Genomic DNA, 142358 nt, shown 5'->3' with positions numbered 1-142358 from the left:
ACTGTAAGCACCACAAGGACAGGAATTATTATTATTTTATTGTTCAATGAGTTTTGCAACTCATTGAATCCCAAGCACCTAGGATGGAAGGTGGAATGTAATACTCTTTCAAAAACTTCTTGATGAGCCTTTAGAAACCGGAACACTCTATCATTTACAACAACCTGGAAGAACCTAAAGGACTTTATGCTAAATGAAATAAGCCAGTCACAGGGAGACAAATACTGCATGATCTGGCTTATACGTGGAATCTAAAATAGCCAAATTTATAGAAGAGTAGTATGGTGGTTACCAGAGGGTAATACTTAATAGATTTTAAATACCTTTACAACAACCAAAAAGATACATATTTGAGGTGATGGATATATTAATTAGCCTTATTTGATCTTTCCACAATGTATACATGCATCAAAAAATCACATTGCACCCCATAAATATGTATGATTATTTGTCAATTTAAAATAAGAGAAAACTCACAGGTACAGTGGCTCATTCCTGTAATCCTAGCACTTTGGGAAGCTGAGGTGGGTGGATCACTTGAGCCGAGGAATTAGACCAGCCTGGGAAACATGGTAAACCCCAACTCTCTAAAAAATACAAAAATTAGCCAGACATGGTGGCCTGTGCCTCTAGTCCCAGCTGCTTGGGGAACTGGGGCAGGAGGATTGCTTGAACCCGGGAGGTTAAGGCTGCAGTGAACTGTGTTTGTGCCACTGTCCTCCAGTCTGGGCAGCAAAATGAGACCCTGCCTCAAAAAAGTAAAATAAAATATGATAAAACTTTTAAAAACCTTCTTATAAATGAGCAAATTAAATCATTAAAGATATGTTAAAAGAGAAACCAAGTAAAAAGCACTAGGAAATAAGATCTGGGAGCATTTCCAACTCAATTTAAAGAACACTTCTTGGCCAGGTTGAGTATTTACTCTGCTCTTTGTGTGTGTAACTTGCCACTGAGTCTGTGTATGCATAGGAATGGTCTGTTTTCTGCTTGAGTTTGGGAATACAACATTTTAATGTGATTTGCCTTCACTGATCTGAGCTGTTTCACATGATGGTTGGGGGAACAGGCGTTAAATGTTTCCCAGTCACCTAGCTCCTTCTGGGGTACATAGAAGAAATGACCCGTATTTATTCTGATAATGTGTTTACATTTAGGGAGTCCTCTACAGATACAAGTTGGAAGCTCTTTTCTCTCCTCAGTCTTCTCTTGGGCCACAGCCATAGACCAAGTGCTGTTGCCACTAATTTTTGAATTCTCAATTTCCATCATTTCCGCTCCGGAGAATCTTGGGTCTTCTTACAGGACAGCAGAGAGCCTGAGCAGCCCACCTCCCCAGAAAGTGAGGGGAGCCTGGAGCTTCACTAATACAAGCCAGAGGGTAGACTTTGATTGATCCAATTTATAAAGCACGAGGCCAGAGCTTTCAGCAGCTCCTTCTTGCATCCAGCCAAAAGCAAACTCGCCAAAACATGCTTGCCGTCTGAGAGTCTACCTCATTTTAAGCCTAGGTAAAATGCATTTCTCTCTGTGTCCTCTCTTTAATTCTCTCTTGTCACACCCTTACATGATGAGCCTGGAGAATCCAATAGGCTGCTGAGAGAACTGAGACTGAAGACCAAGTCACAGCAAGGGGCTTCTCAGCTGGATAAAATGCCAACATGACTTAGCTTATAGGAACTTGGGAGGCCGCCGATCAAGCAAATCCACTCCCCTTAATTGACCTGGCTGGAATTTTTGCCACAGAGATTACAAAACTGGGAGCAATTAGCTGGAGATATTAATGGGTTCTGTCATGTAAAGTATTTGTAACAAGCCTTCGGTTGAATTCCAAACTGAGAAGTTTTACTCCTGGAGCCAAAGAAGACTTTGTTCTGGTTGACATCACGAAACTATTTTTAGGGTCCAAGTCTGCTCTGGCAAGGGGACTGAGGGTTCACTGTCCCCTCCTCCTGCTTCCAGACCTCTTGTGCCAATGCCACCCCCATCTCTTTTCTTCCCCAGAGCCAGGCACGTGGCTGGACGTGACTAGGAAGGGATGAAGGTTTCAAGAGAATCAGTCTCTGGTGGGCTGCTGTCTCTGCATGGCTTAGAGGGGTGGGACAAGGAACATCACCCGACCCAACCTAGGGTAGGCAAATTCTTTTCCAACTTCTGAAAACTGTGGTTGGGAGTTTGGAAAGACTGAGGAAGGTAATTTGACCTCTTCTGACAGGTGACATTTGGTTCTGTATCAAAAAGTGTTTCTACGATGTCGTGACTTCCTTATGGACTCCTACACTCTATGTTTGTTCAGGATCTGATACAGGAGCACAGACCTGATTTGGAAGGGAAGGAAAGCTCCCCTAAATATGACAATACTCCCACTCCTCTCTATTTTATATTTGTGGAGTTCTTTGCACTTTTCCTCTCAGTTTTATCCTCTGATTTAATGTGATCCTCTAACCACTCTATGCAGGATCTAGTGTCCTGGTGATGGGGAAACTGAGGACCAGAGGAGATAAATCATTTTTCCAAGGTGATTTAAAGGAATCATAACCCATGTTTCCCAATTCCTGTTGCATTTTTTCCAGTAGGCTGAGCATGTTTCCTCAGCTGGAGGAGAGGGTTTTCAGGAAGAGCCTGTCCCAAGGAAGAATTTTTCTGCTTTGGCCTGGCATGACCTACCACAGGGCTAAGCTGGGTTGGGTCACATCCCTCAAGCAGGATGAAAGGTGGAATGTAATACTCTTTCGAATTGGGCCATCTTCCATCTTGCCACATGGCTTAGCAATGGTTCCCAGCGTGGGCAAGTCACTTCCCATCTTCTCCCTTCTTCATGGTACTCCTGGGCTAGATGTGAATCTCACAGGACACTTAGTGGTACTTCCAAGTTGTCCTGATGCCTGAGAAACAGGCAGATTTGTAAGTCCAAGGCCACCCCCAGGCCATGCAGTCCCTTTGTATGAATTAGCAAAAGTGCCTCCACTAGGTCAGCAGGCACACAGCAGGACACAGGACTGGGAGAGCAGCCCTGATCAGCTCCACTGTGTCAGGAACCCATGTTCAACCTCCACTTGGTCAGGTTCCTTTATGCGGAGAACACAGGAAAGAGAACAGAGCCTGGATCCTGGGCTTCCTCCTCCCTGACCATTATACAGGAGTCTGGGAAATTATCACCGACACAACAGTGGGTTCCGTTGCTTGGCGGGTATCAACCCGATGCCCACAATCAAGGAAGATTTAGCAAGGGGATCTTATTACTTGTAACAAGGAGAACACCAGGCATGGTTCCCAAAGCAGTGTCTCTCTGAGCTGGGAGCTGGGTCAGGTTGTATAAACATAGGGTAATGAGGTGTGATCTGATTGGATCTTGCAATGAGGTGATGCCAGGAGGTGTGATCTGACTGGATCCTGCCATGGGGTGACCAGAGCTCAATCCAATTGGATCCTAGATCCTGCCATGTTGTTTTGCTCCTTCATTCAGTCCCTTCTCCCCAACCCTAGCACTTAGGTTCCCTGGGTGGCTGCCTGCTTGGTTCGGGAATGAATTCCTCAGTCAGGCTCTACTGTCTGGGGGAACCACTCGGCCAACCCCCACCCCCATCAGTGATTTTGCAGCTGGGCCAAACCAACCTGGTTCAACTTTTATGAAACAGAGTTATGAGTTGTTGTTTTTCAGTTGCCATGAATCCTAACCCGAGCATTGAGAGGAGGGGGAAATGCTGCTCATGCCTTCAGAAAGCTTAAAGCCTGGAAAAGCTTAAAGCCGAGCATGCTCAGGTTAGGATTCATGGCAACTGAAAAACAACAACTGGCAACTTTGTTTCATAAAAGTTGAACCAGGTTGGTCTGGTCCAGCTGCAAAAATCACTGATGGGGGTGGGGGTTGGCTGAGGGGTTCCCCCAGACAGTAGAGCCTAACGAAGGAATTCATTCTCTCTTGTTTTCCAGGCTTTAAGCTTTCTGAAGGCATGAGCAGCATTTCCCCCCTCCTCCTAAGGACAGCCAGGGATCTGTGTTATGAGAGCTGGACTTCCCTCGCCCCAGGGGAGAAACAAGTATAGGCTTGTTCTGGGTAGGAGCTGGTTTATCCCAGAGCTGGAGGACTTTCAGGTTGCAGGACAAGGGAGATTTATCCTGAACAAGAGTGGGATGCCTGCACGGGAGGCTGCGGTGGTGCCAGGCTCTTTGCGAGTGGAGACCTACGTGTGTTCTGCCTCTGTACAGTAGGCTGGAGGTTGCAGGACCTTGGGTAGGATGAGTGTGGAAATGTCTGTGGCTTGAACAGGAAGCGCTACCTTCCTTCTTGGCTTGGAAGGAGGATGCTTGAACCACAGAGTCTTCCCATAGAGCATCAAAGTAATGCGTACAAGGTACCGAAGACATGGATTGTGTAAACCCCAGGATGTTTTTTACGACCCAAAAGAAATTAAAAGTGACTTAAGAGGCTGAGCCAGGTTTAAGCTCATTTAGAAAAACAAAGAAATGGGTTGTTTCTTGTGCCCAAGATTTATGGACTACATTCATACTGTTTACAGGTCCCACCAAAGGCTTAAAATTCACATCCAGCCAGCCCATAACCCTTCCCCAGCTGTCATCCCAAGACACACACGTGGAGGACAGCTTCTTGCCTTCATCTCTGATTCCCACAAACATAATGGCCTTTCCGTTTGGAAAGTATTTCTTCTCCAAGTCGGCCAATTTAAAACAAAATTTTGGTTTGGCTTCACCTGTAAAATGTTTGTGGTAGAGGCGGGGGTTGTGGGCAGGAAAGCTCATTGTGGAATTTGCTTATATGTCTTGAGATCCATCTTTCTTTTTTTTTTTTAAATGGAGTCTTGCTCTGTCGCCCAGGCTGGAGTGCAGTGTCGTGATCTCGGCACACTGCAACTTCTGCCTCCCAGGTTCAAGCGATTCTCCTGCTTCAGCCTCCCTAGTAGCTGGGATTACAGGCATGCAGCACCATGCCTGGTGAATTTTTGTATTTTTAGTAGAGACGGGCTGGTCTCGAACTACTGGCCTTAAGTAATCCACCTGCCTCAGCCTCCCAAAGTGGTGGGATTACAGGCATGAGCCACTGTGCCTGGCCTTGAGATCCATCTTGACTTCTGGGAAACCTGGTAATATCACTGATCCCCCAAGACATACATTTGTGTCATGGGCTTCTCCAGGATGCTGGGGAGCCCTGGAATTAGTGAGAAAGTTTTAAGGTTCTATGATATTGGATAATAGAACTTGCCTAGCTAAAAGTCTGAGGGGCAGAGCCTGGGAAGGTCGCCCCTCTGAGAACTGTGCCTCTGAATGTCCTTCTTGTCCCCAAGTCATTCTCCCCATGTCCCAGTGTTTCTGGGTCATTTGTAGCAGGACTCTTCAATTCCCTCACATGTCAGCTGGAGGAGGGTGAGATTCCTGCCTCTCCTTTTTCCTGAGTACAGTCGAGGTTATATGATGACCTTGATTCTCATCAGCTCTTAAGAGCACTTTACATGAAAGGCACTGTAAGAGAGGAGCTTATTCTTTCGGTAAAGATAAAACCTGCTTTAGATTCAGATTATTACTCTCCTGCCTCTCTCCTTCCCCTGCTAAACCTGGAACTGATTTTGTGGGTGGTTTGAAATTTGAAAGAGGGGCAGAAACTTCAATTCTATGTCCTGATGTAAACTGTTACAGTCATTTCTTCTTGGACTGAACAAACTCAAACCAGGGTGACTTTAGGCTCAGTCTATCCATCATTATTATTCATTTTGAGCCTCTGATACAGAGTAAGGGAAGACCCCCTCTGAACCCCCGTTTTTATTTTTGCTCCGATCTCCCCCTTACCTCATTAGAAAACACGGGTGGGCAGGGGCCAATGTTGCAGGGCAAAGATTGACACCAGCAGCTACCTCTGTGAAGTCTGTAAGACTGGCCGGGTCTCTCCAGCCCCCTCTCCACCAAAAGGCAGCTTGCCAAGCTGTGCACAGGGACCTGTGGTTCTGAACTGCTCTGCGCCTCTGGGGCTGGCTGTGTTCTTCAGCCACACCCTGGAGATTGATGTCAGAGCACCTCCTCTCTGCTCCATCTGCTCACCAGGGGCTGCAGCCTTCTCATTAGGTCTCGCTGATGGAATCTCATTTTTCTTTTCTGCACCCCAAAGTGCACTCTTGCAGACCCATCAGTCTGGAGTTTCTGGCTTTCTAGAGCTGCGTAGCCAGCTGGCTGTACCCACTTCCTTGGCTACCATCACTTGCGGCTCAGGGAATTTCTCAGTCATGGCCCTGGGGAATGAGTTCCTGCCAAGCTCTGCTCTTTTTCAGTCTTCTCCTTGGCTCCCTCCCTCTTGCCTTAGCTCTGCACACTTTGTTCCCTCTCTTCTGTTCAGGCAAGGTTCCTGTTCTTTAGACAATGAAAGTCTTCATGAGGAACCAGAATCCAGAGTAAGGAAGAGGAGAAGGTCACTAACGGGTCAGGGCAGTGTCCTGCAGAACCACAGTCAAGGGCATGATCAGTACTGGCTGATGTGTTGGCCACAGGAGGTTGGATCATGCTAAAGAGTGCATGGAGGGCATGGATCAGCAAAGAGAAACATCAGCTAGAAAGCTGGGACGTGAAGAGCTTGCTTGCCACGATCATTTTCAGGTGAAATACTGGTGTTGAAATTTCACGCTAGACCAGCAGAGGAAGGAGTAATGGGGTAATAGCTTGTCTACTGAAAATCAAGCCTCGTGGATGTTGACTTGCCTTAACCTCTTTCAGCTTCTGAAAGGAGTGGTAAATGATATAGTGAGGTGCTCCCCAAGTCTTCTGTCCATCAGGGCTGGGCACTGTATGAAACAGGAATCTCAGGGAAATTTATCTGGGCATTATGAGATAACAGCCACCTGCATATCTCCTCTTTCAGAGAATTACTGGAAGAAAATAATCTGAAAATAACCCGGGAGATTCCAAGATCCAGCAAATAACCAGGAATAGTAGCAAGGAAGAAACTAAGGGATGGCATCTAAGAAACATCATAACTGCCTGTACTACCCACGAATGAGCTCAGATATAAGACTGATCCTGCGAAAGATGGAAGCCAAGGCCGGTCCACGCGGATGAGGTCAGGGAGACTCAGGACCACCGTGAGCTGTGGATTGTGAAATGTGTCAAACAACGAAATGGACTATTTGGAGTAAGGAGATGACATCAAAAATAAAGCCAATGCTTGGGAAAGATTGTGTAATCGCTGAAGAACCTAGCCTCGTCTTGTCTCCAGAGCCAAAACGACTTTCAAGATCATGTCATTGGTAGAGTCGCCCCCATGTTTATTCTTCTCTTTTCTTGTTTACTAATAGAGCTTTCTTCCCCCTTGCCCCATTCCCAGGTTTAGCAGGAAACATGGCCGCTCAATGACAAACTCAATTTCCCAACCTTGCAGCTAGGTGGCAATATGGCGATGACACCCCCCAGCGGGCTATGAGCAGAATGAAGTGTGCAATTCTAGTTAAAGAGGAAAAGTCCTGGACCTTCCTTCCCCCTGTTTCTGCTGCCTTGGATCCAGAGACAAATGTCACATGGTGACCCCTAGCCTGGCTCCCTGGACCTTTCTGAGTAGAGCTGACTTACCCTGAACCACTTTTAATGGCAAAAACACAATTATTTTTGCACCAACCTAACAATTTAAGGATTGGTGAAAAAGAGGCATAAACTTCTTATTTAAGCCATTGTCTTTTGGCATGTCTTTGTTACAACACCTTAGCCTGTAAACCTTACTCAGCATACAATCTAAAGGGCTCCTTTTACAGAAGAGGGAAAGATGCCCAGAGCCATTTAAAAGCACGGATGAGTTATTGATGAAGTGGGACCAGAACCCATGTCAACTCTTGTGAGTATGATGGTGCTTTCTGTTCTACCTTCTGACTCAGAGAACACAGAGCCCATCAAATTATAATTACCATATCTTTTCTGCTAAAGGGAATAATCATCAACCTGGAAATGGTGGAACAAATATTGACTAGAAGGAAATGAAGCCAAAGGCAGGAAATAGAGTTTCATTTCAAATCCATTGAGGACTCCAAACTGTCATTTGTTTGATCAGAAGCCCAGGTAAATCACCTTCCAGGGCATGGAAAACATCACCCTTTCTGATAACTGCAGCCTGGGGGAAGTTTCTTTCTTCTACAAGCCATTGGCATATTTTTCTTAGGGCCAGGTCCTTCCAGTTATAAGGTTGAGTGTGTTCCTCTGCAGCTTAGGGGCAGCCACAGCCTCAGGGGGCCAGGGGAGACCACAACATGGAGAAAGATACCTCTTCCCCAAGCTTGTTCTCTGTCCATGTGTGTGCCACCGCACCAATTCTATGCCTAGATATTGTTTCTTTAGATCCTCAGGGCTTTTCTTTCTTCCAGAACTCTTTTCCTTCTTAAAGCTTTAGTTTGCACATGCAGAGAAAAGCTGGTGAGAGGAGATCCAACAGGGTAGGCCCCCAGTAAACTTCACCCATGTCCAGTGTGCTTAGCCTAACTCAGTGGCAGGAACCTCTGATTTTGGTGTGCCTTGATGGCAGCGCAAACAGATGGGGCAGGGCCAGACTTGTGTTGGTGAGGACCTGCCCGCCATGCTGGGTCCTTGATCTGGGATGTGACTAATAAGGTCAGCCGTTCATCTTACACATTTCATGCATTCCACACTCTGACTCACCACGGGCTCAGCAGGTCACTGTATTAGTCAGCATTCTCCAGAGATGCAGAAGCAATGGTGTGTGTGTGTGTGTGTGTGTGTGTGGAGAGTGAAAGAGGAGAGAAAGAGATTTATTATAAAGAATTGGGCCGGGTGCAGTGGCTCATGCCTGTAATCCAGCACTTTGGGAGGCCGAGGCAGGTGGATCACCTAAGGTCAGGAGTTTAAGACCAACCTAGCCAACATGGTGAAACCCAGTCTCTACTAAAAATACAAAAAATTAGCCAGGTGTGGTGGTAGGTGCCTGTAAACCCAGTTATTCAGGAAGCAGAGGCAGGACAATTGCTTGAACCCAGGATACAGAGGTTGCAGTGAGCCGAGATTGCACCATTACACTCCGGCCCAGTTGACAAGAGTAAAACTCCATCTCAGAAAAAAGGAAAAAAAATTGGCTTAAATGATTATGGAGGCTGACAAATCCCAAGATCTGCAGGAGGCCAGCTGGAGATCCAGGAGAACTGATGATTTAGCTACAGTTAAGTCCAAGGGCCTGAGAACTAGAACAGCCAATGATGTAGTTCTAGTTCAAAGCCTAGTAGGCAGGAAGAATTCTCTCTTACTCAGAGGAGGTCAGTGATTTTGTAATCCCCCACTCACTTGCATTATGGAGGGCAATCTGCTTTACTTAGTCTACTGATTTAAATATTAATCTCATGTAAAACACATTAGCAGAAACACCCAGAATAATGTTTGACCAAATATCTGGGCACCCTGTGGCCCTATCAAGTGGACACATAAAACTAATCACCACAGTGGATTGTCTTGTCATTCTCTTGGGAGGTGTCAGGAAAGGCATGTGGTATGTGGAAGTGGGGGTGGAAAATGTATAGTTTCTGAGAGTGACATCCATATTTTGTGCAAAACACCTAACATAAATTAGAATTTTCAATTGAGAGACTCAGAGGAATGGAGCTTTGCATTTTCAAATATGTGTGAATTAAACTATTATTCTATATAACTCTTTGTCCCAACAGATAGACTGAAAGACACACAATCCCCAAAGTTTAAATGAAACAGATGACTTTCCTATTCCATTAGCTCAACAGAGATCCAGTCCAGGTCTCCCTGATCATATTGGCATTTCCATCTTCAGGTCCATCAAAAAACAGACACATCCAAGACAATAAGATGTCTTTCTCTTTCTGGAAAGGTATTTTCCGTTCATTCTTTCAATGAATCACTCACTTAAACATATTGGAGTGCTTGCTCTATGCAGGTAGGGAAAGGCATCTTGTTCTTTCTCCCATTGTCTTTTAAACAGTTTGGAGCTCTGGGAAGCATATAAAGTCTAAGGACTTATGGGGAGTGGGGCTGGAAGTGAGAAAAAAACAGATAGGAGAGGAATAGTGGTTGCATGAATGAAACAAAGGAAGAATATGATAGATAAGACAATATGGGGCTGGGTGTGGTGGCTCATGCCTGTAATCCCAGCACTTTGGGAGGCTGAGGCAGGCTGATCACTTAAGGTCAGGAGTTCGAGACCAGCCTGGTCAATATGGTGAGACCCCATCCCTATTAAAAATATAAAAATTAGCCAGTTGTGGTGGCAGGCACCTGGAATCCCAACCACTTGGGAGGCTGACACAGGAAAATTGCTTGAACCCAGTAGGCAGAGGTTGCAGTGAGCTGAGATTGTGCCACTGCACTTCAGCCTGAATGACAGAGCAAGACTCTGTTTAAAAAAAAAAAAAAAAAAAAAAAGATAAGACAATGTGGTGAAGTTAAAAATTGAGAAGACTGGGAATGAAAACATGATGCAAGAGGGAAGGGCTGAGTAGAAAAGTGGGCTGAGAAGGTAGCTGGGACAATGGAAGAGTTTTAGAGTCAGAGCTGAAAGACTTAGACCTGAGTCTTGTTCCCTCTATTATCATCTGTGATTTTTCATTCATTAATCCCTTCAACAAATATTTACTGAACACAAATGATCTTTGTGGTATTGAGTGAAGCAAGAAATACTGAAATATCAGGACAGGTGCAGTCCATCTCTTCGTATTATCACAGTGGGTAGGCAGAATTCTAAGGTGGTCTTCATGATCTTCATTCCCTGAGGTTACAACCTGCATAGTACTAGCTGCATGAGTATAGATGGAATCTCTGAATTGCTTTTTGTGGTAAGAATATGGGAGAGGTGACAGGAAATCACTCCTGTGATTACTCTGGGAAGACTTGATCTGGTTCTCTTGTCGGCCTTGAAGAAGCAAGCAGCCCAGTGGTGGACAGTCTGTGGTAGGAAATTGAGAGCAGCCCTGAGCCAACAACCAGCAAGAAGACAGAAATCTCAGTCCTGCAGCAACAAGATGAATTCTGCCAACAACCTAAGGGAGCATCCAAGTGGCTCTCTCCCCAGTCACACCTTCAGATGCAAACACACTCCAGTCGACACCCTGATTGCAGCGTTATGAGATTGTGAACCAAAAATCCAGCTAAGCCACAATTGAATTCCTGACTCATAGAAACTATGCAATAATAAACACCTGTTATTCAGGTCACTAAATTTGTGGTAATTGGTTGTGATGTTTAGAAAACTATGTACTCATAGATTTTGCCATTTAAATGAAAAAATGGAGTTCAACACAGTTCAATAATTACTGGGATAGATTGCATTATTTGCCCTAACACTTCACATCCTTTTTCTGTCCTTATTCTCTGCCATGTGACTTTAGAGTTTGTCCTGCTAAAGGAATGGGGTATATTTGTCCTACCCTTTGACTTTGATTTTAGCCAATGCAATGGTGCAGACATGACCATGCGCCTATTCCAAGCTTAGGCTTCACACATATCTTTTGCCTCTTCTGCTCCTACCAACACCATGAGAAGAACCTGCTGCAGTCAGCTAGCAGGTTGAAGAGGGTGAGGGACGTGTGGAACAGAGGTTGGCCCTAATGGCTCGTCAACCTCAGTGAGAAGCAGAGCGGCCACTGGCTACTGCATCCTGAAGCAAAGCCACCATCTGAGCCTGAACTAGACCTGTCCCTCCATGAGAACCTGGGAGTACGGTTTCAAGTCACTGGGTTTTGAAGCAGTTTCTTATGCAGCATTTCGTGCCCATAGCCAATTGTTACAATCACATAAATAATTAATTACAATTGTGACACTGTCCTGAAGGAGAAATATGAAGATATGAGAGTATATAACTGAATAACCCAAACTTTTCTGATGATAAAAGAAGGTTTTTCTGAAGAAGTAACCTTGAAGTTGAGACCCTGAGTAGGAACGGACTAAGCAAAATGAGGTTGGCGTGAAAGAAGGAATATTCCAGGCAGAGGGAATAGCAGGTACCAGGTCCTGAGGCGGGAACTACGCATTTGAAGAGCCAAAGAGAGGCCGATGTGGCTGGAGCTCAGGGGAACTGGGGGAAGATTTAGGTGTGGTAAAGATGAAGACAAAGATTAACCATGGGAGATTAGACAGGGATTAACCACGAAGTGCTTGGGAGTCATGTTAAGCATTTTCTTCTTCTTTCTCCTACCCTCCTCTTCTAGAAATAATGGGGACCTCGTTTGAGTTTTAACTTAAGGAATGACATGAGCAGCTTTTCAGTTCTGAAACAACAGTCAGCATGGTGTGAGAATGACACAAATAGGGCAAGAATAGTGTTGGAAGACCAGAGAAGAGGCTGCCTTGTCGGCCCTGGGGACATCACAATAACATAGATGACAGTCTAGTGTGGAGATGGAGAGACGTATTTAGGAAATAAAAATGATGGAATTTGGTAACTGCTGAGATGAAGTTCGGGGAAGACGCAGAGTCAGAGGTGTCTGTCTCTCAGGCTTCTGGCATGAATCATTGAGTAGTTGGTGGATTTGAACATTAGTATGGAGGAAATTTGAGGAAGAGCTTATCGGGAGGAAAGTTATGGGCTCAGGTTTTTCTTTGTTGTTGTTGAGACGGAGTTTCACTCTTGCTGACCAGGCTGGAGTGCAGTGGCGCGATCTCAGCTCTGCAACATTTGCCTCCTGAGTTCAAGCAATTCTCCTGTGTCAATCTCCCAAGAGTAGCTGGGACTATAGGCACATGCCACCACACCCAGCTAATTTTTGTATTTTTAGTAGAGATGGGGTTTCACCATGTTGGTCAGGCTAGTTTCAAACTCCTGACCTCAGATGATCTGCCCACCTTGGCCTCCCAAAGTGCTGGGATTACAGGCGCCCCTGTGCCCTGCCTGGGCTCAGTTTTCATGGCCTTGGGCAAGTGATAGCTTCTGATCTTCAGGTTTTTATCTGTAAAATGGGAAAAAATGCCTCTACCTTAGTGTTGTTAAGAAAACCGAACGAGATCGTGCATGTGAGAGAGCTTTGCAAATCAGAATGCACGGTTCAAGATAGGATCTTATTACTGCAGAGAGTTAGGAGAAGTAGAAATAGACAGAGAGGAGAAGTAGACCGTTGCTGAGCTCAGGGGTAGGAGAACAGGCTGACCTGGAACCAAATCCATCTGGTCTGTCTGGGAGAAATCAGTGGAGACAAAAAGAGCCAAACCTTGAGAACTCATCGGAGATGGTTTTTTCTAACCAGCTGCAAACCCTGGGCCCCGGGTGGCCCTGCCCTCTGTAATTGCTTTAGGCTGGATTCAGAAAACAGTTCCCACTCCTGACTACCATCATGAACACACTGTCTCCATTATCCCAAATCAGGACAAGCCTTCTGTGCACCATGGGAAATCCTGAGGTTAAAGCCTGCTGGTGGACGTCTGGAGCCTGGAGGGCACAGGAGCTGAAGGACTGACGTAACGCTGCTGTTTAGGGTTTTGCAGCTCAACCGGCTTCAGCTACCACAGATCACAGTCTGTGCGGCTTGCTGCCCTCCACAAACTGCCGTTTCCTGTGAGGCCGATCAATACATCAATAAAGCATTTCCTTGAGCTTCTCCTGCCATTTTCTGCCTGAGCACACCAGGGGCTCTGAGAGTGGGTGGTCAGTGAGCTCTTGAGACAGTTAACTCCTTCCTGTCACAAACGGTTTTTTTTTTTTTTTTTTTTTTTTGAGACGGAGTTTCACTCTTGTTACCCAGGCTGGAGTGCAATGGCGCGATCTCGGCTCACCGCAACCTCCGCCTCGTGGGTTCAAGCAATTCTCCTGCCTCAGCCTCCTGAGTAGCTGGGATTACAGGCACGCGCCACCACGCCCAGCTAATTTTTTTGTATTTTTAGTAGAGACGGGGTTTCACCATGTTGACCAGGATGGTCTCCATATCTTGACCTCGTGATCCACCCGCCTCGGCCTCCCAAAGTGCTGGGATTACAGGCCTGAGCCACCGTGCCCGGACCGCCCATTTTATAGATGGATTCCGGATGCTCTTCCGGGAGCAGCCGCTTCCACCATGTCACCGCTCCACCTACAGGTCACCCCGGTACTGCTGTCCTGTCCCTATCGGATGGGAAGGGCACTCGGCTCTGGGTTGGAGGCACTGACTTAGAGTAACAGCTCTCCATGTGCCGGGGCAGGACCTTGGGCTAGTGAGGTCACCCCAGGAGTCTCCCTCGCCTTATGTGCAGGAAGCACAAGGATGCCTAAATCACCTGGTCATGGTGGAGGTATCCTACACAACGCGCCTGGCACACAGTGTCCTCGTGAGAGAAGGAACCCCTTGTATCAGCACATTCAAGTTCTGAGCTTCTTCAGGTTCTGGAGAGCAGGGATCTGGGCTCTCACCCATCAGAATGGCTGGCCAATTTGCAGGCTGTGGTCCCATGTCCTACTGTGAGGAGCCTCTTAAAGGAGCAGAGCCCCTCCAGCAAATCTAAGAAGGGGCTGAGTGAGCCCCTACCTGCGGGGGCAGTGAGAGGGGAGGATGGGAGGGGGATGTGTCTGGAGGCAGAGGGAGCTCACTGGGTGTCAGGGAGCTTAGAAGGCAGCATGAAATAAATAAATAAGGAGGAATTGGATTTTTGGAAAACTTCTAAAGAGCCACAGAAGTGCAAAGGGAAACTTAAGCATCTTCAAAGAGCAAGCAGAAACAGCACTAAATTCTGGGTAAGACAGATTGGTACCTGCTCTGACCCTTTCTGAGTGAGAGTATTCATAGCTTTGCATAAAAGCCCTGTCTACTGTTTCCTGGTTCCCTTTGGAGGGTCTGAGGGGGCCAGCATATTCTCCAGAAGTGCCAAAACGTGAGAGATGAATGGAATTGGGGATAAGGAGTGGTCAGTTACACAGACACAGCCTGTGAGAGAGAAGCTTCTGGATCTGCTCAGAGCTTCTCAGAGCTAACTCTGTCCCTCCACAAATATTATCTTTGAGCAGGAAAGTCTTGGGAAAACATGTTTCCAGTTCAAATTCTGTTGGAAGCAGGGTCTAAGGCTTTGGTCAGGATGTGCTTAGCTTCAAACAAGTATCAAGGTCAAGAACAAACTCCCTAAGTAGGATGGGTGAGTCCCACCAGGCATGTGCTTATTTTGGAACATTCGTTCTTATTTGGCACCAGCCACAGTTGAAATTGTTAATGGGGCAATGTTTATTTCAGAAACTCTTGGGTCCCTAGACCCTCTCCCCTGCTCCTTCCCCTCCTCCCGCCCATCTCCCCACCCCATCCTCCTGGTCCTTCTCTGGGCTCACATCTGTCCTCAGCAAATTATTTGAAGCTCGGGCTTCTGGGGGTGTAAATAACTGATAACAATTTACTACATGAAATTTTATTTCAATGAGGGCCAAAGCCTTAGGCTAAAGAAATGAAGGCGGTAGGGGCAGTGTTTTAATCAGACTCTGATGCTCAGGGCCCAGTCTTTCCAAAGGTTCAGGAAGGTGAGGTGCTAGAGGTGGTTTTGTCTCTGTGTGGTCATGTGGTTCTATGCCTTTAGGTCTGGAAGAGCGTTACACTGATTATTGTCTTGGGGTTCTCAAAGTTAGTAAAATCACCCAGTCAGCTTGAGGGAGCAGGAATCCACACCATTATGTGGACCTTGGTCCTTTGAAACAGATGATCTGGGCAGCAGACTTTGAGGAAAGTGCGATCTAGCGATCTAGTCCCTCACTGGGCAGGAGAGGAGCAAGGACAGGAGAGGCCCTCCCGGGGTGATCTCATGTCTCTCACTTCAACTCCAGTGCAGGCTCCAGAGCCTTGGTGGAGCCTCTCCCACCTGCCACACGGAGACCCTTGAAAGCCTCAATTCCATGATTCCTGTTAAAAGGATGGCCCTGAGGGGAAGACACAGCACAGGCCCCCTGCTAGCGAGCCTGTGGAGAACAAGGTGGGCCCCATGTTGGTCATCGAGGATCCCACCTATGGGACACAGAGGGACCACATGCCCTCCCCTGGCACGATGGAGTGCTCTGCTCACCTCGGGGGTCTGCCCCTCTGGGGCCCCTGCCCTGGACCCATACAGAGGTGTCCTTAAACAGTCAGTTCCCTTGCCATGGATCTTTCTCAAGGGCTTTGAGTCTTTCTTGCTTAGCAAGAGTTCTATTCTCTGTTGGGTACCAAATATACCTCCAGCCTTCACATTCATGTTCCGGTCCAGAAAGAAACTCTTTCTTAAGACTGAAAGACTGACACATCTCCCTACAATGTCATCAAATGGCAACCAGCCAAACGTGGCAGTAACTTACGACTTAAAACAAGGGCCTGGCCCGTTCGTGACTCTGGTTCCCTGTTCTCTGCATGACATTCCTCTGAAGGAAGACGTTGCCCAGGGAGAGAGAGAGGATGCTGACACTCCCACTCTAGGGGCAAGCTATGCTTGGCAGTTGGTTAAGTTTGTTTCCTTGTCATGATGTGCATGATGTCAGGAAATCAAGAAATCTAACTCTTGCCTTCCTGTCCCTGTCCTGTCTCCGCAGTCTTATGCCTTCGTATAGTGGAAGAATCATGTTTCTGCAAACAAGGGGCCTGGGTTCATATGGAGAACTGCTCCTACGTCACATGCAAATGTTGTCTCATTTAATTCGTCAATGATCTTTTGAGGAAGGCCATACGATGTCCATTCTACAGATTAGGAGATTAAGGCTCAGGGCAGTTCATCAACATTCCCGAGGTCACCTGGCTGGTAAGCAGTAGAGCCAGAATTTGAACCCAAGTCTGTAAACTTCAGCGCTCACCTCCTTCTGATGAGACTGCAGCCTTTCAGCAGTTCTTGAAATATTTCTGCACCATGGTTCTCTCTTTCGTGAAAATAAAATGTTGATATGCCTATTTAATTTTCACAGGTCAGTGAAGCTATCTCATGACTCATTATTATTAGGGACAGGGTCTCACTCCGTCACCCAGGCTGGAGTACAATGGCATGATCACAGCTCACTGCAGCCTTGACCTCCCAGGCTCATGCACTCCTTCCACATCAGCCTCCCAAGTAGCTGTCAATTCCAGTGTACCACTATGCCCTGCTAATTTTTTCATTTTTTTGTAGAGATGGCGTTTCATTTTCTTACTCAGCCTGGTCTAAAATTCCTGGCTTCAAGTGCTTCTCCTGCCTTGGCCTGCCAAGGTGCTGGGATTACATGCATGAGCTACTGCACCTGGCCCAGTGAAATTATTTAGATGTGAAAGTTAAGGAAGAAAAGAGTGAAGAACAATCAAAAGAACCCACAAAACGGGTGGCGAGGAGGCAGAGATGCTCAATTCAGGGCACAGAGTAAGTGCTCAATAAATACAGCGGGCGGATGGAGGAAACTCAGAGCAAATGTGACCAAAGCCTACTAAACGGATGAGCGCAAATAGCCAGAGCGAGGTTTTCCAGACACCCAGTTGAGGAGCATTCCTGAAAGAAGCACAATGTAGAATAAACAAAAGAAAGTACCACTGTTCCCAAGGTAGTAAATTTAGAGAGCTCAAGGGTCAGTCCTGAGCCAGAATATACATCTCTGCGGAAACAAGCAAATTGTGCTTGATGAATCCATAAAAAATAACCAGGGCAACCTCTCCTGCCTTTCAGGCCCAGGTCAGGTGGGCCCTTCCCACAGTACCTTTGGGCTGGGTGAGCCACATGCTAATCCTTGGGTTCTGAAGCCGGTGTTAACTTTCAAAGGTTTTCATGTCCTCCTGCTTCAGCTCTTTGGCACATTCTTGCTCTGTGTTCTGGTTTCAGGGAGCTGCCGGCTTGATAAACTACAGGAAACCCACGTGCATTTTACATCCAATTTATAGAGCCCTGACTCTACGGTGCCTAAATAATCTGCGGTGAAGGCGGCTCAATGGGCCGTGTAATCAATTTGGAGATGGCGTGCCCCGCTTCAGAGACTGGCTGTGTGTCTGCCTTCCTTGTCCACTGTTTCTCTGTTTTAGGGAAGGGACAAGGGATGAGGCTTTGGTACCCTGCTTGCCTGCAGTCAAAACATTAGCTTTCTTCGCAGGCAACCCATCGAAAGAAGGGCCCTCTTCCTGAGTCTGGGCCGCTGTTTTCTCCAAGCTTCTTCAGCCTCTAGCTCTTGTCCTAGGGCCTTGGATCTGGCCCCAAAGGCAGGGCAGGACTTGTCAGAGGCACCAGGCTCCAAATCTGACCCCACGTCTTCTTGGGAAGAACTGCAACCTTTCACTGGCTGTGTTACCGGTGTTCAGATTGACTGGAAGACCATCGTGCATGCTGGGGGCTCTTTTTAGAGCTCCCTTAACCTGTATCCCATAATCATAATCCCGATTAACTTCCCCATTTGGCTCTGTGGTGACAGATGGCCAGTGGGGGTGACGCTTTCTCCATTTGGACTGCAGGTGTCCCTGGCAGTCTCCTAGAACCTGGACTGCATGTCCTGAGCTACTCCCTCTTGCTAATGTTGGGACAGAGGATTTGAAGCGACCACTCCCCGCCCCCACTATACCACTGTCCTCTCTACCTCCAGATGTGGCCTCTTCATCCCCTTCTTCCAGCCTCTTCAGACCCTGTCCTCTGGGCCTGATGCAGCATCCCCTGTTGAACCCACCAGGAGATGGTCCATCCCCCACAGAGTTCCAGTCTTGAACATTCCTCTGCCATGTTCTGTACCTGATCAGCCAGTGGCCCTGCGGAAAACAGATGGCACGCTGGAACCGGGCGATTCGAGAGTGTGTTTAACACAAGGCCTTTTTACATAGGTGTGGGAAGAGTGTAGGCTGGCCACGAAGTATAGTGAAGAACCCAGGGCAGCATCAGGGAGCTCTTACCCCCCTGCTAGGATTGAGGATCAAGGGCAGGGGACAGTATCAGAACCAGCCTGGCAGAACTCACAGCCAGCTTGCGGCAGTCCCCCGGGAGAGGCATGAGGAAGTAGATTTCCGATCTTTCATGAGCAGAACTCAACAGGAAGCCAGAAGCGATGTGAGCTTGCTGTTGTGCACATGTCCAGTCTATAGGGCTTGTGGCAGAGTGGAAGACAGACATTCCATCCAGAGAGCAAAGCAGAAGAGGTCCAGCAGAGCATGTGCATGAAACCGTGTATACTGGCTGGGCAAGGTGTCTCACACCTGTAATCACAGCACTTGGGAGGCTGACGCAGGAGGGTTGCTTAAGCCCAGGAATTCAAGCCCAGCCTGGGAAACATAGTGAGACCCTGTCTCTATAAAAAATAAACAAAATGTAGCCACATGTGGTGATGTTACTTGTAGTCCCAGCTACTCAGGAGGCTGAGGCAGGAGGATCACTTGAGCCCAAGAAGTCAAGGCTGCGGTGAGCTGTGATTGTGCCACTGCACTCCAGCCTGGGCAACAAAGTGAGACCCTTTCTCTAAATAAAAATAATAATGATTTTTAAAAAGGGGTACATTGTGTTTTCAGAGGCCGTTTTCACAGGCGTTTCCAGCTGTAGGCAACTCCCCTCCCCTCCACTAAAGAGAGAGGCTGTGAGGCAGCGCTGTGGCTGGATGTTTGTGTGGTTTGGATGTTTGGCCCCTCACACCTCTGTTGAAATTGAATGGAGGTGGGGCCTAGTGTGAAGCATCTGGGTCAGGGAGATCCCTCATGAATAGATTAATCCCTTCCTGGGGGATGAGTGCGATTTCCCTCTAGTTCCTGCAAGAGCTGGCTGTTAGGAAGAGCTGCGCCCCTCTCTCTCCTGTTTCCTCCCTTGCCCTGTGATCTCTCCATGCAGCAGCTCCCCTTCCCCTTCCACCAGGAGTGGGAGCAGCCTGAGACCCTCCACAGATGCCCAGTCTTCCAACCAGCGCCATCACAAGCAAAGAAACCTCTTCCTTTATCAATTACCCAACTTCAGGTATTTCTTTACAGCAACACGAAGAAATAGAGAGCCTGCCCCTTGCGGCTCTCACTCCCCAGGGTTTGGGATAGCAAATGTGAGTTCCGATTGGCTCCATTGGTAGAAACAGAAACTTGAAACCAGGAAAGGGTCCGAGTCCTTTCAGACTGAAAATCTATCAGCGTAAACCCTGAACTGGCTCAAGGAAGGCCATCTCAAATGCACACTCAGCATTAATCACAGGGCTCTCAGGATATGAAGAGAAAAATTTGACATTTACTTCCAGTGATTTCAGAAGAGGAGAAAGATGGCTCCCCTTGCCCTGTCCTGTGCTTTCCCACTCCCCCCTGCACAGACACACTGAGCTCAGGTGCTCGAGCCAAGCTCTCCTGCCACCCTGCACAGGGGACAGAGAGGGTGGCAGCACATCCTGGCTGGTTTCTCCAAGAGTTGTGATGTGGGGAGGGTGTGCAACCACTGGGTAGAGGCCAGAAATAAGTGTCTGAGGGTGACAAGGAAGCTTTGTGTGTGTGTGTGTGTGTGTGTGTGAGAGAGAGAGAGAGAGAGAGAGAGAAAGAGAGGAGAGAGAGAGAGAGAGAGAGAGAGAGAGAGAGAGAGAGAGAGAGAGAGAAGGGAGAGAGTTTCAGGCAGAGTCAGGGAACACATGATGAAATCACATTTTCCGGGTGGTGAGGGGGAGCAGTGCCTTGTTCGTGGAGGGCCTGCTATGGTGCTATGGACTTGGCCTGCTAAGAGGTTCCTACAGGTCGTGTGATTTCACATTTATTGCACAACAAACCCATTAAGTATGCAGTGTTACCGAGTTTTGAAATGAGAAGACTGGGGGAGTCAGAGAAGTTAGGTCACTTGTTCAGAGTCAAACCGCCAACATGGGGAAAAGTGTGGGTTCAGACCCCACTCTCTCGACTCTACAGACTCATTTCCACTGGAACTAATTTCCCTCAGTCTGAGGACATCACTCTGTTCTGTTCTGTGTTCCTTTCTGTTTGGTTCCTCTACTGATCTACGTGCATGTGTGCACATGTGTGTATATGTGTGCATGTGTGTATGTGTGTGTATATGTGTGCATGTGTGTACGTGTGTGTGTTGGGTGCACAGCGTGAGAGAAAAAGAGGAGAAGAAAGTAAGTATACTATTCCTAATTATCTCCTTGTCCTGAACATAAAGGCTTGGCTAGAATTCTGAAAGAACCTTTCAGTCATACCTGTTGTAATAGAGAAGTGGTGGCGTCTCACACATGTTGTGCACCTGTCTCTATTCACAGCACCACTGGCATGGATGAAGCCCCGCTGGCTTCTGGAGTTTTTTGAACACTTTCATAGGTCAATACCAGGTTTATTTTCACTTGGAACTCCTGACCTCAAGTGATCTGCCCACCTTGGCCTCCTAAAGCGCTGGGATTTTAACTTAGAAGGGGCAGAAAATGGGCACAGCTGAGGGAGGAAGGGACCCAGGTGGAATAAGAGGTCTAGGCCAGGGAGTATCTCTGCAGATGGCAAGACCTGGGAAATCCAAGATGCACAGCCCATAAAGCTGTGGCTCCTGCACACTCCTCTGGCCGTCCCACCTCTGTCCAGGAGGCCCAGGAGGTCAGTGTGCAGTGGGTAAGGGTCAAAGAAAAGCCCCCACTGGGAGAAGACTGGATGGGAATGAGTGTGGCGAAGTAGAAAGTGCTCTGGACTGGAAGTCAGACTTGGATTTGATCCTTCCAGCCCTGACACCACCACGAAGTCCCTAACCATGAGCCTAAGAAGCCGTCAGGTCAACTCTGTGCGTCTCAATTTTTTTGTGTGCTAAAATAAAAAGGTTGTTTAATCAGGAGTCAGCAAACTCTGGCCTTGGGGCCAGATCCAACCCCTCGCCCTGTTTTTAATAAATGAAGTTTGATTGCAGCACAGCTGTGCTCAGTGTTTTACAGCTTATCTGTGGCTACTTTTATACCATAATGACAGAATTGATTCTCCCAGCAGAGAGACCAGATCGCCCATGAAACCTAAAAGATTTACTCTCTGGCCCTTTGCAGAAACTCTCTGCTGACCTCTGGCCTAGAAGATTTCTAGAGCCCTCCCGATTGTGGGATCTGAGATCAGACATTATGTCTTATCAGGCCTCACATTTCACAGGCTCCAGGAGAGTGGCAGGTGGAAAGTGTGTAGATGCCCTGAGACCTAACTTGGAGGCTGCCTTGCAGACAGTTTCTACCTCCCCCTGCTTCCCTCATGGCCCCTCTGTTTTGAGACGCTACAGCTGAGGAACCACAGCCGCCCTCCAGTGATACAAGACAGAAACTGGCAAGTAACTGACCCAGCTGCCTCACTCTCCATGGGACAAAGCTGACATTTGCCTAGTGGGATAAAGCCCCATTGGCCCACCCAGAAAACTGCCCATTCGCCCCACCTTGGGGGCTTTCTTTCCTTCCTGGCTCCCTTCCCCATTCCCTCTTCTGCTTCCTAAGTTCACCTCCCCATCAATTTGTTGCTGAGGCTGCTCTGGGGAAACCCCAGTGCAGACATGACATGTGGCTCATAAGCGCCTGTTGTGCTTGTCAGCAGTCATCTGCCTGTGTCACCATATTCTGCTACAACAAACAATGTAGCAAAATTTAGCAAATTAAAAAAAAATTTGCAACAAAGATAGAGGCATATGGTTCTAGGAGACAGGACTGAATTATAATTTTTGCTGGGTGAACTTGGGTAACATATGGACCTCAGTGCCTTTGTCTGTAAAATTAGAGGGCCAGATTGCATGAGTCCCTACATACCTACTAGTTCCAAAATGCGATAAAATTGGATCCAAGGGCGTCTTGCTAATCTGATGGCAATAAGTCAAAGCAGATATAGATTCACATTAATCACTGAAGGGTTTCTGTGAAAACAGATTGTGCTTTGTCTTTTTCTAATATGATGGGGAATTGGGAATGTCATCAGTGTTAGGACAGTCCAAGCCTCGGACTCGCTGAGTAACCTTCACCTCTTACTTGAGCAAACCCTCCTTTTCCCGTTATTCCCCACTCCACGCCCCACCCTTGACCTCACCTCTCCATTCTTCTGAGCACCCACTTGAGAAAATCATGGCTAGCACATAGCTGAAAAGTGATGGGTCTAATCCTATGTGGCTTGGCTTCTGAAAGTAGAAAAGTTTGGGGAAGTCTGCCCAGAAAGTCTTAAAAATCTTGGTAATCTGGGACATAACTTCTGTGTTTGTACGCTTTATCCCAAAACTCAAGGGTTTGGAGGAAACTGTTGCTCATTTAATCATAATAAATATCAAAGGCAAATATTTATTAAGTGCCAACTGTGTGCCAGACACAGCTGGGAATACAATGGTAAGAAGGCAATTACTAAGTCATCGAGTAAATAATCTCTCAAATAAATGCCACATTGCAAACTGTGACAAATGGTCTGCGGAAAGAGTCCAGGGAGGTGGGAGGTGTGTGATGGGGCCCAAGGCCAGCTGGGGAGGTGAGTGGTGGGGAGGAGACGCTGGGGCTGAGATCTGGAAGGAGTGGGCATTAGCAAGTTGGTGAAGGAGGGACCGTAGGTGTGTGAGGAACCTGAGGACAGAAAGGTGATTAGAGGAACAAAAGGAAGACCAGATGTAATCCCAGCACTTTGGAAGGCAAAGGCAGAAGGATCACAAGGTCAAGAGTTCAAGACCAACCTGGCCAAGATGGTGAAACCCCATCTCTACTAAAAATACAAAAAATAGCCGGGTATGGTTGTGGACACCTATAACACAGGCAACTTGGGAAGTCGAGGCAGAGAACTGCTTGAACCTGAAAGGTGGAGATTGCAGTGAGCCGAAATCACACCACTGCACTCCAGCCTGGGTGACAGAGTGAGAGTCTGTCTCAAAAAAAAAAAAAAAGAGAAAGAAAGAAAGAAATGAAAAAGAAGAAGACCAGAGTGGCACAGGCACATGAGGCTAAGAGACAAGCGGGAGCTGGAGAAGCAGAGGCAGGGGAGCAATCCTCCATCCTTTCATTCATTCATTCATTGAAAAAACATTGACTGAATTCCCATTGCACTCTGAGCTCTCCTCCACGCTTGCAGCTGTAGTGCAAGTGAGGCAGTTGCACTCGAGCAGCTCATATTCTAGTGGAGAAGGCAGAGCACAATCAGGTAAATGAACAAATAGTTCATGAGGTTCAGGTGGAGGCAAGTGCAGTGAAGAAAAGACAGTAGAGGAAGAGGTAGCAGGAGGCTGGAGTGAGACGGGGAAAAGGAGAAATTTTAGTGGGAAGTGGTCAGGGGGAATCGAGTGGAAACCACAGTGAAGACCTGACTTGCTAAGGTGGTTTTGATTCCATGAAGGATGGGAACACATCTCATGAGCAGTGCTGGCCTCCCTATCTCCTTAGTAAGCCAAGAGGAGCAGAGAGCAAAAATTCCTTACTCATTCTGGCTAATAGAAAATAACTGGGAAGGGCAGGATTTTAAGTCCTCTGATTAAGAAAAATTTTTTTCTTCAACCTTTAAGTTCAGGGGTATATGTGCAGGATGTGCAGGTTTGTTACATAGGTAAATGTGTGCCATGTGGTTTGCTGCACAGATCATCCCATGACCTAAGTATTAAGTCCAGCGTGCATTAGCTATTTTTCCTAATGCTCTTCCTCCCCTCACCCATCCCCCAGTATGTGTTGTTCCCCTCCATGTGTCCATGTGTTCTCGTCATTCAGCTCCCACTTATAAGTGAGAACATTTGGTGTTTGGTTTTCTTTTCTTACATTAGCTTGCCGAGGAAAATGGCTTCCAGCTCCATCCATGTCCCTGAAAAGGACATGATCTTGTTCCTTTTTATGGCTGTGTGGTATTCCATGATATATATGTACCCCATTTTCTTTATCCAGTCTATCATTGATGGTCATTTAGGTTGATTCCATGTCTTTGCTATTGTGAATAGTGCTGCAGTGAACATACGCATGCATGTGTCTTTACAATAGAATGATTTATATTCCTTTGAGTATATACTCAGTAACGGGATTGCTGGGTCAAATGATATTTCTGCCTCTAGGTCTTTGAGGAATCACTTCATTGTCTTCCACAATGTTTAAACTAATTTACACTACCCCCATCCGTGTAAAACCATTCATTTTTCTCCAGAATCTTGCCAGCATCTGTTGTTTTTTGATTTTTTAATAGTAGCCACTCTGACTGGCATGAGATAGTAGGGTTTTGATTTGCATTTCTCTAATGATCACCGATGCGGAGCTCTTTTTCATATATTTCTTGGCTACAGGTATGTCTTTCTTTAAGAAGTGTCTGTTCATGTCTTTTGCCCACTTTTTAATGAGGTTGTTTGCTTTTTCTTGTAAATTTGTTTGAGTTCCTTGTAGACTCTGGATATTGAACTTTTGTCACTGGTTAGATTGCAGAAAATTTCTCCCATTCTGTAGGTTGCCTGTGCTCTGATGCTAGTTTCTTTTGCTGTGCAGAAGCTCTTCAGTTTAATTAGATCCCATTGGTCAATTTTGGCTTTTGTTGCAATTGCTTTTGGTGTTTATATCATGAAATCTTTGTCCATGCCTATGTCCTGAATTACCATTGCCTAGATTTTCTTCAAGGGTTTTTATGGTTTGGGGTACAATTAAGTCTGTAATCCATCTTGAGTTAATTTTTGTATAAGGTATAAGGAAGAGGTCCAGTTTCAATGTTCTGCATATAGCTAGTTAGTTCTCCCAAGACCATTTATTAAATAGGGAATCCTTGGTCAGGAGCGATGGCTCATGCCTGTAATCCCACCACTTTGGGAGGCCGAGGTGGGCATATCATGAGGTCAAAAGTTCAAGACCAGCCTGGCTAAGAGAGCAGCCTGGCCAATATGGTGAAACCCGTCTCTACTAAAAACACAAAAATTAGTTGGGCATGGCGGTGGTGGGCACCTGTAACCACAGCTACTCGAGAGGCTGAGGCAGGAGAATTGCTTGAACCTGGAAGGCAGAGGTTGCAGTGAGCCAAATGCCATTGCACTCCATCCTGGGTGACAGAGTGAGACTCAAACTCAAAAAAAAAAAAAAAAAAAAAAAGGGAATCCTCTCAGATTTGTCAAAGATCTGATGGTTGTAGATATGCAGTCTTATTTCTGAGATCTCTATTCATAAAATTGGTCTATGCTTATGTTCTTGTACCAGTACCATGCTGTTCTGGTTACTCTAGCTTTGTAATATAGTTTGAAGTCGGGTAGCATGATGACTCCAGTTTTGTTCTTTTGGCTTAGGATTGTCTTGGCTATTCAGACTCTTTTTTGGTTCCATATGAATTTAAAAATAGTTTTTTCTAATCCTGTGAAGAATGCCAATGGTAGTTTAATGGAATAGCATTTAATCTATAAATTACTTTGGGCAGTATGGCCATTTTCACAATATTGATTCTTCCCGTACGTGAGCATGAAATGTTTCTCCGTTTGTTCATGTCCTCTCTGAGTTTTTTGAGCAGTGGTTTGTAGACCTCCTTGAAGAGGTCCTTCACATCTCTTGTTGACTATATTCTTAGGTATTTTGTTCTTTTTGTAGCAATTGTGAATGGGAGTTCATTCACGATTTGGCTCTCTGCTTGCCTTTTGTTGATGTGTAGAAATGCTAGGAATTTTTGTACATTGATTTTGTATCTTGAGACTGCTTAGGTGGCTTATCAGCTTAAGAAGCTTTTGGGCTAAGACAAGGGGGTTTTCTAGATATAGGATTATGTCATCTGCAAACAAAGATAAGTTGACTTCCTTCTTCCTATATGAATATGCTTTATTTCTTTCTCTTGCCTGATTGCCTGGCCAAAACTTCTAATACTATGTTCAAGAGGAGTGGTGAGAGAGGGCGTCCTTGTCTTCTGCTGGTTCTCAAAGGGAATGTTTCCAGCTTTTGCCCATTCAGTATGATGCTGGCTGTGGCTTTGTCATGTATGGCTCTTGTTATTTAGAGGCATGTTCCTTCAATACCTAGCTTATTGAGAATTTTTAACATGAAGGGTTGGTGAATTTTGTCAAAGGCATTTTCTTCACCTATTGAGATAATCATGTGGGTTTTGTCTTTAGTTCTGTTTATGTGATGAATCACATTTATTGTTTTGCATATGTTGAACCAGCAACCTTGCATCCCAGGGATGAAGCCAACGTGAAGGTGATCGATAAGCTTTTTGATGTGCTGCTGGATTCAGTTTGCCAGTATTTTTTTTGAGGATTTGTGCATCAATGTGCATCAAGGGTATTGGCCTGAAATTTTTGGTGTTGTATCTCTGCCAGGTTTTGGTATCATAATGATGCTGGCCTCACAGAATGAGTTAAGGAAGAGGCCCTCCTTTTCAGTGTCTTAGAATAGTTTCAGCAGAAATTGTACCAACTCTTCTTTGTATCTCTTGTGGAATTCAGCTATGCATCTGTGTGGTCCTGGGATATTTTCAGTTGGTAGGCTAATTTCAGAACTCATTATTGGTCTATTTGGGGATTCAGTGTCTTCCTGGTTCAGTCTTGGGAGTGTGAATGTGTCCAGGAATTTATTCATTTCCTCTAGATTTTCTAGTTTATGTGCATAGAGATGTTTATAGTATTCTCCAGTAGTTGTTTATATTTCTGTGGGGTCAGTGGTGATTTCCCCCTTATCATTTCTGATTGTGTTTATTTCTCTTTTCTTCTTTATTAGTCTAGCTAGAGGTCTATCTATATTTTTTTATTATTTCTTTTCAAAAGTCCAACTTCTGGATTGATTCATTTTTGATGGGTTTTTATGTTTTATCTTCTTCAGTTCAGCTCTGATTGCGGTTATTTCTTTTCTTCCGCTAGCTTTGGGGTTTGTTTGCTCTTAGTTCTCCAGTTCTTTTAGTTATGACGTTAGGTTGTTAACTTGAGATCTTTCTAGCTTTTTATGTGGGCATTTAGTGCTATAAATTTTCATCTTAACATGGCTTTAACTGCATCCCAGAGATCCTGGTACATTGTCTCTTTGTTCTCATTAGTTTCAAGGAACTTCTTGATTTCTGCCCTAATTTCATCATTTACCCAAGAGTCATCCAAGCAGGTTATTCAATTCCCATGTAGTTGTGTGGTTTTGAGTGAATTTCTTAATCTTGAGTTCTAATTTGATCATGCTGTGGTCTGAGAGACAGTTTGCTATGAGTTCAGTTCTTTTGCATTTGCTGAGGAATGTCTTACTTTCAATTATGTGATCAATTTTAGTGTCATGTGGTGATGAGAAGAATGTGTATTCTACTGTTTTTGGAGGCAGAGTTCTGTAGATATGTATTAGGTCCACTTGATTCAGAGCTGAGTTCAGGTCCTGAATGTTTTTGTTAATATTCCGTCTCAATGATCTTTCTAATGTTGTCAGCAGGGTGTTAAAGTCTCCCATTGTTATTGTGGAAGAGAGTCCAAGTCTCTTTGTAGATTTCTAAGCACTTGCTTTATGAAGCTGGGTGTTCCTGTATTGGGTGCATATGTATTTATGATAGTTAGCTCTTCTTGTTGAATTGGACCCTTTACTGTTATGCAATGTCATTCTTTGTCTTTTTTGTTTTTTGTTGATTTAAAGTTTTTCTATTTTGTCAGAAACTAAGACTGCAATCCTTGCTTTTTTCTGTTTTCCATTTGTTTGTTAAATTTTTCTCCATCCCTTTATTTTGAGCCTATGTTTGTCGTTGTATGTGAGAGGGGTCTCTTTTTTTTTTTTTTTTTTTTTTTTTTGAGATGGAGTTTTGCTCTTGTTACCCAGGCTGGAGTGCAATGGTGTGATCTCGGCTCACCGCAATCTCCGCCTCCTGGGTTCAGGCAATTCTCCTGCCTCAGCCTCCTGAGTAGCTGGGATTACAGGCATGCACCACCATGCCCAGCTAATTTTTTGTATTTTTAGTAGAGATGGGGTTTCACCATGTTGACCAGGATGGTCTCGATCTCCTGACCTCATGATCCACCCACCTCGGCCTCCCAAAGTGCTGGGATTACAGGCTTGAGCCACTGCGCCTGGCCGAGATGGGTCTCTTGAAGACAGCATACCGATGTGTTTTGACTCCACCTAGTTTGCCATTCTATGTCTTTCAATTGGGGCATTTAGCCCATTTACATTTAAGGTTAGTATTGTTATGTGTGAATTTGATCTTGTCATCATGATGCTGGCTGGTTATTTGCAGACTTGTTTATGTAGTTGCTTCATAGTGTCACTGCTCTGTAAACTTGACTGTGTTTTTACAGTGGCTGGTAAAGATTTGTTCCTTTCCATGTTTAGTGCATCCTTCAGGAGCTCTTGAAGGCAGGCCTGGTGGTGACAAATTCCCTCCACATTTGCTTGTCTGTAAAAGATCTTATTTCTCCTTCACTTATGAAGCTTAGTTTGGCCAAATATGAAACTCTAGGTTAGAAATTCTTTTTATTAAGAATATTGAATATTGGCCCTCAGTCTCTTCTGGCTTGTAGGGTTTCTGCTGAGAGATCTGCTGTTAGCATGATGGGCTTCTCTTTGTAGGTGACCTGGCCTTTGCCTCTGGCTGCCCTTAACATTTTTTCTTTCATTTCAACCTTGGAAAGTCTGATGATAATGTGTCTTGAGGAGACCTCTATTGGAAGGTCTCACCCAGATAGAAGGAACGAGATCAGGGACTTGCTTACATTAGTAGTCTGGCTGCTTTTTGGTAGAGCAGGTATCCTATATTATGAAGGACCCTTCCTTGTCCAGACCATTTAGATTCTCCAAAGCTGGCAAGCTGGGATGGCTGCATCTATTGAACTGCAGTGATGGTGGCCGCCCCTCCTGCTGGAAACTTGGTCCCATCTCAGGCAGCCTCCAGCCTGCTGCCATTGACTGGCAGAAATTCTAAGCCATGGCTCTTAACTTGTGAGCTGCCATGGAAGTGGGGCTCACAGAACAATGCTGCTTGCCTCCCTGGATTCAGCCCCCTTTCTGGGAATATGCATGGATACCTCGTTCACTGTGATGGAGATCCTGGGGCTGGACTGTGTAAGGGGTCTCTGTGTGCCTCAGTGGCTGCCCTGCCAAGACTCCACACAGCTCTGTGTATCAGATCCAAAGCTGTGGTGGTGTGAGCTCATGAGAGGATCTCGTGAGGGGCTGCAGCGATCTGTGGGAGAAGCGTGATTTTCCAGGCGGAGTCACACAATCACTCACTGCTTCCCTTGGCGGTGGGTGGGGGTTCCTTTTCCTCTGCGTTGCTCCTGGGTGGGCCAGTGCCCCACCGTGCTTTTCTTCATTCTCAGTGGGTCAAGTGGTAGGTCTAGTCAGTCTCAATGTGAGAACCTGGGTATTTCAGTTGAAAGTGCTGGATTCACTTGCCTCTTTCATCTCCGTGAATGCCACGGACTGCAGCTGCTTTTCATTGACCACCTTGCCCCTCTAGACTTTCTATACCAATTTTATTATTATTATTATTATTATTATTTGAGACAGAGTCTTGCTCTGTTGCCCAGGCTAGAATGCAGTGCTGCTATCTTGGCTCACTGCAACCTCCACCTCCTGGGTTCAAGTGATTCTCCTGGCTCAGCTCCCCCAGCAGCTGGAATTACATGCGCCTGCCACAGTGCCTGGCTAATTTTTGTATTTTTAGTAGAGACGGGGTTTCACCATGTTGGCCAGCCTGGTCTTGAACTCCTGACCTCGTGATCCACCTGCCTTGGCCTCCCAAAGCACTTGGGATTACAGGCATGAGCCACCACACGTGAGCCACCTGGGCTGGCCCAGTTTTAAATTTTTTATGGATTTGCTTTTATTTATTTTTCAGGATTGTTTTGGTAGAGATGGGGTCTCACACTGTTGCCTAAGCTGGTCTCAAACTCCTGGGCTCAAGCAATCTTCCTGCCTCAGTGCTGACATTACAGGTGTGAGCCACCATGCCTGGCCTGTATTTATTTTTAAATCCCAGAAAATGTAGGACCTTGGTTGAGAGGGGAAACCCCAAGGGAGCAGGCTATGGATACAGAGTTCAAAGAGAGAAGTGAGTGGGAAGCGTCTCTGTGCCATGTCTATGGCGGCCCTTGGAGGGAGAGGTGAACCTGAGCCGCGCTCCCCAGCTGAGGCTGAGCAGATGTAAACCAGGAGATAAAGGGGCTGAGGTTGAGGCCCTGACCAGCCCAGCAGCTTCCCTGCACCTACTCTGAGGGCTGGAGGCAGCTAGAAAAGGATGTTGGTTTCAAGGGCTGTTACAAGTGGAAGATCTGGCACCAGATGGAAGAGAGGTTTTATGGGGCCTTTCTGGAGTCAGTTTTTCTACAGACTCAATGTTCTGTGGTGGTGTCTATGCCCAACCCTGAGCACCAACCTGCAGGTATCGACTTTAAGCCTAAGTAGTAGGGACGCCAGTATCTACCTAAGCCCCTTTCTCTAGAGTCTGGCATTAGGAAAAACATTCCATGGGTCTCGGAGAGCGCTCCTCAAGATTTCCCTTAGTGTCTAGTTTCTAGGTTAAGGGGTGTGCTGGTGAGAGAGACAGAGGGAGGGAGAAAGGAAGGAAACCCACTGGCCATTGGTGATCGATTTGACCTTCAGCCCCTCTTCCCTCCCAAGAGCCTCGGGTGGGGCTGAAACTCTCAACCCTCTAATCCTGCCTTCCTGTTTCTAGCGACCAAACCCCCCAACCCACGGCTGCCCAGGGGCCCCCAGCCACCAGTTCTTTTTTTTTTTTTTTACAAAATAAAATATTTTAATGTTCTTGATAAATATTTTTAAAAGAAATCCGTATAATGAATAGGCCATTGTATAATGCTATTAAAACCTTGAAGAGCTGTTATATCTGTAGGTCCATCGATATTCTGGCTTCAACTCAGTATGTAGAAAATATTTCTAATTACATTTCAATAAATACACCAGATGGATTTAAATCTGAGTAAAACAGCAAGTTCAACCTCTGTTTTTACCAGCAATATGTTTAATTGGTTAATGACGGGCTTGAACTAATCCATAAACTACAGTCTACAGAAGGGTTTCTGTAAAATGCACTCATTTCTGTTAATAAATAAATACAGATTCTGTATAGTCAGAGAAACCAGTATGGTGGCATGTAACAAAACAGAGAGATGATAAATCTTGGATTTTGAGTCCAAGATTCATCAAATGATGAAAGAAGAGCATTAGAGTCATGTAAGCCACATCATTCTTTCTCAGGGTCTCTCAACTGGGCACCAGAATAACATCAGATCAAAGCCCTGTTTAATATCTCCTTTGGTTCACCTTTTGATTATGAAACAAATACTTTTTGCAAAAGATGAAAAAATAAAATTGGAGACTCATTTGGATGGAGTTAGCACAGCTAGGTCTTTTGGCATCTGGCTCAGTGGTGGGCCCAGCCAGAGCGGCCTCAGGACCCAGGCAGGCCCGGGAGGCCTCGCCGCTTGTGTCCTGTCGAACTAACAAGTTCCAGAAAAACAACTACAAAATGGGTGGCCGCCTCCGCGAAGAGTCCTCGGGCTGCTCCGAGGGCGCCCAGTCCCAGACTGGCTGCGGAGAATGTGTGCAAGGCTGCGGCTGGCACGGCAGGCAAGGTGGAGAAGCCACAACTCAGAGCCGACCCAGAGCTCAAGCCCAGGAAACCAGCCACGTCCTCCCAGCCAGGGTCTGCTCCCAGCAAGTACAAGTGGAAGGCATCCAGCCCCTCTGCCTCCTCCTCTTCCTCCTTCCGTTGGCAGTCGGAGGCCAGCAGCAAGGAACGTGCCTCCCAGCTCTCCCCGCAGTCGTCTAGGTCCCCGTCGGGGGACAGACCAGCAGTAGGACCCAGTGGCTTGAAGCCCCTCTCTGGGGAGACCTCACTCTCAGCTTACAAGGTGAAGAGCCGCACCAAGATCATCCGGAGGTGGGGGGGGGGGGGGGAGTACAAGCCTTCCTGGAGACAAGAAGCAGCCCTTCCCATGCCACCACCGCCAAGAGCCACCTCAGCCTCCGGGGGAGACAGGCCCTCCGGGGGAAGAGCAGTCCTGTCCTGAAGGAGACCCCCAACAAAGGCCTGGTACAGGTCAATCACACACCGGCTGTGCTGCCTGCCCCTGAGCCGGGCCCACCTCCCCACCAAGGAAGCATCCAGCCTGCATGCCCTGCGGACTCCACCCACTAGCAAGGTGATCAAGACCCGCTACCACATCGCATTGTCAAGAAGATCCCAGCCTTATCTCTCGGCGCCCCGCCCTTCCCCCCAGTCTCTGCCCTCCTGGCGGGCCTGGCAGCTCTCACTGTCCAGGTCCCTGGTGCTGAACCGCCTGCGTCCAGTTGCCAGTGGGGGTGGAAAAGCCCAACCAGGCTCGCCTTGGTGGCGGAGCAAAGGCTACCGCTGCATCGGAGGGGTCCTCTACAAAGTGTCTGCCAGCAAGCTCTGCAAGACCTCCGGCCAGCCTGGTGATGCCGGCAGCAGGCCCCTCATCCGCACAGGCCACCTGGACCCTGCAGGCAGCTGTAGCCATTCCCTGGCCAGCCGGGCAGTGCAGCGCAGCCTAGCCATCATTCATCAGGCGTGGCAGCGGAGGGAGAAGAGGAAGGAGTTCTGCATGAACTACAACCGCTTCGGCAGGTGCAACCGCGGCGAGCGCTGCCCCTACATCCACGACCCTGAGAAGGTGGCCATGTGCACCAGGTTTGTCCTGGGCACCTGCAAGAAGACGGATGGGACCTGCCTCTTCTCCCACCATGTGTCTAAGAAGACGCCAGTGTGCTTGTACTTTCTGAAGGGCATCTGCAGCAATAGCAACTGTCCCTGCAGCCACGTGTATATGTCCCGCAAGGCCGAGGTCTGCAGCGACTTTCTCAAAGGCTACTGCCCCCTGGGTGCAAAGAAGAAACACACACTGCTGTGCTCTGACTTCGCCCGCAGGGGTCATGTCCCCGGGGCACCCAGTGCCAGCTGCTCCACCGCACCCAGAAACGCCACAGTTGGTGGGCAGCCACATCCCCCGCCCCAGGACCCAGCCACACTGCTGCCAGCAGCAGAGCCTCGGCCAGCCAGGGGCCCAGGAAGCCCTTGGCAGCCCAGCACCCCACCAGGCAGACGCCCAGCTCTCCTGCCCTCACTGTGGCTGCCCTGGCTGCGCCTCCCCACTCCCCAGGGGTGTCAGCCTCTCCCGCATCCTCCAAGGCTTCCTCCTCCTCTTCTCCTACCTCCTCTTCCTCCTCCCCCTCCTCCCTGTCCCCTCTCAATTCCTTGGACCAGGAGGCTGCCTCAGCAGTGGTGCGCTCCAGCAGGCTCTGCAGGCTGCCTTCCTTCATCTCCCTGCAGTCCTCGCTGAGCCCAGGAGGCCAGCCCAGGGCCTGGGCTCCCAGGGCCCCCCGACCAAGGACTCAGGGAAGCCTCTGCACATCAAGCCACGTTTGTGAGGACCCCAGGAACCGTTGCACCTACCTCAGACCCTGGTCCTTGGAGAGGAAAGAGGCTCTGTCTGCCATTCTGCCCCAGAGGAGGGATGCCCACCACCAAGCCCCACTTGGGGCCACAGGGACACTGTTCTGCCTGCCTGGAAATTTCCATGACCAGTGTGTGCCCAGGGCCTGGCCCCTGTCCCCACCCACTGCCCTCCAGGGTGCCAGGCAGGGGTGGCCTCCAGGCCTATTCCCCACAGCCGTTGGCAGCAGTGGCCCTGCGGCCCGCCAGCCCTCTCCACCCGACTTGAGCCCAGTGAAGAGGCCACTGGCCAGGCCTCCCAGGCAGGTGTTTTACGTTCAGCAATAAAGGTTCTGTCCAAAAAAAAAAAAGGAGGGACGAGTGGCTTTGTCAGGTGAAGGTTTGTCGGAGTTCAGTGGGTGGATGTGATTGGCCATTCGTAGCATCGTCGTATCCGCTAACAGGTCAAAATGCAGATCTTCATGAAGACCCTGACCGGCAAGACCATCACCCTGGAGGTGGAGCCTAGTGACACCATCGAAAATGTAGAAGGCCAAGATCCAGGATAAGGAAGGCATCCCCGTGACCAGCAGAGGCTCATCTTCGCAGGCAAGCAGCTGGAATGTGGCCACACTCCTTCTGATTACAACATCCAGAAAGAGTCGACCTTGCACCTGGTCCTGCGTCTGAGGGGTGGCTGTTAATTCTTCAGTCTTGCATTCGCAGTGCCCAGTGATGGCAAAACTCTGCCCTATAGCCATTTACCCCGACTTAAGTTTAGACATGACAAGTTTCAGTAATAGCCGAAGCTGTTCAAAATGGTAATAAAGGTTTTGTTGCATGTTAGTATAAAAACAAACAAAAAAGACGTTCATGTATTCCCCACACAAGCAGACATCACTCTGGAGATTCTAAGGATTTTAGAAATTGAGTGCCAGGAAACAGGGGTCAAAGAACAAAAATACATTTCACAATAGCACCCATTCCGTCTGCTCTGCGTTTTTATGTGATTGTTAGCGCACAGTTCACATATACTAGATTGATCATGTGGCTTTTAAGTTAAAATACTAGTATCTTTTAAGCTGTTAGTAAAGTCTTTAAGGTTGTGTTCCTTTGTCTTTTCTCTTCCTCACCATTAGAAGCCTCGCAGATTGTTCATAACCCTAGAATTATCTAACAATGGATGTACACGGAAAGCCACGGCCAAGGTCAGACGCAACAGATATTCATGTCACAGAACAAGTCTTGGGTGTTGTGATAATAGCCCTGGTTGAGCTAGTTTGGAATCAAGATTATTTAACGTCATCCAATTTGCATGCGTTCGGGAGAGAAAGGCCAATGGGCACAATACATTTATTGGGAAAACACATTTTAGGATGATGTCTTTGCTGGGAGCTGCTAGAAAGGCTTGTTAATTGAAGTGGCTTTAGGAAGAAACGCTCTAGGATTTGGGGAATGTGGCTTTCTGGGCAGGGGTCCTCCAGGCGCATTCTCCCCTTTGTCTACTGTGGCCCTCATTAGGGAACACTCAGCAGGGGTTTGGATCTCTTGCTCAAATCTGGAGAGCCGCAGTGGGAGTGGGGTGGATGGAGAGGAAGGAAGCCTGGATTTTGGGACTCAGGAACATTTCTTAAAGGCAGTGTTGCAATGATGAAGCCAGACTCCTGGCACTGCCCTCTTTGACCTCCCTAGTCGAGAGCCACTGGGGGTTCCCACTAAGCCCCTGCCCCACTGCTTCACAGCCGTAAGCCCACAGAAGGGGGCTGTGACCTCATGTGCCAGTTGGCTGGCTGGGCTAGCCCAGCTCCAGCCTGCAGGGGTACAGCTGGCTCTGGAATGCTGCCCGATCTAGGAGGGGCAGCGGCAGGGTAGTGAGCACCCCTCCCAAAACCTGGCCCACTGTCCTGGGAATCGGCTGTCCCAAAACCAGGCCAAGTGACCTGTGGAATCGTGGTGCCATCTGATGGCCAAGACAGGGAACAAACTGTGGACACTCAGAGGGACAGCATGGATGAACGGACAAGCCCAGAGGCCCGCAGCCCTGGCCCAGGTCTGTGGCCTTGTCAGAGGCGTGTGAACCAGAGCAACTGCATCTTAAACAGGGGCTGGGTAAAATGAGGCTGAGACCTACTGGCTGCATTCCCAGATGGTTAAGGCGTTCTAAGTCACAGGATGAGATGGGAGGTCAGCACAAGACACAGGTCATAAAGACCTTGCTGATAAAACAGGCTGCAGTAAAGAAGCTGGTCAAAACCCACCATCACCAAGATGGCCACAAGAGTGACTCTGGTGGTCCTCACTGCTACACTCCTACCGGTGCCATGACAGTTTACAGATGCCAGGGCAATGTCAGGAAGTACCCTACATGGTCTAAAAGGGGAAGCATGAATAATCTACCCCTTGTTTAGCATGTCATCATGAAATAAGCATAACAATGGGCAACCAGCAGCCCTCGGGACTGCTCTGTCCATGGAGTAGCCATTCTGTTATTTCTTTACTTTCATAACAAATTTGCTTTCACTTTTTGCTGCGGACTCTCCAGGAATTCTTTATTGCGTGAGATCCAAAACCTGCTCTTGGGGTCTGGATGGGGACCCCTGTCCGGTACCAGCTTGGCAGGTTTAACCTCAGCCTGCGGCTCTGATGAGGCTGCTCTGAATGCACTGGCGGCCAGGCTGGAGTCCACGGGTTGCGGTGTAGGAAAGAGGGACATGGACTCTGCCAGGAGCTATGTGAGGAGGCCGCTATCTGCTCACTTAGGTAGGGTGGGAGGGGCAAGGAGTGTTGGGGGGCTGTGATCAGAGAACAGGATCTAACTTGACCCCTGTGAGTCTGCACTCCACTGGAGATCCGCTGTGGATCTGCCCTCTTGAACCCGGGCAAGCGGTGTCTTCCTAAGATGAACTCACAGAAAATAGCCCGGAGCCAATGTCACAAAAGTGGTGTGCGCTGCTGCAGCCTGAAGCACCGTGGGTGTTCCTGGAGAGGGGACAAAAGAGGAGAAGCCAGCCAGGACTGCACGGAGGAGACGTGAGCCGGGGCAGGGCCACGTGGAGGAGAGGAGCTGGGGCCTGCACCACAGGGGTCTGGCTGAACCCTCTAAAGCCAGCAGTGTTCGACACATGTCTTCCAGGGTCTCCGGTCTTGCTGCTGTTGTTGTTTTCCTGTGTATTTTCCTCCTAGCCTAATGACTGTCACATCACCTAAGACAGGGGTGTTCAATTTTTCGGCTTCCTTGAGCCACATTGGAAGAATGGTCTTGGGCCATACATGATATTCACTAACACTATTGATAGCTGGTGAACTAAAAACAAAAAACAAAAGCAAAGAACAACAAAACCCCAAAGTCTTACAATGTTTCAAGAAAATGTGTGAATTTGTGTTGGGCCACATGCAAAGCCGCCCTGGGCCGCAGGGTGACAAGCTTGCCTTAGGAAGTGATGACTCTGAAGAACATCTCAGGAGAAGCAGCTGTTCCCCGGGCCAGCCATGGCTCTGACTCAGAGCAGCCTTGGAGAGCAGATGAGATCTGCAGAAATGGCGTTGAAGTGAGAGTGGGGGCGGAAGGTGTTCTAGGCCAGAGGACCCGAGAGGCGGCTCTGAGTCCAGAGAGTGCTGGAGCCCATTAGTCAGGGAAGACAGGGCTCGTGTGGCTGTAGGTGCGTGGTGTGGGAGGAGGTAATTAACATTTTAAGGCAGGGGAGGATGTCCTCCCTGTTCTGAGGTCCCCTCTCCTTTTCCCCTCCTGTCCTCCTTGCTCTCTTTCTTTCTTGTTCTCTTTTTTCAATCTTCTTTCACCCTTTCCTGCTGTATGCTATAAAATCCCTGTCTTGGCTAAGTCCTTGACTGGGGAAAAAGTAAAGTTCAAATTCCTTAAAACTAGCCAGACTTTCAAATTTTTTGGCAACAGTTACTCCCTGCAAGAAAAAAATACCAGTGCCAATCACCCAGAGGACCTTTTGGGCCATTTTGTGCAGGGTTTCCTCATGGTAGGGTATCTCTGGCGGGCATGAATCTGCCTTTTTGGACCAAGGGAGCAGTTTCTTTTCAGAATGACTCTCGGCCAGGCACGGTGGCTCACGCCTGTAATCCCAACAACTTTGGAGGCCGAGGCAGGTGGATCACCTGAGTTCAGGAGTTCAAGACCAGCCTAACCAACATGGCAAACCCCATCTCTACTAAAACTACCCAAATTAGCCGGGCATGGTGGTGGGTGCCTATAATCCCAGCTACTCGGGAGATTGAGGCAGGAGAATTGCTTGAACCCCAGGGGGCAGAAATTGCAGTGAACCGAGATTGCCCCACTGCACTCCAGCCTGGGCAAAAGAGTGAAACTCTATTTCAAACAAAAACAAAAACAAAAACAAAATGACTCTCATTGTCTTTAGAGCCACTGGATATGGGGTCCAGGGCAGAAGGAGAGGAAGGGAGTCACCCAAAAACCAGCACTTGTTCTGTGAAGTGGAGCTCAGGGTTCTGAGGCCTTGGGGGACCAAGTAAGTCATTAAGTTTGCTCAGGAAACTTCACCGCTTAAAGGAAGGTTTAGGTGGATCTCATTACAGAGGAAATAGTACTATTTTCTCATCGGCTGCAGTATCACTGTGGATTCTGAACTCACCTAAGGCCAGGCTTAGCTGTGTAATCTGAATTCTAGAATGAGTACTGAGACACTTGTAGATTGGCTTCAGGTGGGAGTAACTTCTGTCCCCTGGGCAAGGCTTAATACCTGCTTACGGCATGGTATTTTTCCTCTACTGGGGCCAGATGACAGTCAAAGACCAGAGTGAGCTACCAGGAATCAATTGAATCCCGTATTGGAGAGCAGGACACATGTTTCCTCTTCCTCGAAGGCCAGCTTGATGCAATGTAGGGAAGAGAGAGCGAGGGTGTGGGCTCGGATCTGGCTTCCCCCAGGTGCCTGCTGAATGACCTCAGGTATGTTGCATCCCTCCCTGACCCTCACTTTTCTCATCTATAAAATGGGCTGAAAGCCCCATGGGAATATTGAACAGATTCGGTTTACTAGGTAATATATATAAACGCTGTAAGTACCTGAATGTAACAGGATATTAAAATTCAAGTTTTGACCCAGATGTAAAATATTAGATGTTCGATTGAGTGTGAGAACAGAACATATCACTCGAGAAACCTTCAAAATACCAACTCAAAAATGCTGACTCTTGAACCCCTTCCCCAGGATCAGAACATAAAGGGGTCAGGAGCATGTCGGGGAGAGAGGCAAAGGTGAGGGGATTTCTGCAGGTGCCATTTGTGGGGTCTTCACTCTGCCCTCAAGAGTCCAGGGTTGTTGGTGCTGTCTCTTTCACTCAAGATGGGCATAGTAGCTCATACCTTTAATCCCAGCATTTTGGGAGGCCAGGGCAGGAGGATCCCTGAAGGCCAGGAGTTTCAGACCAGCCTGGGCAACATAGTGAGACTCCATATCTATCAAAACAAAACAAAACAAAAAATGAGAGTGACAGAGGAGAATGAGAGGGAGAGAGAGACCTCCTGTAACAGGGCAGCCTGCACAGGTAGGGATGTGTTCCTTGAAGCTGGGGACTCTAGGCTTGGGGCTTGCCTTGCTGCTAGGAACATTAAGTGATCTGTGTGGGATAGAGGAGCAGAGGCTGCCCGAAGAAAGACTGCTCCATCCAAAGATGGAGCAAAGGCTCTGTAACTTTCCCCTATGGATGACCTGTAGGTCACGTGGATCCATTTTGAGACTTGTCCAAGAGGACCTCCTAGGCATAGTGTGGTCTGCTGAAGGAGAGCCTCATTCAGCAGGAGAGTAGTGGGAAGCTTAGATTTGGGGAGCCCCAGTTTGGGAATTCCCAAAGAACCATGGAGATGCCCATCAGAGTCCACTTTCACCAGCGCATCCATTCAGGTAAGAACCACCCTATCCTTCACCTCTCCCCTTTAATCCGCACCCTGCCCACCTCCTTCAAACCCTGGCAGGCTCCCAAACAGCAGCTAGTGAATGGGGAGGAGACTGGTGGAGGAAGAGACTGGAAGTGGCTGTCCCTCCCCGAAGGCTAGCTGCCCACCTGTAGGCTTTATCAAGGAGGATAACGGAGAACGAAGTGTGGGTTAGTGTTTTGAGTAAGACACTTTTCTAACTAAGAGAACATGCTCTGTGCCTCAGTGAAGACTATCTCTAAGCTAAAAGTGAGCAAAGACAAGTCATTGGCTTGATGAGTTTTCATCTGGGGTAGAGGAAAAGCCTCCCCTGCTAAACAAACTTTAACAAGTTAGTGGAAGTCAGAAAATAGAGGTGTGCTTCGATCATATTCCACTGGAGCTTGTCCAGCGTGCCAGTCCCACAAGAACAAGGCTGGCTTCTGGCTTAAGGGGGAGGCAGTGATGAGGAGTGGGAGGAGACTTAGTATCTGCTTTATTTGCAACCACAGGTTAAAGATAGAAAAATTATTCTCAAGGCATTAATAAATCCATGAATCAATTAGCTGTTCCTCTTAAGACGGGGGCAGAGCAGTAGAGTTGGGGAAGGGGGACGTCGTTAGATCCCCTGGGTCATTGCAGGCGGATGGAGTACAGGACAACATGTGAAGTAGTTGGTCCGTATCTTCCCTTTCTGTAGCTTTTCCTCATCCAGTTTTTATTGAACAAAACTGACTGAGCACCTATCACCTTTAACATGTGATACTCTCTCGCAGGGCTCTCTGCATCTTAGTGCTGGACAGAACCCTTGTTCTTAGAAAAAATGCACTCATATTAAGGGGTGAGAGAATTCAGTGTTGACAGTCTCAAGTGTGTGTGTGTGTGTGTGTGTAATATATTTGTATATTATATATAATGCATATATATCATATATATGCAATGAAATACACATACGATTGCAAAAACTGTATGAGTTGAATGTCTAAAACAATGAGACATCACAGAAAAGCATTAAAAGCAGAGGCAGGCTGGATGTGGTGTCTCACGCCTGTAATCCCAGCACTTTGGGAGGCTGAGGTGGGCAGATCCCTTGAGATCAGGAGTTCAAGACCAGCCTGGCCAACATAGTGAAACTCTGTCTCTACTAAAAACACAAAAATCAGGGGGAAGTGGTGGCACATGCCTTTAATCCTAGCGTCTTGGGAGGCTGAGGCACAAGAATCACTTGAACTAGGAGGCAGAGGTTGTAGTGAGCTGAAGTCGCACCACTGCACTCCAGCCCGGATGACAGAGCAAGACTCTATCTAAAAAAAAAAAGGCAGAGAAAAACTACAATAACCTAGAGGTTCCTATATCTCGTGGAATCTATTGATTCCGTCTACACAGGCTTCCTTCCTTAGAGGGCCGCCCCCGCTCCGCTGTGGTCCTGGTTGGGCTGTCAGTCATGGCGCTTTGCCCATGTAGCCAAAGGACGTGATTCAGATGGATCAGGTGATTCTTTTCCGCCAGGAAGGGGAATCTGTAGTGAGGATATCAGGGATAAAAGTCAGCTGGAGATGAGTCATTCAGACGTCAGCAGCACAGTGGGACTGTTCACAGCTCTGTCTCCTGAGATTCTCCAAACCTGCCCTTGCATCTGTCCTTCCAAAAACCCTGTTGATAGTTTTTTTTTTGGTTAGATTTACTCTTATTGTTTAAAGTAGACTGCTAGAGCTTACACCCAACAGCTCTAAAATGGACACATCACTGTTATGTTTTAGCCAGTTTTCTTCTAGTCTTTTTTGTATTGTTTGCATTCTGTGGTGGGTTATCAGAGAGAGCTTAAACCAAACCTCTGGAGACATGCAGCCTCTGTGAGCAGAGGCGGACACAGCAACCTCTGTTGACACCCCATCCTCTGCCCTCTCTTGACAGCCGAGGAGACTAAAGGCCACTGGAAGGATTGCGACTTTCCCTGCACCTTTCTTGCTGTGCAGTGGGATTTTTGTTGCTAATGCCGGGTGCTCTCCGGTGTGCACAAGCTGGAGACATTTCATTGTGCAAGTGAGGTGCTTCATGTACTTACTGTAAGCTTAACTTTTTAACACACATTGGGCGTATTGAAGGACACCATGAGATACTGTATATGCTTCTTTCTCATTTCATTGAAGGGAAATATAGAAGAGATAGGGGTGCCTAATATGTCAAGGAAGAAAAAGGTTTTTTTTTTTAAGAAAAATAATCTTTCCAGGGCTGGTGCGGTGGCTCATGCCTGTAATCCCAGCACTTTGGGAGGCCCAAGGCAGGAGGACTGTGTGAATTCAGGAGTTTGAGACCAGCCTGGGGAACATAGTGAGACCCCTGTCTCTATAAGAAAAAAAAAAAAAAAATTAGCCGGGCTTCCCAGCTACTAGGGAGGATTGCTTGAGCCTGGGAGGCAGAGGTTGCAATGAGCTGAGAATACGTGACTATACTCCAGCCTGAGTGACAGAGCCAGACCGTATCTCCATCTTCATCATCATCATCTTCTCAGTGTTACTGATGTGAAAGTGAGGAGATGGGGATGTGGTGAGTGAGTAAGTGAGGGAGGAAGTGGGAAAGGGAGAGGGGATCACTTTAGTACAAAGGACTCAGAAAACCCTCCACAAACACCAATTCCCTTTCCAATCTCCATGTCTCAATAAGCATTGGAAAATGATGAGGTTTAATGAGGCTGGTTTTTTTTTTTTTTGAGATGGAGTTTCGATCTTGTTACCCAGGCTGGAGTGCAATGGCACGATCTCCACTCACCGCAACCTCCGCCTCCTGAGTTCAGGCAATTCTCCTGCCTCAGCCTCCCGAGTAGCTGGGATTACAGGCACGCGCCACCATGCCCAGCTAATTTTTTGTATTTTTAGTAGAGACGGGGTTTCACCATGTTGACCAGGATGGTTTTGATCTCTTGACCTCTTGATTCACCCGCCTCGGCCTCCCAAAGTGCTGGGATTACAGACTTGAGCCACCGCACCTGGCCTTAATGAGGCTGTTATTGTCTCCACATCCTCCCTTTTCCAGCTACCCTCTCTGGCTACCCTGATACCACCCTTGTTCTTGCTGTGCATTCAGAACACGCTTTCAGGGAGATTTTAATGGCCAGTTTACAAGGACCCTCTCTTTTGAGACAGCATGGCTCGGATCAAGTTTAAACATCTGCTTTTAAATAGAAGGAGTGAGGACAGACTAAGAACATTTCAAATATGTAATTCATGACTCTCAGAGCCTTGAACTGCCTGGGGAGAGGAGGCCAAGGTCCCCTTTCCATCATGAGGCACAGGCCTGGGGCCTGGCCTGGAAGAAATGGTCCCTGTTTGAGAAGAGGCATGTCTTGGTCTTCAGGTTTCAGACATCTGTGTCTCTGAGGTGCCATTTCCTGTCTGTAAATGTAAGTTTTAAGCTCTTGGTGTGTTTTTTTGCACTCCAAAGTAAACAGAGCACCTGGATTTAATCAGCCTAGACAGTAACAGATTCATGTTCTCAGTCCCTTCGTAGGTCCCCACCCCCAGGTAAGGGCTGGGAGATGGGGCGAGCTGTGAGTCAGCCTGACAGTCCTGGAGGATTTGCTTCCCCGTGGACTTGTTATAATGAGCAGCTTGCAGCCGATGTCGACTCGAGGGTCTCTTCCCGGTGTTCATGGACTGTTCTCCAGAACTTTGTCTGACTTGAGAGAGACGGGCTGCTAAGCGGGGCCCTGGAGCACTTCACATGCCAAACACTAGCGTCAAGTTCCAGTGGTCAGCTGGGTATGTTTCACGAAGCACACTTGAGCCTCAAATCTGAAAACATTCTGGCACTTTTTTTTACATTTAAAAGATGTTTCAGGGCTCAGCGCAGTGACTTACCTCGTAATCCTAGCACTTTGGGAGGCTGAGGTGGGTGGATCACCTGAGGTCGGGAGTTCAAACCATCCTGACCAATGTGGTGAAACCCCGTCTCTACTGAATATACAAAATTAGCTGGGTGTGGTGATGCATGTCTGTAATCCCAGCTACTTGGAAGGCTGAGGCAAGAGAATTGCTTGAACTCAGGAAGCCTTGGTTGCAGTGAGTTGAGATCGCACCATGCATTACAGCCTGGGCAACAAGAGTGAAACTCCATCTCCAGAAAAAAAACTGTTTCATGAAGAATCAATTTTCTTCCAAATTAAGGTTGTTTTTTTTTTTTTTTTTTGAGATGAAGTCTCACTCTGTCGCCCAGGTTGGAGTGCAGTGGCATGATCTTGGCTCACTGCAACCTCTGTCTCCCAGAGTCAGGCAATTCTCCTGCCTCAGCCTCCTGAGTAGCTGGGATTACAGGTGTGTACCACCACACCCAACTAAGTTTTGCATTTTTGGTAGAGATGGGGTTTCACCATGTTGTTCACACTGGTCTCGAACTCCTGACCTCGTGTTCTAGCCGCCTCAGCCTCCCAAAGTCCTGTGATTACAGGAGTGAGCCACTGCGCCCAGCCTCAAATTAAGGTTTTTGCTTTTGGATGCCTGCTCCTTTGTTAAGGTCCTGTAAGTCAGGTCATGAGCTCTGATTTAATAAAGGACTGGCCACACCAGGCGGTAGTTGCTGGGCTCTGCGTGAATTAGTGAATGCTGAAGATTGGCCGCAGCTCCCGGAAAGAGGGGATCCATTCTGAATGCAATCGGCAGTGAACTTCACACCTACGCTTGGTAAGATTCTAAAATGAGTTGTTTGTCTAAGCATCTGGAGAGGGGCCCCGGGATGGCTGTTTTAAGTAGTTGGCATAGATTAGGCTTCTGCCTGTTCTGACGCTGGCATCATGGAACACTTCGTGGAGCTCGGGGGCATGAGACCTCTGTGTTTCAGCAGACCCTCTTGCCAGTGCTCCCTCTTCATTTCTTTGCAGGAAGGATGGAGAAACTGACTAAGTCTAGAAGGAAGCTAATGCGCCTCAGGGGGGCAATGTGACCTTACAGAGAGCACCTGAGCCTGAGTAGAGGCCCACATCTGTGTCCTCAGCACCACCCTCTCCCCCTGGTTCATTCATTATTTTAGGGGCAGGCATTGCTCTTCTTTTATTTTTCTTTCTTTCTTCCTTTTTTTTTTTTTTTTTTGAGACGGAGTTTCGCTTTTGTTACCCAGGCTGGAGTGCAATGGCGCGATCTCGGCTCACCGCAACTTCCGCCTCCTGAGTAGCTGGGATTACAGGCACGCGCCACCATGCCCAGCTAATTTTTTTGTATTTTTAGTAGATATGGGGTTTCACCATGTTGACCAGGATGGTCTCGATCTCTTGACCTCGTGATCCACCCGCCTGGGCCTCCCAAAGTGCTGGGATTACAGGCGTGAGCCACAGAGCCCGGCCATTAAAAGTCCGCTTTTCCGCCCGCTCCCTCCTCCCCGCTAGCACCACTCGGCTGCACAGCGCTCACTCCGAGCTTCGGGCTCCTGATAAGCTAGCGCCTCCGTCTTCTCTCGTCAGCCGCCATCATGATTGTCTACCGGGATCTCATCAGCCACGATGAGATGTTCTCTGACATCTGCAAGATCCGGGAGATCGCGGACGGACTGTGCCTGGAGGTGGAGGGGAAGATGGTGAGTAGGACAGAAGGTAACATTGATGACTCGCTCATTGGTGGAAATGCCTCCGCTGAAGGCCCCGAGGGCGAAGGTACCGAAAGCACCGTAATCACTGGTGTCGATGTTGTCATGAAGCATCACCTGCAGGAAACAAGTTTCACAAAAGAAGCCTACAAGAAGTACATCAAAGATGACATGAAATCCATCAAAGGCAAACTTGAAGAACAGAGACCAGAAAGAGTAAAACCTTTTATGACAGGGGCTGCAGAACAAATCAAGCACATCCTTGCTAATTTCAAAAACTACCAGTTCTTTATTGGTGAAAACATGAATCCAGATGGCATGGTTGCTCTATTGGACTACTGTGAAGACGGTGTGACCCTATATATGACTTTCTTTAAGGATGGTTTAGAAATGAAACAATGTTGACAAATTTGGCAATTACTTTGGATCTATCGCCTGTCATCATAACTGGCTTCTGCTTGTCATCCGCACACCAGGACTTAAGACAAATGGGACTGATGTCATCTCCAGATCTTCATTTATTTTGATCGTGGCTTATTTGGAGTGGAGGCATTGTTATTAAGAAAAACATGTCATGCAGGTTCTCTGAAAATAACATGCATTTAAACTCAAAAAAAAAAAAATTCCAACAACCCCTTACTTTGATTTTTTAAGATCTATGAATTTAGAAATATCACTTCAAAAAGTTGGATTTTGGATGCTTAAAACATACCCAGTTCATAACCGACAAAGGTAAAAATGGTGATTTTGGAATTATTTTTGTGCATGGCATTATCTGCCAAAAGCAAAAAACAAACCCTTAAATAAGCAAAAAAAAAAGGCTGGAACACAGTTCATACGAAAAAGATGCCAGTTCCAGTCCATGCTGGCGTAGCTGAGCTGGACAGGAACAGAACAGTCATGTTTTCAGTGACAGTCGCTCAGACCCGAAGGATGCTGTGACCTCAAGAATAACTGGAGTTTTTCCTTTCTTCAAAATGCTTATCAGGCACTGAGTTTCTGACAACTTTTGGAATATATGCAAACAAAAGACAAATATTCTATTTATTAAAGCACCTAAGACAGCAGGAAGAAAACAACATGAATTTCTTTAGGGAAAAAAGAAATCCCCTGTATAGGCTCAGCTGGGTGCCCCTGACTATAATCTGAGCACTTCAAGGGCGGAGGTGGAAGGATTGCTGGAGCTCAGGGGTTCAAGACCAGCCTGGACAACATAGCAAGACCCTGTCTGTCAAAAAAAAAAAAAAAGCCAGGCCCACTGGCATGTGCTTGTAGTCCCAGCTACTTGGGAGGCTGAGGCAGAAGGATAGAAGGCTAGAAAGTTGAGGCTGCAGTGAGCTATGATTGTGCCACTGTACTCTGCCTGTGTGACAGAGTGAGACCTTACCTCAAAAAAGGAAAAGAAAAGAAAACCCCAGTTTATATGGTTGAAGTAAGCAAGGAAACTCTTCCTCTCCACTTCCTTTATTAAATGTACACATCCTAAAATGCTTTTTCATAAAACTGGAATTAGGGAGGGCTTAAAGAGCAAAAAGGGAAATTAAAAAATAAATAAAACAAAATGTACACAAAACGTTAGCATGTGCAAGGATGCTGCTGCTGAATTTGTCATCTATGAGAGACCAGGGTTATCGTCCCGGACACCCACGGTTGGAATTCCCAATGCCCCAGGAGCTAGGACTTGTGGTCGGAGCACCTGAGGAACTGTACTGCCTTTGTTTTCTCCGATATTTTCTGGTAGACAGGCCCCCTTCTATTACCACAATTGCTAATGATGCCAAGCTGAAGGCACAAAGAAAGCTCAAAATAATTTCAGAAGGTTAGAACAATAGACTCAGCGAACCATGAGGACATTTAATGAGCATGCATGCAAAATGCTTACCTCTGGCTTAAAAGACTACCTTCCCTTATGCTGTGGCATTAGCAGTGGTCCTGTGTGGAACGGAAGAATTAGCACCCTGCTTAAAACCCCTTGGTGGCAAGTCAAAGGTCTTAACTCACTGTTGAGACCCTGTGAGGCTCTGCCTACCTCGCTATAGCCTCACCGTGATGCACTCTTCCCCTGATTCTCTGTGGCTCAGCTACAGCGGGCTTCTTTCAGTCTTCAATGCAACTTGGTATCTCTTTCCTCAGGGCTTCGCTCCACCTAGAATACTCCACCTGCATAGGCCTCCATTTAAACATCACTTCATTGTTCAGGCACGGTGTACTGAGCTTGTACTCTATGCCAGCCACTAGATGCTGGAGACACAAGGGTAAACAAAGACCAAAAATCCTCATACCTGCCTTCACAGTGCAAAAGATGCAATGAGACACAAGCCATGTGCTGGAAGGTATGGCAGAGAGGCAGATGGTGCTCCAAGAACATGGGCTGGGACTGAGCTGAGATTCTGGGGAAAGAGCAGGAGTAGGGGTTAGAGGGAATGGTGTGTGCAAAGGCCCTATAGTGGAGGGGTTGTAAAGCATTTAAGGAACTCAGGGAGGGCCAGTGTGCCTAGAATGCCAAGAACGTGGAGTAGGCTGACACGACGGCACATGCCTATAATCTCAGCACTTTGGGACGCTGAGTCAGGAGGAGGATAGCTTGAAGCCAGGAGTTCAAGACCAGTCTGGGCAACATAGACCCCTGCTTCTACAAAAAATGTTTAAATTAGCTGGGCATGGTGGCATGCACCTGTAGTTCCAGCTAGTCAAGGGACTGAAGTGGGAGAATCCCTTGAACCCAGGAAACTGAGGCTGCAGTGAGATGTATTTGTGCCACTGCACTCCAGCCTGGGCAACTGAGACCCTGTTTCCAGAAACAAAACAAAACACCCCCCCCCAAATTAACAAAGAATGTGGAGTAGAATGGGTATGGTGTGGGATGAATATGGAAGGGTCTGCTTATCTTTCTTTTCTTTTTTTTTGAGCAGGGTCTGACTCTGTTGCCCAGGCTAGAGTGCAGTGGTGCCATCATTGCTCACTGTAGCCTCAACCTCCTGGGCTCAGGTGATCCTCCCACCTTAGCTGGTGCATACCACCACATCTGGCTAATTAAAAAAATTTTTTTAGAGACAAGGTCTCACTTTGTTGTCCAGGCTGGTCTTGAACCTCTGGGCTCCAGCAATCCTTCCATCTCTGCCTCTCGCAGTGCTGAGATTACAGTTGGAGCACCATGCCCAGCCTATAAACTGCCTGGACTCTAACTCCTAGGCTCAAGCAATCCTCCTGCCTCGGCCTCCCAAATGCCTGGGATTAGAGGCGTGATCCACTGCATCCAGCCTTTGCCTCTTCATTTTCTGAATTTTCCGTTGTTGGTGCTCTGTTTGAAGAGGCTGGATTAGAGCTAACAGATCTGTTCTAAAGGCAATTTGCACTGAGATGGAAGGTTTAGCTGGAGTCAGCATTTACTCAACAGATATTCGCTGGGCAGTTATACTGTGCTCAGAAGTGTGTTGGCTGCTGGGGACATCTACAGGAGGACACAAGGTGGACATGGTTCCTGACCTTCTGGGGCCACAACGACGAGTAAGCAACACAACACAGGCTGAGTGCCCTCACAGAGTAGGCAATGTTGGAGCACCTCGGGGGCAATGGAGCCCAGACTGGGGAGCACAGAAATAGCTTCCTGGAGGAAATGACTGGCTGAGATTAGAAGGACCAGTGGAGTCGTCTCAGTAAATGACCAGGAACAACGTTCCATGCTGACTGAATGCCACAGACTGTGTGTGCTGAGCCCCAAGCTCACCCTGGAGTGAGGGAGCATTCATTCATCTCTTACATTAGGGGTGCTTTAGTCTTGCCAAAGTTTTAGAAGCTTTGAGGGGAACCCAGCGTTTGACAAGTGAGCTCATATTCCAACCCCATCACTGCACAGCAGTGTGACCCACAGACAGCCGCCTGTGCCCAGCCTCATCTACACAATGTGATAATAACACTGAGCATATGGCGTTATCAGGAAGATCCAATGAAGTAGAAAGGTCCGCACTTCTCCCCTTTCCCTGAAACATTCTCTTATTTTTATGTATCTGTCCCCGTAGTCCACTATAGAGCAGATGGGGGGCCAAGTGTGGAGGCAGAGATGAGAGTGGTTTCAGATCCATTGTTTTGCAGAGGATCTGAATCTCAGGATGTAATGTGAGAAAACACTGAATTCTCATAACAGAGAAGAAGTCAAACCATGGGGCCTGGAGCTCTGGGAATAGTTGCCAGGGGAAGTGGTACAGGTGGCATTTCCATCCTCTGGGAAGTGTTATAGGTGGCACTGCCATCCCCATGGAAGTGGTATAGATGGCACTGCCATCCTTGGGGAAGTGGCATAGGTGGCACTGCTGGGCCTGGATCTCTGGGAATAGTTGCCAGGGGAAGTGGTACAGGTGGCATTTCCATCCTCTGGGAAGTGTTATAGGTGGCACTGCCATCCCCATGGAAGTGGTATAGATGGCACTGCCATCCTTGGGGAAGTGGCATAGGTGGCACTGCTGTCCCTGGGAAAGTGATATCAGTGGCACTGCCATCCCCAGAGAAGTGATATCAGTGGCACTGTCATCCTCAGGGAAGTGGTACAGGTGGTACTACTGTCCTCAGAGAAATGGTATAGGTGGCACTGCTGTCCCCAGTGAAGTGGATCAGTGGCATTACTGTCCCCGGGGAAGTGGTATCAGTGGCACTGCTGTCCCTGGGGAAGTGGTATCAGTGGCACTGCTGTCCCCGGGGAAGTGGTATCAGTGGCACTACTATCCCTGGGTAAGTGGTATAGCTGGCACTGCCATCCCTGGGGAAGTGGTATAGGTGGCACTGCCATCCCTGGGGAAGTTGTATAGGTGGCACTGCCATCCCTGGGCAAGTGGTATAGGTGGCACTGCCATCCTTATGGCACCTTGCAAACCCAGATTGCTTATTTTAAGCCTCAACTTCCTCTGAATTCTTCAGAAGAACTGCAGCTGCCAGGAGAGAGGAAACGTGTGAGGGCTCTTTGGCTGGTGCAGACAGTGACACCACAAACAGACCTCCTCCCTGATATTTATCCTTATTCAGTCAAATAAGGGCAGAATTTCCTTGGACAAATAAAACAAATTGCTTTAGTGTCTTACTGAGGTACCTGCAGACCCTCTGTTCTGTAAGAATGAGACGAACAGCTGTGCCCGAACTGCTGGTGCAGGGGTGTGTTCTCTCCTTGGCGAAGTGTGACACTTTGGTTGGTGATGTGTTTGTGGTTTGTTTTTTTTTTGGTTAACATTCCAAACATGTATAACCAATGAACATGGCCTAAGTTTTTTTTTATTGGTATTCACTTCAGAAACTTGAATCCACAGATATAAGCAGTACAAGTAAACACAAATCATACATGCAAATTTCTGTTCATAAAGGTCACATGTGCAGGTACATGAATTAGCAGCGTGCATCTAGGATTATGGCCAAACAGTTTTTACAATGCAGAAATGTAAAATTACATCTTGAATATGAAGAGATGGACTATACATTTCAAAAATTAAATGTTGCTTATACTAGAGATGTATGACAATTATGGGATTCAAGTGACAAGTAATAAGATCTCAAAAATTAACACTGGTCAAAGAGAACGGGAATATTTTTACATTTCACTGAAAATACATTGACTACTAGAATACAAAATCTAGCAGGAACTCAGGGAAAAAAATTACAAAATCTAAAGCCAGTTACTTAATATTTCTTATTACCTGAACAGCAGCATGACATCAACAGAAAACTGCACGCGCATCTGAATTGCCAATCTCACATTATTGAAGTTCTCCAAAAACGAAACGCACCAAAACAGGTTCAAACTCCAAATGAAAAGTCTGCAAGTCTCAGATTAAAACATGGAATGTTTCAGATGAAAGTAATGAAAATACTATTGGTTTTGTTCTTTATTGAATGGAATGAAATGTTGACATTTCTTTGAAACTTGGAACTAGTAAATTTCATTTTTCCAAATGGTTCTACATTTTTTTCTCATTGATGCAAGTTGTCTTAAGTATTAGCTTATAAAGTCAGTCTCTACAAAGTACTTCGGTCTGTTGCCATTCTGATAAAACAAAAACTATTCATTAACTTAACTATGCATTTTTTTTTTTTTTGCTATAACACTTAACACATGAACAGACATCTATTATTTCTCCACTAAAACAAAAGAGTTTAGACGAGTTAGGACAAACTCGCCTAAAGGCTCCTAAAAAGGCCAAAGCTGGCTGGGCACGGTGGCTCCAGCCTGTAATCCCAGCCCTTTGGGAGGCCAACGCGGGTGGATCACGAGGTAAAGAGATCGAGACCATCCTGGTCAACATGGTGAAACCCCGTCTCTACTAAAAATATAAAAAAATTAGCTGGGCATGGTGGCGCGTGCCTGTAATCCCAGCTACTCGGGAGGCTGAGGCAGGAGAATTGCCTGAACCCAGGAGGCGGAGGTTGCGGTGAGCCGAGATCGCGCCATTGCACTCCAGCTTGGGTAACAAGAGCGAAACTCAGTCTCAAAAAAAAAAAAAAAAAAAAAAAAAAAAGGCCAAAGCTTTTTTTTTTTTTTTGCTCAACTTTCTGTTCAAAAAAAGCACTGGTAGGGAGCCAGCCAGGTCGCCATTTTTTTTTTTTTTTTTTTGAGTCATGGACATCCTCGCGGCTCCAGGGTCTGAGCCTGATCTACTCTCCACGCAGGTATCCCGCATGCCCCGTTCAGCCATGTCGTCCTGCATCCAGGTAGCTCCGGTGACTGGGGGCAATAAAGGCATTGGCTTGGCCATCGTGCGCGACCTGTACTGGCAGTTCTCCGGGTATGTGGTGCTCACGGCACGGGACGTGGCGCGGGGCCAGGCGGCCGTGCAGCAGCTGCAGGCAGAGGGCCTGAGCCCGGGCTTCCACCAGCTGGACATCAACTAGCACCCGCAGAGCATCCGCGCCCTGCGCGACTTCCTGCGCAGAGTACGGAGGCCTGGACATGCTGGTCAACAACGCGGGCATCGCCTTCAAGGTTGCTGATCCCATACCCTTTCATATTCAAGCTGAAGTGACGATGAAGACAAACTTCTTTGGTACTTGAGATGTCTGCACAGAGTTACTCCCTCTAATAAAACCCCAAGGGAGAGTGGTGAATGTATCTAGCACCGTGAGTCTCAGGGCCCTAAAAAGCTGCAGCCCTGAGCTGAAGCAGAAGTTCCTCAGTGAGACCGTCATCACTGAGGAGGAGCTGGTGGGGCTCATGAATAAGTTCGTGGAGGATACAAAGAAGGGAGTGCACCAGAAGGCGGGCTGGCCCAACACCGCATACGGGGTGATGAAGGTCGGCGTCACCATGCTGTCCAGGATCCACGCCAGGAAACTGAGCGAGCAGAGGAAAGTGCACAAGATCCTCCTGAATGTCTGCTGCCCAGGGTGGGTGAGAACGGACATGGCGTGACCCAATGCCACCAAGAGCCCGGAAGAAGGAGCAGAGACCCCTGTGTACTTGGCCCTTTTGACCCCGGATGCGGAGGGGCCCCATGGACAGTTTGTTTCAGAGAAGAAAGTTGAACAGTGGTGAGCTGGGTTCACAGCTCCATCCATGGAGCTGTCCTGAGTTGACCCAAAGGGCATTTAAAATGTCATAAATACCCTTCTATAAGTAAAAATATATATCTCTGTCAAGTACTCATTAATGCGCTAATTGAGCAGCCTACGCACTGAGTTGACTTCCTAAATCTGTCAAGCCTTGTAATTTCCTCTGATACAGGGAGAGAGATTGTAAATAATGAAAATCAACAGATGACTAAAAAAAAAAGTTTTTCTCCTTTAAACAAAAACCACTTTTTTTTTCCCTTAAATAAGTTACTATTTTTTCCGCTCTGCCCCTCCCTCTCCCTTGACTTGAGAAGGTGAATCTTCTGCATTAGATTATTGCAACATTGAACCTGAATTTAAAAGCACACAAAACTAAGGTGTCAATTGGAATTTCTCGGCCAAAGCCCCCGGACAAAGGGGAGGCCCGATTCGCATGGGGGCCGGGCACGTTACTCCACGGTGATGTCCCTAGTGATGGCTGGGCGGGTTACATCCCTAGTGATGTCAGCATCCCCCAGAGTCACGGAAGCTTCTGGGAACACCTGGGCGGAACGGAAAGGGTGGTGGCTGGAAGGGGAGAGTGGTGAGGGCGTGACAGGAAGACAAGGACTCAGACTGTGAGTGAAGGTGACATTGGGCCACAGTGGCCACACCTGCTGCGGGAAAGGGCACAGGCCCCCAGCGAGTGTCCCGTAACAACGCGTGGCCTGAGAGGACGCAGCCTGGTACCTTCCCCTCCCCACAGACGTGGTTTCTCTCATGATGGGACACTGACACAACGCCACACAGCCTCGGCTGGCATCAAAACTCTAGAGAAACCCTAACCGGAATGGACGGAGGCTCGCGGGATCCAGCACCTACCCCTGCTTCACTGGGCAGGGAATGAGTGCCTGCCGGCGTCCGACTCAACTGTCATCCTCTGCAGCCTCTGCCCACGATGGGACCCAAGTCAGGGTCCACGCATGGCTCTGCCTGGGCCACCACCCCGCCGGGGCCCCCAGACCCCAGTGACAAATCCCTGTGCAGCACCAAGTCCTGAGCTACACGGGGTCATCTGCGTCACCCTCTGGGGCAGGAGTCACCGAGGGGGACCCTGGTTTCTCCAGAGGACACTGGGGGGACTGTGAGGTTCAGCTCCTGCCTCTTCTCCAGAGGGGTCACTGTTAGGCATAGCAGGCTCTGTTTCTGGGGGTTCCAGGGGTGCTACGGCCCCTGAAGAGGAAGCTCTAGGTTCTGGGGTCACATTGTGGCCACCTCCCAAGAAAGGGTCTCCACTGGGGCCCCCGAGGTCCAGGGGCTCAAAGGCAAAGCTGGGGACAGTCAGGTGCTCGGCCCTGCAGGAGGCCTGGCCCCAGCACTCCCCCTTGCCTGCAGGGTCCCCGCCCGGCCCAGCTTGTCCAGGAAGCCCTGGGCGTCCATGCTGTAGAACCTTCGCAGGACCCGCTCGCTGCCGCAGAGTGCTGGAGAGGCTTCGGGGCCATGGGGCTCAGTCGCAGGCTGCCAGGGGCAGGCGGAGCTGGTGATGTGGCTGACCTCCTCGTCGGCCGGGTCCGCGGCCTTGGGGCCACCCGCCGGCTGGAGACGTAGCGGTGTCTGAAGGTGTGCTTCCGGGTGCGGATACTGGCGGGCCATGGGGAGCGCTGGGGGGACTGCAGGGAGCCCCCCTGGGACGCCAGCCTCACTAGGGTTTTCTTGGGAGGCTCCGCAGGGTCCAGGGTGTCCCTAGGGCTATCAATCTGCCCTTCCAAGGAATCTGTGCGCATAGCCTCCTGTCTGCAGAGCAACCGGCTGAGGCTGGGGGAGCGCGCTGTGCGTCTAGGGGACAGGGTGTGGATGGACTCACTGCTCCTGGCTGGAGACGATACAGCCAATGGGACCTGGTGAGACGCACAGGACTGCGTGGGCAGTGAGTGCACAGAGGTGGCCGAGCCCGAGCGGGTGCCGCCCCCATAGGTCTCCATCTCCACCTCCTGCAATGGGCGAGGGCGGGGCGACTGGGCGGGTGCCACGGGCCAGAACATGTAGCTGTCGTTGGGCAGCGAGAGCATCCTGGACACCGACTCCTTGCGCGCAACCAGGAGGTTCGGGGCATCCCCAGCACCCTGACTCTCCTGGGGCGAGGGAGGCCCGTCCACATCCACCCTGCGTGCGTCCCCTGGGCTCTGTGCCATCTCGGCGTCCAGCTCCGTGTCCTCGCGGGCCTCCTTGTTGCTCTCCTCCAGGTGCTTCATCAGCACAGCCACCACCACGTTCACCAGCACGAACTGCGCCACCAGCACGAAAGTCACGAAGTAGACTGGCGACAGCGCCGGCAGGTAGATCAGGCAGTGCTTGTCCTCGTGGGTGAACTCTCGCAGCGTGTCCTTCATGATCCCGTTCCAGTTGTCCCCCGTGGACACGCGCAACAGCGTGAGGAAGGCCATGCCGAAGTTGCTGATGCTCAAAAGGGCTGTCCATATGGACAGCCTTGTCCTAAAGGAGGTAGGACAAAAGCACCCACTCTCATATGCAAACACATGGAGCTCTTTGCTGGGGGTGGAGGGGCTTGTGTGTTTTGCTGGTTTGCCATGAAGGTAGATGTGGGTGGGGAAAACACACAAGGCAGTTTCTGGCTAGATGAGAGGGAGCCCAGGAATTGTGAGGTTAGCAGGAGTATCGTTAGAGTGAGTGAACTCTCTGAGTTGGGCACCGGTTGTGAGAGTTTCAGAACCTTTGGCCCAGAGGAGAGAGGTGGTAGGCAGCAGCCAGCAGCAAAGGACGGAGGTGGAAAAAAACCGCCCGCCACAGGTGGCTGACCTCCACCTCCCAGTGGTGAGCAGTGAGGGATCCAAACCCAGTTTCCTTCTCATTTCTGTCAGTTTGCCCTTTCCGCCTCCCTGTTGTCTTAGGGAAGGGGAGTGGGGTCCAAGTGACAGCTGGATGGGAGAAGCTATGGCTTCTCCCAGTTAGCTAGGATGTAGCCATTGGGGGAATCTTTGTGGCTTCAGGAAAAAAAAAAAAAAAAGACAGCACCAACAATACAATTGTATTGTATTATGTATTATTTTTTTTTGTTTTTTAACCAGAGGTGGAATCTTTATTTCACAAGTTTCAAGATACAGTACAAAACAAATCTGTACATCTATTAATAGGATGTTTACACAATTATATTACACTTAACCAACCTTTATACTATATTTCATTACATACAAAATAAATACAAAAAAAAAAAAGTCTGTCATGGTGTTCCTTCACGATGCCAGCTTAAGGCTTTTAAAACTTCCTTTCCTACGTATGTATAGTGGTTACATCTTGATATCAACATTATGAGTTTTAGGAGTTTATTTTTTAATCAAAGAGAATAGTGTCAGCCTGTTTGTCAAACCAAACAGGAAAAACAGCATGTGAGATGATTCCCTGCACATAACCAAGGAATCCTTTCATGCACACGTCGGATTTTTACTTGTACAAATAGTCACTTTAACATACAAATTATCTTTCCTTGGGATCGTTTCTTGAAATACCAAGTGGGTGGAGAAATTTAGCTTCTTTTCAATGAATACACATTTAAAATCCAGATTGTGCCTGGCATTCAGGAGTGTTATATTTTCATTTATATTTGAGAGTGATGGCTGCTGAAAAATATTTGCATGAAAATAGTTTTCTTTTGTTCTGATAATTTTTACATACTTCTAGTCATAATAATGTGTAATATATATATGCGATTCACTTTCAAAACAAATATCAGCTGTCACTGAAACAAATATAGCTCTGCTCGTCTTGGCAGTTAAAGCGGCTGTTTTCCTGACACATTTTGTTTTGAAATGTGCATGTGAAATGTTAGTCTGAACCTCTGCAAAGGAAGTTTTTGCATATGTAGTTAGACATGAGTCATGTGGTAGGGAGCTCAACTTTTGTCCAAAAAAAGGTGTTGGAGGAAGGAGGTGTGAGCATCCTGGACTGTCCTCTGTTGATCGTCTTTGTAAATCTCTTTCCCCTGCCGATGCTTGGGGGCCTTGTGTAGAAAAGGAGAGGCTGGATCAGAAGATGACAAGGGTGATGCTCATTCCACCTGCAAGACCTCATGTAGCCTTATAATAACTCTCTGAACTTGGAGGCCAAGTATCCATCCCATTGTCAGATGAAATAATTGAGTTAGAGAACTCAGTCATGTGACCGGGAAGTGGTATGGCCAGGCCTACTGACTACACGTGCAAGCTCTATTGGAACCAACAGGACTTTCCAAAAGAAATCATCACTTATCAAAACTTCCAGGACAAATCAAGAGTAATATATGGGTAGGTATATGCTGACAGGTTGGCTGTTTTTGAATTTATTTTTTATTTTTGAGACAAGGTCTCACTCTGTCCCCCAGGCTGGAGTGCAATGGTATGATCACAGCTCACTGCAGCCTCATTCTTGGGCTCAAGGGATTCTCCTGCCTCAGCCTCCCCAGTAGCTGGAAGCCCAGCTAAGTTTTTAAGTTTTTGTAGAGATGAGGTCTTACTACATTGCTCAGGCTGGTCTTGAACTTGTCCAGAGGTGAGTTATAGTGCCATTGCCTGCGAGTTCAATGTTAATGAATCAACGTTATATGTTAAGGGATCCTCCTGCCTCGCTTGGTCACCGATTGGCTATTTGATTGCAAGTTACAGAGACTCTTCCGTGAGCCACGTAGCAGGGTATTACCACAAGGTTTCTACTCTCCTGGACTCACGTGTGGCTCCCATATCCTTTTGGAATATGCAAATGCTGTCTTGTAGGGGCTCTCCCAGCATTTTCTCCTGCTGTTAACCAACAAACCAGACAACCAACCAAGCAATTAACTACAGTTTATTCTCACATTTTGTGGAATCCATATTTGCAAATTCTTCTGCTCGCCAGAATTTACTTGGACTACCTAAAATCAATACTTGTAGCACATGCGCAGTCATTCCTCGACATGTGAAAAATGATGAAAAATTTGAGTTGCCTGGCACACGTGCCCCCAAGTGAGGTGGTGCAAAGAGAGGCCCTGCCTTCTTGATTCGGTTCTCAGGCTGAGGACTTGTGCTCTTTTCATGGTCTATTTAGTGTCATTTATTTTTGCATTTTTCTCTCTTCAGCAATTTTCCTGTTTAAAATGCCCTCAAAGCTGGGTGCAGTGGCTTACGTCTGTAATCCCATTACTTGGGAGGCTGAGGCAGGCAGATCACTTGAGGTCAGGACTTTGAGACCCTCTTGGCCAACATGGCTATCTCTACTAAAAATGCAAAAATTTAGCTGGGTGTGGTGGCAGGTGCCTGTAATCCCAGCTACTTGGGAGTCTGAGGCAGGAGAGTTGTCTGAATTGAGGTTGCAGTGAACTGAGATTGTGCCACTACACTTCAGCCTGGGCAACAGAGTGAGGCTGTTTCAGAAAAATAAATACTAAAATAAAATAAAATGCCCCCAGAGGTAGCACTGAAGTGCTGTCTAATGTTTTTAAGGACAAGAGGGCTGCGATGAGCCTTATGGAGACGATATGTGTTAGATAAGCTTTGTTCAGAGGTGAGTTATAGTGCCATTGCCTGTGAGTTCAATGTTAATGAATCAACCTTATATGTTAAATAAGGTGTTCTCAAAGAGAAACACACATAAAACAAGGTTATGTATTAATCAATTGATGATAATATGACCAGAGGCTTGCAGGAAAGCAACCATGAACTTCCCTGAGGAACAATGGTTCAGTATTGGCTAATTCAGTGCCCTTGGCCACTTCATAGAACATAACTGTCTTGACTAATGAGACCCAACCACATGGTTTAAGCAGGAGGCCCTGACTGTGTTGTTCCCTGTTTTTGGCCAGAGAGCTTTCAGGTTGGCCACCCCGAGGTCAAGCGCTGTATCAGTCCATTTCGACACTGTTGATAAAGACATATCCGAGACCGGGTAACTTATAGAGGGAAAAGGGCTTAATGGAATTACAGTTCCACATGGCTGGGGAGGCCTCACAATCATGGCAGAAGGCAAGGAGGAGCAAGTCACATCTTACATAGATGGCAGCAGGCAAAGAGAGCTTGTTCAGGGAAACTTTCATTTTTAAAACCACCATATCTCATGAGACTTATTCACTATCATGAGAACAGCACAGGAAAGACTTGCCCCGTGATTCAGTTACCTCCTATTGGTCCCTCCCACAACGTGTGGGAATTATGGGAGCTCCAAGATGAGATTTGGGTGGGGACAGAGAGTCAAACCATATCACATGTCCACCTGGAGTAGCGAGGGGTCACCTGGTACCAATGTGGTCACACGCAAAACAACCAGGCTGCTGGGCCTGGGTTAGGAGCAGGGGTAGTTACCGTCAGAATGGGGTTGTGAACCAGGCAGGGACCCAAAGCAGATGTCACTCATGTTATCACAGGGTCTAAATGCCTCCTCAGCAGTGGAGGCCTGTGTTTGAAGTGGAAGAAAAAAAGGAAGCTTTAGAAGTAACAAAACAAGATGGGAGGATGAATTGAGGCAAATTGGACCATTGAAAGAGCAGCTTTTAATGCTCGAATTGACCAAGGCAAGAGAGCTGGAAGGGGCTAGAAAGAAGGAAGCAGGTATTGAAAGTAATTTCCTGGCCAGCCATGGTGGCTCATGCCTGTAATCCCAGCTCTTTGGGAGGCCAAGGTGGGTGGATCATGAGATCAGGAGTTCAAGACCAGCCTGGCCAAGATGGTGAAACTCCATCCCTACTAAAAATACACACACAAAAAAAAATTAGGTGTGCTGGCAGGTGTCTGTAATCCCAGCTACTCAGGAGGGTGAGGTGGAGAATTGCTGGAACCTGGGAGGTGGAGGTTGCAGTGAGCCAAGATTGTGCCACTGCACTCCAGTGTGGTGACAGAGTGAGACTTCAACTCATTTTTAAAAAAGTAAGTAAGTAATTTCCCTAGGGATATGGAAAGGGGTGCAATGCTTAAGGAAGAGGTTCTGGTTGGAATCTAGGGAAGGCAGGCCAGGCTTGGGGATCTGCAGAGAGACAGCTCAGATCTGAATGTGGAGGTGGATGTGGGCCCAGCCAGGGGTGCCGTGTGTCTCCAAGAGCCAGGGCTGCAGGACTGGGCTTCCCAGGGGGCCAAAGGAGAGCTGTTATGAACTAGACTATTTTGACAGGGGCAATAAGCTAGTTATAGCAACAAGCCTGGGTCGGTTTGATATTTCATTACCTTTGTATAAATGGGAGCCTGAGATCCCTGTGGCTTGTAATAAAATAGTTTCTGCAATCGGTAGATTGAGTGTGCACAGGAGAGTCATGAAACAAGATAATGGAAGGGCTATAATGTATTCCCAAGCAAATAGTTCTGCCCTGGTTCCATGCTCCAGCTGCCCATCCAGTCAACGCCCTACATGGATTGGAGGCTGCGTAGTGCAGCGTCCTGTGCACAGGAAGACACGCCCTTCCTCAGCCAGGTCTCACTGCTGATCCTTTCCAGTGAGGTTCTCTCAACTGCAGTGATTGTACTGGGCCCACCAGGATATTCCTGGATGATCTCCCCCAACAAGGTGCTTCACCTTATTCACATCTGCAAAGTCCCTTTTGCCATGGAAGGTAACATATTCCACGGATTAGGACATGGACATTTTTGGGGTGATGGTCATTATTCTGCATACCACATTGACCAAGCCCTACCTAGGACAGCCCAGGATTTCTTGGGGATCAGCAAGGGGGTTGCAAATCTTCATTTTATAGAAATACAAGGGAGTTTTTTTTTTTTTTTTTTTTAATAGGCAAGGTCTTATTCTGTCATCCAGACTGGAGTTCTGTGGCTTGATCATAGCTCGCTGTCACCTTGACCTGGGTTCAAGTGATCCTACCACCTCAGCCTCTTGAGTAGCTGGGACTACAGGTGTGAGCTACCACAGCCAGCTAATTTTTCTTTTGTCTCCCTATGTTGCCTAGGCTGGTCTCCAATGGCTGGACTCAAATGATCCTCCCACTCAGCCACCTTGCCTGGCACATATGACTTTGAAAGAAAGATGTCATATTAAAATCTTCATGTATCTTTTAAAATTTAATTGTACATTTCTACTTATTGAAGTGACAAACATTTTTTAAACTATGAATACCCATAGGAACAATTCGCACTCATGGTGTATAATGGCATCATCAAAGACTGACCTGGCTGAAACCAGCTTTGCCTTTTATCAGTGCTAAGGGATGATCTAACTCATGAGGCAGAGTCCCAGTAAATAACTAATTAATTAAAAAACTAATTCAATTGGACATCAGATGAAGAGTGTCTAGTTAATTACATGCCTCAGCTCATGGTGCGCTATCATAACCAGCCTTACGGGACTCCTCTCTGGCTTTAGTTTCATTAATATTCCCCCTTTCCTCATCCCAATTCCCATCTTCTCTCCCCACATTCATCTGCTCCGACATGTTTATCACCCTTACTTGGTTGTGTATGCTTTATCCACTGTGGGCCTTGGAAAGCTTTCTCAGATGCGTTCCTGACATCATGAAGGACTGCAGGATCCTGTCTCAGAATGGTGTCCTTGTTCCACACCCACAAGTGTGCTTGAGAGGGTTAACTGCCCACTTTCTCCACTCTCATGAGTGGAAGGTGGTAAGTGGCTTTCATTTGCACACTTTTGAGTGCCAGTGAAATTGAACACTCTGGATGCTTGTTAGCCACATAGGCTTTACTTTCTGTCAACTGCTAATTCCTACCTGCTGCTCACATTCTATGGGTTTCCATCTTTTTCTAGTTGATTGCTAAAGGTTCCTCACCTATCCTATAATAGATGTGATCCCTTATTGATTTTTAAAATTGTGAATGTTTTCCAGATTTGCCACCAATTTGTCAACTTCATTTATTGTGTTTTTGAAAAACAGTAATTCTTAATTTTAATAGAATTAAATCTATTGTTTCCCCTTTTGTGGTTTATGCTTTCTAGGGGCTTATTTAAGAAATCCTTAGCTTCCTGACTTCTTAGAGGTAAGATGTCTCTCATCCATTGCAATTCTCTTACCATACTGGTTTTGCCTTTCACTCTTGGGCATTTAATCCAGTTGGACATCAGATGAAGAGGGTCTAGTTAATTACATGCCTCAGCTCATGGTGCGCTATCATAACCAGACTCCTCTCTGGCTTTAGTTTCATTAATATTCCCCCTTTCCTCATCCCAATTCCCATCTTCTCTCCCCACATTCATTTAATGTGGTATGCAGTTTATCTTTGTATTTGGATGAGCAAGAGATTCAACTTTATTTTCCCCAGTGGACAGCCTCTTTGCCAAGCCAACACGTACTCAATATTTGTGCTTGTGCTTTACGTGTGGGTGCTGGCTTTGCAGTTTAACTCCTAGAGGGGAATCTATTTCCTGTACTTGCAGCGCTCCCTCAACAGCGCCCCTTGTGCTTCTCCCATGCACTTACAACTTACAACATGACTGAAGTGTGGCAAGAGTACAATTTTGTTGTCCATTTTTATGGTTGTTTCTTGATTATATACTAAACAAGTGGTGGATTATTTATGCCTCCCCTTTCTGGACCACATAGGGTAACTTCCTGATGTTGCCATGGCATCTGTATACTGTCATAGCCCAGTGGGAGTGTAGCAGTGAGGATGACCAAAGGTCACTCTCATGGCCACCTTGGTTTTGTCCAGCTTCTTTATTGCAGCCTGTTTTATCAGCAAGGTCTTAATGACCTGTGTCTCGTGCTGGCCTCCTATTTCATCCTGTGACTTAGAATGCCTTAACCGTCTGGGAATGCAGCCCAGTAAGTCTCAGCCTCATTTTACCCAGCCCCCATTCAAGATGGAGTTGCTCTGGTTCACATGCCTCTGACAGCTATAAAATGTCCTCTTGAAAAAAAGTAAAACTGTAAGTCAAAAACACAAAATATAAATAGTTCTTAATTTTGTGCTTGGATATGTGAAATCAGAACTGGCTCATAGATTCACTGCAGATAGAAGATAGTGTATAAATGGGTTCAGTACACATATGTAACAAGAGGAGTTTCTTGTAAGAGGCAAAGGCCTGTCTCTTGACTCTGGAAGGCCTCCTACCGCTGCCCAGAAACACAGCCCTCCTGGCGTGGGTCACACTGACCATGTCTCAGTACCTGCTGCCTCCCACTTGCCAGAACGATTGCTGTAAAACTCAAGTTGGGATGTTTCTCACTGGACTGAGACCTGAAAAGTTTGTACATTTTTCTTTTAATGTTCCTAGAGAATGTGTGGAATGGATGAAAATCGCTTTCAGGCTTAAATTGGTGAAATTTGTGTCTAATTGTGTCAACCCCTTCATCTCTTCTTTCTTCTTTATTTCAACAGCACCCGTACTTGAGAGTCCTATGGGAAGAGTAAATGAATGGCCTGTCTCTTACCCCTTTCCCCACTTCCATCCTACGTATAAATTCCCTATGTATGGATAATGGCAACAAAGCATTGGGTTGGATTGGAGTGGATTGGATTGGATTGGAAAATTTTGACTGGCTCAGATGATTTTCTCTTAACCTATCTGGCCACAAAGTTAGAAACTCTGATGGGCCCAAGGTAATTCCTGTAGAAATGAGATTTTTCAAAATACCGTGTTTGAAATCTGAAGTTCTTGTGTTCATTGGGAAACCAGTGGTCTCCACTGAACTGTAACCCCTTGAGCCAGGCCTGGTCTGTTTTCTTGTCACGGTGTCTCCAGGGTCTGATTCAGGGCCAGGCACTTAGTAACCAGCAAATATTGATGAGTGACATGTACTCAGTGCTTAACCAGGCTCTGTGGCAAGTGCCTTATGTGTACCATGACGTATAACCCTCCCATCAACTCAATGATATGGGTATTGTTATATTCTCTTTTTACAGACAGCACAGAGAGGTGAAGCAACTTGCCCAAAGTCACACAACAATAAGTTAGAGCCAGATGCAAATGCAGGCATGATTTACATACTACCCAATATTGCCCTTTAGTGATAGGCACTGAATCCTTACTTGTTGAATAAATAAATGAGTGAACTACAAACATAGTGTAAGAGAGCCGAAGTAGAGGAGGTGTGAAAAAGATTGGAAAGAAAGCTATTAGGGCCGGTGCAGTGGCTCATGAGTGTAATCCCAGAACTTTGGGAGGCTGAGGCAGGTGGATCATGAGGTCAGGAGACAGAAACCATCCTGGCCAACATGGGGAACCCTGTCTCTACTAAAAATACAAAAATTACTCGGGCGTGGTGGCGCGTGGCTGTAGTTCCAGCTATTTGGGAGGTTGAGGCAGGAGAATCATTTGAACTCAGGAGGCAGAGGTTGCAGTGAGCCAAAATTTTGCCACTGCACTCCAGCCTGGCAATAGAGCAAGACTCCATCTCAAAAAAAGAAAGCTATTAGGTTGGTGCAAAAATAATTGCAACTTTTGCCATTAAAAGTAATGGCAAACGCGGCAATTACTTTTGCACCAACCTAATAAAGCTATATGCCACACATCCGAGCTTCCCGACTCAGTTCTAGTGCTGTGTCACTGTGGCAGACCTCTTAGTATTGGTGGGCTCACATTCCTCTTGCTGAGATACAGATTTGCTGAGTACATTTAGCCAGAGGGAGTTTGAGAAGGGAGCCAGATTCTCCATTGTTGTCAACAAAGATTTAACATACATTGATTTCATTTAGGATTATTTAAAAATGTGTTTCTAGTGGAGGCCGTGCAGCGCGATCTGTTGGACCTGGCTCGGAGGAGGCGTCACTGCCGCCGCTGCCTTCGTAGCTGCCAGGAAACACAAGGAACTGGAACCAGCGCAGCGTGGCGATAGGCGGGGGTAGAGCCCCGCCGGAGAGGCTGGGCAGCCGCTGGTGACAGACTGTGCCCTGTCCACAGCGCCTCCTGCATGTCCTGCTGTCCTGAGCTGTCCCAAGCTCGGTGACAGCATACCACGCTGCCACCATGAACAAGGTGTCTGTCATCAAAGAAGGCTAGCTCCACAAGCGCGGTGAATACATCAAGACCTGGAGGCCACGGTACTTCCTGCTAAAGAGTGACAGCTCCTTCATTGGGTACAAGGAGAGGTCCGAGGCCCCTGATCAGACCCTGCCCCCTTAAACAACTTCTCTGTAGCAGAATGCCAGCTGATAAAGACTGAGAGGCCGAGGCCCAACACCTTTGTCATACACTGCCTGCAGTGGACCACAGTCATTGAGAGGACCTTCCATGTGGATTCTCCAGATGAGAGGGAGGAGTGGATGCGAGCCATCCAGATGGTCGCCAACAGCCTCAAGCAGCGGGCCCTGGGCGAGGACCCCATGGACTACAAGTGTGGCTCCCCCAGTGACTCCTCTGTGGCTGAGGAGTTGGAAGTGGCAGTCAGCAAGGCACGGGCCAAAGTGACCATGAATGACTTCGACTATCTCAAACTCCTTGCCAAGGGAACCTTTGGCAAAGTCATCCTGGTGCGGGGGAAGGCCACCGGCAGCTACTACACCATGAAGATCCTGCGGAAGGAAGTCATCATTGCCAAGGATGAAGTCGTTCACACAATCAGCGAGAGCCGGGTCCTCCAGAACACCAGGCACCCATTCCTCACTGCACTGAAGTATGCCTTCCAGACCCACCACTGTCTGTGCTTCGTGATGGAGTACGCCAACGATGGCGAGCTGTTCTTCCACCTGTCCCGGGAGTGTGTCTTCACAGAGGAGCGGGCACGGTTTTATGGTGCAGAGATCGTCTCAGCTCTTGAGTACTTGCACTCTTGGGACATGGTGTACCGCGACATCAAGCTGGAAAACCTCATGCTGGACAAAGATGGCCACATCAAGATCACTGACTTTGGCTCTGCAAAGAAGGCATCGGTGATTGGGCCACCATGAAAACCTTCTGTGGGACTCTGGAGTATCTGGCGCCTGAGGTGCTGGAGGAAAACTATTGCCGGGCAGTGGACTGGTGGGGGCTGGGTGTGGTCATGTACGAGATGATGTGTGGCCGCCTATCCTTCTACAACCAGAACCACAAGCGCCTCTTCAAGCTCATCCTCGTGGAGGAGATCCGTTTCCTGTGCACGCTTAGCCCCGAGGCCAAGTCGGGCTGCTTAAGAAGGACCCCAAGCAGAGGCTTGGGGGGCCCAGCGATGCCCAGGAGGTCATGGAGCACAGGTTGTTCCTCAGCATCAACTGGCAGGATGTGGTCCAGAAGAAGCTCCTGCCACCCTTCAAACCTCAGGTCACGACTGAGGTCGACACATGGTACTTGAATGATGAATTCACCGCCCAGTCCATCACAATCACACCCCCTGACTGCTATGACAGCCTGGGCTCCCTGGAGCTGGACCAGCGGACCCACTTCCCCCAGTTCTCCTACTTGGCCAGCATCCGGGAGTGAGCAGTCTGCCCAAGCAGAGGATGCACCCACGCTGCCATCACCGCAGGGTAGCTTTTTTCCAACTTTTTACTTTGCCTTTTTGGTTTGTGTCCCCACCCCTACCTCCTCACCCGCTTTCCAGTTCTCCTTCAGGCCCCTCCCAGACGCACCCCAGCAGCCCCTGTGACCCCTTGCTTCCAGCCTCACCTTAGTGCCTGAACTCCCATTTGGGAGATTCCATCTCTTGCCCAGGCCCGGGCTGTTGGGCGGCTGCAGAGATTCAAGTTTTAAACCACACAAGCCCCAGTGAGGGGTAAAGCATGGCGCCCAGGGCCTGCCTGGGTTTCTGGCCCGGGTGGGGCGCCTGTGGCTGCCTCCGTGCTGCTGCTTCCAGATGAAGCCTGCCTTCTGCTGTGACGCGGCACCCGGGAGACAGTGGTGCTGCCTTCTAGGCCCCGTGGCCTAGGCTCGGAATGCCCAGGCGCGGGTCCAACCCCACACACGCTGTCCTCCCATGGGGGCAGAAAAGCAATAATATCCAGGGACAGGCAGGGGCCCTGGGGAGCTGCAGGGTTGGGGATTAGCGCCGCTTCCTGGTGAACAGAGCCAGGTCCTAGGATCTGTGCCGTGGGAAACCAGGAGGGGCCGGGCTGAATGCTGCCTCCTGGCCCTGCTTCCTCCCCACCAAGCTGCCATCCTTACCCTGTGGATGAGGCAGGAGGGACACTTGGGGGCAAACCTGCCTGCCCCCAGCCCCGTGCCCTACCAGGGCTTACTTCCAGCTGGCCTTTCCTTCTGCTGGACCCCGGGCCTGGCCTGGCCCCACTGGGGGCTAGGCTTGCCCCCTTCTCTGTGGGGACAGAGGGGCACCAGCCTCGGCTGTTACAATCTTAAACCAGACAGTATTGGGCCCCATGGACTTGGTCAGGGAGGGGTGGGGGTGGGGGGCCCTGAGAAGGGAGGTGCTTAAGTCCCTGTCTTCCCTCCCCCTCCCCAGGGCTCCACGTTCTGCAGCCTTAAGGTTGACCAAGTGCACGTCCATGTCAGTGCTGTGGGACCCCTGTGCATGCTTTGGACTGCGTGTGTCGGCGTGACTCAGGCACACGTGGGTGTGTTTGCATGTGTGTGGGTGTGTGCGTATGTGTGTTGGTGGTGTCCTCCAGTGTGCATGGTGTGTGGGCTTGGGCCCCATCCCTGGCCGGAGCATTTCATCCTGTCGGGGAGGGGTGCTGACCTAGTGGGAGGAGCCCCACCAGCGGGAACCAGGCGCTGGTCTGCCCACACCTCCCCTCCCCACAGCACCACCTCCCGCAGCAATGACTCTGGGTGTTTGGAGTTGAGCTTTTGCGGGTTTGATTTCCCTACCCCACCTCCTGTACTATGCAGTTCCTGGCGGGGTGGGGTGGGTTCGGGCTGGTGGGGTTCTTTTTTTCCTCTGCGCGATGTCATTTATCTGACAGTTCTCTGTCCCTCATTGTCTTCATATTTGTAAGGTACAAGCAATAAAGACATTCATTTCAGAAAAAAAGAAAAAAAAAGTGTTTCTAGGCCAGGGACAATGGCTCACAGCTGTAATCCCAGCATATTGTGAGGCTGAGGCAAGAAAATTGCTTAATGTCAGGAGTTTGAGACCAGCCTAGGCAACACAGTGAGACTCCGTCTCTACACAAATAAAATTAATACAAATTAACTAGGTATGGTGCTCCACATCTGTAGTTACAGTTACTCTTGAGGATGAAGCAGGAGGATTACTTGAGCCCAGGAGTTGAGGCTGCAGTAAGTTGTGATCATACCACTTTACTCCAGCCTGGAGCTTGTGTGATAGGATGAGACTGTCACTAATTTAAAAAAAAAAAAAAAAAAAAAAAAAAGCTTTCCTCTTGTTTGGGGAAAGGAAGCTGGAAGACCTAGAATAACATCTAGAGATTTGATATTGTAGGTCAGGCGCCTTGGCTCATGCCTGTACCCCTAGCACTTTGGGAGGCTGAGGTGGGAGTTTCACTTGAGGTCAGGAGCTTGAGATCAGCTAGCTAATATGGCAAAACCCTGTCTCTACTAAAAATAGAAAAATTAGCTAGGTGTGGTGGCACATCCCTGTGATTCCAGCTACTTGGGAGGCTGAGGCAGGAAAATCACTTGAACCTGGGAGGCAGAGGTTGAAGTGAGCCGAGACTGCATCACTGTACTCCAGCCCAGGTGACAGTGAGACTCCGTCTCAAAAACAAACAAGAAAGCTTTTCTTTTGGTTGGGGAAAGGAGGCTGGAATGCCCAGAATAACATTACAGATTTTATGTTATAATATCGAGGTCTCACAAAGGATCTGTTATGGGCTGGAGTGTGTCCTCTGAAAGGTATGTTGAGGTTCTAATCCTGGTACATGTGAATGGGACCTTATGTGAAAACAAGGTATTTGCAGATGTCATCAAGTTAAGATGAGGTCACTAGGGTGGCTCTGATCCAATAGGACTGGTGTCCTTATAAAGGAGAAGTGGGTGAGAGTGAGAGACACACAGAGAGAAAACCACTCTCCTGCCCCTGTAGACAAAAGCAAAAGTGGACTTGTGCTACTGCAAGCCAAGGAATGCTGGGGGCTGTGAGAAGCTAGGAAAGGCAAGGAAGAGATTTTGGAGAGAACATGTTCCTGCTAACACCTTGATTTTGGACTTCTAGCCTCAGAAGTGTGAGAGAATAAATTTCTGCTGTTGTAAGCCACCCAGCCCGTGTTATGACATTCTGGCAGTCCTAGGAAACTAACACAGGTCCTAACATAATTTTCCATTTCAGCATCGTCACAATTCCTGATGATGATTTCACCTCTGCTCCCTGTGATTCTCCCTCAACTTGCTCCAAAGGATACATGCAAAGGTCAGAAGAAACGTCTAACTTTTCATACCATCTTGAACCAATCAGTTTTGGCAATTTAATATGGAATCCTTGAAGGGGCTTTTCTGGGTTCTAATGCTGGCTTTAGTTCTGGCTGGCTGTGTGAGTTTGTATATTTTGTATGTTAAAAATAAAAAAGGAGGCCAGGCTCAGTGGCTCACCCCTGTAATCCCAATACTTTGGGAGGCTAGGCTGGGAGGACTGCTTGAGCTCAGGAGTTTGAGAACAGCCTGGGCAACATAAGAGCCCTGTCTCTACAAAAAAATTTAAGGAAATTAGCTGGGTGTGGTGGCTCCTGTCTGTAGTGCTAGTTTCTCAGGTGGCTGGGGCAGGTGGATGGCTTGAGCCTGGGATGTCGAGGCTGCAGTGAGCTGTGATTGTGCCTCTGCATTCCAGGTTTGAATGACAGAGATTTTGTCTCAAGAGAAAAAAACATAGAAAAAGAAAAATGCTAATAGTGGCATATATGGAGTACCTCCTACATGTGGGCGTCACAAGGATTTTCTCTAATCCTCTCCAACATCCTGTAAGTTAGTTAACATTAATTCAAGTGTCAAAAAAAGAAAAAGAAAAACCCAAGGGAGAAAGAGACAGACCCGCGTTAGGCCTGTCTGACCAGCTCTAAAGGCAGTGTCCATAGCACACGGCACCCCTGGGGAACAGAAAGATGTGAGAGAAGAGAACAGGCATGGCTCAGGGGAGGCAATGTTTTGGTAATGCTGCAGTGATGAGCTGGGTCCAGCTTGCCCTGGGTCTCAAGACCCAGTTGATAAATTTTCAGGATTTTTGCAGACAGGCTGATGTCATGTTGATAGCTTGAAATTGGCCACAGTGGGAGTATTTATACCACAAAAATAGGCAGATGCTACAAATCAGAGCTCCCACCCCTCTTACCATCTGGTTTACTGGAACTCCACTAGAACTGGAGATAGAACGGAAGAGAAGAAAAGATACCCCTGAGGCCTGGGGTCTGAGATTGGCTCAGAAAGGCTGATGTGACCTAGCAGGATTCTGAAGTATTCAGGAATGAATCATATATAACCAAAGTTCCTCCATTCCATGGGTTTAGGAAGGGCCAACCCCTCCCTAGGGAGCTGGGAGCACTCACTGAGAAGGTAGTGAGTGGGGAAATAAAGTCACCAAAGCTGCACCCCTACCCCGACAAACTACAGCTGTATGGCAGGGCAAAGAAGGCCAGTGTCAGCAAGCAGGTTAAACACCCTCGGCCTCAGTTCTCAATCCGTAAAATACAGGGATGATGGATCAGTGTGTCCCAATCCTGCTCCATCATAGAGATGTGCCGGGTTTCCATGTCTGAATATTTAAAAAAAGATTCAAAATATTTCATTGGTATTCTGTGTTTTGTGTTAAAATGATCATATTTTAAATATTGAATTAAATAAAATATATCGCGGAAATCAATTTCTCCTATCTCTTTCCCCTTTTAAAAATGTGGCTAGTAGAAAACTGAATATTGCACACGTTTGCAGTTTTATGTCATCTGACAGCTCTGCTCTGGAGAAGTGGTCCCTGTAGCCCCCTGTGCTGGGGGACTCCCATCCTCTGCAGGCCTGGCTTATCAAGCTGCATTTTGCTTCCTGGAGTCACCTCACTTCTTTTTGGTTGATCCCAACCAGAATAGTTTGAATTATTTGTAATCAAAGGCACTTTAATGAAGAGATCAGCTGAACCAGAGCCTCCTCGGGTGGTTGCACAGATGACTGGGCCAGAGAACACTTGCAGGTCATGGACCAGCATGACCTCATGAGCCACCTGGGATACCATTGTTTCTGCCTCCCCAGACCCTGCCCTGCCTCTGTCCCTCAGGACATCCAGCTCTGGCCAGCAGCACTGGATTTAAACCAAGGCATCCTGTTGGTCAGCGAGGCAAGTGAACCTCCAGGTTCTGGTTCACGCTGCAGCTGTTCTTGGGAGCTGGGTTACATTATCAGAGCCTAGAATTTAGAGTAATGGCAGCTTTCTTGACTCACCCTGAATGTAGAGGAAAGCAAGGTTTGAAGCAAAAGCAATTCCAGGAAGCAGGCATGTTTCTCCCTTTCCCCAGTTTCCCTTCCTTTTCCTATGGGGCAGGCACCGGGACCACTGTCCTCTGTGCACCCAGCCTGGGAACTCGGGCTTTGGAAATAATGGATTTCCTAAGACGTTTCAGTTGTTCCAAGGTGTGAGGTGAAACTCCCACAAAAACCTGTCAAGGGCTGGCTTTGGAGTTGAATTCTCAAGGTTAACTTGCTGGCCTGAACAAGAATTATATGCCAGATTCTGAGTAATTATTCCTGCAGGAGCTGCCCGCTCCAAGCACTTTAATGAAAAATGATAGAAGAGTTATTGACCTTTGAGACATTCAATCCACCATGCAGCTGAGCATCTGCAGAGGATCAGGCCAGGGAAGATTACATCTGCCCCACTGCGGAGACATTGCAACAGTTCATCTTCAAAACAGGCAAAGAAAATGTGTCTAATGAATCCCTAAAGCACAGTATGTGCAGATGGGTTGGAAATGGTCTTTGGCAATTTTTCATCCTCATTGTAATGGGAATCCCTTGGAAACAAGCTAGAGATCATATGTAAATCTGACTGGCTACATTTACAACATTCTTGGGAAGACTAGCTGTGAGATGATGAATGAAGACGTTGCGAAGTTCATAATTGGGGAGATAAATTCTTTTTAAAATGTTAAAAATGAGCTGCATATGCCCTATTCATGGAAACTGCATGATATAATAAAATGAAATAAGCCTCTAATATGCTCCATATGGCTCCGTGGTGAGCAGAAGACAAGCCTGAGATGAAGCCCCTTCCCTCCAGATGCTTGCAGTTAACTTCGTTGTTGAGACAAGGCTTAAACACAGGACACTGTGTCTCAGTGCCCAACAGCCTCAGCCAGATGACAAAGAGCCGTCTGGTGGTTAAATGAAAGGACAGCACGAATAGAAACCAGCTTCCAGCGTGTTTCTGTTGCTGTCAATTTTTTTTTTTTTGAGACTGAGTCTTCCTCCGTCCCCTAGGCTGGAGTACTGTGGCATGATCCTGGCTCACTGCAACCTCCACCTCCTGGGTTCAAGCGATTCTCCTGCTTCAGCCTCCCAAGTAGCTGGGATTATAGGCATGTGGCACCATGCCAGTCTAATTTTTGCATTTTTAGTACAGATGTTGTTTCACCATGTTGCCCAGGCCAGTCTCGAACTCCTGACCTCAAGTGGTCTCACTGTCTCGACCTCCCAAAGTGTTAAGATCACAGGCTTGAGCCACCATGGCCAGCTGCTGTCAGTGTTTTAGAGGTAGTTAATAACTTCATTCCCAAGCTTCATGCCTGTCCCATCACTTCGCCATGTCCTCCCTTCACAGGGGAAATGACTATGGTAACATTGGAGCATTTTCTCTCAGGTGAATTTGTAGAGTTTTATTACATATTTTTAAATAAAGAGTTAAAGCAAATGTGAACACTTACTTGATAAATCTGGACAGTGGACATTTGGTTTTGTTTTATCATCTTTTCTGTATTATGCATTCTTGAAATTTTTAAAAATCTTAAAGGCTGTATGAACTGCTATAGAGTAGAAGCAGAAAAAAACTGTAAGTGAATATTATGGACAATGTGTAACAAGAAAATAAAAATCCCCCAAAAGAAAGGAAAAAGGAGAAGGAAGGGAAGAAACAGAGAAACAGAAAGAACCTGAGCTCTCTAAGAATTCATAGGTCACTTTGCATGGAGATAGTCAGCAAAGCCTTTGCCAAGAAGAGGAAGGATGACCCTGGTCTTGAGAAATGGAGGCACAGGAGAGTCTGTGGGGAGGGGATCGTCATTTAGGGCAACTCTTATCTGTAACACAAGGAGGTGAGACTGAGCTCTAAGTTCACATTCAAATCTCACAGCCTGTATCATGTTCATTGATTCGATCCACAAACAGCAGACACTTAGCACATGCAGGAAATAATGCTAGACACTGAGGAGATTTCAGGATGAGAACAAGGCAGGTGGTCTCCCTCCTGGAATCACCATTTTGATTTTCATCATCCTTAAACAGCAAGAATTTACTGTTGCTTTTCACCTGTCTACCTGACTCTCTGCATGCCTATCAAGAGTCCTGTCTATTCTATTTCATTCGAAACTTCTTTCAGATGGGAGCTATTTCTCATATCTATCTGCATCCTCCAGAGTGTCAAGATCACTAAATAATCTTTGAATAATTGATTAACTTATTTGTCTAAGTAGTAGTGAAGAGGCTATTATGTTCTAAAGCCCGCAAGGGAACACTCTGGAGATCAAAGATAAAATAATATCTATTCCTAGAAAACTTTAAGTCCAGTAGGGGAACTGAATCGGTATAATTCAAAAAACATGGAGGAGGAAGTACTAGTAGCCAAAGAATGGAACAGAAAGGGATATATTGCATTTAAAGACACTTATATGTTTTACAATACAGATTCTGGCCACTGTTAAAGATAATTCAGGCTGACTGTGGTGGCTCCTGCCTGTAAGCACTTTTGGAGGCAGGAGAGGATAAGAGCTCAGGAGCTCAAGATCAGCTTGGGTAACATAGCGAGACCCCACCTCTGCAAAGCATTAAAAAATTAGTTGAGTGTGGTGGTGTGCGCCTGTAGTTCCAGCTACTAGAGAGGCAGAGATGGGAAGACTTGAGATGCGTGAGCCCAGGAGGCAGAGATTGCAGCAAGCGAAGATCGCACCACTGTACCCCAGCCTAGGTGACAGAGCAAGACCCCACCTCCAAAATAAATAAATAAGTATTCTATTTATAGACAAATGTACCTTGGATATTGTGAGTTCAGTTCCAGGTCACCACAATAAAGCAAATAACACAAGAAAGTGAGTCACATGAATTTTTAAAATTTCCTAGTGCATATAAAAGTTATGTTCATAGTTTATTGACTGTGCAGTAGTACTGTCTGAAAAATAATGTATAATCCTTAATTTAAAAACATTTGATTGCTAAGAAATGCTAGTGATCATCTGAACCTTTGCTGAGGTGTCATCTCTTTGCTGGTGGAGGGTCTTGCCTCCATGTTGATGACTGCTGACTGACCAGGATGGTGATTGATGAAGTCTGGGGTGGCTGTGACAATTTCTTAAAATAAGACAACAGTGAAGTCTACCACATTGATTGGCTCTTCCTTTCACAAAAGATTTCTCTATAGCATTAGATTTTTTTTTTTTTTATTTTGACTCTTGTTGCCCAGGCTAGTGTGCAATGATGAGATCTTGGCTCATCACAACCTCTGCTTCCCGGGTTCAAGTGATTCTCCTGCCTCAGCCTCCTGAGTAGCTGGGATTACAGGTGAGCACCAGCACCACCTGGCTAATTTTTGTATTTTTAGTAGAGATGGGATTACTCCATGTTGGTCAGGCTGGTCTCAAACTGCCACCCTCAGGTGGTCTGCCCATCTTGGTGTCCCAAAGTGTTGGGATTACAGGTGTGAGCCACTGCACCTGGCCTAGATGTTGTTTTATAGCATTTTACCAGCAGAACTTCTTCCAAAATTGGACTCAATTCGCTCAACCCCAGCTGTTGCATTATCAACTAAGTTTATGGAATATTCTAAATCGTTTGTTGTCATTTCAACAATGTTCTCAGAAACTTCATTCTAGCTGGGCACAGTGGCCCATGCCTGTAATCCCAGCACTTTGGGAGGCTGAGGTGGGCAGATCACCTGAGGTCAGGAGTTTGAGACCAGCCCGGCCAACACGATGAAACTCTGCCTCTACTAAAAATACAAAAATTACTGGGGTATGGTGACAGGTGCCTGCAATCCCAGCTACTGGGGAGGCTGAGGCAGGAGCATCACTTGAACCTGTGAGGTAGAGGTTGCAGTGAGCTGAGATCATGCTGTTGCACTCCAGCCTAGGTGACAGAGCAAGACTGTCTCAAAAAAAAGATCTTCACTCCATGGAATCACAAGGAGTAGATTCCATCTCAAGAAACCACTTTCTGGCCAGGTGGACAGATCATCTGAAGTCAGCAGTTCGAGACCAGCCTGGCCAACATGGCAAAACTCTATCTCTACTAAAAGTACAGAAATTAGCTGGGCATGGTGACATGTGCCTGTAATTCCAGCTACTTGGAAGGCTGAGGCAGGAGAATCACTTGAACCCAGGAGGTGGAAATTGCAGTGAGTTGAGATTGTGCCACTGTATTCCAGCCTGGAAAAAAGAGTGAGACTCCATCTCAAAAAAACAAAACAAAACAAAAGGCTGGGCACAGTGACTCATACCTGTAATCCCAGCACTTTGGGATGCCAAGGCCAGCGGATCACCTGAGGTCAGGAGTTAGAGACTAGCCTTCCAAACATGGTGAAACTCCATCTCTACTAAAAATACAAATAAATAAATAAATAAAATTATCCAGGTGTGTGTGGTGGTGGGCACCTGTAATCCCAGCTACTTGGGAAGCTGCAGCAGGAGAATCGCTTGAACCTGGGAGGCAGAGGTTGCCAAGTTTGTGCCACTGCACTCCAGCCTGAGCGATAAGAGCAAAACTGCATCTAAAAAAAAAAAAAAAAACCACTTTCTTTGCTCATCTGTAAGAAGCAACTCCTCATCTGTTAAAGCTCTATCATGAGAGTGCCGCAATTAATCACATCTGCAGACTCTGCTTCTAATTCTGGTTCTCTTCCTATTTCTACCATATCTACAATTACTTCTACTGAAGTCTTGAACCCCTCAAAGTCATCCATGAAGGTTTGAATCAACCTCTCCCAAACTCTAGTAAATGTTGATACTTTGTCCTCATCTTGTGAATTGTGAGTGTTCTTAATGACATCGAGAACGATGAATCCATTCCATAAGGTTTTCGATTTACTTTGCCCAGATCCATCAGAGGAATAACTATCCAAGGTAGTGATAGGCCTACAAAATGTTCTTTTTGAGAAATAAGACTTGGAAGTCAAAATTGCTCATTGCCTTTCTCACTAAGCTTAATCATCTCTAGCTTTTGATTTAAAGTGAGAGATGCGGGATTCTTCCTTTTACCTAAACACTGAGAGGCAATTGTAGGTTATTAATTGGCCTAAAATATCATTGTGTCGCAGAGATTAGGGAGAATACAGGAGAGGGTGAGAGATGCGGGAACAGCTAGCTGGTGAAGCCATCAGAAATCACACATTTATAGATTAAGTTTGCCATCTTACATGAATGGAGATCCATGGTACCCCAGAACAATTACAAAGCTAGTCACGATGGCTCACACCTGTAATTCCAGCTACTCAGGAGCCTGAGGAAGGAGGAACCCTTGAGTCCAGGAGTTTGAACTTGTAGTGAGCTATGGTCACACTACTACATTCCAGCCTGGGTGACAGAGTGACACTTCAATCTCAAAAAAAGCAAAAAACAAAACAATTATAATAGTGACATCAAAGATCACTGATCACAGATCTCTTTAACAGATATCGTAATCATGATTAAGTTTGAAATATGAGAATTACCAAAACATGACCCAGATTCAGGAAGTGAACACACGCTGTTTGCAAAATAGTGCCAATAGACTTATGTCAATGAAGCGTTGCCACAAACCTTCAATCTGTAAAAGAAATGCAATATCTGCAAAGTGCAATAAAGCAAAGCACACTAAAATAAGATATGCCTCTAACAGATTTTTTTTTTCAAGAGAGTAAAAAGGTCCATTTTTTAATCTCAAAGGAAAGAGTTACAGCAGATGTCACTGGTGAAGATTCAGTTGCTGAATAGCATTTCACAATTTGTACCAACATCTGGGGAAAGGAGCTTTCCATGGAAACTGTAAAATAATTGAGCACCAAATCTGCACAAATTCGTTTCTAGAAAATGCGATGTCCTTTTTTTTATTTTTTAAATACGAGATTTGGCTCTTTTGCTCTGTCCATGCGATGGGTCTTATAGAGATGAGGTCTTGCTATGTTTTGCAGTGTGGTCTGGAACTCCTGGCCTAAAGCGATCCTCCCACCTCAGGCGCTGGGATTGCAGGCATGAGCCGACGCAAATGGATTTTATGTGAAAGTTCTATCTTCGTTTACAAATCAGTTTTTACAGGATCAAAGTTCTAGCAGCCATAAATACTATCCTCCTAGATATAGGAACCCACATAAGGGCCACCTGATGAGACACTTGCCGCGACAGAGGTGCCACCTGGCCTCTAGGTGGCAGGTGCGTTTTTAACTAAACCCAAGAGTCTGAAGTCACATTATTCTCTTGCCTTGAAAGCGTTAACAGGTGGTTCCTTATCGGTGGCTTAACTAGGTCTCTCCCTCAGCAAGGCCACCTGTTCGCTGATCTTTCATAGGGTGAGGGGACCGGACCAGCGCTCTCTTGACCTGAAGAGGAGGCGACCGGGCACCCAGATCGCGTCGCTCCCACCGAGGTCTCAGCTACTGGACGCCTGCCTCTTTTCGGATTCGGCTCATTACGCAGCAAGCGGAGGGGTCCCGCCGGTTCCTACCGGCCAGTGCCCTTTTCCTTCACTCTCAGTGCCTACGAATCCCTCCCAGCCTCTACAGAGTCCCGATCCCTACTGGGGTTGGAGGCCAGAAGTATTCAGTTATCCGGGACTCACTGCTGCAGGATGGGGAATTTAGCATGGATCTTCGTACCAAGAGCACCGGTGGAGCCCCCACCTTCAATGTCACTGTCGCCAAGACTGACAAGACGCTAGTCCTGCTGATGGGCAAAGAAGGTGTCCACGGTGGTTTGATCAATAAGAAATGTTATGAAGTGGCCTCCCACCTTTGGCATGCCCAGTACTGACCTTCTCTGTCCCTTCCCCTTCACTGCTCCCCACAGCTTTGCACCCTTTTCCTCCCCATACACACATACACCATTTTATTTTTTCAGCCGTTACCCCACACCCCTTATTGCTGCCAAAATCACATGGGCTGGGGGATAGGGCTGGATGAACAGACACCTCCCCTACTCATACCCCTCCTGTGTGTGGTTGGAAAACTTTTTTTTTTTTTTCTCTGAATAAAAAAAGATTCTACTAAAAAAAAAAAAAAAAAAAAAAAGGAGAGGGAGGGAATGCTTAGAAAATACCAGATACCACTTTCTGATAAGTGCTAGCATCTGTCTTTTAAACTACTCCCTTCATCCTCTACTTCCATCATGTGTCATTTGAATTTAGTTTTTAACATCAGAAGAAACAGAAGTAGAAACAGCCACATCAATTCAATCTTTTTTTTTTTTTTTGAGACGGAGTTTCATGCTTGTTACCCAGGCTGGAGTGCAATGGCACGATCTCGGCTCACCGCAACCTCCGCCTCCTGGGTTCAAGCAATTCTCCCGCCTCAGCCTCCTGAGTAGCTGGGATTACAGGCACGCGCCACCATGCCCAGCTAATTTTTTGTATTTTTAGTAGAGACGGGGTTTCACCATGTTGACCAGGATGGTCTCGATCTCTTGACCTCGTGATCCACCGCCTTGGCCTCCCAAAGTGCTGGGATTACAGGCTTGAGCCACTGTGCCCGGCTCAATTCAATCTTTTTAAATGTTACTTCTTGGCTGAGCACAGTGGCTCATGCCTGTAATCCCAGCACTTTGGGAGGCCAAGGCACGTGGATCATTTGAGGTCAGGAGTTTGAGACCAGCCTGGCCAACATGGTGAAATCCCACCTCGACCAAAAAAATACAAAAATTAGCCAGTCATGGTGGCAGATGTCCATAGTTTCAGCTACTCCGGAGGCTGAGATAGGAGAATCACTTTAATCTGGAAGGCAGAGGTTGCAATGAGCCGAGATCACGCCATTGGACTCCAGCCTGGGCAACAGTGAGATCCTGTCTCAAAATAAATAAACAGCTAACTAACTAAATAAATGTTTGTTAAATTTGTTGTAAAATTTCAAAATTAAATAAAACAGAACCACAATTTTTTCAAGTTCAATGTGATAGCAGTAACTTATTTTTAATAAGCCAAATGCTGAAATCAGATTTAATGCTCATCCACTTAAATGGGTGTATTCTAACCACTGCACTCCGACATGGCATTCTAAAAACTGAAAACGAGTCTGGTCTAATAGTTGTTTCTACCTCAAGAGGCTCCCTTGGCGGGAGTCACAGGGAAACCAAACCGGGGCGGAGCTTACATCTCATGACTCTTCTGTACTTGCATACCATCACCTGTGATCCTCATCAGAATTCCAATGTCAGTGGGTGTAATAATGACAAAAATAATAGTAACAGGTAGCATTAATTTCAAGTGCTTTTTTTTTTTAAAAGACGTAGTTTCACTCTGCTGCCCAGGCTGGAGTGCAGTGGCTCGATCTTGGCTCACTGCAGGCTCTGCCTCCTGAGTTCAAGCAATTTTCATGCCTCAGCCTCCTGAGTAGCTGGGATTACAGGTGCCTGCCACCACGCCTGGTTACTTATTTTGTGTTTTTAATAGAGATGATGTTTTACCATGTTGACCAGACTGGTCTTGAACTCCTGGCCTCAGATGATCTGCCCACCTCAGCCTCCCAGAGTGAAGTGCTTTTTATATTCTTATGATTGTAAGTACATGGTATGCATTCATTCACTTATTCTAACCATTGCTACATGCTATAGATACTAATTTGAAAATACAGAAAGGACCAAAACTACCCACTTTTGTTTTCATGCTAATATAGGGTCTTCATAGAACAGTTTATATTTCTCTTTTGTAGGTGCTGTTGTCCATCCCTGGGCTTAAGGGATCCTCCTGCCTCAACCTCCTAAAGTGCTGAAATTACAGGCATGAGCCACTGTACTGAAACTCTGCTTTTTTTTTTTGAGATGGAGTCTCACTCTGTTGCCTAGGCTGGGGGGCAATGGCGCGATCTCAGCTCACTGCAGTGAGCCTGTCTCCTGGGTTCAAGTGATTCTCCTGCCTCAGCCTCCTAAGCAGCTGGGATTACAGGCACGTGTCACCGTGCTCAGCTGATTTTTGTATTTTTAGTAGAGACGAGGTTTCACCATGTTGGCCTGGCTGGTCTCAAACTCCTGACCTCAGGTGATCCACCCATCTTGGCCTCCCAAAGTGCTGCAATTACAGGTGTGAGCCATCGCACCCAGCTGCGCTTTGCTTTTTGATCAGTGACATATATATATTATATACGTATATATATTATATGTATATACATATATATACGTATATATATACATATAATATATATACGTATATAATATATATAAAAGTCTTGGCTTCCTGAGGATTGCAAGGAGAATGCTCCTCTCTAACCTGGTCAATTGCCTCTGAGTAACGTTGTCTTTGGTTGGTTTGTCCACATCTTTCTTTATGACATTTTGGTTTTCAGCGGTTCACTAGCTTCACTTACTTCTTTTTCTTTTTTAGTCCTTGTATCAGTCAAACATGCTTTGGAGCTCCCCAGAGCAACTAGCCACCTCTTCCTTTCAGCTGCATTCACTGCCTTCATGTAGAAATGCTGCTCTCCAGGAATGATTAATTCCAGTCTTGTGTTGTCTGCTGAATGAACTTTAATTTCACAAACAGCCATCTTTATGCTTCCTTTGCTCTCTTTGCAAACATCATCCTGTTAATCATAGGATAGGATTCCATTATCCAAAACAAACCAACGAGGCTGCCAACCTGAGATAGTTGGTCCACTTGTATAGAACCCCCTCCATGCTTCAGAGCCCCACACTGCACATCCTCTTGGCCCGGCGCCGGCCTCGGTAATGGGGTAGGCGCGGGGCCTGGGGCAGCCCCTCCCCGCCAGCCTGGGACCCCTCCTCCAGCGCCCGCGGCAGGCACGAAGCCTCCCTCTGAGCGCGCGCGCCGCCGGGACATGGCGGCCCTTACAGGCCAAGACGGCGGTTGCCGCGAGGTGCCAGCCCAGACATTCCTGGGTAAGCCTCGCGGCAGCGGCCCAAAAACGGCAAAAATGCGACCTCAACCGGCTTCCTGCTCGGGCTTCTGCGGCTAGGCTGCTCCCTCACTGGCCCAGGCGCTGCCTTCTCCATCCCCCACCTGTCTCTTCCTCCCTCGCCCCAATACAGTTTGACAAAGTTTTTTTTTTTTTTTTTTTTAATCACTTTCAGTCCAGTGGCCAGATCCCTAGACTTGTGGGCAGGAATCTGGGCTTGCCTTATGCTCACTAGCAACTTGACCTTGACCCCGACCCTGCTCAATCTCATTTTTCTCACTTGGAATTTGGATATATTTTTTTTCTGGCCCACTTTGCAGTTTTGTGACTCTCAGAGGATAAATAATTGATTTAAAGCACTTTTCAGGCTGAGCATGGTGGCTCACGCTTGTAATCCCAGCACTTTGAGAGGCTGAGGCAGGTGGATCACCTGAGGTCAGGAGTTCCAGACCAGCCTGGCCAACATGGTGAAATCCTGTTTCTACTAAAAATACAGTAATTAGCTGGGAGTGATGGCACACATGTGTAATCCCAGCTACTTGGGAGGCTGAGGCAGGAGAATCACTTGAACCCAGGAGGCAGAGGTTGCAGTGAGCCGAGATTGCACCAGTGCACTCCAGCCTGGGCGACAAGAGCAAAACTCCGTCTCAAAGTACATAAATAAGTAAAGCACTTTGTAAATTGTCAAGAATTGAATTAAATATTTAGAAAAAAACCTTCCCAAGCTTTTCCATTTGAAGAAGAGCTTGGGTTTTGGGACCAGATGGGCTGAAGTTTGATGCCTGTTCCTCCACTTGCTGGTTGTGTGTTTCTGGGTAAATATTTTAGGTTGCGTCTCAGTTTACTCATATTTAAAATAAGAATAATTATAGCATTTCATGAGGTTGAAGTGTGAATTAATGAGTTAATGTAGTGAGGACTGAACTCTGATTTTTTATCTTGCCCAAATTCCTATTTAAGGGGTCTGAGGAGTCATGCCCTACAAATCATAAATTCTCATCAGATGGGTTTTATTTAGCCCTGTATACCATGACTTAGTATCCAACCTTTCTTCCTTTGTTCACCATTGCGCATTTACCTATTTAAGAAAGTTTTAAGTTTTTAGCCAACGGGATCAGTCTAGATTGTGCAGTGCAGCTCCAGCCAATGGAGGTAGGACACAACAGCAAGGACCCAATACATCAGGAATAAAAACCTGACTCTGACATAACATTATGAGACAAGGAAGAAAATAAAAATATTTTATCACAAAACATGTTTCTTTGCCATATTTTGAAATAGCCCTGCAAAACTGTCTTTTTTTTGTGTGGGGAAAAATTTGCATCTGTAAAGAATCTCTATTAACATACCATATCTTTTTCTTCTAGACCCTTGTTAGAAACAAATGTTTATTCCTCGGTGCCAAAAAGGACTAGTGCTCAGACAAAGAATGTTCTCAGCAAGGCAATTTTACTTGCAGCAGAAAGGTAATTTTCTTACTTCTCAGAAGACTGTTATGACAGCACACAGAACAAAGAAAAGCAGAGGTTTTTACTTTTCACACTCTCCCTATCCTAAAGAAATGAACAAAGATCTGAATAGGACACATCTGTCATCTATTATGTCTAAGGGCAGGCACTATAAGACTTCAAGAACTTTGGTCTCCACAATCTTTATCTTAACCTGAACATTTCCTTTCTATCAATCTCAGGTCTTTAGACAAATTCAAACAACTGTCAATCAGAAAATATTTAAATTCACCTATAGCCTGGAACCACCCTCCAGCTTTGAGTTGTCCCACTTTTCTGGATCAAACCAACATATTTCTTACATGTATTTGATGTCTCATGCCTCTCTAAAATGTATAAAACCCAGTGTGCCCCAATCACCTTGGGCACTGGTACTCAGGACCTCCTGAGGGCTGTGTGACAGGCTGTGGTCACTCATATTTGGCTTAAAATAAATCTCTTCAAATATTTTACAGAGTTTAACTATTTTTGTCAACAGTAGTAAAGTACTTAGTGACTGATGTATATAAGAGCTAAACGGTGTTAGTTATTGTTTTTAAAAATGTCATTTGTCTGTAATTCCTGCACTTTGGGAGGCCAAGCTGGGTGGATCACTTGGGGCCCAGGAGTTTAAGACTAGCTTGACCAACATGGCAAAACCTTGTCTCTACTAAAAGTAGAAAAATTAGCTGAGCATGGTGGTTCACACATTTAGCACCAGCTACTAAAGGGGCTGAGGCATGAGAATGGCTTGAACTGGGGAGGCAGAGGTTACAGTGAGCCAAGAGTTTGCCACTGCACTCTTACCTGGACTGCAGAATGAGACCCTGTCTCAAAAAAAGAAAAAAATTTTTTTCCATCTATCTAACCAGTTGAAGTTTTTAAAAAATTTTCTTTTGTTTTTCAGGAGACAGGGTCTTGCTTTGTTACTCAGGCTGGTCTCACACTGGGATTATAGCTGTGAGCCACCTCCTGGGCCCCGATTTTTAAATGGAGGAGTTGGGCTATCTTATCTTTGTCATGCCTCCTAATTTGCATGTTCTTTGATATTTATATATACTTTATTTTTTAGAGCAAGAAATTTTATTTACTTATTTTTTATTTTTTGAGAGAGTCTTGCTCTGTTGCTCAGGCTTGAATGCAATGGCATGATCTTGGCTCACTGCACCTATGCTTTATGGGTTCAAGTGATTCTCCTGCCTCAGCCTCCCAAGTAGGTGGATTACAGACACGCACCACCACGTCTGGCTAATTTTTGTATTTTTAGTAGAGACAGGGTTTCACCATGTTGGCCAGGCTGGTCTTGAACTCCTGATCTCAAGTGATCTGTCCTCCTTGGCTTCCCAGAGTTGCTGGGATTATAGGCATGAGCCACTGCGCCTGGCTGCAAGAAATATTTTAAATACTCCAGAAGTTTTTGCTGTAATAGTCTTCCACTGATAACATTAAAATTTAGATGTATAGATTTCTAGAAATTTCTGATTACTTGGTATTAAGATGAAGTCCCCAAATTCCCATCATCTGCCACTGTATACCATCTATTTAACTTTTCAGAAACATAAGTATGGCCTCACCGTTTTCTTGGAGTAGCTTTTTGCCAACCTGAAAGAAAGAAGCTAAGGCAAAGATTAATATAAGTAGAGAATTTATTGGGCCACGCTTGAGGATTGCAACCAGGGAGCGCAGATTCGAACTGCTCTGGATATGCACTCTGATCAGCAGCAGTTACAAATGGAATTGTTAAAGGTAAAGAAGAAGCTCCTGAGTTGTTTACCAATAATTTACATTAAAATAATGCAAATTACTCATTGGCTATACATTGTTAAGCTCTAGAATGTTATAGAGTTCAGTATGGCATTATTAGGTTAATTTATAATAGCCTGATATTATGCTATTATGATAGTATCAAGCAGTTTCAGTAGATTAATACATGGTCTCAAAAGGGGGGAAGTGGGATATGATTGCTATCTCATCTTAATGCCTCTCTAGGCCTGATAATTTAAAAGGACTGGAATGCCTCAGATAAATTTCTTTCCTTGTTAACGTATGGATTATAAGATTAAAATAAAAAAAGTTCCTAAACTATGTTCCAACCCATCTCAGGTATCACAATGAACCGGCAGGAGTAAGGTAGGTTAGAAAGGGTGATCACAGCCTCCCATAAAAGGGAACAAACTTGCCAAATAGATGGAGAGAACAAACTGTCTGTCAGCGCATGTAATGTGTCCTGGGCTCCTGGTTGGAAGATCCAGCAGCAGGAAATAAAGGAAAAGAAGGGAAAATCCCCAAACTTGTACAAGCTCAGAAACCCATGATTAGTTTCCTTGGGCTGACCTATGTCCATTATAATAGTAAAAAACATATCCTTGGGTGGAAAATTAAAATGCTAATGAGACATGTGATGTATGTACTAGCATGTACGGTCACTGTGCAGGTGGGCCTAAGAAACCACCCACAACAGGCTTAATCGCAACATCCCTTCCTGTCCTTTTATGAATAATCATGTAAATCTCCCATAAACAGAAGTTTCTCAGTGCCAGCCAATGCGGGCTTACGCTCAAGCAACCTGCTCTGACTTAGCTATCAGACTGTACTTATACTTTGCAATAAAGTTCTTTACCTATTTTCACTTTGGACTCATTCTCAAATTCTTCTTTGAGGTGAATTCAAGAACCTTAACTGGCTCACCAGCAACAGGAGTACTGTGGGAAATTGTGAAATTTGGGAGGAACTTGACATCTGTCAGACACATCCTGAGTTAGCAGCTTGATTACACAAATTTGTTTTGGTGGCACTGTATCATTGAAAGGTTTGTGTTTTCTGAAGTTGCTGCAATAAAAATGAACGACTGAAAAATCAATGGGAAACAGAAAATGAGGGTGAAGGTGTCCCACATGATTCTAAGGTCTGAAAGCTGAGCTGTGCCAAGCACGCATCCCAGAAGTACATAGCTGTGGTTAAGAATGAAATATTTTTCTTTCAACTTATCAGTATTTTTTCTAAATTGTAATTAAGTTATTAGAACATAAAAATGTATTGAGTGGTTTGGGAACCAACTACCTAACCAAATTGTTAGGTACTTCTTTTGGTCTAAGATGCTGTAAAAAGCAGTTACTGAGATACTGAGAACTTGAATATTTGTTAAGTGTTATACCGGACCAAGCATAGCAAGTCAACACCAAGACAAAAGTATGCCAAATTGCAGGGTTTATTGCCGGCAACCATGGAGGACTCACGTCTCTCCAACCTGTGGCAGAGAAAGAAGGGTGACGAGATCTTTTTATACCTGTAAAACCACCTTGGGAGTGGGGGTGAGGGGCTTCAGACATTCCGAGGGCTAATGGATTCTGCAAATCACCTTCTGGGTGGAGATGAGGGTGAGGGGCGGGGATGGGGTGAGGGGTTTCCGGACATTCCGAGGGCCAGGGGACTATTTGACATGCTGATTGTTACTTAAGTGGTTCACAAAAGCTAAGATGGGCATTCGTCTACACATTGTCTGGGTAGGGTGGGGATCACAGTCCTTAATTACTTATTCACATCTGGGTTATAGAGAGCAGTTTCAACAGAAAGCGGAGGTATGGTTGAGGTATGCAGTTTTATGGGCTTTTTACCATGTCACATTCTGGCCTTGTTTGATTTACAGGAATTAAATCATTGATTCCTCTAACTGGTTAGTACTGTGTGTTTGTTCTACGGACTAATTATTAATTTTATGGAGTCTACCCTAGATTTTATAAACTTGAGCCGTGGGTTTAGGAGGCAGGGGCCAAACATGAGACCCAATAAGAGGAGGGCCAGATGTCTCACCAGGCCTGTGAGGAGGGAAGTGAGCCAAGGGGACCAGGAAAACATTTTTGACGCTGGATGGTAAAGATGTTTCCCATGTCCCACCCACTCATATATACTCTGAGACCCCAGGTTCGCCCTATTGTCCATCTACCATCTGGGGTAGTTACAGTTATTTTGAGTGGGTTACAAGACCCAGTGTAGCATGAGGATGGGGGAGAGTCTCGGTTAAAAGAGATGAAGGAGTCTACATTTTTGGTGTATCCTGATAGAGTGGAGATAGTTTCACAACTCCAACGGGGGCAAAAGAATTCATTTAAGTCTCCACAGTTCCATCTTTTTTTGTGGGGTAGACCCTGAGCATAGATATAGCCCTATAGTCTGAAGCTGTTTTTCGGCCTATATGTTTCCAAACCTCATCTCCTTTGCTTTCACCGCATTTCCCCACCCCCATCTTCTTGTCTTCATTTGTTCTCTAGTATATATATTTAGGCTCTCGCTTGAGAGAGTGCAGAGGTCTAGGGAGAAGGTTATGGGATCTCTGGGAATGTGCTCTAGAGTTAAGTTGACAAGGGTGGATTCTTTTCCTGTTACAGAACTAACATATTCTCCAGTGGATCCTTCAGTAAGGACCCACCAGTAATAGGTGGGAGTCAAGGGGGGGGTCCGCTCCAAGGGGAGCGTGAGGAGCGCGAAAGTCTTAGCTATAGGTGGTCTGCTGAAGCTGAGGTCACTCTCCATTGTGCGTCGGGGGGGGGGCGGGCAGTCTTGACATATGAGTGGTGAATCCAGGCAGTCAGTCCATCCACCTTGATGGCCGTGGGGGTGACCAGGATCATGGTGTAGGGTCCTTTCCAGCGAGGAGTTAGGCCAGAGGCGGTGAATCTCTTTACCAGGACCTTGTCCCTGGCTGGAAGGGGTATACCGGCTGGTCAGTGAGGTCCACTGGAGTAGGTTGAGTTCCCCTGATGAGCGGGTACACCTGGGACTGAACAGACTAGTGTGCCTGTAAGGACTTAAGGAGTGTGTGGTTATGAACTTCAGCATGCACGGTATCCGCCGGTCTGGGGAGTAAGGGAGGGGGCCTACCAAACATGATTTCAAAAGGGGAGAAGCCTTTTTGATAGGGTGTGCATCGGACACGGAGGACAAAAGGAAGCAGGTTGACCCAGTTTTCACCGGTTTCTAGAATGAATTTTGTTAAAGTTTCCTTTATGGTCCGGTTCATCCTTTCAACCTGCCCTGAACTCTGGGGGTGATAGGCACAGTGTAGCTTCCAGGATATGCCCAGGGACTTGGTCAGGCCCTGTGAAACCTGTGCCGTAAAGGCAGGGCCATTATCTGATCCCAGTGTCAGAGGAAAGCCAAACCGAGGAACCAGGTCCTGTAACAATATTTTTGTTACTACCAGTGCGGTTTCTGACCTAGTAGGAAAAGCCTCGACCCATCCAGAGAAAGTGTCTACAAACACAAGGAGGTATTTATAGCTGCACGCTGGGGGCTTTATTTCAGTAAAATCTACCTCCCAGTGTTCCCCTGGGCTAGTACCCCTAAGCCTTATCCCTGCCTGACTAGACCTACTGCCTCCTGGGTTTACTCTGGCACATATATCACAACAAGTAGAAGTTTCCTTAACAATCTCATATAAATGTGGAATGTAGTATCTGGCCCTCAGCAGCTCAGTTAACTTTGTTTGCCCTAAGTGATTAGCCTGGTGTATGTCCTTGACTAGAGCCCTCCCTAGAGCCTCAAGGAGCACAATCCTTGTGTTCGGTAGAGCCCACCATCCTGTGGAATTTTGCCCTCCCACCCCGTTCTTTAGCAAAGTTTTCTTCCTCAGGTGAGGACGTTGGGGTAGGAGGCAGGTTTGGGGCCAGCAGAGTCACAAGAAGAGACAGGTTTTACTGGCCCCAAGCCTGCCTGTCTGGCTTGCAGTTCAGCTGCCCTATTTCCCCTTGCCTCTGGTGAATGTCCCTTCTGGTGTCCTTTGCAATGTATTAATGCCACTGCCTTTGGCTTCCATATAGCTTCTAGCAGGGCTAGGATTTCCTTTGTTTTTGATGATTCTTCCCTCTGAGGTAAGCAGCCCTCTTTCTTTATAAATGGCTCCAAAGGCATATTGACTATCCGTGTAGATATTGACAGTTTTTCCCTCTGCCCAGTCCAAGGTCTTTATCAGAGCTATGAGTTCTGCCTTCTGGGCTGAGGTCCCATGTGGGAGAGCCTGGGCCCAGATAACCCACTCTAGGGTGACCACAGTTGCCCCGGCGTACCTGACTCCGTCGACCATGAAACTGCTGCCGTCTGTATACAGTACCTCTTCTGGGTTCTGCAGGGGGACGTCGGTGAGATCCTGTCGCGCAGCGTGGAGGACATCTATAGTCTGTTGGCAGTCATGTATGGGCTCCTCTGGCTTGCTGTCAGGTAGCAATGTGGTGGGGTTTAAAACTAGTCTTTAAAAACTTTATGCGGGGCCGATCCAAAAGGCCTGATATTGAACTATGCGGGTGTTTGACATCCATTTTCCTGGGGCTCCATGGAGTAGTGACTCCACCACGTGGGGAGCTACTAAGTTTAACTCCTGCCCTAAAGTCAGTTTGTCTGCCTCCTTGACTAATAGGGCTGTGGCCGCCACTGCTCTTACGCAAGCCAGCCATCCGGAGGCTACAGGGTCAAGTTTTTTTTTTGAGAGGTAGGCGACTTGCCGGGACCAGGGTCCCAGAGTTTGGGTGAGCACCCCCTTAGCGACTCCCTGTTTTTCATGCACAAACAACTAGAAAGGTTTAGAGATGTCTGGCAAGGCCAAGGCTGGGGCTGCAGTCAGGGCAGTCGAGCTTTTCAAAAGCCCGTTGCTCTACCTCTGTCCATGTCAAGGGCTAATTTCCTCCAGTGCAGGCATACAGGGGCTTGGCTATCTCAGCAAATCCCAAAATCCATAGCCTGTAGTACCCTACTGCCCCAAAAAATTCTCGAACTTGGCGTTTCATGGGCTGGCAGAGTTGGGCCTTTTTAGCTGAGACCTGGTACCCCAAAGTCTGTAAAGTCCTTCATAGGGACAAGGTGGTATGCTCACAGTCTTCCTGGGCGTCTTCTTGATTTCTGCTCCCCGTGCAATAACTTGGGTTTCCTGGAGTGCTGTTATCACAGCCTTAGTAATTCCCTTATCTTGCTTGGCCTCTAAGGTGTCCCTATTGTTATAAACTTTTTGGGCAATCTCTAATAGCTGAGCTAAATTTATTTTCTGGAACCCCTTTAATTTTTGCAATTTTCTTTTGATGTCTGGGGCAGACTGGGAAACGAAAGCCAGATTGATGGCCCGCTGATTCTCCGTGGCCTCAGGGTCAATAGGAGTGTAGGTGCGATAAGCGTCCTGTAGGCGCTCAATAAAAGCGGCTGGGGACTCCTGTGGACCCTGGGTCACAATCCCTACCTTGGAGAGGTTGGTAGGTTTTTGGGCTGCCCCCTAACCCCCTCTAGCAAGTACCGGTGAAAACTGTTCAAAGCCTGCATGCCTGCTGGGGTTTTTGGGTCCCATTGGGGCCTGGTGGAAGGGAAAATTTCATTAATTTGTTCCTGGCATCTTCTGATCCACCCCCCGTCCCAAGTATTGCTTTATGGGCTTCTTGTCTAATTCTACTCCTCTCCTCTGTGGTGAACAAACTCAGTAATAATTGTTGGCAGTCATTCCAAGTGGGGCGATGAGTCTGCAGTACAGATTTTAAGAGCCCTGTCAAAGCCTGGCGCTTCTCAGAGAACAAGGGGATGTTGAACTTTTTTACAGAACTTAACTCTATTGTAAAGCCCTGTCACCACCTTAAGATCCCCAGCCTCCCAGCATGACCCCCTTCCAGGGAACTTTCCATCTCAGCAGGTTTCTAACCCTCCCCCTCTTGCCATGTTAGGAGTTCCCCAGCCCTCCCAGGAACTATTAAACTCAGCAATTCCCCAGCCCCTCCCCTCCTGCACAGCCCCTCACACTGGAGGCAATCTGCTGGCTTGCAGTCCATTAAAATTCCCTTTGCCACGCCACGGGTGCTGCGTGCCAATTTTGGGTGCAGCCTAGCAGATTTTTCCTTGCTTTCAATAAAGCTTGTGCCAGCACTTGGTGTTTTTGGCCCACTCTTTAATTTCTATCACCTTCCAATTATATGTCACTTGACAAGAAGTGAACAAAGAATGGGCGACCCCAATTGTCTTCTCCTGTTGGAGGCGCCTCTTGGAGAGGAAGGACCGCCGGTGGGTGTGGGGCCCTGCTGCGAGTGTGCAGGGGGTACAAGGTTTAGTTACTAGTACTGTCAAGGGGGTGCTGAGGTCCTGGTTCAGAGGGCATTGAGGAGGGTGAAGGTTAATTCCTGATCCTCCACTGGGGTGGGGAGAATGGCTGGCCCAGAAGGGGCTTTCTTTGGGCCAGCTAACATGACCTGAAGTCGAGCCTGTTTTATGCGGTGTTTCAGCCATAGCGGGATTGGGGGATTAAATTCAACCATCGGTTAATGTATAGAAACTGGTCAGGGTGTCCAGGAGTTTCTGTGATCATTTTCCATACAGCCTGGGTAATTTTTGAGCTGTAGGTCCCAGTGTCAGGCCACCTAATTCCAAAGGGTAACCATTCTAGTTTAGATAAAAAGCAGAGTTCAGGCCGGGCGTGGTGGCTCAAGCCTGTAATCCCAGCACTTTGGGAGGGGCGGGTGGACCACGAGGTCAAGATATCGAGACCATCCTGGTCAACATGGTGAAACCCCGTCTCTACTAAAGATAAAAAAATTAGCTGGGCACGGTGGCGCGTGCCTGTAATCCCAGCTACTCAGGAGGCTGAGGCAGGAGAATTGCCTGAACCCAGGAGGCGGAGGTTGCGGCGAGCCGAGATCGCGCCATTGCACTCCAGCCTGGGTAACAAGAACAAAACTCCGTCTCAAAAAAAAAAAAAAAAAAAAAAAAAAAAAAAAAAAGCAGAGTTCTCCAGGGGTTAATTTTACGCCATACTGAACTGAAAACCTAACTTCAAAGTTGGCCTTCATGCTTTGCGGAGGGGTACAAGGCCGGGAGCTAGACGACCCTATTTGATTTTTCTTTCTGTTTTTAAATTTTCCTGAGAGATTTTACTAATTTAAGACTGCCTTCACTGAGGATTTGAACTAACAACCTTGCAGCTTGCAGGGGCCCTACATTTTAACTACCGTGCTAACAGATAACTTGCATTACAAAGAGTTAGCTGTTCTTAAAGCCAGTTTTTAGATGCAAATACTGCATCCTGAGGCAGTGTGGCCTGCTGGAAAGCTGGGTGGGGCTGGCAGAGAAAAAAAACGCTTCTTGTGTCAGTTTAAAAACTGAGCTCTAAGCTGCTGGGCTGGCTGTGAGTTCCCTGCCCCTGCAGCTTTTGGTCACCTTGACACAGGGACCCTGAAAAGCATTAAATTCCTGTCTCCCTATCTCTCTGCCCTTGCTCTCTTTTCTTTGTCTCTGTCTCCTCTCTTTTTTTTGTTTACTTCCTCTTTCTTTGGTATAGCCAATTTTAAAAAGCTTCCAATTCAAATTTTGCCCTCTCTAAAGCAGGTTTTAGTAGGGCCTCTGCAGCCAGGTCCTGCAAGGACCAGACAATTGAATTGGTGGGTCTGTCTCTAGTTTTATCCAAAGGAACAGGGGGTAAGAGCCAGGGTAAGGTGGCGGTCTCTCCGCAAACCACAACTGGTGAGAGTAAGCTCTACGGAGGTTTACTGCTGCTCGGGCATAATTTTCTCGACTATAGCCTCTCCTACCTAAAACCCATGGAAAAGTGGGCATGTGGCAAAAGAAATGAACTAACAGATCAACTGGGTGTGTATTTTGCACCCACCACAATTTGTAAAGTGAGCAAGAGTGCCAATCTGTCTTCAGTGGTTTATGGCACCCGAATTTCTAACAATTGGGATGATGTCAGTATGCCTCCCTGTGATACACCACCGGGCACTGCCCATAACATTGGACACTTTTCTGACAGAATAAGCAGTTACCAGTTTTCCATTCCAGCCTGACAAAGAGCACTCATAGACCCTGATCTAGGACTTTGGTTCCTACAACCCCAAAGAAACTACTTCCGAGGTATCGAGGGCACAACTGCATCCCGACGTGGACTCAGACCCAGCACAGGCAAAAATACTCTTTTCCTGGTGGAGGTGGCTGGAAGAATTTACAGGCCACAATAATCATAACAAGGAAGAAAATAAAGACAACTAAAGTTAAGACTATCTGCCACATGGCAGAGGAAGAAAGAGTGAGGCCTCAGTGATAGAAGATAATGATGAGAAAGAAGGAGAAAAGAGTAATCTCTGCAGGGGTATAATCAATAAACGCTCCCTCCATCCAGTGGTTCGTCAACCACTGTAAAATATCCCCTACCTCAAGGGAAGATGGTCTGAACCAGTGTATGCCTAACAGGAGTCTAATAAAACTGACAAATTTACAGACGAGACAGGACCACATACAAGAGTGACAAAGGGTGGGAGCCTCCCAAAAGGTGGGCCAATCAGTTGCCTGCCCAGCCATGCCCCCAGAGGGGTCTTTCAGGGGCGTCTTGGCTAAGGTGTACCCATATAATCCCTGGGCCTGGTCACCTCAGGATGGAAGTCCGAGTAGAACAGCTCTGAGATGAATCACTGTTATGCCTTATGACGCTCCCGTGGAACTATGGGTGAAGGCCCACTCAAGCCAAGCCCCGTAGCTTTCAGCCGTGGGGCTACATATATACACACACACTCTATCACTCACACTGAGGTTACGGAAAACAATACGATGCTGACACCCACTATGCCAGCTACCAGAAGGCTGCGAATGCTGACACCCACTATGCCAGCTACCAGAAGCTGATACCCAGTATACCAGCTACCCGATGCTGATACGCACTATACCAGCTACCAGAGGCCTCAAGCGACGTCTCAGTGAGGCCTGCCTGGTCAGAGTTGCAATGACTCATCAGTCCCCTGACTCAGGCCCTTCCTTTGAACTAGTTACCAGATTCCAAACCAAACTTACCTCCGGAGGCTTTCAGGACCCTTAAGAATTTTGGGTGAACGTCGGCCGGGTGAGCGCTCTCCTCCACAGTGATTCTCTGGGGCCCTGGGGCAACTCAGGGGGTGCCTCCGCTAGAGGCCCCTGAGGTGGGAGCGGCTGCCCTGGAGAGATTCTGAGATGGCTTTTGTCTGGTGTTGAAAAATAGAAGATCTTGGTGGGACCTCCAAATATAATACCGGACTGAGCATAGAAAGTCAACACCAAGACAAAAGTATGCCAAATTGCAGGGTTTATTGCCGGCGACCATGGAGCACTCACGTCTCTCCAACCCACAGCAGAGAAACAAGGGTGACAAGACCTTTTTATGCCTGTAAAACCACCTTGGGAGTGGGGGTGAGGGGCACGGATGGGGGTGAGGGGCTTCATTCCGAGGGCTAGTGGATTCTGCAAATCACCTTCTGGGTGGAGATGAGGGTGAGGGGCGGGGATGGGGGTGAGGAGTTTCCGGACATTCCGAAGGCCAGGGGACTATTTGACATTCTGATTGTTACTTAAGTGGTTCACAAAAGCTAAGATGAGCATTCGTTTACACATTGTCTGGGTAGGGTGGGGATCACAGTCCTTAATTACTTATTCACATCTGGGTTATAGAGAGCAGTTTCAACAGAAAGCCGAGGTATGGCTGAGGTATGCAGTTTTATTGGGCTTTACCATGTCACATAACTTCTGGGGGTAGATTTTTAAGTTTTTTGATTTTTTTTTTAAAAAAGCACAAGTGTATGAAATTGGGCAGTGCCTACAATTCAACAAAGCCATGGGGGCTAATGCAGCCCTGCGAAATTTGGTGTGGAAGTGAAGCTTTGCAAACCCAGGTTTATCTTGTGCACAAATCCTTCAATAGTCCAAAGAAAGGCATACATTTGGAGGAGGTGGGGAACTGCATTATTCATAATTAACTAGAGCTGCTTCTTCACTTTGAAGTATGTTCCCTTTTGGCTCTTTGAAAGTTTCTCTGCATTAACAATTTGTATAGTTTTAGTTACTGATGAACAAGAACTGTTTCAGTGAGTTCTGATTAGCATATGAATACTACACTAGGTCCTGAGGGAATGCAAAGCAGGCACATTTGCAATTGAATATGCACTTAACATTTGGGCTGGAGTATAAAATCTTAATCAATTTTCACATCTATGGCATACTCTGCTGGAACACTTGCCCAGATGTGAGTCCCTTGAGATGTAATATCTTGTTCTTAAGAGTTTTATGCAACGTTCATTGAAGGGATGGGACTAGTGAGGAGCAAACTGGCAGGTGAAATACAGTTATGCCTTGCTTAATGGGATACATCCTGAGCAATGCATCATTCAGCAATTTTATCAGTTTGGCTAGATGGTATATAGCCTATTACACACCTAGGCTATATGGTATATCCTTTTGCTTCTGGGCCACAAACCTGTATCGCATGTTACTGCATTGAATACTGCAGGCAACTGGAACACAATCATAAGTATTTGTGTAGCTAAAATTATCTACACATATGTTAAACATAGTGAACTCCAAGTTTCTCTTCAAATAATCAGTATGTCAGTATGTTCAGCTCTGTCATTCTTCCTTCTCCATTTTAAAGTTTAACTTCCTGGTTCTTTTTGTCTCCTTGCCTCTAGTATCAGTAGGAACAACTTTCCTACCAGATGTAATCAGTAGTTCACATCTGTTCTGCTGGTTACCTGCCTTGACCTGAGTAACCTTTAGTTACCTGGTCCATAACTGTCTTTCCTGGTCACCTGCTCTGACCTGAGTCACCTTTAGTTACCTGGTCCATAACTGTCTTTCCTGACAAACTGCTCACCCCGCCACTCTGGCTCATACCTCTGGCTCCCTTTAAAACAGCCAACCAGAATTACCTTAGACTGTGCAGTCCAACCCTAGCCAATAGGGGAACAACACAGCAGTAGGGGACACCTGCATCAGGGATAAGAAACTTTCCCCCTCCCCTGTTGAGGTGTGCACCATTGTTCCATCCATGAGACACATCCTTCTGTAGAAGTAAATTGCCTTGCTGAGAAAATTCTTTGAGCACTAGTTCTTTTCAGCACCGAGGAACAAGCATTTGTTTCTAACAACATAGAAAAGGTACAGTAAAATATGGCATAAAAGATTAATAGTAGAGACAGGGTTTCACCATGTTGACCAGGATGGTCTTGATCTCTTGACCTCGTGATCCACACGCCTCGGCCTCCCAGAGTTCTGGGATTACAGGTGTGAGCCACTGCACCTAGCCCGTACTGTCATTTTTAAGAGAGAAAACCAAACTCTAATTTTGCATCAGTGCACTGTTGACATTAAGGCTCATTCCAATACCTTATAAGTAAATCCACTTCATCGTGATCAGCTTGACCACATGAGGTAAGATTCTCTTTCTCTTTTCCACAGACCTTTTACAGCTTGTATCCATTCAATTGTACACTTTTCTCTTGCTTCTTCTAGAAAAATCTTTGAATAATCACTATTACAACCACTTTAGGAAAAAATACTCTTTTTTCCTTAACAAAAACCCATCTTACATTCCTTGTATCCTCTGCATAACATACAAAGTTGTTTTTTGTTCATTTGTTTTATTTGAGATGGAGTTTCCCTCTCATTGCCCAAGCTGGAGTGCAATGGCATGATCTCAGCTCACGGCAACCTCTGCCTCCTAAGTAGCTGGGAGTATAGGCATGTGCCATGATGCCTGGCTAATTTTTGTATTTTTAGTAGAGACAGGGTTTCACCATGTTGGCCAGACATGTTGGCCAGGCTGGTCTTGAACTCTTGACCTCAGGTGATCTGTCCACCTAGTACTCCCAAAGTGCTGGGATTGCAGGTGTGAACCACTGGGCCCTCTCTCAAATTTGTTTCTTTTCACCCTTATTTCTAGTAGTTTCATTTACATATAATTTTTATCTATTTGTAACCTTTATTTTGTAGAGAAATTTAGAAAGTAGACAGCTGTGAATTGTCATATGCCGGCATTTTGTAGCAGATTAGCACGTTTTATGAATATATCATCTCATAATTTCTAGAGGTATATGCTTTTTATAGTAAGAAGAAAAAAAACTTCCAAGGTGGTAAAATATTAAAGACATATTTATAAAGAAACCAAGGCCAGGCATGGTGGCTCACGCCTGTAATCCCAGCATTTTGGGAGGCTGAGGTGGATGGATCACCTGAGGTCAGAAGTTCAATACCAGCCTGGCCAACATGATGAAGATGAAACCCCATCTCTACTAAAAATACAAAAATTAGCCAGGCATGGGGGCACGTGCCTATACTCCCAGTTTCTTGGGAGGCTGAGGCAGGAGAATTACTTGAACCCTGGAGGCTAATGTGGCAGGGAGTCAAGATCAGGACACTGCATTCCAGCCTGCGCGATAGAGCAAAACTGTGCTGGGATTACAAGCGTGAGCTGCGGAGCCTGGCCTGACTAATGTGCTCTTTACTTCTGCTGATTGTCCTCTGTGTCCTTTTGCTGTCATGAACTACAGCTATGTGTAGAATAGCTTTTCTGAATTCTGAAAGTTTTTATGAAGTGTCCCTGAATCTGAAGGTATTCTTGGGGACCCCCACCACTGATCCCTCTGCCCACTGTACTGTACACCCCAATTATCTTAAAGAGAGTGGGTGTCCAGACCCGCTCTCCACTCACAGGAGCTGGACCTCGGATCATCCCAAGCCACTCCTGGCTTATGGTCGCAGAGCACATGATCCAAAACCCACGACAGTGAGGACTGTATTTGGGGCAGAGTAAGAAGAAATGGATCAGGGAAACATACAAAAGATCTAAAGACAATAAGTAAAGGCTTAATTCTTGTTTTGAACATAATTTGTCAAAGTGTTTGTGTTTCTGTGGTTTTGTTACAGCAATCTCCATAATTGGGTAACTCAAAATTATGTTCCTAATTTAAAAAATGTCATTTGTATTTTCATTATACTTTTTAGTTTTGTGAATTTTAAAGCTCTATCCCGGGTTGATAAAAGTAGAAAATGCAGGGTGTGGGGAAATTACGAGAACAAAGGACAGTCTGAAATAATCCTTAGGAAACGATCTGAATTCCTGGGAGAATTTCAGACTTTACAAGGCTATGACATGAGTGGGCTCAGGCCCAGATCTCTAAGGGGACAATGAGAACAAGGTGACACCAGTGTCCCAGGGGACAGAATAGAAAATGGACCCAGGCCTGTCTCTGACAGGGTGAGCTGCTGGAGTAGAATCTGGTAGACCCAGTGGGGTGGAGGGACCCGGGGCTGGAGCTGAGGGAGAAACTGTGCTTCAGCCTCCTCCTCCCACTGCCCCTACCCTGCACCCAGGAGCCCTTTGTGAGGAGGAGGCCCCAGCTATGTGATGCAGGCCTGGGCCCCAGTCCCTAGTCCCAAAGGAGATGCCCAAGGCTGTTACTTGATGAGACATTGCACTTCAGATGGAAAAAATGCTCTTTCGTCTGAAGAGCCCTAGTGCCATGTGGCTAAGCCCCAGCTCCATTCCCCGGGTGATGGATCTTATCCTCACTGGGGTGTGGGCCTATTACTCCCCCACCTCCCCAGTGACCCACCCCCACCCCTACCCTACAGAGAAAGACTGTTTTCCTCCCCTGGTTTCCACTTTTCCTAAGCAACAAGAGACGTTCCTGTGATGAGAAATCTCATGATCCCTCAGGGCAGGGCAGGGCAGGTGGGGTGAGTGTACAGAAGATTCCATGCCCAGCTCCCAAACCACCTGTGGAGTGGGCAGGAGGCTTCAGGGCACAAAGCAACACCGCGCTTAGTGGCGAGGACAGGCTCAGGAGAGGGCCAGGGCTCTGTGGGAGATAGGCCCCGGCCCTGGCTCATCAGCTCTTCCCGGGGCAGGTGCTGGGGCCCAGTTTCCTCTGTGTGGGGTGATCTGGAGCTGTGTGGAGACCCTGCCTGTCAGGAAGAGAAGTGGTAAGGGGTGGCAGCCAGTCAAGCCAGGGCACGTATCCTTTCCAGAAATATGCCTGGAGAGGCCAGGACCACAACGGAGAAGACGGGCCTGGCTCCAGGCTGCAGAGAGGTGCTGAGGCCCTAGGGGAGCCTGGCAGGATCTCGCTAGTCCTGAGCTCTGCTTCCAGCAGGGTCTGGCCCTGTAACCCAGGGGACAAGGCCAGCCAAGACATGGCCACTGGGTGCCAGCCAGCGCCTGGACCAGGCACCAGGTGGGAAGGGCTCTGGCAGATCAGCCACGCATGCCCCACAGCCCCACGGTGGGGCCCATCCAGGGCCATACCCCTGCCCTCAAGAGCAGGACATCCATGAGGCTAGAGTCCAGCTAGACGGGTGGGGAGCCTCACCCTGTGCCCTTTGACTCAACTTGCTGGGTTCCTGTGCACTGCCCCACACCCTGCTCTGTCACCAGCCCCACTGTGATGTCATAAGAGCCCAGCCACCCAGTGCTAGTCTGGCCACAGACTGGCAGGTGTACACTCAGGTTGTAGACTCACGAGTATACTCTCCGTTACTGACGTTTACCTTTTGTCTGTGGGAATTTCCCACAATATGGGAAAACGCAGGAGCTTTCTTTACGGGTTCCACCGCAGGCCCCGGCAGCAGTGGCAACCCCAATGGTCTCCTCTTGTTCCTTCGAACTTTTCGGCTGGCCGGGTTCACCCTGCAGCTCCTGCGTGTGTGCCTCAACTGGGAACCCGATACCCTGCTCGATTTTTGAGTCACCACCGAGGTCTTCAGCCCCGTTTTGCATCCGGAAGGAATTTCACCCCAACCTCAAGCGCCCTACGGCGGGCCCTGCCTCCTCCGGTGTGGAGGTCCCCCTCAAGGAAGAAAGTCGTGCTGTCTGCAAGGCACTTGGCACACAGAAGCCCCATGAGGCTGCCTTCGCTACAAATGCTGGCCCCGATGGAGGTGACAGCAGAAGAGCCGGAAGAACCAATGGAGGCGACAGCAGAAGAGCCGGAAGAACCAATGGAAGAACCAATAGACGATGAGGTAGAGACCCAGGGGCAGGAGGAGGAGAAAGGGGGCCCCTGTAGCAATGAACCAACAGCATCTACCTCGAGGCCCCTGGAGACTCAGGGAAACCTCGCTTCCCTCGACTGCAGGCCCAGGGCCTTAAAGGGAAGTGTCCAATCCAAGGCCCATGGAGTGCCCAGCGCACACAGCCCTGCAGGAGGCGTCCTTCCCTTTGGGAAGCCTGACCCAGCTCCAGCAGTGCTCCCTGGCCCAGCTCCTGCCTGCTCCCATTGGCCAGAGAAGGCGGCCTCTCAGGTGCTGGAGAAGGAGCAGCTACCCAGCTCCTCAGGCTTGCAGATCCCGGGGAAGGAGACCCAGTGCAAGGATCCTGCGGCTCCAGTAGTAGGCAGCTCCCCTCCACCGAGAGCTGCCAGCCAAGCAAAACGGTCAGGGCAACCCCAGCAGCTGCCACTGGTCCCTGCCGAGCAATGGAGGTGGGGCAGAGACGAGGGGCCCTCACCCGCTAAACATCCCTGCCTATCCTTGGAAGGATTCACAAACAACATGGGGGCGATAGGTAGCAATGCATGGCTGAGGAGACTGAAAAAGCGACGTGGGAGGATAAACAAGGTATAGTAAACAGCAGTGCCAGCCGGCCCATCTCCCCACCTCCCCACCTCCCCCACCTCCCTGCCCCAGGCCACCTACATGTCACAGGTCCCAGCTCCTCCTCCTACCTCTGACTTGGCCCACGCGGCTGCTGGGCCCCTCATCCTGCCCGTCCCCACCAGCTTCCCCGGCTCCTCTGGCCTCCACGCTGTCACCAGGCCCAACGACCTCCTCAGAGCCTTTTGGATCACACTCAACCCTGAGTACCGCCAGGCCACCGGAGCCCTTGCCTCCCCTAAAACGCCGTGCACCCTGGACACATGCTCTTGTTCTTCCTTCACCACAGCCCCATGGGCTCGCGGCGTCCTCTCCATCCCCACGTGCCTCCAGCCTGGTTGGAATTCCGTGTGGCTTCACAACACGCCCCGGCCCCCACAGCTCCCCTCCACACCAGCAGCGGCCGCCGGCTCCAACCACGGTGATCTCTGGCCTTGGGTGCTCCGGCGAGCCCACTGGGGACCGCTCCTGGGGGAAGGAGGCTGCCACCACGTGGGGCCTCTCCACCTGCTCACATGGCTAATTCCAGCAACAGCATCTTCCCGACCAACCCCCAGAGCCTTCCTTCCGGGGAGACCCCACACCCCAGAAGACGGAGGCAGGTGAGTGCACATTCATCCACCCTGACGTGCAGAAGCTGCTGGAGACTCTCATCACCAAGAAGGCAGTGATGAAGCTGCAACAGAAGAAAGAAGGGACAGGGGGGTGGACTGCCCGCAGATGACACCACTGCGGAAGGAGTGGGACGCCATTACTCCACAACCCTTCTGGAACCAGAGAGCCCAACCACCGCAGTCGCCCAGTCTGCAGCAAATCTCTGATGCCACGGTCCTCAGTTCCTCAGGCCATGCCCTTCCCTCGCTGTCAAGGGAATCCTCTATACAGGGTCTAGGTTGGCCTCACGGGGCTCCTGTGGGCCTTGCACTGGAGCACATGGAATGGGAAGGATCTCGGCTTGCACACAGCTTCCTCAGAAAACCTTCTCCCACTCCCCTGTGAGGTCAGGCCCCCTGTGCTGGATTCCCCACCCTGGCCTCTGCACCCTGGGCATCGTTCTCCCAGAACCCTGAAAGCTTCTTGTGGGTCCAGTGAGGAGGAAAGCATGTCTGACCACACTCTCAGAACTTACTGTGGCCCTGTTATAAATTGTTTCATAAAATGTTAGTGAATGAACACAGGAATCAATGCTTCCTAATGTACCTCATACACAAGTTGCACCACTAAAATCATCCTTTCATAAAGGATCATACTCTTTTCAGTAGCCAATATAATGTTTCAAGGAAAATCTGTAAAAACAAAATGGCATTGATGCTTCAAATTTAGCATATAAAGAAATTTCCAAATTCAAATGATTCCATCTAAGTTACTTATTTTATAAGTCAGATATGAATATTCTTGTAGTTTTTTTTAATCCTTCAAAGTAAAAATTTTGGTGTTTAGAGAATACAAACTGAAAAGCAATTTTGCTTCAAAACATTCTTTCTAATGTGCCACAAATTTATTTTTAAAAACGATTACCAAAGATGTATTTTTAAGTAATTTAAATACACGACTTGCAACAAATACATATATTGTAAATCCACTCTTCCAAAAATGAGGAGCAGCTATGTTTACTTTCACATCTAAAATGTTAAAATATCTATACAACACATTGCTTATTTAAAACCAAATGTAAAATATGGTATTGATAAATTCAGCATGTATATTCGTTGTTTGAAAATTTTTTTAATTATTGAAAATAGTTAAATATCTTTTAAAAATCTTGTTTGAAAGATGTTAGAAAAGAGAAGGTAGAAAAGTAGGACTGCGTTCTTATCACCTAGCAGTTTAACCTCAGTTATAACTACACACACATAATATATATCTGTGTGTGCATATGTGTGCATAAGTGTGTATAAACATACATACATATGTGTGTTGTAACGACATTCCATTAGCATCACCCATTCTGTTTTTTGCTGGCATACACTGTTTTTATTATTCTAGAAAGCAAGGCACATCACAGTCTCTAGACTTGAGCCTAAGTAACTGTTCTCTCTCCAGCCAGTTCTTGGGTTTGGAAATTCCCTCCTTGCTCACCCCTTATGGGCAGTGTGTCCACCTCACCCAAGGCCCTCTGATTCTGAGGGAATGCATTCTCTTCCTGGATCCACAAGGAAGCGTAATATCAAAGGCAAAAACTTCCCAGTCCCATAACCTTCCCCCTCCCCCTTTCTCCATCCAGGGATTAGAGGTCTTTAAATTTTCCGCACACACCTGGGAAAGGACCAAAGGTCAATCACTCCAGCCTAAGTTGAAAGGAACTCTTCTCCTTGGCCAGGGGGCTTGGAGAAGGTGGGAATTCCTCCCAGGTCAAAAGTCCCCTTCTTCCTCACCTCCTTGGATTCCATCTTTGGGTCCCCTTCCACCATCCTTGTGGAAGTTTTCTCTCTGTCAGGGATGTCCCCCTCTGGGGTCCCTTCCATGCAGTGTGGAAGCTGCTTTCCTCTCCGGGATTCCATACCACGAGGACTGTGGATTTCCCCTTCCACAGTCCTCGTGGAAGCTTTCTCTCTCTCTCTCATCTTTCTTTTTTCTCTGTCTAAATAAATCACTTTCTGCAAAAACTCTTTGGAGTTCGATACTTGCTTGTGAGTGCACCGCACCATGGTCCCCTCTCCCATTCTTGGGTGAGTGAGAGACCAAGAGCCTGGAAAAAATCCTCTCAGGGGAGCTTAGTGGTCCCCTGCACCCCAGAACCTGGAAACCATTAGTGGCAAACCAGCCAGGAGGAGGCAGTCAGGAGCCAAGAAAGCATGTCAGAATGGTGAGTTATATCCGACACCCTTTCACTTGAATTGTCTATCACTTTAAGAACACCTGAGTGGAGATGAGAAATCCAAACTAATGGGGAAGGGGAGGCCCCACTGAGAAGCATCCCAGCAACCCGACCACAGCTGGGTTTCCCTGGACACCATGAACCACTCTGTCCAAACCTCCTTCACTCCTGCCAAATCCTCCGTCCGACCGACTGAGATGCCGAAGGAGGAGCAAGAGGTGGCTGCACCAGGGGTGCCCCACAACCCTGTACCCCCAACATTCACGGTGATCCGCATCCACACCAAGACCTCCGTGCGTGATCACATCGTCTGGTCCCTGTTCAATACCCTCTTCATGAACTCCCGCTGCCTGGGCTTCACAGCAAAAAAAAACAGCGGTTGGCCGGGTGCAGTGGCTCACGCCTGTAACCCCAGCACTTTGGGAGACTAAGGCGGATGGATCACGAGGTCAGGATATCAAGACCATCCTGGCCAACATGGTGAAACCCCGTCTCTACTAAAAATATAAAAAACTAGCTGGGTGTGGTGGCGCACACCTGTAATCCCAGCTACTGGGGAGGGTGAGGCAGGACAATCGCTTTAACATGGGAGGTGGAGATTGCAGTGAGCTGAGACTGCACCACTGCACTTCAGCCTGGTGACAGATCAAGACTTGGTCTCAAGAAAAAAAAACAAAACAAAACAGCGGTTGAAGGAAGAAACAGCCACTGGCAGCTCCCACTCGGACGGACAGAGCAGCATGTGGAGTCTCGCATCATGAACTTTTGCTACAGAACGACTGCAGGAATAAACCAGGAATGCCAGGAGAACGCACAGACCCTCTGAAGGAAGCAGATTGCTCCTGCAGGATGCAAGAGACACCCCAAATACTGTAAGTGCCTAAACTGTGGAAATAGGAAAGGGGGGATTGTTCACCCCTGAACACACACATTCACTGGGAAACCTGAGGGTCTAGATCATGGGAGAAGATTTTGATCTTACCAGGAGCTGAGTTAATTTAGAGACCCAAGCAAAATACAGGGGTGGAGGAAGCTGTGGGAAAGACTCCATGGGCTCTCTGGATCCCCTAGGAAGCCATTTCTGCCTTGCCTCACAGGGGTCCTTGGGGAGGGCTGCCAGAAGTACTGGGAAAAGACAATGGGGAGAAGTAAACCACTAGCTGAACTATGTAACAATTCCAAACCAAGTAAGTCTCCTGGCCAGAACTCGGGGGAGGGCATGAATCTGCTGTGTAGACTCCACAGACAGGGAAGCATGAAAGCCCTACTTGCTTTCACAGTTGGGAGGCTACTAGCCTGGGGCCGGTTCTCAGCCCTGCTCACCCACTGCCTAGAAACAGACTGGGTGCTGTTTGGAGGGTATGTGGGAGTGAGACCAGCCTTTTGGGTTGCGTGTGAGCTGGGTGAGGCCTGCAACTCCTGGCTTTTCCTCACTTCCCTGACAACCTGCATGACACAACAGAGGTAGCCACAATCATCCTGGGACTATAACTCCATTGACCTGGGAAACACACCCCCAGCTCCCACAGCAGCTGCAGCAAGACTCGCCCAAAGAGAGCCTAAGCTCAGACATGCCTAGTCCTGTCCCCACCTGGTGGTCCTTCCCTTGCCACCCTTCAGTTACTGCTGAAGAAAAAGGGCATATACTCTTGGGAGTTCTGGGATCCCACCCACCACCTGATTCTCCACGTAGAACCACAGCTGATGCTCTCTTGAAAGTACCACCTCCCAGCAGGAGGCCGACCAATATAAAAACAGTGCATTGAACAAACAAAACTACGGACCTCATAGAATTCCTCTTACCCACCAGCCATGAGAGACCCACAGATGGTTCCTATCACAGGACTCTGTGCAGACAACCCCCAGTACTAGCCCAGAGCCTATAGACCTGCTAGGTGGCCAGATCCAGAAGAAAGATAGCCATTACTACAGCTCAGCTTTCAGGAAGCCACATCCCTAAGAAAAGTGGGAGAGAACTACATTAAGGGAACATCCAGTGGGACAAAAGAATCTGAACAACAGCCTTGAGCCCTATACTTTCCCTCTGATAGAACCTACCCAAATGAGAAGGAACCAGAAAACCAACTCTGGAAATATGACAAAATGAGGTTCTTTAACAGCCCCCCAAAATCATACTAGCTCACCAGCAATGAATCCAAACCAAGAAAGAAATCCCTAATTTACCTGAAAAAGAATTCAGAAGGTCAGTTATTAAACTAATCAAGAAGGTACCAGAAGGAGGCAAAGCCCAATTTAAGGGAAAAAAAAAAAAAAAAATACAAGAAATGGGAACACAGCAGCATTAGGGTTTGGCTCATCCCAATTCACAGATGTTGCTGCCTACCTGGTCTCTCTCTGCTGCTATTTGCCACAATTTCTCCTGACACCAGGCTGAGTGACTTTGTTTCCAGATGGAAAGAGAGGAAGGAGGCCCCTGGACTACACACACATTCCAGGAAATGGAGGCAATAGTAACACCACACCAGGACTCACGGGCTGGGCTGGCAATGCCTGCTGTTGAACTCCTTAGACACACACACATTCTTCAGCAGCTACTCCATGTATACTACACCTGCAGAATGCATCGCCGACACATCTCAGTTTTATGGGCTGGTAGTATTGTAGTACTAGGGACCGCTTCTTCAGTATTTCAATTCTGGTGGTCAGGATGCGTGGAGAGGTCATGGCAAGCACTCAAGTCCGAGCGCTGTGACCGTCAAGCCACAGTTGGTCCTTTATACACCTTTATACAGAGGCAGCTTAGTCACTTAAAAAAGGGATCAGAAACTTCTTTCTTTTTTTGTTTTTTGCTTTTTTGTTGTGTTTTTTTTTTTTGAGACAAGGTATTACTCTGTTACCCATGCTGGGTGGGTGACACAATCACAATTCGCAGCAGCCTCAACCTCCCAGGCTCAAGCAATCTTCCTGCTTCAGCCTCCTGAGTAGCTGAGACCACAGGTGGATGTCACATGCCTGGCTAATTTTTTTATTTTTATTTTTAGCAGAGACTGTGTTTCACCATGTTGGCCAAGCTGGTCTGGAACTCCTGACCTCAAGGGATCTGCCCGCCTTTGCCTCCCAAAGTGCTGAATTACAGGTGTGAAGGTGTGAGCCACCATGGCCAGCCAAGATTTATTTATGAGGATTGTTTTTCTCTGTTATAAGAGCCTACCCCCACCTCCCTGCCAAGAACTATTGTTTCACCTTTTCTCTGGCTGGGAGTATCTTGGAACACAGAGGAGATCTGGGCTGCAGTAACTTGAGATGTGTGTGTCTGGGGCTTTGCGCAAGAATTTCTCATGATGTGGGTTGGAGCTTTGCATCTGCTTGCTGCACAGCAGAGCAACTCTCCTGGCAGAGGATGGGCAAATGTGTCTCATCTTTTCCCTTGTGATGTCAACAAGTCCCGACTTAAGGTGCATGTAAACCGTTCTATTTGTGCTCTGGAATACTGCATTTCCAAAAATGAGCTTGTGGAAGCTTGAATGTAATGATTCATTCAAGACTTTTAAGAATGTTCTTAAAAGTAGAGTAGTCCAAGAGGAATGTTCCTCCTGTTGATCAGAAGGAACAGAGCTTATAATTTTTATATTACAGCCAGATGTGACCTGGGGCCTGTACATTACGGCAGGTTTAAGGAACAAAAGGAAATGCAATGTTTTTTGAAATTGCTTGCCACTTGCATTAAATTAAATACACTTCCGGCATTGGGAAGGATGGCGATTGTTGGTTCAACTTGGCTGGAGAGACCATGGTCAATTTCATCTCCTAATAGAATTGGCTTTTGTTTGAGTTGAGAGCAGAGAACATACCAAACAACATCCTTAATTTCCAGATGAGACAATAAAGGCTTCGAGGGGTAAAGTGCCCTTCCCAAGGTCACACAGAACAGAGATCAGAACGCAATCTTCTGGCACCAAGACCAGGGCCATGTCCACTTCAGCATCCCCTCTCTCCATATGCGTGTTTTCTTTAGTGCCAAGAATAAAATTGATATCCAAGGAGAGGTCACCCTTGATTCAGGTTTGCCTGCATGTAAGTACCTCCTTCTCCATCTCCCAGATGGGAAGAGGTGCTTGGATGGAAGAAGGTGGCACTCTGTGGTGCTTTGGCGGTGTCTCTCTCTGGGTCCCCTTGCTCTCCTGACTCTCCCGGTCGCTCTTGTATGGATTCATGTGTTGCTTTCTGATCTCACTCACAGGATCCTGATTTTCTCCATACTCGTCTTATTTTCTATTCCTTTGGGTGGTTTCGTACTTCCCAAGATCTCGTCACCTACTACCTTAATTCATTTTGCATGGCTGTAAAGAAATACCGAGGCTGGGCAATTTATAAAGAAAAGAGGCAGTATATGGACAATATAGTGAAAGCTTGTCTCTGCAAAAATAAAAATAGCCAGGCATTTATAAAAAGGCAATATATGGACAATATAGTGAAAGCTCATCTCCATAAAAATAAAAATAGCCCAGGCATAATGGTGCACACCGGTAATCCCAGCTACTCGGGAGGCTGAGGCAGGAGGATCGCTTGAGTGTGGGAGGCAGAAGTTGAATTGAGCTGTGATCCCACCACTACACTCCAACACTCCAGCCTTGGCAATAGAGTGAGAGTCTGTCTCAAAACTAGATACATTTTAAAAAATAATAAAAGAGGTTGATCTGTGTCATGCTTCTGTAGGCTGTGCAAGAGGTGAGGCTTCAAAAAGCTTCTAATCTTGGCAGAAGGAGGAGGAGGAGCAGGCATGGCACATGGTAGGAAAGACAGCGAGAGAGGGGAGCAGGAAGAAAAGGTGCCAGGTTCCACCCTACAGTGAGTTCTCACAGGGACTCACAGAGCGAGAGCTCACTCTTTATCTCAAGGATGTCACTAAGCCATGCATGAGGGATCTGCACCCATGACCCAAACACCCCCCAGGAGGCCACATCTCCAACACTGGGGATCACATTTCAACATGAGATTTGGAGGAGACAAACATTCAAACTTTATCATCTACTTACACCCTAATGATGCCCAAACTAATATCTCCAATTAAAGCTTCTTTTCTGGGCTTCAGAAGCCTGTGGAGCATCCAAGTCTGTTCTCCAGTATGTGGGGGACAGAGCTGCGTCTACATCACTTCCCTTTACATAATCCTTTTCTGGCTCTCTAACACCTGCAGGAGCATCTGATCTGGCACACAAGGGCTTCCATGACCAGGCATCAGCCTAATTTTCTAGCATTACCTCTTTACAGTCCTTGCCTCTCACTATGTCCCATAGTAACACCTGATAGCCATCATCCTCCTCTATCCCTGTATGCTACACCTGGTATACCTTGGAATTCTCAACTCTCTGCACTGATTATGTTGAGATATAGACATCACTACTATCCATGACTTTTTTTTTTTTTTTTTTTTTTAAGATGGAATCTTGCTCTGTCACCCAGGCTGGAGTGCAGTGGCATGATCTTGGCTCACAGCAACATCTGCCTCCCAGGTTCAAGTGATTCTCCTGCTTCAGCCTCCCGAGTAGCTGAGATTAGAGGTGCCCACCACCACACCTGGCTAATTTTTGTATTTTTAGTAGAGATGGGATTTTACTGTGTTGGCTAGGCTGATCTCAAACTCCTGACCTTAGGTGATCCACTTGCCTCCGCCTCCCAAAGTGCTGGGATTTACAGGAGTGAGCCACCATGCCCAGCTCATAACATTTTTTTAAGAAAAAGTATTCTCGTAAGGAAAAGCATGTTCCTTTTTATGGGATTCCCCATGTGTGTTCCTACAGAATGTCATGTACCAGAATCTTGGAGCAGGACAATGTGGAGTTTGAGCCCCGCCTCCATCACCTCGTTTGTCACACCCTCCATTGGGAGGGGATTTTTCTCTGTCACTGAAAATAGCTGCTTAGGGCAGATATGACCCCCACCCTTCCCCCGTGTGGAACAGAGGCATTTCACTGTTCCCAGTGGATTTCTGCTCTTATAGACAAAATCATCTCTCTCTGTCGCCACTGAGACATGTTCGTTTTGAAGGCTGGAGGTTTCCCTTGCTTAATCGATGAGGAACTAATAAATCATGCCCTGTTCCTTGGAGGACAGTCCTCTTAACGGCAGGATTCTGATATCACTTTTGCACACATATTAAATTGCAGCCCACAAGCCAGATCTTCCACTCTTTGCAAACTTAAATGGAAAGCCAGAGAGGCAGGCGGCAGTAACAGGTAAATGATGAACAAGAGTCATTGTGTGCCTGGAGTTATTAAATGTTTTTCTGGGGCAGTCTCAGAAAAATGCTCCTGGGCCTTATCTTAGAACAGTAAATTTTGAATCAGAAGGGACCTTAAAGGTTATCAGAATTTAGAGGTAATCTGCCACCCAGGGTAGAAATCCCATCTGTAGGGACTGTGATAAATGGTTGTATCCAGCCATAAAAATAAGTAAATAAATAAATAAAATTTCTAGTGACTTGGAGCTCACTGCAGCTCGAGGCAACCATTCATTGTTAGCAAATAGAAAGCTTCTGTTAGCAAGTAATCACTTCATAGTTGACTCAAAATATAATCTGTTTCTAGAATAAACTGGATGGGACTCAAAATAAATTCTCACCATACTCATTTCTTGTGACTATACACAGACAAAGCTAGATAATTCTATTGGAAAGACTGGAAATAGAGGGGCTCTGAATCAAGTGTTCAGATGCTCTGGATTTGGCATGCACCAATGGCAAACATTTGTTCCATTATGAGACTAAATGCCACAGCTGTGATGCCCAGTCACTGTGGCGGGAGGCCATCCAGGAGGGTGGTGACTCCCACTACAGTTGATAGAAATGGCAGATTGAAAAAAAGAAGCACAATGTCAAAAAAAGGTAAAACCCTGAAGTGAGCTTCTTTTATAAATCACCACAGCACTTATACTTGATTCATGTATAATTGTAGGACATATTTATTCATTGGTTCTTGATGTGTGGATGAATTCTCAGATCTCTCATGAAGACTCTGAAATCTGCCCAGACATCTGGGTTCTACATATTGGAAGCAAATCACTGTGTTTGATTTTTTTGGTTTAAAAATTGGGTGATTTGTCCCTGGGGATATTTACTTGTTGTGAATAACCAATATAGACTCAAAAATGTAAATCTCATAATTTTTGCATTATAAAATATATTTTTTAATCATTTACAATTTTTCAGCCATTAAAAATGGAAAAAAACAAAACTACTCTTAATTCAAAGGCCATATAAAAACAGGCAGCTGAAATCAAATTAGAACTCAGGATTAAGAACCTCACTCAAAACCACACAACTACATGGAAACTCAACAACCTGCTCCTGAATGACTACTGAATAAATAACGAAATTAAGGCAGAAATAAATAAGTTATTTGAAACCATGAGAACAAAGACACAAGGTAACAGAACCTCTGGAACACAGGTGGGGCAGTGTTTAGATTAGAGGGAAATTTATAGCAGTAAATATCCACAGGAGAAAGCAAGAAAGATCTAAAATCAACACCCTAACATCACAATTAAAAGAACTAGAGAAGCAAGAGCAAACAAATTAAAAAACTAGCAGAAGGCAAGAAGTAACTAACATTAGAGCAGAAGTGAAGGAAATAGAGACACAAAAAACGCTACAAAAATCAGTAAGTCCAGGAACTGGTTTTTTGAAAAGATCAACAATATATACCGCTACCGCTAGCCAGACAATAAAGAAGAGATAGGAGAATCAGACGCAATAAAAACTGATAAAGGGGAGGTCACCACTGATCCCACAGAAATACAAACTACCATCAGAGAATACTATAAACACCTCTATGCAAATAAACTAGAAAATCTAGAAGAAATAGATAAATTCCTGGATACATACAGTCTCCCAAGATTAAGCCAGGAAAAAGTTGAATCCCTGAATAGACCAATAATAAGTTCTGAAATTCTGGCAGTAATTAGTAGCTTACTAAACAAACAACGCCCAAGACCAGACGAATTCACAGCCAAATTCTTCCAGATGTACGAAGAGGAGCTGGTACCATTCCTTCTGAAACTATTCCAAACAGTAGAAAAAGAGGGACTCTCCCTAACTCATTTTATCATCCTTCCCGTCCCTATTCCCCACTCCCAAACACGTCTTCGCGCTCTCTTTTCAAAGAGCCAGAAACTTTACAAACTTGGATCGGCACAGCCCGGCAGTTCGCCGATGGGCGCTGCGCGCCGCCCTTTCCACGCGATGGGAACAGACCCCGAGAACAAGTTAACAATGAAATCACCTGAAGGAGTTCAGAGCGGTATGTCGTCCCAGCCCAGCTCCGCACTCAAAGCTCCGGGGGCCGGCTCGAGGGCGGCGCGTGGTGCCGGGAGCCTGACAATCGCGCACCCGGCCAGAAGGCGAGGTCGACAGGCGCCCGGCCTTTCCCCGGCGGCGGGGCTGACAGCCGGGCAGACACAACACCACACGTGCTGCGCCTCGCACCACAACACCTGCCGGCCTGTCAGCCCCGCTAGCCGCCTCAGCCCGGCTCCGATCCTTACACCGCCGGCCGGAGGCCAAGCCGGAGCCGGAACCCGAGCCCATGACAGAGCGCCCGCGAGCGCGGAGGAAACCGCCCGACTGGGCCAAGGAGGCTCGAGGAAAGGGGGTGGGCGCGCCCCGAGGGAGAGCGGCCTCGCCAGCCCGAGGCTCCGCAGCCTGGGCCGCTCGCCGCCCGCCCACCCGCCGGTTCCCCCAGGGCGGGCCCGGCCGGCGGGGTCGGGGCGAGGGGCCCGCGAGCGCGGGGCCAGGCGGCGGCTCGCAGGTAGCGGGCAGGGGCAGCCGGGCGCCCGGCGGGCTGGCGCGAGGGGGCGGCCACGGAGCCCCAGCCCGAGACCTGGCGCAGAGCAACAGGAGGCGGCGCAGGCCGCGGCGGGTCCGGCAGCGGAGGGGGCCCTGGAGCGGCTCGGCTTCGGGTTGGGCGGCCAGGGGCGGCCCGTCGGCTACTTACCGGGAGGAAGGAGAGACTCCAGGCCGGACCGCGGAGATGCCGCAAACTGGCATGGCCGCCATCTTGGAGACAGTGAGCTCTGGCCGGGGGGAGGGGAGCCGAGGGGAGGTGGAGACCCGGCAGCGCGGGAGGGGAGAGGCCGAGAGCGGGAAGAGCTGGGCGGAGAGTCGGGAATGGCCGGAGGGCGGGGCGGGGCAGCAGGGAAGAGCCGGCCGGCGGGGTCACGTGGGGCGGGTACAAACGGCCAAAGCCAGGGTGGGAGGAGGACTGGAAGAGGTTGGAGGCCGGTCAGCCGGGGGCTTCTTTTCGGTCTTCTCACACGTTTAGGTCAGGCAGCGACCCGGGAGAAGTGGAGCCGGTGCATCTCTAATGCCACAGCTGGGGAAACTAAGGGCAGGCGCCTGGGTGGTGTGGCTTCAGTGTCGCACGAAAATCCGGCAGCCACGCAGTATGGGAACTCTTCGGCGGCGTCTGTTTACTTTTAGCAGCCCTCTCTCTCCTCTCTTTCACCTGCACCCGGACTTGTTTGGCGACGGTCCGGGAGCCCGAGGCCGAGGTGTGCCCGTGGGCGGGGCTGGGGGGCGGCGAGGAGGCGGCTTCCTGTTCTCACCCCTGGCAGCTCGCCTCAGCCTCTGACGGAGCTGTCCCGCTGGAGGGAAGACTTGGGGAGAGGGCGGAACCGGAGGCACCGGTGTTAAGCCCTTTAACCAGTGACTTCATTTCTTCCCTCCACCAACAGCTGAGTGGGTTCTTGGACCTCACTAGAGCCATTTTGTGGGAAACTCCACAGACCTGGGTCGTGTGACTTGAACAAGGTCACACAGCTAGTGTGTGGCGCTCACCTGAGCCTGGGACCGAGATTTGTCTTACTCTAAAGCCGGTCTTCCCTTCCTGACCTGTACGGAACTCCAGTCCGTACATAGGGGCAGAACCACAGGCGGGCACTTCTTCATGGCCTGCCTGTCCGCTACTGACTGCATGGATGTTTCTTTTTGTCTTGCCTTTCATCTGCTTTAAACTCTTGGATACAGAGATTGTCATACTTTTTTTTTTTTTTTTTTAAGACGGTCTTCTGTCGCCCAGGCTGGAGTGCAGTGGTGCGATCTTGGCTCACTGCAACCTCTGCCTCCCAAGTTCAAGCAATTTTCCTGCCACAGCTTCCCAAGTAGCCGGGGTTACAGGCACGCTCAAGCACGCCTAGCTAATTTTTGTATTTTTAGGAGAGACAGGGTATCATCATGTTGGCCAGGCTGATCTCAACCTCCTGACCCCAGGTGATCATCTGCCTTGGCCTCCCAAAGTGGTAGGATTACAGGCGTGAGCTACCGCACTGAGCCCTTGATCCGTCTGTTCTTGAAGCAGTTGTCTTCCAGGGCCTGTTCCTTGTTACACATACCTGTTCCTCTGGATGATGTAGTACCAGTGAGCAACAGCAGGGCAGTGATTGGATCAGCCGACACCTGGTCCATGGAAGGCAGCTCAGCTTACCTGGTGCCTAATGGCTAGATGTTCAACTTCTACAAAAGCCCAGTGGCAAGGCGAGAGCTGTTTCTCAAAAAAAAAAAAAAAAAAAAAAAAAAAAATGCTGGCCGGGTGCAGTGGCTCAGCACTTTGGGAAGCTGAGGCAGGTGGATCAGGAGGGCAAGAGGTCGAGACCATCCTGGGCAACATGATGAACCCGCTCTCTACTAAAAATACAAAAATTAGCTGGGCATGGTGTTATGCACCTGGAGTCCCAGCTACTTGGGAGGCTGAGGCAGGAGAATTGCTTGTACCCAGGAGGCGGAGGTTGATGGCGCCATTGCACTCCAGCCTGGGTAACAAAAGCAAAACTCCCTCTCAAAAAAAAAAAAAAAAAAAAAAGAGCTGACCTGATTTAAGAAGCTAAGGCATTTCCTGTAAGCTTCCACATTACGTGGTACTGGAGTTCCACAGTGTGTCCTGATCTACCCCAGATGCACTGATGAAGCAAGGCTGGGGGTGGAGGTCGCTGGCAGCACATACCTGGTCTTTGTCCAGGCTTAGGTAGAGACACCAAACACAGCATGGTTTCAGCACACAAGGCTCTTCATGACCTGGCGCTGTCTGCCTCTAGACATTCGCCTCCTGCCCTCTGTCACATTCACCCTTCCTCTAACCATACAGAACTACTTGAGTACCTAAAAATGGATTGTAGAGGATCATTGAAATTCCTCGAGGAAAAAATTGTTTTAAAGTAGTCTGCCCTTTTTCCTTCCCTGGTCGTCTCAGGATTGACCACCATCATGAATGACCCAGGAACTATCCACATTAGAAAGTTCATGACTAACCGACTGCTTCAGAGGAAATAAATGGTCATTGATGTCATTCACCCAGGAAGGCAACAGTACCTAAGACAGATATTCAGGGCTGGGTGTGGTGGCTCATGCCTATAATCCCAGTACTTTAGGAGGCTGAGGTGGCTGGATCACTTGAGATCAGGAATTCGAGACCAGCTTGACCAACATGGTGAAACCCCGTCTCTACTAAAGATACAAAAATTACCCGGGTGTCTTGGCAGGCACCCATAATTCCAGCTGCTTTGGAGACTGAGGCATGAGAATCACTTGGACCTGGGAGGTGGTGGTTTCAGTGAGCCAAGATCGTACCATTGCACTCTGGCCTGGGCAACAGAGTAAGACCCTGTCTCAAACATATACACACATACGTACACCCCTATACACACTCACGTTAATAAATAAAACATTGCTAGTACCTTTAATGTTCTTCCTCCAGCCACATTTCCCTCATTTTCCCTTCCCCAACTTTCAGGTAATCATTATCCTGTGTTGATAATTTCTTGCTTTTCTTTAGTTTTCCATCTTAGTTTCTATTCCTAAATAATAGGTAGTTTATTTCTTTAAAATAACAAGTAAAAACCTAGTTCTGTAGAGAAGGGGCTACTGTTATGTGAGGGTCAGTGAATAAATCTAAGGCCCTACACCATAGTTCAAAAAAAGCCAAACCAGAATAGCCTTATCTACCAGATATGGGGTTAGAAAGGGGAGTTTGATTAACAACGTAAATCAGGTGATGGAGGCTCCATTTGGAGAAGAGTGACCTCTGCTTTTCTCTGTGCAGCCAGCTAGGGTCAAGGCCAGAGACCATGTACAGCCCAGAAAACTGTCCTTTTTAAGGCAAACAAGGAGAGTTGAGGAACTTGGCCCATGCAATGTGAAGAACCCTCTTTAATCTTCAGGTACCTGTGTCTTCCACTGTGTCACATGAGATCACAAAGACAGAATTGATACCTATTAGGCCGGGCATGGTGGCTCATACCTATAATCCCAGCTACTTGGGAGGCTCAGGCAGGAGAATCACCTGAGCCTGGATTGTGGAGGTTTCATTGAGCCCCGATCGTGCCACTGCACTTTAGCCTAGATGACAGAGTGAGACTCCATCTCAAAAAAAAAAAAACATAATACCTAGTTATCTCTTGTCAATTTGTTGTACAAGTTTTGTATTTATTTATTTATTTTTAAATAAGAGGGTAAACTCTTCAAAGTTGGACTCAGACTTTTTTTTTTTTTGAGATGGAGTCTTGCTTTGTTGCCCAGACTGGAGTGCAGTGGCACAATCTCGGCTTACTGCAACCTCCGCCTCCTGGGTTCAAGTGATTCTCCTGCCTCAGCCTCCCAAGTAGCTGGAACTACAGGGGCATGCCACCATGCCTGGCTAATTTTTTGTATTTTTAGTAGAGACAGGGTTTCGCTGTGTTAGCCAGAATGGTCTCAAATGCCTGACCTCAAGTGATCTGCCCGCCTTGGCCTCCCAAAGTGCTGAGATTATAGGCATGAATCACCATGCCTGGCCAGACTCAGACTTTTTAAGGCCTTGCCCTGTCACTTAGACTGGACTGCAGTGGTGTGATCGTAGCTCACTACAGCTCACCCCTGGGCTCGGGATTCTCCTGCCACAGCCTCTGGAGTAGCTGCACAGATGTACACCACCACACCTAGCTAATTTTCAAAGTTTTACAGAGACAGGGTCTTGCTATATTTCCCCGGCTGGTCTCAAACTCCTGGACTCAAGCAGTCCCTCCCACCTCAGCCTCACTAAGTGCAGGGAATACAGATGTGAGCCACCACACCTGGCCCCCATAGACTTATATTATAAAACCTTTCTATGTTGAAATGACTTCAACATGTGGGAAAGTTACAAGAATAATTTAGAGAATTTTTTGTGTATCTTTTATCTAGAGTTTTTTTTAAGTTTGTCTATTTGTCATAATTCTCTCTCTCTGTATACATACATATATATGTGTATGTATATTATATTCAGTTACATGTTTTATATTTCATGCACATATATACACATTTTGTGTAGGTGTATATTAATGTATAATAATTTGATGTAAACATATATATATTCCTTTTGTGTTGATTTTTACTCTCTCTGTGGTAGAGTAATTTGCACACATCATGCCTCTCACTTTAGAGTTTCTTCCTTATAACAAAGATATTGGTGAGGCACAATGTCTTACTCCTACAATCCCAACATTTTGGAGGCTGACGCAGGAGGATTGCTTGGGGCTTGGAGTTCAAGACAGCCTGGGCAACATAGCAGACCTCATCCCTACAAAAAAATAAAAAATAAAAATTAGCCAGGCGTGGTGGTGCACACCTACCTTCCCTAGCTACCTGGGAGGCTGAGATGGGAGGATCACTTGTTCCCAGGAGGTTGAATGATCTCCAGTGAGCACTGAACCAGGATCAAGCCACTGAACTCCAGCCTGGGTTAACAGAGTGAAACCCTGACTTAAAAAAAGAAAAAAAAAACCACAAAGGTATTTTCTTACCTAACCATAGTACAGTTATGAAGTTCAGGAAACTTAACATTAACACAATACTTCTTCTTCTGAGACAGCGTCTCACTCTGTTGCCCAGGCTGGAGTGCATTGGTGCAATCTCAGCTCACTGCAACCCCCACCTCCCGGATTCAAGCGATTCTCCTGCCTCAGCCTCCTGGGTAGCTGGGACTACAGGTGTGTACTACCACACCTGACTAGTTTTTGTATTTTTTTGAGACAGAGTTTCACTCTTATCACCCAGCCTGAAGTGCAATGGTACGATCTCGGCTCACCACAACCTCTGCCTCCTGGGTTCAAGCAATTCTCCTGCCTCAGCCTCCTGAGTAGCTGGGACTACAGGCATGTGCAACCATACCCAGCTAATTTTTGTATTTTTAGTAGAGACAGGGTTTCACCATGTCGACCAGGATGGTCTCCATCTCTTGACCTCGTGATCCACCCACCTCAGCCTTCCAAAGTGCTAGGATTATAGACATGAGCCACTGTGCCCTGCCAGTTTTTGTATTTTTTAATAGAGACGGAGTGTCAGTACATTGGCCAGGATGATCTCAATCTCTTGACCTCGTGATCCATTTGCCTCGGCCTGGTATGAGCCACCTTGCCCAGCAATACTTTAATCTTGTCTATAATCCACATTCTAATTTTGCTAATCGTCCCAAATATATCCTTTAAGACAATTTTCTCTCCAAGATCTAGTCCAGGATCACATGTGGCATGTCCCTAATCTGGCAAATTTCCCCAACTGTTGTTTGTCCTTCAGGATACTGGTGATTTTGAAGAATACAGACCATTTATGTTTCAGAAAAGTTTGCAATTTCTTTTCTGTTTCCTCACGTTAGATTCTAGTTATTCATTCCCAGACAGAATACTACAAAAGTGATATTACATCTTTCTTCGGGAATTATTTCTGGAGGTATGTGACTTCAACCTGCCCCTTATTGAAGTTATTTTTTTAAAAAACAACTTTCTGAGTTATAAGTCATATGCCATAACATTTACTCATTTAAAACCTACAACTCAATGCTTTTTGCTCCTCTTGTCTTTCTTTTCCTGCTAGTGTATGAATTTTGCATTTAAGGCTAGAATTAACCAATTCTCAATATGTATAAATACATTTTCTTTATATTAATCTGAGAGACCAGTCAAATGCAAGTAAGTAGGCTTGTCTAACCAACGAGTCAGATCCAACTAGATGTATTCAAAAGTCTGGACTTGAGTTATTTTCACCAATTCTGTTTCCAGTATTCTTGAGTTTTCTAAATCGTGGTTAAGATCAGTCATCCCAAGCATAACCTAGAAGTGTGCTATGAAGTATGACAAAGTTTGATTGCAACAGACTGACTCAGAAGAAACATGGCCCCTCTCCAAGGACCAGTTCAGCACCTTGTGGGTAGATTTCAGGTGTGTTCAAGAGCCCTTTGTCCAAAAATAGCTCTCTGTGTCTATCAGCATGTCCCCAAATATTTACATGTCCCACACTATTCTGATTTGGGACAAATCCTTGGAGCTTTGTTTTCTGGAAGGAGTGAGTGTTGCATTTGGGTTTGCCTAGTCCCTGCATGAGGAGGAAGGAGGAGGAGGGTGAGAAATGGATGGAGCCAGGAAGCAGGAAGGGGCCTGGGCAGGGGAGGGCTCCCAGGAGGCAGAGGTGAGGTGATGCCTGGGCCTGGAATAGGCACTTGGAGAGCACAGCTAGTGAGAGGAGGTTCTTTGTGTCTGGACAGGCAAAATGCCTGAGGTCGAAGTTGTCCACCTTCACTAAAGGAGGTTACTTGTTTTTACTTGTGTTTAGCTTTGAATAGACCACTTCTCATTTCTTAAACAGAAAGATGGATTGACAGATATTTGATATGTTTTATTCTATAAAATATGTCTATCCTGCAAGCTATTTAGTTCCAACACCACCACGTGGAATTAGAGAGCCGTGAGACTTCAGAATGGCCAGCCCCCATGTACCCAGGGTTCAAAGCAGCACCTCACAAGGAACCCACTCATTCATGCTTAGACCCCAGAAGGAAACAGTGAATTTGGTCTTTCCCTTTGTTAACCCATTCTTACCCAGGAAGGCCCCACTTGTGCAACAAAGCTTCAGTTCCCAATGAGAAGATTGCCTCTGCAAGGTTTTTTTGGTTGTCCGATTTAAATAAACCGAGAAGATAGAATCACATGGACGCTGAAGTCATCTGCAAAGGTAGCCTTGCCTTTTTCAAATCACACACATCAAACTCTGATGGCTTTTTTCACTCTCACGCCACGAAGCATGGGGTTCATGCAGCCGGCTGTGTTCATATCATCACTAGAACCGCGTCTGTGATTTTCCAGAGCATCATCCGTGGGCACTTTGGCCTGAGTTGCTTGAAGTCCAGCATGTTTTCGACCTCCCTGCATGAGGCCCTCACAGGAAGTCTTATGGCAGGTCCCCATTTGCATTACACGTGATGAAGGTGGGTGGTCTTCACTCTGCGGTGGCCGGCTGTGACTCACTCCCACACATGTGAGTGGGGTGGGGCCTGGGAGTGGCCACTGTGCTGTCCATGTTGGCTTCTCTTCTCAGCAGCCCTTCCAGCGGCTGTGGGTGTGATGGGGGTGCCTGCCTGCGGAAAAGTGTCCTCAGCTAGTCCTTCCTGAGCCACCAAAAAGGGACCCGGTAATGTGGGAGACGGAAAAGCTTGGCTGTCAGGCAGTTCTCTTTTCTAAAGAGCGACTTTGGAAGGACACAATTCGCCCTGTGCTTGGGCATCTCTAGTATTTTGCGGAGTCCCCATGTTCAGGAGATGGTTCATCTGGTTCCCTCACAAGGAAAGCTGTTCCTGGGTTCTCACAAGGATACATCCATCAAGGAAAACATGTCACTGTCCTTAAACACTCTGGTCACCTGCACCCAGGTTGGGGCTGATTCTTCCAGTGGCCGTCAGCTGGTCGGCCCCCAGTCCAGGGCAGGCCCCGCAGGCAGGCTGGGAGAAGCAATTAGCTTGGAATGAGTGTGGCTCAGGGCTTCCCTTCCTTGCCTGTCTGGGGGAAAAATCACAAATGTGCTGCTAAGGTTGGCGTTAGAAACTAAAAATAAGGAGTGGCATGCTTTTTCCATCTAACCTTCCCTACAAGTTCTGCAGATTCTTTGGACACTTGCCTGTTAAGCAGTCCTTGGTCTGATGTTGGCTCTTTCTGTGCTCACATGGTTTTTTTTAAAAGCAGTGAGCATGAATATCTTCTTATAACCTTTTAGTTGTAGAAGAGTGTCAGCACTTTTCTGACATCTCAACTCATTACAGTACACCCGAGTGTGGGATGTAATTCTGTGTGTGCACATATGTATGTACGGACGGATAGATTATTTCTCTACATGTACACAAATCTGCAAGATTTCTTGAGACAGGTTGAAGTGTGTTACTGAACAGGATCTGGACGTTGGCGCGGTTCTGTTTTTGAGCTCTTGGCATGGGATCAAAAGATAGAATTTGTTAATAAGATGACTTGGGCGTGTCTCTCCAGTTCTCAGAGCTTTGGTGTCCTCTTCTCAAAAGTGGGCATCATATATCTCACAGGATTGTCTTTCTGATTGAAAACGACATAGAAAACTAAGAATACTAGACTTAAGGCTAACGCTTTCTCTTTCTCTTTTAGCCTCTGAAGAGCTGATCATTCAGGATGGGAAACCATGCAGGCAAATGAGAATTAAACACCGAGAAGACCAATACGCTAAGACATGAGCTGATCCTAAAAATTCGCATGTCGTTTTGTTATTAAACACAAATTTCCTTGGTGAGTCAGAGGCTAAGGGCATGGGCTCTTGCTGCTGCCCTCTTCCCTGACAGCTGGGTGGAAGCCTGGTCCTTGTTAATAGGATTCATTGTTACTAATTTATTGAGGAAGATTGTGTGGCTATAGGTAGGTCCTGACCTTGCAAAGAAATAAAGGAATGAAGAAAGGGAAGGAGTTAGGAAGGAGAAAGAAAGGGAGGACAAAAGACAGATAAGGAGAAAGAGGGAAACAAGGAGGAAAGGCAGACGAAGCAGGTTGTGCTCTGGGTCCATGCTGTGTGATTGGTTCTAGAAGGCTTAGGAGGTTCTCAGAGAGGAAAGAGACTGTAAAAATCCCTTTGTTCTCATGCAAAAATACTTTTGATTTTTTAACATTTTTCTTTTTTAGATAAAGATATTTCCAAACTGCATTCTATCTAATTAGCTGCTGGTTTGAAAGAGCATAGACATTTATACCAGTTCATGAACGGTGAAACACATCAGATTTTCTTTTAGCTCAAAAACCTAACTTCATCTACTAAGGTCCCACTCCTTTCTTCTCATGGAGTGTGCCTCTGACTCCTCTTCACCATGGAGTGTGCCTCTGACTTTTCCCTCTGGTCTGGTTCTGGAAGAACTCACTCTGAATCCCAGAGGTCTGGACAAAGGATAGGAGATACTCAGGCTGTTCCCTTGGACCTCCCCTAAATCCGTAACTTGCTTTCTCCTGAGTGCAGTTGCTTGGCTCCTCACCGGCTGTCCTTCCTCTGGGGTCATGCTCTGGCCTGACTGCACATTGGAATCTCCCAGAGAGTTTTCAGATCTGCTAGAGTCTGCCCACCTTAGATCCTGATGCAGGCGTGGGCATTTTCCAAAGCTCTCCAGGCCTGAAAGCCAAAGTTCCAGGTTCCTCCCGTTCCCGTGTGTCTTGTATTTTGGCTGCCAGGATTTCCCTCTATCGGTTGGATCGTCACCCTCCTGCTCCCAGAACTTCCAGGAAGTCCTTAGCGCAGACTACATTCCAAGGTTCTCAGCCTCTGGCTCCAGCCCTTCTTCACCCTCACTGTGACTGGCCCTTCCAGTGGCAGCTCCTGCATAGCCCATTGCTAACCCTTACCATAAAACATTTGGAAAATACAGTTCATCAAACAGGAAACTGCAAATTAAAAATCATTCAAATCCTTCTGGCTACTTAGAATTCATCTCTTTGTATTTCTAGCATGGCATTCACCATTGTCCGCCTTATTTGAAGGCACTGGCTTCTTTTGACTGATTTGGATTCTCTGCATTGCCATCGATTCCTCTGTAGTGTCCTGAGTCAGGGTTCTGGACCCTTTTCCCACTGAGATGCTCAGGACAGATGATCCAAGGATGTTGACAAGGACACAGATGCTGAGGGGTCCTCGCCGTCTGTCTTTCTGCCCACCCTTCTCTCTAGACCAGGCTTATTCTGATGATAAGGAACAAGCCTGCCATTGTGCACAAAAGTAAACCCACCCTAATTTGTATGGGGGGCTCTTGGTCCATGCTGTGTGGTTGGTCCTAAAGGTATCAGGAAGTTCTCGGAGAGGAAAGAGAAGATACAATTCCTTTGCTCTGATGCAAAAATACTTTTCATTTTTCAACATTTTTTATATTTTAAACATGTATAATTTTCCCTCGAGGGAAATTATTTCATTTCCTTGTTACTTTAATTCAACATAAAATTATGCATGCTCCAACCTGAGGGAGATGGTGGTGTATTAGAATGTCTGGCTGCTGAAGATGGGCTAGCGTTAGGGTCAGGGTAACCCCCGTCTTACACCCAGAATGCTTTAGAAATGTCCATGGAATTGAACTGAATTGAATGTCAGTCTTCCAACCTCTTACCGTGGTCCGTACTGCGTTTTTATTTAATAATAATAATAAACTTGGAAGAAACGGGACCTTCTCTGATTTGTACTTGGACTCAGTCTCTGTATCAGCCACATGGGTAATTTTCCATGATTTGCTTTCAAATCGTCTGTGAAAGGTGAACAGGTGACTACATACTGTTCCTGTTTACATTTTATCTCAAAGTGATAAGCAGTCGTTTCTTCCTAATGATTTAGAAAGACCAATTTTATAAATATGTAAATGGTTCTAGTCAATGTTGAAGGGGGGTCACTCATTTTATTCAGCCCATACTTAAACTATAATACTGGTAATGTCATTTTATAATTAACACTACCATTTAACATAAATGTATTAAGTTACTAATCTATTAAGAGCGTGGCTTGGATACAGTATCCACACCAGGAGGACTGTTTCAGCTAAAAATGAAAGTGGAAAAAACAGCTCTGCTCAGAGGTCTCCAGGCTGCTAACACTGATGGTATTTTAAGTCTTAGAATACCTGATTTGCAACTCGAGTTTCTATAAAACTCTGTGTGGCTTTCAGTTTCGTTCCTGGTGTTTGATGCTGTAAAACACCCACATGTATTTTCCATTCGTTTAATGTTGTCAGAGTCAGATTCTTGAGCCCTACCAAAGCCCACACTTAGGATTTTGTTTTCTGAAATCTCATGGTTAAAGTTCCGATTATTTAAAAACCTCAAAAATGGGAAATTTTAAAACTATGGTTCCTGTAGGTAGTTTAAGAAGAGCTTTTATTTTCTTTAAACTTGATGGGAAACATTTTTGTGCCTTTCCAAGTACGTGCTCTGCGATGCTGCATGACTTAGTGGAGCGTTTAAACTTAAACCACTAAAGAAAAAGTGCCACCTGCCACTCTGTACATTTCTGTGTGTGATTCTGGGGGCATTTATTTTTCCCCTTAGGAGAAAGTCAAGGAAAGCTTCTGTCAGTTTCAGGGGCTGGTGACTGATCTGCCAGCAGGGAAGGCAGCTGCAGTGGGGTCTGCCCCGTCCACCCTACACATGCCCTCTGCAGAGCCACCCCTCTGCCTGACCCAGGCTGCTCAGGGCCCCCTCCCTCCTGGCCTACTGCCATCTTCTCCCCCGTCCCAACCCACACTCCTTCCTCTGCCTAGAGCCTAGGCCCAGTGCTCTGATACGGGTCGTAGTGATTTGCTTATCATACGGCTAATTCCCCTCCAACATCCAGGAGGGAACTTTCCTCTCTCTTTTGCCTCCATCTCAGCCTGGAGCAGCCCCAGCACTTAACTGGCTCACAGATGTTTCAAAGAGTAAATGAATCATACCTATTTCCTAACTTCCTTTTCACATAAAAGCTGTTTCCTGAGCAGGCTCTGGGTGCTGCTGGCTGCTGGGGAGGTGGTGGCGAGGTCTGGTCTCTTGCCTGCGGGAGCTTCCAATGTCCTTTGCAAGTTTTGCCCTCAGTGACTCAGGGCCTTGAAATCTGCTGCTCTCTCATCCTGAATAAGCCACATCAGGATATAAGAGGAAGAGGGACTAACTAAAGGGGTAACTGTGGAATTTCTCTGAGTTGCAGTGTTAGTCCAGTCATGTGGGGCACAATTCCCAGGTGACCAGTGGTTGAGGTACCTTCCTGGGCCAGTTGAGGGTCAGAACATTCAGAACAGGGAGAAACACGCATCAGAGGGGCGAGGAGGCTGCACCCCTCACGTGCAACTCACTCGTGTGGATGGAGCATAACTTCCTCCAGGCAGGCACAGGTTTGGTGCAGGGCTCTCCTTCTCAGAAATGAAGAAATCCCTGTTCTGCCTTTCACTCCCCATGTCTTTTAAAGTTGCAGGGAAATTTGGTTTCCGAATGGCCCTGCCTCACTATTTTACCAGCTTTTAATCAATCTGCCCATTTTGTATTTGGTTCTCTGTCTTGCTACAGAATTTGGCAGAACCCAAGAAGGAAAGGGTGCCAGCTGCCCTGGAGAACCCAGGGATGTGCCTCAGCACCAGGAGGGGACAGGGGCGAGACCCACCCACAGAGGGACACCCTGTCTCAGACAGTCTGCCCGTCCTTAGGATAGAAGACATTTGGCTTCACTAGCCACCGGAGGAACTTACACCTTTTGGCAGTGTGAATCAAGGGGGTTGGGTGATTGCCTTTGGAGGATCAACAAGTGCTCTGAACACTGCCTGCGTCCTTAGCCAGGCTGCTTGCGGCTTTCCCCACTCAGCTTTCTCTGGATTCTGTGGATCTGATGACCTGTGGGCTTGGTCTTTGAGGTTTTCTGGTGATAGCTAAGCTTCCTGGGGATGATTCACTACGTGTTAAAAACACCAAACAAGGCTGGGTGTGGTGGCCCACGCCTGGAATCCCAGCACTGTGGGAGGCTGAGGCAGGTGGATCGCTCAAGCCCAGGAGTTCGAGACCAGCCTGGACAACAAAGAGAGACCGTATTTCTACAAAAAAATCAAAAAATTAGCCAGGCATGGTGGTGTGTGCCTACAGCCTCAGCTTACTCAGGAGGCTGAGGTGGGAGGATCACCTGAGCCTGGAGGAGTCGAGGCTACAGTGAGTCATGATCACACCACTGCACTGCAACTTGGGCAACAAAGTGAAACTCTGTATCAAAAAAACAGAAGCAACACACACACACACACACACACACACACACACACACACACACACACATCTATCAAGGCCAGTGCTAACACTGTATGAGTGCCTCTGTGAGCCAGGGACTTTGCAGATGTTGTCTGCATTGTGTGTTGCACCAGTTCTTGGGGCTGCCACAACAAACAGCACAGACTGGGTAGCTTCCACCGCAGATGTGGCTTCCACCACAGTCCTGAAGACTGGAAATGCCACATCGAGGTGCCAAGGGCTGGTTCCCTCTGCGGCCTCTCCTTGGCTTTTAGGCAGCATCCCCTCTCTACGTCCCCCAGTGGCCATCCCTCTGTGTGTGTCTGTGTCCTCATCTCTACTTAGAAGGACACCCTTATGCTGGATCAGGGCCACCCTACTCCAGCGGGACCTCATCTTCATGTCATGACCTCTTCAAAGGCACCATCTTCAAGTGCAGTCACGTGGTGAGGCAGTGAGGGCGGGGACATCAGCATGTGGATTTGGGAGGAGCATGGTTAAGCTTATCACATGTGTTACTTGATACACCTGAGCAGCGGCTGCACAATTCGATAGAGTAGAGAAGGAGAGCACTGGGATTGGCGTTTGCTGCATGTCTGACACCTCCTGGGGAAGGGACTCCATGCCAGCAACCACATGCTGTCTCTGCCCTGTCCTCACAGACAGCAGAGCTGGTTTCTCTTCTCCCGTGCAAGCTTCCTTCTTCCTGCCTCCTGCCTCGGGCCCCTCCCGGGCAGGCGGGCACCTGCAGAGTGCTCGTCTCCCCGTGCTACTCATGGCTTTGCGCAGTCCTCCCCATACTTAGGATCCTCCAAGGATCATCTTCATTCGCCCAGGGACTGAGACTCAGAGCTGGGCTGGGCCTGCCCTATGCCAGGTAGCAAATGGAGGGGAAGCCAGAGAACAAAGCCAGGCCTGGAGCCCCAGGTCACACAGCCACACAGAAACAATGCCCGCATGGGAGTGTATGTCTTCTAGTGGACACAGAACATGTAGGAAGAGACAGGTGAAATCATTTTAATGTCATGTCTTTAACCTAAGAAACCCCAAATGTCATGTAAGCATAGAATCCATATAAAAATTGTTCATGAAATGGTTTATAATTCTTCTTCTCTCATGAAGTCCTCACACTCTGAGATATATTTTAACTCATGGTGCAGTGTGGCCTGGCCACGTCTCAGGTGTTGGGTGGACACACGTGTCTGGGACCCCAGGTCTGGGCTGCAAAGCTCCACCCCTGGCTGTGCCCACACACCCTGCCATCTAGCTGGGCAGAACATGCTGAGACCTTCCCCCGGAATAGTGTACATCACCCAGTTCACTATCCCCTTTGTGCATGGTACCCATTGGTTGATAAACAATTTCTAAAGAAGACAGAAAAAAACATAAATTACCAATATTTTTCCCTGAGAGATACTTACAGGTCCAGTTTTTCACACACTCCACCTCCCCTTGTATGAAATGAGTTGGGATTGATAAAGATGAGGAGGAGGGGAAGAGGGTGTCGGGGAGGAGGGAGTGGAGGGGAGAGAAGAGGAGAAGAGGGAGGGGAAAGGAGGGGCAGAAGGAAGAGGAGGAGGGAAAAGGAAGAGGGTGAAGGAAGAAGGGGAGGAAGAAGAGAGGGGAGGAAGAGGAGAGGGAGGAGCAGGGGAATGGGCCTGGCCAGTAAACGCAGTCCTAAGGGCTGCCATGGATAAAAATGCATTACGGAGGAGGAGCCAGGAATGGCCCGTTTATATCTGCCCAGACTCAGGGGCAGTTTCCGGCCAGTGCGAGTGATGTTTGCCAAAGTGCGCCCAGTCCCAGGTTCCGCTCTGCCCTGCCTTGGCGGTGCCTCAGAGCCCTCCAAGCCCGTATGACAACGCAGAGGGACCTCAGCCCAGGTTCTGAACCAAGAGCCATGGCTGAGCCCTGTAGGTGTCATGATATTTATCAAGTTGTCTTGCCCAGAATTTTCTCTAACGGCAGACAGCCTGTTTCTAATTCATGAGTGGATCGGTTATGCTCTTTACCAGTGCAGGAAAATTAGCTGTTTAGGACTGAAAGGAATGTTTTAAATGTTGGTTTCTTAATTCTTGCATTCATCCATCCCTACACATACACACTATAAATGCTTTTTATTAAATGCCTGCTCTGCACAGGACAGTGTGATAAACTTTGTGAATGAAAACTTTGGCTTCACCACCAGCTAGTTAGGTGATCTTGGGCAAGTTATTTTCTCTGTGCTTCCTTAAGATGATACATGGTAGGATGATAACACCATTTAAAGTGAGTCCACGTGTGTGGTGCCCTTAGAACAGCCCCTTGTACAGAGCAAGTGGTATGTGTTGTTTGCTGTTACTAATTTTCTTCTTATTGCTATTTTTGTGAAAGAAAAGCAAGTCCCTGTGTCTGTCCTCAGAATAGCTCACAGTCTAATCAGGAGACCAACAAAATTATGAAACCACGTTCAGAGCAGTGATGGGTATGCAGGATGGAAGCCGGGCTCCCTGGGGCTGTGGGGCCCACAGGCCAGCAGGAGAAGCTTCGGGGAGAGCTTGCATCAGAGGGAGAGACGGGGGTGTCCTTCCCCATTTCCCAGGGTTGAGACAAGAATAAGCAAATCTTTAAATACTGTATTTAAAAAAAAAATATTTGATGTGGGGCACCTGCTGCAAACCTCTCCCACTCAGGATCATCAAGTTGGTAGGGTCTGGGTATCCCCCAACACCGGCTCCACCCAGTCCAGCTTTACCCCAGAAGAGCTCTACCTTCCAAAATGCCTGGCTCTGCAGACCCATCCAAATGCAACTCACAGAGCAATTGCTGGGAGACAGCCACCTCTGTGATGAATCCACGTCACCATCCGAGTGGCTGCCAGCTCTTTACGCATCCCATCAAGATCTCAATTTCTGAGAGGATGCCCGCTGGGCGAGGCTGCAATTTAACACAGGTTGGAATCGTCTCAGGCTGTGTAGAGGACATCTGGCTCTGCAGATAGCCCTGGCTGAGACTCTGTCTCCAGAGGGTAGCTGCACTCCCGGTGAATCCTGGAAGCGCTAAGCTCCCTGCTTCCCTAGGGCATCGCCCAGAGCAGCACTGTCCTGTATAAAATAGTGTCAGTGGCATCTTTTGTTACGTAGAAGAGATGGAGTCCTCCCTCCCAGGTGACTGGTAGCTGAGAGGTAGGGAGACCATCAGGAGAGCCAAGCAGGGAGAAGGTCCCAGGAGGAGAAAGTTGTCCACAACAGGAAGAGTTAGCAGAGGGGTCCCCTCTGCCCGGCCCCTCCAGACCCCATCTTCACAGGGCAGAGAGCTGGGGTCCCAGCATCAGTGAGCCATGACCTTTGGGAATTCACCTGAAAAATTACCCCAAGTATCTGGGGGATCCCCTGCCCTGAGCTGGCCCACAGTGGGGCTCACTCATGTTACGCAGTTGGAGGATGTCAGTGAAAGTTCTGAAATAGGCCTGGTCTCTGGGGACCCTGTACTCTTCCCCAGTGGTCTCTGCTCCCCCACTTCCCACCAACCCAAAGGAGTGGGGTTTGTAGTAGCCCTGAGTTATTTGTCAACATTTGAATTCTTTCACTTTGGTTTTGTGAACACTGTCTCAGTTCACAGGGGAATGAACTTGAAGAAGAGAGGTCTAAAAAACCTTATTATTTCTTTTTCTCATGTGAAACTCACCAGGCTTGCTAATTAGAAACAATAAACCCGGAACCTTAAAAAATGAAGACAACCTGTAGTTTATCTTCACACACTTTTACATTGCCCAAAATGGGTGAAATCAATTGGTAAACTCCTAAAACATTCCAAAACCTTACAAGCAATAATAACTAAAAACCTGCTTTCATCTGTGGGTGGGCTAAGAAAAGGGAGCCTCTGGGCTTTCCCTGGTAATAATATCTGGCTCAAAAAGGTTCTACAAAGATGCCTAGCCATGTTTCTGGATTTCTCTATTTAATCAGCTTAAGAAAAAAGATGCCACACTTAAAAATAAGATCTGAGAGCTGGCAAAATCCTGTCTAAATTTTACAGTGGAGAGTAACTGATTGGTCTGTCTGGTGTTCCAGATTAAACTGATCTTTTTATTTCAGCTGCACATCAAATCCAAGTACAAGCAGGAGCAGTGAGGCACACACTCTGTGCCTCTCCAGGGATCATCACGCCCCCTGCAGAATCTGCTCTGTGTTTAATTATCATCCAAACCCAACTCTTTCTTGATGACGTTCTCCAGATACTATTAAAATGACATTCTGAGAAAAGAGACATTTAGTTTGCAAATATACACAAAGGCATTGAAGCAATTCAGCTCCTTCCATCAACATGTAAATAGCATCTTTCACTTTGACGGGAAAAACACTTTTCCTTTAAAACTACTGACAGCCCAGCTGTGAAACGTCACTGACTTTTTACCACTAAGAGTTATTTTCTCATGGCCATTTCTTTATGGAATCATAAATCCTGCAGCATTTTATCCTACGTGCAGGAGACGGTTAGGGTATTTAACATCTTTAGTGAGTTCCGTTCTGGTCATTCCATCCTCTGGAATGAAAGATGATTATACTTTGAGCCATCACTAGCTCACAGCTGCTTTATGCAATCATCTCTCTCCATGGTAAAATTAAGTCCAGTGAACGTGAACTTTGTTTTTGCTGACGGAAGTATCCTCAGGCCCAAGTAGTGTGTGCACATAGGGGCTGCTCATGGTGAGGACTCTTGTGAAAGGAATGAATCCTAACCACCCAGGGTGTCTACGGAACATCTCTAGACATTGTCCTGCCCAGAGGCAAGTCCGGTAGCCACAAGACTGGGTGACATCTGAGGACACACTGTGAAGGGTCCAGGGAGCCATCTATCCTCCCTGGAGAAGAGCAGAGGCCAGACTGAAGCCCAGACCCTTCAAACCTCCAAATCCAATGTGCCATTTTTCCCTCCCTCACACTTCCTCTGCAATTACCGCTGAAAAGACCTGTCACCATAAAGGGAAGCCAGATCACTCAGAAAGTCACTTCCTTCCAGTCATCCAAACCCATGCCTGGATTGCTGTGACACAGCTGTCAAGCCATTGAGCACCACGTTCCCTGGGAAACCCTGCCTTTCTCATCTGACTGCAGTGTGCTGGCAATTATCAGATCTATACGTGTAAAATTTCTGTTTTAAAGTAAGTCACATCAGCAGATTGTTTGAGGACTCATGTAATTCTTAAATTAGTGTTTAATATATGTTTTAAAAGCTCAGGGAACTGAAAAATAGGGGTAAAGACAGTCACCAATCTAGTCTGACCCTTGGATATGTGGAAGTAGTGAGCAAGGCCTAGAAAATTCTTAGAGTGTGTGGGTGCCAACAGGCTTTTTACTGTGCCTTATCTTCAGCAGAGTTTAGAGCACTTTCACATACATGACAAACCTCTAGAAAACTCCCCTTGAACTCAACAGCAGAACATTAGACGATCTCTTAGTAAGTAGACAGCGCATTGAAACGGCCACACGACAGCTCCCACCTGCTGGCAGCTTGCCATTCAGACACTCGGCTGTAGCACTGGCCAGTGGGACTTTCTGCAGTGATGGGAATGTTCTGTATCTGTGCCACCTGGAAACACGTTAGCCTGTACACACCTGTGACGCACAGCACATGAGATGAGACCCATCCAGCTCAATGACTGTTTCTAATGTCCTTTATTTTAAAGTAATTTAGATGGCAGCGGCCGCAGTTGCGAGTGGCTCACCGTGCGACAGCAGAGCGCTCCCATGTGCCCTACCAGATAGGTGTTAGCTCTGTCTGTCAATCAGAAAAACTGGGGTGTTGCCCAAAATCACATGAAAGTTAATTTTGAGTTCAGAGGTAAAGCTCTCTGAAAAACACAATCACACTTATGAATGCCCCAAATTGAAAAGGACAGCGCTGGTGTGCTGTGGACCACGGCACAAGAATAAACATGAGCTCTCCTGTGCTCACCTCGATGTGGGGGAGCCGGGCAGTCCTCATCCAACACAGAGTGCCAGTGAAGCGCCCTGCTAAGACATGCCTCCTGCAGAGTCCAGAAACCTGCCCTTACCAGCAACAGAACTTGGTGTGGCTGCTTCTGGGCATGACGTGCCCTCCGAAGCCCACCTTGCTGATTTGGTTAGTGCTTCTATAAAACTCATTGCACTCCTAAAAAGAATAAAACAATATGGAAAAGGTATCGTTTTAAAGATACCCTTTAGGCCAGACGCGGTGGCTCATGCCTGTAATCCCAGCACTTTGGGAAGCCAAGGCAGATGGATCACGAGGTCAGGAGTTGGAGACCAGCCCGGCCAACATGGTTAAACCCTGTCTCTATTAAAAACGTAAAATTAGCCTGGTGTGGTGGCATGTGCCTGTAGTCCCAGCTATTCGGGAGGCTGAGACAGGAGAATCACTTGAACCTGGGAGGTGGAGGTTGCAGTGAGCCAAGATCGTGCCACTGCACTCCAGCCTGATGACAGAGCAAGGCTTCATCTCAAAAAGAAGAGAGAGAGAGAGAGAGATCCTTTAAAACCCGTGAATACTCAATAACCTGCTTATAGTTCTGGAAAACCCCAAGTGGATCCATGTGTCTGAGAGCGAGCGTAAGGCATGGTTCTGGCGTGGTTCTATGAAACTGGGTTTGCGGTGGGAGTCAGCAGCCTCCTCCAGGCCACTGGGCAGGGTACCCTGCCCCCATCTCCACCATGAAGCAATGGCAGTGCCCGCTCATGAGAATTTCTTGTGAATGTTGTGTTCAAGATGTAGAATTTCTTTCGGATGTTAGAGAACAGTCTTACGAGGTTTACACTTGATGGCAGCCTCTCAAATGTCTTGAGTCAGTCACGTTTTTGCTTCTGGAGGGGATTCGCAAAGGAAGTCTGGCGTCCATGCTTGCGTGGAGAGCACAGCTGAAGGTCGACTGGTTTCTGAGATATGGAAGCGGGCATTTTGCTTCCTCTGATAAACTGGAGACACCAATACCTTTGTTACTTTGGAATATGATGATTAAAGACATAAGGCGTAATTAGCAAGTGGGGCAGCCGCTCCACAACCTTTATTAAAAATAATGTGGGGTGAGCATGAAGTGGGCCTCAGGCCGTATAAACCCACAGGGCTCCACACGCCCGTGCCTGTGAACACGCCTGACCCTCGGCTCTCTCCTCATGCTGGTTTCTCTCTGCTGCAGCTCCCAGACCCAGCTGTGATCACCCCCCTTGAGGTGGCCCCTGGTCCCACGTGTGAGCCTCTCTCCAACAGGTTCCCTGATGCTCCCAGAGAGCCGTCCCGGCCTCAACCCCAGGTCTGGCTGAGGGTGACGGCTCCAGCACAGGTTCCCGGGATAGGGGGGACACTCAGGCACCAGGGGCGCGTGCTCTGTTCTTTCGCCCACAGCAGGGGCATCTTCAGCCTGGGAGTTAGCTTAGCAACAGAGAGGCTTTGTCAGAAACTATGACCCAGTTTGCAAGCGGCCGACTTGAAGCAGACTTTGGGAGCACAAAATTGAATGCAGGTTGCTGTATGTAAGTGATAGAAACTTAACATCAGTTCTTTGTGTGAAGTCAGAAGCAGTGGCATGGGCACGCAGGGCGGGTGTGTTCCACCTGGAGCCCACTGAGCCGGCCAGCAGACGGGTCTTGTCCTCGCCACAGACTGTACTGGGGGTGAGGAATGAGTAGCCCGCTCCTCCAAGGAGTCTGGCTGGTGTGTCCTCTTGTTTTCAGCTGGACTCATAAAGCTCCCCTCTCTTATTTCTTCCTTTACTGATGGGGTTCCCCGATTGCATCCCTGCCTCTGAACTCTAAGTGACTCGACAAGATCTGGCAGTGGGGAGGCCAGGGAAGGAAAGATCTCAGCCTGTGTCAAAGATATCCCAAAACTGGCAGAGCAGGGCTGATGTCATAGAACAGGGTTTCGAGGGTGGAAAGGTGTTTGAGTTGTGGCAGGTGCATCCATGTGTGGGTCTGGTTTGTGTGTGTCCATTTGAACCTGGAGAGTGCGGTGCTGACCCGAATTCTGTTCATCAGTCATTGGTGACTTCCCTGCCGGTGTTGCTGTGACAATGCTGGAAGAGGGTGGGAGGCATTGAGTGCCCTCCTGCGGATGCTCCCTTGAGGGGCAGAGGGTGCAGCATGATGGGGAATTGCCTCTAGTCACCGGTCTGGTCAGCGCTGACCACCGCCCCAGGTGTACCTGAGGCACCACACTGCCGGGTCAGTTCAGAAACGCCGTGTGTCATTCCAGCTGTGCAGACGGGTTTATTTTAGACTCTGGACATGGAAAGCATGCCCTTTCGTCTAAAATCTGTGTTCGCTGTTATTATTAGAAAAGAACTTCTTTATATTTAATAAAGTGCACTTAAAATGTTTGAAATGAAATGAAACCTGAAAAATCCAGTTTTCAGAAGCATGTTCCCTCTCTTCAGCAATCTGTTTTTCAAAGTTCAAATTTGGCAATGAGACTTCTTATATGATGGAATATGTTTGTAAAAAAGTGTATCTCTGTGTTTGTAAATGTGCATATGTGGGGGTGTGTGTACATGTGTGGGTGTGTGTGTACAGGTATGGGTGTGTAGGACTGTGTGGTGTCTATACACATATGGGTGTGTGTGTGTGCCTGTGTCTGTGGTGTGTATACATGTATGGGGGTGTGTGTGGTGTGTATATGTGGTGTGTTTTAATATACTGGGATGTGTAATGTATGGGTGTATGTGTCTGTGGTGTGTATACATGCAAGGATGTGTGTCTATAGTGTGTACACATGTATGGAGATGTACATGTGTGGTGTGTATGTGGTGTTTTTTCATGTATGGGATGTGTGTATATGTTGGGAGGTGTATGCATGTGTGTTCATGTGTGTGTGCATGTGTGTGTGGTGTGTATACATGTGTAGGGATGTGTGTGTGTGTTGTTTTTCTTGCCCTGCAGACACCATCCCTGGTGAGTGCCGTGAATGCTGCGCAGCCCCTTCCCTCGCTCAGCCCCAGCTCTGCACCTGGTTGGTTCCTGCCCCTGATTCTCCCTCCAGTTTGATTCCTGCATGAATTTAATTATCATATTTTAAGTGTAATTATCACATAGTTATAAATAAAATTCAATATTACATTTCTGCAACCTTTGATACTTAGAAAACAGAGTCCTTGTTATTACCAATATACTAAATATTAAATTAACTAGTTGATTGAATGTGTCCTAGATTTTGCTTGAGCACAATTCATATAGAACCAAGTAGAAGCTGTAAGTCAGGCGACTTGGTAGTTATACTAATTGCCCACAGTGATTTGGGTTAAGTGCAACGTAGATTATTGTTAGATGTGTGTGCGGCCTCACTCTACGATCTCAGAATTGCATTAAGGCACTTAACAAGATACCAATGTCTGGAAATGTCGATGTAAAGGGCTGGCTTGTGTGTTGTTCTCAAATGTGTAGAGAGGAATTGAACTCAGTTTGAGGGATGTCCTGTGAGCTCAGCCCCAGGCTCACTCTCTGCTCTCTCCCAGTAGGCCTGAGCTGTACTGCCACCTCCTCCTGCCACCTCTGTGCCAGCACAGGGGTCTTCCTCCCTTCCAACCTGCCCAGCCCTGGCCCTGGCCCTGTGTGAGGTTGTCCCTTCTCATCTCCTCCCAGGGGAATGAGGGCAGAGCCATTTAGGTCGAGACAACCCGGTGGTCCTACAGATAGGAAGGAGGGGCACAGCAGACACAGTGCCAGAGGGCATGGCTTCAGAGAGGAGAGTCCACCACGAGCCTGCACTGCACCATCCCGGGGTCAGGAAGGCGAGGCTGAGAAGGGGTGACCTGTGAGCTGAGAGGATGGGAAGGGCATCGTGTCCAGAGTGAGGTGTTAGGAAATGTTCCACCAAGGAGAGAGCGTGGGGCCATCAGACACCAGGAGTCTAAGAGAGATGGGGACTGAGGGCTGGCATTGCGAGGGCACCTGGAGGTCACGGCTGTGGGGACAGAGCTGCTTTGGCGGTGAAAACCCAATCAGTGTCAGCTGGCAAGGAGATTGGATTGGTGTATGGAAGTCTGTTTTGAGTTCTGCTGTAAAGAGGAGTTGAGCCTCAGAGCGGTGTCTGCTGAAGGATGGGATGGAAACGGGGTGGTTTGAAACGGGGTGGTTTGAAACGGAGTGTGGATAGCAGGTTGTCGGCTGATGCAAACGCGAGGATGAGAGGCTACAGGGAAGGCTCTGAGTTTAATTTAGTAACATTTAATTTCATGCTTGCGGAAAACATGTTTGTCTCAACATCAAGCAATGGGGACAAAACGTTACTAGGTGACACCAGGACTCTTGCCAAGGCTGGTTTACATCTATCTTCCTTTAAGGCAAAGGCCCTCTGACGGGTGGACCTCCACTGAGTCTGCTGAGCAGGGGAGTGCAGGCCACTCGGCACAGAGGGCCGCTGCCTCCAACTGCACCTGAGAAACTGCAGTCACAGTGTAGTCAGTCCGGCTGGGAGGTGCGCTGGCAGCACCGTCTGCTCTGTGAGTATCTATCATGCACTTGCCAGGGACACAGCTGAAGATGCCATTTGAGGCGATGTGGGGACCACCCTGAGCCTTGGTTTAGGAATGCGAGCCTTGGAGTTAGGGCAGGAAGAGACGGGGCTCTGAACTGACTTCTCACCTGCTGCAGGTGTTTCAGGCAGCTGCGCCAGCCAGACTCCCTATGCGGTATTTTTGCTGTCAGAACAAGAAGAAAATGTTCTTGAAAATCATGGCAAGGTACTGTAGCCTCTGAGAGCAGCTGCTCTCACAAGCTGCCACACATTGAATGCCTAAAACACCAGTAATCATTTTCTTAGGGACCTGGAGGCCAGAAGTCTGACAGCAAGGTGTGGGCAGGGTCATATCCCCCTGTGGAGGTGAGGCTCTGCAATCTGGTATAAGCAGGGCATGTCCCCCTGCAGAGGAGAGGCTCTGCACTCTGGTGTGGGCAGGGCAATGTCCCCCTGCAAAGGTGAGGCTCTGCAGTCTGGTGTGGGCAGGGTCCTGTCCCCCTGTGGAGGTGAGCCTCTACAGTATGGTCTGGGAAGGGCATGTCCCTTGCGGAGGTTAGGCTCTGCAGTCTGGTGTGGACAGTGTCGTGTCCCATGCGGAGGTGATGGTCTGCAGTCTGGTGTGGGCAGGGCATGTCCCCCTGCAGAGGTGAGGCTCTGCAGTTTGGTGTGGGCAGGGCATGTCCTCCTGTAGAGGTGAGGGTCTGCAGTCTGTTGTGGACAGAGTCATGTCCCCCTGTGGAGGTGAGGCTCTGCAGTCTGGTGTGGGCAGGGCATGTCCCCCTAGGGAGGTGAGACTCTGCAATCTGGCATGGGTAGGTCCTGTCCCCTCCAGAGGTGAGGCTCTGTAGTCTGGTGTGGGTAGGGCATGTCCCCCTGCAAAGGTGAGGTTCTGCAGTCTGGTGTGGGCATGGCATGTCCCCCTGTGGAGGTGAGGCTCTGCAGTCTCTTGTGGGCAGGGCATGTCCTCTGCAGGGGTGAGGCTCTGCAGTCTGGTGTGGTCAGGGCATGTCCCCCTTCAAACATTAGGCTCTGCAGTCTGGAGTGAGCAGGGCATGTCCCCTGTGGAGGTGAGTCTCTGCAGTCTGGCGTGGGCAGGGCATGTCCCCCTGCGGAGGTGAGGCTCTGCACTCTGGTGTGGGCAGGGCATGTCCCCTGTGGAGGTGAAGGTCTGCAGTCTGGCATGGGCAGGGCATGTCCCCTGTGGGGGTGAGGCTCTGCAGTCTGGTGTGGGCAGGGCATGTCCCCTGTGGAGGTGAGGCCCTGCAGTCTTGTGTGGACAGGGCATGTCTGCTGCAGAGATGAGGCTCTGCAGTGTGGTATGGATAGGGTCATTTCCTCGTGCGCAGGTGAGGCTCTGCAGTCTGGTGTGGGCAGAGCATGTCCCCTGTGGAGGTGAGTTTCTGCAGTTTGGTGTGGGCAGGGCATGTCCCCTGTGGAGGTAAGGCCCTGCAGTCTTGTGTGGACAGGGCATGTCTGCTGCAGAGATGAGGCTCTGCAGTGTGGTGTGGACAGGGTCATTTCCTCGTGCGCAGATGAGGCCCTGCAGTCTGGTGTGGGCAGGGCATGTTCCCTGTGGAGGTGAGGGTCTGCAGTCTGGTGTGGGCAGGGCATGTCCCCTGCGGAGGTGAGGCTCTACAGTCTGGTGTGGGCAGGGCATGTCCCCCTGTGGAGTGAGACTTTGCAGTCTGGTGTGGACAGGATTATGTTCCCCTGCGGAGGTGAGGCTCTGCAGTCTGGTGTTGGCAGGGCATGTCCTCAGCATAGGTGAGGCTCTGCATTCTGGTCTGGGCAGGGTCATGTCCCCCTGCGGAGGTGAGGCTCTGCAGTCTGGTGTGGGCAGGGCATGTCCCCCTGCGGAGGTGAGGCTCTGCAGTCTGGCGTGGGCAGGGCATGTCTCCTGCGGAGGTGAGGCTCTGCAGTCTGATGTGGGCATATCATGTCCCCCTGTGGAGGTGAGGCTCTGCAGTCTGGTGTGTACAGGGTCCTGTCCCCCTGTATAGGTGAGGCTCTGCAGTCTGGTGTGGGCAGCGCATGTTCCCCTGTGGAGGTGAGGCTCTGCAGCCAGGTATGGGAACGGCATGTCTTCTGCGGAGGTGAGGCTCTGCAGTCTGGTGTGGGCAGGGTCCTGTCCCCCTGTGGAGGTGAGCCTCTGCAGTCTGGTCTGGGCAGGGCATGTCCCTTGCGGAGGTTAGGCTCTGCAGTCTGGTGTGGACAGTTTCGTGTCCCCTGAGGAGGTGATGGTCTGCAGCCTGGTGTGGGTGGGGCATGTCCCCCTGCAGAGGTGAGGGTCTGCAGTTTGGTGTGGGCAGGGCATGTCCTCCTGTAGAGGTGAGGGTCTGCAGTCTGTTGTGGACAGAGTCATGTCCCCCTGTGGAGGTGAGGCTCTGCAGTCTGGTGTGGGTGGGGCATGTCCCCCTGCAGAGGTGAGGCTCTGCAGTCTGTTGTGGACAGAGTCATTTCCCCCTGTGGAGGTGAGGCTCTGTAGTCTGGTGTGGGCAGGGCATGTCCCCCTGGGGAGGTGAGACACTGCAATCTGGCCTGGGTAGGTCCTGTCCCCTCCAGAGGTGAGGCTCTGTAGTCTGGTGTGGGCAGGACATGTCCCCTCCGGGGTGAGGCTCTGCAGTGTGGTGTGGGCAGGGCATCTTCCCCTGCGGAGATGAGGCTCTGCAGTCAGGTGTGGTAATAGCATGTCTTCTGTGGAGCTGAGGCTCTGCAGTCTGGTGTTGGCAGGGTCACGTCCCCCTGTGGAGGTGAGGCTCTGCAGTCTGGCGTGGGCAGGGCATGTCCCCTGAGGAGGTGAGACTCTGTAGTGTGGTGTGGACAGGGTCATGCCCCCCTGCGGTTAGGCTCTGCAGTTTGGTGTAGGCAAGGCATGTCCCCTGTGGAGGTGAGGCTTGCAGTCTGGTGTGGACAGTGTCATGTCCCCTGCGGAGGTGATGGTCTGCAGTCTGGTGTGGGCAGGGCATGTACCCTGCGGAGGTGAGGCCCTGTAGTCTGGAGTGGGCAGGGCATGTCCCCTGTGGAGGTGAGGCTTGCAGTCTGGTGTGGACAGTGTCATGTCCCCTGCGGAGGTGATGGTCTGCAGTCTGGTGTGGGCAGGGCATGTACCCTGCGGAGGTGAGGCCCTGCAGTCTGGGGTGGGCAGGGCATGTCCCCCTGGGGAGGTGAGGCTGTGCAGTCTGGTGTGGGCAGGGCATGTCTTCCTTCGGAGGTGAGGCTCTGCAGTCTGGTGTGGACAGGGTCATGTCCTTCTGCGGAGGTGAGGTTCTGCCGTCTGGTATGGACAGGGTACCTGAGGGAGGCAGAGGCTCTGGAGGAGAACTCCCCCTGGGCTTCTGGATGCTCCTGGCAGGGTTTCCCACCTTGAGGTTGTGTCCCTTTGTCCCTCCAGGCTCTGCCCCTACCTTCTTCTCCAGACCTCTTTTCTTCTTTGTGTAGCTCTGTCTTCTCTGCTGTTTAGCAGGACACCAGTCATTGGGTCTAGGGCCTACCTGGATAAAGGGGTCTGGTGAGGGAGGAATTTATGCCCTGGGGCCATGCGGATGGCTGCACACTTGATGCCTGACACTGGCCAGGTGACGTGTGAGTCACTCTACTTACTTGCCTCAGGGAGGAAGACAGGGCCTGCCAGGCAGGGCCACATCTAGAAACAGAATGAACGCCCAGCGGCTGTGGAGTGCAGGCTGTGTAGTATGAAGAAGGCAGGTGCCGTGTCCCATGGGAGGATGTGACAGGCTATCTGAATAATTCTGCTAGCTGGCAGGGAACCAAGGCCTGTGACTCGGGGTGAGCCCCACTGTGCCTGGCCCTGTGACAAGGAAGATGAGTGGCCGGGGCTCGTCCCTGGGGGGTGGGGTGGGGGTGTGTGTCCACACGCACTCAGGCCTTGATTTTCTGCCTTGTACCCCACGCAGGCTGCTCTCATCTGGAGATCCTTACCTTATTACTTCTGCAAAGACTGTTTCCAAATAAGGCCACCTTAAAGGTGTGAGGGGCTAGGACTTGCACGTATAATTTTGGGGGGAAAAAGGACCCAACACGCTGCAGGGATCATTGCTGATTTGAATATAAATGTGGATTTGTAAAGTTTTGTTTAAAAAAACTTTTTTATCCTACTGGTCTTTCGTATTATTATAAAAACCATAGTTTGTTGTAGAGATAAAACAAAGAAGCACAAAAAAAACCTGTTTAGTCTCTAATGGCAACTTCAACCAATACTAATGATTTAGAATATCTCTAACGCTTTTTAATCTGCATGTGATAATCTTTAATGAAGCATCATGCCGGAATGCTGTTTCCTTTTCTGTTTTAATATAAGAAGGTGCTGGGCCTGTGAGAACATTAGAAACTGAGCGCATGGCATCCGTGTGCTCCTAAGGAGCTCGGTGGCCCCAACATTCGCAGCTTGGCACCTTACACCCAACGTGGCAGCATTAACAGGTGAGGTCTTGGGGCCGCGGTTAAGTCCACAGGCACCTCCTTCATGGATGGGTCCTGGCCTCAGTCAAAGGGCTGGGGACTCCCTCGTCCCTTCTGCTGAACTCGGAGGCAGCTGGAAGGCGCCGTCCCTGAGGGACGCCCAGGCCCTCACGGGAGCTACCTCTTCCCGGCCTGCAGAACCGGGAGGAAGCGTGTTGTGCGGCTGAGGAAGCACCCAGGCTACAGTGTTTGGTTATAGCGGCCTCGGCACTGGAAGACGCGGATGTCTGCGGGTGAGAACTGGCCTCGGAGACCTAGGGTGTCGCCTGGAGGACCCGGGCTGCCTTGCCAAGGCACTTCCTCGCCTGGGCTCAGAGGGCGAGAACCCGCCTGCTCCTCCCGCTCCCCAGGCGCGGCGTGGACACAGTCGGTGGAAATCCCCGAAGACCCGCCCGTCCCCTGTCCCTGTACCCTGCCCTGCAGGGCGCTGGCGGTGGCCCCCCAGGAAGCAAGAGTGCGCGGGCGAGAAGCAGGGATCCCAGCCCAGGGCGTCAGTCCCGGGACCGGTCCCCACAGCGACCCCGGTGAGAAGGCCCGACCCAGCGCCTCCCCGGAAGGGGGAAACCGACCTGGGAGGAGCTGCCCAGGTCCCCGCAGATGCCTCGCGCTCCACGCCCCGCACCCTCGCCCGCTCCCGTCTCCCTTCCGCTCCCCTCCCCTCCCCTCCCCTGGCCTCCCTGCTCGTCTCTCCCCTCCCCTCCCGGCTCTCCTCCCCTCCCCTGGCCTACCGGCTCCCCTCTCCCCTCTCCTCCTCTCCCCTCCCCTCCCCTCCCCTGGCCTCCCTGCTCGCCTCCCCCACCTTCTCCTGCAGTGTTTGCCTCCGGCCTTCCCTAGATTCCCACGTAGGCCTCACCCTGCCGCGCAGAAGCCAGGTGACTCTGCCTGCTCTAGAGTGAATGGACCCGGCGCGGGAGGGAGCCGGCCTCCTCCTTGGGACCCTGCCCCGAGGGTGACCCGAGCAGAAAAAAGAAAAAGCGGGGAGGGGAGGGGTACACATGTCTCATTTTCTTTGAAAAGTAAGTAAGGCACCATAAATGTTGGCCTTTTTCAGGGGCCAGGGAGGCCTTGACCACGCCGGTGAGTGCGAAAGGCGCGTGTTCTCCCGCCGGGCAGAGCGCGGGCACCCGATGAGTTCTGCTTCCTGGATGGTCTAGGAGTCCCTCCCTCTTTCCCTTTGCAGTGGCGAGAACTCTGCCTGTGCTTTGCATCCAAAAGCATGTGCCTTCGATTATTTTTTTCTATTGAATTAATAAAGGAGCTGTGGTGACTGATAAAGCGTTTATTTTTATATTTTTCATATAAAACAGATTGAATATAGCCGGGCGCGGTGGCTCAAGCCTGTAATCCCAGCACTTTGGGGAGGCCGACGCGGGTGGTTCACGAGGTCAAGAGATGGAGACCATCCTGGTCAACATGGTGAAACCCCATCTCTACTACAAATACAAAAAAATAACTGGGCATGGTGGCAACTGCCTGTAATTCCAGCTACTCAGGAGGCTGAGGCAGGAGAATTGCCTGAACCCAGGAGGCGGAGGTTGCAGTGAGCCGAGATCGCGCCATTGCACTCCAGCCTGGGTAACAAGAGCGAAACTCCGTCTCAAAAGAAAAGAAGAAGAAGAAAAAAAAAAACAACAACATTGAATATAACATTTGCTGGCCCGCCTATTCTTCCTTGTGGCAATTTTAGTCTTTTTAAAAAGTGATTAATGGCAATGCATTTCAAAGTGAAATATGACGCGGTGTCTGGGGAACATTGGAGGAGCACATTCTGCTTGCTTTTGATGAACCCTTCTTACTTTTCCTGTTGTTGCTGGAACACAAAATACTGAGTTGTTCTGTTTAGGAATGTCATAGCTCATGCCTTTTTTGGCAACTTCTCAACATTGGAAAGAAAATCGATTTTTTTTATGATTTGTTCTTGAGCATGTAGTAATGTGCATTAAACTCTAAAGACTAGGAAACTGATTTTTCTTTGAAGTCATAATTCCCCTAGTGCTTAAAACAAAAGTATTGTTTGATGAATGACTTAGAGAAAACCATTTGATCTGCATTATTCCTGGATAGCTTAGTTGTCCTGTGACCTACGAGAATGAGTTGAGCAGGGCGCGGTGGCTCACTCCTGTAATCCCAGCACTTTGGGAGGCCGACGCGGGTGGATCACGAGGTCAAGAGATCGAGACCATCCTGGTCAACATGGTGAAACCCCGTCTCTACTAAAAATACAAAAAATTAGCTGAGCACGGTGGCGCGTGCCTGTAATCCCAGCTACTCAGGAGGCTGAGACAGGAGAATTGCCTGAACCGAGGAGGCGGAGGTTGCAGTGAGCCGAGATCGCGCCATTGCACTCCAGCCTGGGTAACAAGAGCGAAACTCCGCCTCAAAAAAAAAAAAAAAAAAAAAAAAAAGAGAGAATGTATTGGATGCTCCAAAGAGAAGTTTTCCAAAGGATTTTTATGACTTACGTTTTCATAAAATCATAATCTAACTTGATTTTATTACCAGCTACAAGACTAGAGAAAATCTGTGGCCTGAAAAACCTTTCTCCAGAATGTGGAGTTGCAGAGAGTATCCTATTCAGACTCTTGAAAATGAGGAATTACCCTTAATAGATCTTGAT

The 142358-nt window shown here is 47.9% G+C and overlaps 2 protein-coding genes, 1 long non-coding RNA gene and 4 pseudogenes across 17 annotated transcripts; 6 read left to right on the top strand and 1 right to left on the bottom strand.

Moving 5' to 3' along the window:
- Positions 1–32015: 32015 nt before the first annotated feature.
- Positions 32016–34078, top strand: LOC118146664 (zinc finger CCCH domain-containing protein 3 pseudogene; annotated as a pseudogene).
- Positions 34079–45422: 11344 nt separating this feature from the next.
- LOC118146802 (translationally-controlled tumor protein-like) lies at positions 45423–46098 on the top strand. Its single transcript, XM_035270377.3, has one exon. It carries the CDS (start codon positions 45442–45444, stop codon positions 45958–45960), a length of 519 nt encoding a protein of 172 aa, XP_035126268.3. The 5' UTR covers positions 45423–45441; the 3' UTR covers positions 45961–46098.
- Positions 46099–50794: 4696 nt separating this feature from the next.
- On the bottom strand, positions 50795–111809 carry LOC100413607 (voltage-dependent T-type calcium channel subunit alpha-1H-like; annotated as a pseudogene). Its single transcript, XR_013525631.1, has 2 exons — positions 111736–111809; positions 50795–55554 (listed from the first exon to the last, which is right to left on the bottom strand). The product of XR_013525631.1 is annotated as a voltage-dependent T-type calcium channel subunit alpha-1H-like (transcript).
- Positions 52153–53065, top strand: LOC100411108 (carbonyl reductase [NADPH] 1 pseudogene; annotated as a pseudogene).
- On the top strand, positions 64818–77570 carry LOC144578969 (RAC-beta serine/threonine-protein kinase pseudogene; annotated as a pseudogene). Its single transcript, XR_013525630.1, has one exon. The product of XR_013525630.1 is annotated as an RAC-beta serine/threonine-protein kinase pseudogene (transcript).
- On the top strand, positions 80970–122233 carry LOC128929440 (putative UPF0607 protein ENSP00000332738). Of its 12 annotated transcripts, none has more exons than XM_078347541.1 (7): positions 80970–81728; positions 82444–82542; positions 84118–99930; positions 100256–111807; positions 117403–117964; positions 118626–119007; positions 120188–122233. In XM_078347541.1, the coding sequence occupies exons 3-4, from the start codon at positions 98890–98892 to the stop codon at positions 100487–100489; spliced, it is 1275 nt and encodes a 424-aa protein (XP_078203667.1). In that variant the 5' UTR covers positions 80970–81728; positions 82444–82542; positions 84118–98889; the 3' UTR covers positions 100490–111807; positions 117403–117964; positions 118626–119007; positions 120188–122233. The 12 variants fall into 12 exon arrangements, with proteins under 12 accessions (XP_078203667.1, XP_078203668.1, XP_078203666.1 ...); XM_078347542.1 differs by having other exon boundaries at positions 80970–81891; XM_078347540.1 differs by having other exon boundaries at positions 80970–82542.
- A 14275-nt stretch (positions 122234–136508) lies between these two features.
- Positions 136509–142099, top strand: LOC118146799 (uncharacterized). Of its 2 annotated transcripts, XR_013525299.1 has the most exons (5): positions 136509–136654; positions 139581–139702; positions 139880–139974; positions 140092–140265; positions 140793–142099. It is a non-coding gene; the product is annotated as an uncharacterized LOC118146799 (long non-coding RNA). The 2 variants fall into 2 exon arrangements; XR_004732792.3 differs by having other exon boundaries at positions 139880–140265.
- The last annotated feature ends 259 nt before the right edge of the window (positions 142100–142358 follow it).

This window comes from Callithrix jacchus, chromosome 13 (assembly GCF_049354715.1).
Source record: "Callithrix jacchus isolate 240 chromosome 13, calJac240_pri, whole genome shotgun sequence".
NCBI classification, from domain to species: domain Eukaryota; kingdom Metazoa; phylum Chordata; class Mammalia; order Primates; family Cebidae; genus Callithrix; species Callithrix jacchus.
This window is presented reverse-complemented; position numbering and strand designations above follow the sequence as displayed.

Bases quoted from the DNA above. Each gene is read 5' to 3' on its own strand.
- LOC118146802 (XM_035270377.3), top strand. From the start codon at position 45,442: ATGATTGTCTACCGGGATCTCATCAGCCACGATGAGATGTTCTCTGAC.
- LOC128929440 (XM_078347541.1), top strand. From the start codon at position 98,890: ATGGGAAAACGCAGGAGCTTTCTTTACGGGTTCCACCGCAGGCCCCGG. The intron at 99,931-100,255 runs GTATAGTAAACA...CCTTCACCACAG, and splicing joins GACGTGGGAGGATAAACAAG to CCCCATGGGCTCGCGGCGTC.